This window comes from Phyllostomus discolor, chromosome 1 (assembly GCF_004126475.2).
Source record: "Phyllostomus discolor isolate MPI-MPIP mPhyDis1 chromosome 1, mPhyDis1.pri.v3, whole genome shotgun sequence".
Lineage (NCBI taxonomy): Eukaryota > Metazoa > Chordata > Mammalia > Chiroptera > Phyllostomidae > Phyllostomus > Phyllostomus discolor.
Genome location: NC_040903.2, coordinates 41475440 through 41602664, shown reverse-complemented (window position 1 = coordinate 41602664; position 127225 = coordinate 41475440). Strand labels below are relative to the sequence as shown.

At 35.2% G+C, this 127225-nt stretch overlaps 2 protein-coding genes, 1 non-coding gene and 1 pseudogene across 6 annotated transcripts; 2 read left to right on the top strand and 2 right to left on the bottom strand.

Moving 5' to 3' along the window:
- The first annotated feature begins 5551 nt into the window (after nt 1–5551).
- UBA6 (ubiquitin like modifier activating enzyme 6) lies at nt 5552–83953 on the top strand. The gene is made up of 33 exons (XM_028506011.2): nt 5552–5677; nt 9117–9179; nt 28895–28989; nt 29482–29510; nt 34191–34285; nt 35034–35145; nt 39877–39957; nt 41379–41501; nt 43326–43449; nt 47619–47722; nt 49219–49281; nt 50060–50136; nt 50722–50788; nt 55930–56073; nt 57432–57499; nt 57991–58069; nt 59157–59237; nt 61092–61169; nt 62645–62826; nt 64319–64424; nt 65893–65982; nt 66088–66168; nt 66916–67044; nt 68909–68960; nt 69051–69114; nt 70033–70102; nt 71691–71762; nt 74794–74911; nt 76226–76419; nt 77222–77349; nt 78256–78343; nt 78563–78657; nt 80720–83953. Exons 1-33 carry the CDS (start codon nt 5607–5609, stop codon nt 80853–80855), a joined length of 3159 nt encoding a protein of 1052 aa, XP_028361812.1. The 5' UTR covers nt 5552–5606; the 3' UTR covers nt 80856–83953.
- LOC114491751 lies at nt 26680–27354 on the top strand (annotated as a pseudogene).
- Nucleotides 83954–85930: 1977 nt separating the features above from the next.
- On the bottom strand, nt 85931–122416 carry STAP1 (signal transducing adaptor family member 1). Of its 4 annotated transcripts, XM_028507389.2 has the most exons (9): nt 122188–122415; nt 111718–111789; nt 104598–104711; nt 102285–102341; nt 98918–99090; nt 97288–97416; nt 91539–91608; nt 87984–88080; nt 85931–86515 (listed from the first exon to the last, which is right to left on the bottom strand). In XM_028507389.2, the coding sequence occupies exons 1-9, from the start codon at nt 122305–122307 to the stop codon at nt 86481–86483; spliced, it is 867 nt and encodes a 288-aa protein (XP_028363190.1). In that variant the 5' UTR covers nt 122308–122415; the 3' UTR covers nt 85931–86480. The 4 variants fall into 4 exon arrangements, with proteins under 4 accessions (XP_028363190.1, XP_035877152.1, XP_035877144.1 ...); XM_036021259.1 differs by lacking the exon at nt 97288–97416 and having other exon boundaries at nt 122188–122416; XM_036021251.1 differs by lacking the exon at nt 111718–111789 and having other exon boundaries at nt 122188–122416.
- Nucleotides 96717–96820, bottom strand: LOC114493614. Its single transcript, XR_003684241.1, has one exon. It is a non-coding gene; the product is annotated as a U6 spliceosomal RNA (small nuclear RNA).
- Nucleotides 122417–127225: the final 4809 nt, after the last annotated feature.

Here is a 127225-nt window from a genome sequence, read left to right as displayed (position 1 = left end):
TTTATTTTGACAAATGTACCATGATTATGTAAATGTTTTCACTAGGGAAAGTGGGGTAAAGAGTATACAAAAATTATGTTTTGATTTTTACATTTTCTGTAAGTCTAAATCTATTCCAACATAAATATTTTGAAATACAGCTGTGCTATGACTGCAGAATGTCACTGTACACACTGTACACACAGAATGTCCGTGTGTGTGTGTGTGTGTGTGTGTGTACACAGGTAGCACCAGGACAACAGAAATGAAGGAAAGGAGACAGCGGATCAAACTGGAGAAGGAAAGTAAGCTGGGAAACCACAAAAGTTAAGCCAACATATTTTTAAACACTACACAAAAAGAACAGAAAAGGGAGCCCTCAGAAGTTATGAAAGTTTTGCTGAAACACCTGAGAAAGCAATAATAAGTTTGGACTGAGAAAGTTAAAATCTGCTTTGCCATTTATCAGATACAGAAAATAGACACAGATAAAGCTAACTATAAAGTTAGCAAAAAGTAGTATTTCTCTCAAGAACGTGCTGTAAAATGTCACAACCCCCTCCACACACACACACTTAAAGTAACTACTGCATTTTACTTACAGAGAACATTTTTCTGTATAGTCACGGATTGTTAAAAAAACTTGTGCGTTGAGAGACTTGCATTAAGATTGAAATATCCCACTCTTGGATAGAAGATCTATGTCACCTTGACACAAAGAGACAGCCTTTATTTCCAACCTAGGGATGGTCAGAAAAGGGGTTTGTGGAAACAATATGTTACTGGACCAAAAAAAGGGCCTGTTTGACACAAACAGGAGTACACAGCAAAGAAAAGGAAGTGTTTATTTTTAGGAAGTGGCCCATGGCCGGAATCACAGGTGAGCTAACGCTCAAAGACCTGGCTCCCTGATGGTGTCAGAGCATAAGTTATACAGGGAAAAAATCACTACTTAAGGTGACTAAAAAAGTCAGGGTCATAGTCTCTCCTGATCAGTCAGCGCAAGTGGGTATTTGATCAGGGCATCTGGTCCAGATGTCAGCCATAGCATTGCTTCAACTGGTTTCACAAGCATGCAGTCAGGGGAGTTTTTCTGGAGCTGAAACACAACTGAGGTCTAGATGTTATCTCTAGTTTGACAAAAACTATCTCTGGGGTTATCAGACTTGAAACTTCGTTCCTAAGATTATTTCATGCTGATCAGGACCGCCTCATCCTTGATGATTGAGGGAGTGGTCCTTCAAGGGAAAAGGAGGCAGGTGAGTCAGAGTGCTGGAATAAGCCATTGCGAATCAAAAGGAAAGACAGGGGAAAGGTCATTCTAAACAAATGAAGTTTCTACTGTGTCACAAATACACGCCTATTTAAACTGTTTAGTTTCCAATGAAACAGTACCCTGGGTCCATATGTTGCAGTCTAGCCATAATGTAGACCTGTTTACAGAGAGCCTTGCTTTCTTTTGAGCCTATCAAAACACTTTAAAACTTCACTTTAATTTCTCTTCAACTCTACAGCCAGGGGTGTTCAACCTTTTTGTGTCTCTGGGACACACTGGAAGAAGAAGAGTTGTCTTAGGCCACACATTAAATAAACAAACATTTATGAAAACTGATGAGCAAAAAAAATTTTTAAGTAAATTTCTGATTTTGTGTGGGGCTGCATTCATAGTCATCCTGGGCTTCATGTGGTGCGTGGGCCACAAGTTGGACACTCCTGCATCTACACAATCCCAAATTCCTATTTGGGATCAAAAACCTATTTTTCCTTTGTTTAGTAAGGCACTTCATGGTTCTTCTGGAATGTTGACTCTGTCCTTGCTTTGGGCCAGATACCTGACTTTCTTGGAATACAATTTTGTTCCCCATAGGCCAAGGCTCATTAGACTAGGAACCCAGCCTCACACTAACTGTTCAGAATATTAATTTCACATAAAAATTATCAAGAAAAAGTATCAAGTTTATGTCCTACACAAAGTTATTATAAGAAAAAAAGTGGGAGAAAACTGTACTTGAACAATGATTAAAATAAAATTTAAAAAAAAAAGAGAAACTTCCAGGTTGTGGATTTGGGATTAAAAATTTATTGAGGCAAAAACAAACCAAATGCTTCTGCCAGTCGGCCTGGACCTTTTGAAGGCTTTGGTTGATTGGTCCTTGAATGCCAATGGTGACAGTTTTTTGAATGCTGAAACTTTACTTTTCTCAAATGTTTTCCCTCATTAATTGAAACAGTTGATTTTTACTGGTAATTTAAAATTCTACCAAATGTTTTTCTTATTAATCTCAGACTTACCTAACTGTTATTAGGCCAAGTGTAAGGCTACATTATTAGGCCATGTTAAGGCCAAGCATAATTCTTGTCCAGAAATGTAATTTTGGAAGAAAATAAAAAGATCCATAGATGCGCCATTTAAAAAAAAAGAAAAAAGAGAATAAGGAGCATAAGATCATTACAGATAACGAAAGCGTGAGTGAAAGACATGCCACCAAACTATAAGTTACTATTTTGAAGCTAAAAGACATTAAGAAAATGATACAAGATATAAAGAACAACATGATTTAGAATTAGAAAATCTCAGTTAATTAACTCAATGGAAGGATCCTTTTTCAGTGTATTCATATTTTAAATCATCATGATGTATACTTTAAATGTCTTAGTTTTATTTGTCAACTATACCTCACAAAAGCTGGAGGTGGGGTAGAAAAACTCAGAAACGAAGTGACAGAAAATGAGGAAAATTAGTTACAAGCCATAAACTAGCAGGGACACAAAAGCTAATAAACACACAAGATTGGGTCTTTTCCTGTGAGAATCTGCACCAATACTTAGGTTGAGGCATCTCTAGTCATTTTGGTTTTCTGATGCTCATTCTACAATAATTCTTTAGGAATGACTCACATAAACAATTGTTTCATCAAATGTTGATATCATATCAAGTGTTGATACTAGTTTATACCCTTTGTACATGAGAGTTGATTTAGTTAGATATTAAATCCTTGGCCACATTTTTTCCCTTGAAAATCCTAAATGTCATTATATTTTCTTCCCTGTTACAAGCCTAGTGATTTTCCAATCTTCTTTTCCATTTGTAAATGTGACAAAACATTAAAATATATTAAATCTGGATATGTTACACTGTATGTTTGAAATAGTTCACACTATATTACACCAAATCTAAGATGACCTCAATTTTAAGAGCACCACTGTTTCATGTCTTTATGAAAAATACATTCTAATTTCAGGGTTGTTAAAATGCCAAGATTTGTGGGTCTTAGGTAAAATATACTACATTCATTTTTTGTTGCTAAATAACAAATTACCATAAACACAGTGGGTTAAAACTACATACATTTATTAGCTTAAATTCTGCAGGTCAGAACTGGGGGCACAGCATACCTGGGTTCTCTGGCCAAAGCTTCACAAGGTTGAAATCAAGATACCAGCTGACTATGTTCTGATCTGAAGCTTGGGGTCTCCTTCCAAACTCATATAGGTTGTTGACCATATTCAGTTCCTTGCAACCAATAGCCAATAAGGCCCCCACTTCCTTATTGGCTGTTTGCTGGAGGCCACTGTCAGCAAATAGAGGCCACCCCCCCTTTATTTCTATGTGGTCTCTTCCCTCTCCAAAGCCAGCACGGTAGAATCTCTTTCATATCAAATTTCCCCCACACTTTGGCTCTTTCTCCAGGAAAAGCCCAGTCTCTTTTGAAAACGTAGACAGGCAATATACAAATAAACAAATACATATAAACCTGAAGGTGATAAATGCTAAAAAAAGAAAATAAAACAATTTTACACTTGAATTCCCTCCGTTTAGAATATTCTTCTGCTAGAATACCTTAGCAGGGCTCATTTAATTTAGGTATTGGCTCAAATTGCATTTTCTCTGTGACTGTCTAAAATTGTCTCCCTTCTCCTCCCCAAGTCTGTTTCAATCTCCTGATCCTTTTTTTACTTTCTTCAAAATATTTACTTTCTGAAATTATTTTTTCATTTATTTTCCGCTTCCTGGCTCCCCTCAATGAGGTTGATGAAATCATGGATTGCTGTGCCTCTATCACCTGATTGTTGTCTAGTCAACAGGTGCTAAAGTTTCATAGACATTCAATATTTAGAAAGGAATGAGAAAGGGGAAATAGGAGGGAAATGGAGAAATTGGCATTATTTGTGGAATGGACCACAGATATTTATATTAATTAACTTTAGAATAAAGAGAGAAAAGACAGGGGATAAGCTAAGTGCTAGAGCAGAAACTTGCAAAAGTAAGACAATTTGATTTTAGTGGTTATGTATATGGTACACAACTGGACTGTGGAACCTGAATGATGACATGAATGAGCAGCATGAAGTTTTCGGGTAATTGGAGATGTACAATTTTGAAAAGAGAATTGAGAGGCATAATTCTCAATTCTCAAAACTGCAAGGATAATGCAGTTTTACCAGGAACCTCCCTCCACACTAGAAATAAAAAGTTCTAATTAAGTAAAATATCTTGCATTGCAAAAGATGATGTAATATATAGTCAAGGTATATGCCAACTTTAAAAATCCAACAGATTTTTTTCAATTATACACTGTTATTTAGACAAGATCGGGCGCGTTCAGGATGGTATGGCCATAGACTGTTATTTAGAATGAAAAGGAAATCCTAATGTTATTGTGTGCCACTAATTCTTGTTTTCTGAAAAAGGCGAATGAAGAGTCAGTGGAAAGAGAATTAGATGAAAGGTTCTTAAACATGTGTTCTCTTACTTAACCTGATAGTGACTAGCTCTGGAACCAGCTCTTTTTTTTTTTTTTAAGATTTTATTTATTTATTTTTAGGGAGGGAGGGGAGGGGGGGAGAGAGAGAGAGAGGGAAACATCATTGTACGGTTACTGGGGGTTATGGCCTGCAACCCAGGAATGTACCCTGCCTGGGAATCGAACCTGGGACCTTTTGGTTCCCAGCCCGGGCTCAATCCACTGAGCTACGCCAGCCAGGGCTTGGAACCAGCTCTTTAACCTTGACCAGGCAGGCCACTTACACTGACTGTGAGGTCCTTTCCCCACCCATAAAGTGAAGGGGGGAAACTGAATGACCTAATGCCATTTACAGCTCTAAAATTCACATGATTCTATTAAGCCTGTAACAGTGCCTGACAAGCAGTACACACCCTTATGTGTGAAACGTATAACGTCCTAAAATGGAATCCCGGGCTGGAAATCTGGAGGTACCTATTACTAGTCTCTGGTTATTTATTTTAAAAACGAAGAGGTTTCCACTTCTTGCTACAAAACTCAAGAATTCTGATACGCAGTTTATCATTTTGTTGGTCACTGCAATCCTCTGGGCTTGGCTGTGGAACCAGAGGTAACACTAACTTTACTGTTTCGGTTCGACCTACGTCTGCCGCGGCCTCGCCCTAGCAGTGAGGCTCACTGCCGCCACCTGCAGCAAAGCCCGCCCCGCGGCCACACCCAAACCGGAAATCAGGACGCCCCAGGGGTAGACGGGAAAGCGGGGAGGGAAGCGCCCTCCCCAGGCCCGCCCCCTCCGGTGATGTCACCGTCCGCCCCTTGACCCCGCGGTCCCGCCCCCTTCTCTGACTCCCTGTATCCCGCGGCGGCGCTTCTCTGGAAGCAATGGAGGCATCCGATCCTGTGGTCGCACCTCAGAGGGAAGAGGCATCCTGCTCTTCCTGGGGGGCCGGCAGGTGAGAGGAAAATTGTGGGCATGAAAAAGCGAGGTGTGGCCAGCAGGACCGTGGCGCCGGCTTTCCTCTTCAATCCTTCGCGCGAACACTGAGCGCGCGAGAGGCCGCGGGGCCAGGGCGGAACCAGCCCGGACGAGCGGAGGGGGCGCGCGGGGTGGGTGTGGTGGCCTGGGCACGGGCCTTTGCGGCCCCCGGCTTCACTGGGGCGATAGTCCAGTTCTCGCCTCTTTTATCGCTTTCTCAGTTCCGGTAGAGGTCTACCCTCCTTCCTCCCAGTCGCCGGACTGGAAGGGTGGCGGGGAGGGCTCCAGCCGAGACTTCTGGCCCGCGTTGCTTGGTGTGAGCTTCCCAGACCTGGTGCCTAACACATTTTTCCCTCCTTTCGGTAAAAATAAAGCTGAGTACCACTATGCGTGATGCTCCACTGAGATCCTCCTTTGAAAACTATTATATTACCGGAGGGAACTTGTAATAATGAGTCAGTGGCAGTCAGGACCTGACTCCTCTGAAGACCTCTGTTGACCAGTTGGTTTTGAGATTCTTCACGACTTGTCCACTCCTAGAAAATCAGGGTGGTGGGGGAGCGGGAAAGCACGTTCGTGTAGTTCCTGTTTCAATCATTTTTTAAATAATAAAGTGGATTAGTACATCCTGCCCTCTACCAAAATGCAATATGCCAGAGACAGTAGTGAGGGATATTTGATTTCGATGTAAACTGAGACTTATAAAAACCTGTAGCTTTTTCACGAACTCCGGACTGAAGGGATGCTTTTGATACTATGGTTATTGCCTGCTGTTGCCAACACTGCCAAATTCACCTATTTGCGGGATGTTATGCAATACGAACAGAAACTCCCCTTCTGTAAAGAAAGCATCTTTGATGGTGATTTTTGAACATTACAGTAAGGCAGAACTTTATGAAAAGTAAATGCCAGTCATATTAAATGACAGATCTGATTAGAATGTAGCTCTTCTCATTTTTATGTAAGCTTTACCCACTAAACTTTTGCCTTCCTTGCAAGGAAAAGAGCTAGAGAAAGTGTACTAGAAATTAGAAAACTAATACTAAGCTTTGTTTATTTTTCATGTTCTTTTACAATCCCAGAACAGGTTATAGTTTTAATTAGATAATCGATCTCTTAAACACAACTGTCTTATGGCTTGCTTTCATAATTGTGATCAGGAATATTTCTAATAGTTATCCATTTAATTAACCAGAAGCAGATATCATTTAATGGTACCAATCAACGCTTTGTAAGATCAATGCTAACATTTTGATTAACTATATTTACAAATCCTTTGGCTTATAGTATATTAATACCAGGCCTAAAAAACTGGATTCTAAAACTGATTTTTGTGCTATCACATTGTTTTTAAATCCTTTAATTGATAATTAAGGTTTCCCAGAACCTGGAATGGATTACATTTTTACTAAGAGAATACTGATCTTAGCTGTCACCCAGGCTCAGGCCCAAATGTTTCAGGCTTGTCAGGGAGCCTTCTCTTTCCCAATATTTATATTATCACCGTTTTCTTTGTATGCCGTGCTGTGAAAAAAATTGGGATGAGGTATGGTAAAGGATACATCCCTATAAATATGTCTTGTCACACTAGTATGATTAACTTTTAAAAGACACTCATATTTTTTAGTGCCTTCTTTATGCCTTCTACATAAGAGGCAGAAGGCAGTGTAGTGTGGTGCCCAAGAGCTAGACAGCTTAGATTCAGATTCTTGCTCTGCCATTTACCTGCTCTGGCTTTAGGAAGGTTATTTAAGTTAACCTCTGTCAGCCTCAGTTTGTTGTTGTTGTTTTATTTTTCTCCTCTGTTAAGATGGTGACAGTGCCTATTTCATTAAGTTGCTGTAAGGGTTAAATGAGTTAGTACATCATGTTAAAGTGCACATCAAGCACTTTAACATGATGTGGGCACTGTGTTGACTCTTGTTAAATGCCAGCTCTTTTAGGTATTTGGAATATAGTTGAATTCTTTATGGGTCATACAGCTATAAGGGCAAGCAAACAATAAACAGCTAGTGGTAAGTGATTTGAAGAAAATTCAGCAGGTTAATTAATTAGGGAGTGACCCAAGGAGAAGGGGAGCCTTTTCATTGATAGGGTGATCAGGAATCTTCTGTGTAATATTTGTGAGTGAACACTTTAGTGACTCAGAGATCTGAAGAAAAAACATTCTAAGCAGAGGGAATAGCAAGTGTAAACACTACAGTGGTAGCAGGCTTGGCTTTTTAGAGGAACAGCAAGTAGGCCAGTGTGGCTGAAGATAATAAGCAAGAGAGAAAGTTGTAGAAGTTGAGATTGGAGAGGTAATTGGGAGGTAGACCTTCCAGGCCCGTTTAAGCATGGTAAGGTATTTGAATTTTATTCCTGGAACCAAAGGATAGTTCTAAGTCTGGGAGTAATGTCTTACTATATTCTAAAATATTTAGGCTATTATGTGGAGAATAAATTTAAGGGGAAGGGCCATACTATAAATAGAAAGACCAGTTAGGAAGATTTTTAAATTCAGACAAAATACGATGGTGGTTTGGCATGAGATTATACTGACTGAAATAGTGAGACATGATCAAATTTTGAGATCTCCTTTGAAGAAAGACCTAATAGGACTCACAGATAGAGAAAATGAGGGAACAAGTTAAGAAGATCCCTAGATTTTTTGGCCTGAGCAAATAAATGGTTGGTAGTACCAGAAACTGGATTGAGAAATGCCGGGGAAGAATAAATTAAGCAGAGGGAACTGAATGAATTCTGTTTTGGGGTAGTTAGGTTTGTGATACTAATTGGACATGAGTGTAGAGATATTCTGGCAGATGTGTGAAATCCGGAGGTCAGAGGAGAGATCAAACGTGGAGAAATAAGTTTAGTTATCATCAGCATATGATAAATTCCATGATTGAATGAAATTATCTAGGGAGACTGTATTTTAGAGAAGTTTTATGGGGTGCGTGATCAAAATTGCTAAAATGTAGACCCAAGAGAATGTGCAGCGATGATAAAACAACACCTGAGAAGAAAACAACTATAGGCTATAATTTTGCAGTACACACAGAGAGTAGGCAGTCAGTGAATTTAATTTTGACCTATTTTTTTAACTCCAGGTAAATTAGTAGATAATAAAATACATATGTATCTGATTTGTAAAGCTTCCTTTAGTAACTGGTGAATCTGATCCAATGTATAATTGATTGTTACCTTACAGCAGGGGTACTCAACCTTTGGGCCCACAGCAGGAGGTGAACTTCAGTGTAATGTGCTTGAATCATGCTGAAACCAACACCCCAGTCCATGGAAAAATTGTCTTCCAAAAAACTGGTCCCTGGTACCAGAAAGTTTGGGGATCACTGCCTTACAGAATGTGAATATTGAAAAGTCATGCTTGCCCTTGTAAATTGTGTGTGTGTGTGTGTGTGTGTGTTTTTCAGCATGAATACACATTTGCCCATCATGTCAACAGAATCTGTGGAGATTGATGATGCATTATACAGGTAAGAATTTTGTGGAAACTGAAACTTATTTCCCTGTTCTTTGTTCTCAAATAATGGAGTAGTCTATTTAAAGACACCATTAGGCCTATGCCAAATTTTGTAAATATATCTTAAGAGTTGCTCTTGAGCTAAAAGTAGGATTTCTGTGATTTCTTTTTAACCATAGCCTGAAAGCTAGAATAACATTTAAATACCAGTTGCTTTAGGCAATATGACTAAGAATGATTCTGCTGTCCAGTACAAAATATACATCTTGTTTTTGGACAGAAATAAATATTTACATATTTGATAATGCAGGAGTCTCATGAAAAACAATCCATTCCACTTTATATACATAGTTAGTTATTTTGTCATAGTTATATATTTAGTTATATAGTAGCATCTAGAAAATGTTTACTTTTCAGTGTAATCTCATTAATAACATTGCACATTTGCACTTTGTAAATACTGGAGAAGTATTGTGTGATTGAAGAGCTGTGGTTCAAATGGAATTTAGTGGGACTTTTTTTTACCATACTTTTTCATGAAATCAAAATACTTCTTTCAAAATTAAAAAAGAAACTAAAACTACATATGTTGTTACTGCTAAGAAATTTTTTTAGTACTTCATGTTTTGTGTGTGTAAGATAGTATAATCTCAGTTTTAAAGTTTTTTAATATATTTTATTGATTATGCTATTACAGCTGTCCCATCTCCCCCCTTCACTCCCCTCCACCCTGTACACCCTCTCCCACCCACTTTCCCCCCTTTAGTTCATGTCCATGTGTCATACTTGTAAGTTCTTTAGCTTCTACATTTCTCATACTACTCTTACCCTCCCCCTGTCTATTTTCTACTTACCATCTATGCTACTTATTCTCTGTACCTTTTCCCCCTCTCTCCTCCTCCCACTCCCCTGTTGCTAACCGTCCATTTCTGGGGTTCTGTTCCTGTTCTAGTTGTTTACTTAGTTTCTTTTGGTTTTGCTTTAGGTGTGGTTGTTAATAATTGTGAGTTTGCTGTCCTTTTACTATACACTTTTTTTTTTATCTTCTTTTCTTAGATAAGTCCCTTTAACATTTCATAAAATAAGGGCTTGGTGATGATGAACTCCTTTAACTTGACCTTATGTGAGAAGCACTTTATCTGCCCTTCCATTCTAAATGAAAGCTTTGCTGGATAGAATAATCTGGGATATAGGTCCTTGTCTTTCATGACTTGGAATACTTCTTTCCAGCCCCTTCTTGCCTATAAGGTCTCTTTTGAGAAATCAGCTGACAGCCTGATGAGAACTCCTTTGTAGGTGACTGTCCCCTTATCTGTTGCTGCTTCTAGGATTCTCTCCTTCATTTTTACCTTGGCTAATGTAATTATGATGTGCCTTGGTGTGTTTCTTCTTGGGTCCAACTTCTTTGGGACTCTTCTGAGCTTCCTGGACTTCCTGGAAGTCTATTTCCTTTGCCAGAATGGGGAAGTTAATCCTTTATTATTTGTTCAAATAACTTTTCCACTTGTTGCTCTTCCTCTTCCCCTTCTGGTACCCCTATAATTTGGATGTTGGAACATTTAAAGATGTCTTGGAGGTTCCTAAGCTTCTCCTCATTTTTTTGAATTCTTATTTCTCCATTCTTTCCTGTTTGGTTGTTTCTTTCTTCCTTCTGGTCCACTCTATTGTTTTGAGTCCCAGTTTCCTTCCCATCACTATTGGTTCCCTGTGCATTTTCCTTCATTTCTTTTATGGTAACCTGCATTTGTTCATCTAATTTGCGACCAAAATCAGCCAATTCTTTGACCTTCCTGATCACCAGTGTTTTGAAGTGGGCATCTGATAGGTTACCTATCTCTTAGTCGCTCAGAAGGATGAGCCCTGGGGCATTGATCTGTTTTTCTGTGTGAGACATGTCTCTCTCTCTCTCTCTTTTTCTTTTTTTTTGGGGGGGGGGGGGGTTTGGTCGCTCCTGTTATGTTGAGGGGCGGAGCCTTAGGTGTTCACCAGGGCTGGGCACCCCAGTCACTAGATTGTGATGTATGTGGGGGCGGGTTCGAGAGGGAACAATGGTGGTAGCTCCATTCTCCATGTGACCTCAGTCCCTTCCCTGGGATCCTCACATGCTCTGCCCTGCTCCACAATCGTGGCCTCGCACCCAACTCTTTCTGCTCTCCCTGCCACGACCCACGCCAGGCTGCTCGTCTCCGCGCCTCCTATTGGTCTGGATGAACGGGTCTATTTCAACTTCTAGGCTGTCCGACTTCCATTCAGATAAATTTTCTGTCAGTTCTGGGTGTTATTCTGCCTCTAAATTGTTGTTGTTACAACGTTGGTTGTGCATGGAGGGACGGTGTGTCCACCTATGCCTCCACCTTGGCCGGAAGTCCTGGTTTAAAAGTTTTTAGCTTTCCTCTCTGTATAATCATGACAAACAGATTTTATGTAGGTCCAATCTGGAAAGATAAGCTCATTATGTATTTTGAATTCCTCTTTATATATTTTTAATGTGACTTGCAAAGTCAGTATATTGATTTCAAATCTGTTTTGTGCTGTACACTTGGAAAAAGGGATTAAAGACTCACTTAATTTTGCTTATGTGAAATTTTTTATCATATGTTTCCAGATTATAAATTATTTCAGAAGTCATCTTAAGTTTGGACTATTAATTTATAATTATGATGTTCTTAATGTCCTTTTAATCATATTCTTGGGATAACAAACAGCAATTCTTTGATAGCATTTGCTAATTTTATTCATTATTTAGTTAAAATCCACATGAAACTTTTATATACCTCCAACCCAGAAATTGCTGATTAATAAACATAATTTTCAGTAAACCAGAGATTACATTTTCCATTTGCAATGCTATAGAAGTAGGCTGCAGTTTACTTGACTGAAAGTTACAGAGTATATCGGTTTAGGTAAGATGTATAGCAGTTCATATAATCAGATAATGCTAGATCATAGGTAGTTTTATTTTTAAGAATGCCCATACTATTTTCTGTTGCTTCTGGACCATTTGACATTACCATCATCAGTGCACAGGGATTCAGATTTCTCCACATCTACACTAACGCTTATTATTTTTGTTTTTTTTTTCTTTGTTTTGTTTTATAATGGGCATCCTAACATATGTGAGGTAATATTGCGGTTTTGCATTTCTCTGCTGATTAGTGATTTTGAGCACCTTTTCATAACACACATAACATTGCATGTTATCTTTACAGAAATGTCTGTTCTAGTCCTCGGCCATTTTTTAATCAGGTTATTTTGGGGGGGTGCTGTTGAATTTTAGTTCCTTGTGTATTTTGGATATTAACCCCTTATCAGATACATGGTTTGCAAGTATTTTCTCCTATTCTGTAGTTTGCCTTTTCACTTTGTTGTTTCATTTGCTATGCAGAAGCTTTTTAGTTTGAAGTAGCCCACTTGTTTACTTTTGCTTTTATTATCTATGCTTTAGGTATCATATTCAGGAAATCTTTGCCCAAAGCAATGTTAAGAGGGTTTTTCCCTGTGTTTTCTTCTAGGAGTTTTGTAGTTTTAGGTGTTACACTTAAGTCCTTAACCCATTTTGGGTTGATTTAGTATATAATATAAGGTAAAGGTCCAATTCCATCTTTTCTGTGCAGATACCCAGTTTTCCCAACACTTTTTGTTAGCCCCAACTTACCATTTCCTCTGAATACACTGGCTGGCCATGCTAAACTACTTTCATACCAATGTAGTTTTTACTTTTACATCTAAATTGTCTATTCCTGGAGCTTCATTTTGTACCTCAAAGCATATTCCACTTACCTTTTAAGACTCACTCACAGGTCTACTCTGATATCTTAAGTTACTTCTAATCCTTTCGGTTCAGCCCTAAAGCACATTGTTCTTGTTGCAATTAAAGTACTCATCACATTGTCTCAGTTCTTTTTTTCCTTGTATGTCAGCCTTGTCAGACTATGAGTTTCTCAGAGTTCAGGATGATGGCATATTGTCTGATGCTTAGAATATTCTCATTAAATGATTATTGAATAACAAACAAAGCAGAGGGTTCAGATTGACTTGTGGTCTGGAACCCTAGATATGTGGCAGTTAAGTGAGATGGCAGGAACCAAAACTAGAACAATCAAAAGATATGACAGAAAAGTCTGAAAAAGGTGCATATGGTACTTACATTGAGCAATATTGATATTAAAAGGGTATTTACACATTTCTTTCGGAAGCAAAACCAGTGCCCAAGCAAAATACAGCATTCCCTCTGCTGGAGTCTGATATGAGAAGGCTAAAGACAACCTTACATCTGGAAAATTTAGACCTCTGAAAGAACAGAAGAGTTTCTGTTTTCTCTGGAATTAGGTCATTTTGAGCAAATGAGCATCTTTTTAACACACCATATATTCATAAATTCATTTTTACCTAAAATTAAAGAGGACATGTAACTTTTGGGCATTTTTTAATGGTTAAACTATTAATATCTTTAAAATGTGTTTTTATAGTACATAGCAAGTCCTAACTGGGTCACTTGTTTTAAAACTGAACTCAAAACCATCACCTTACATGTTTCGTAAAAAGCGGCAAACCAGGGTTTTCAAAATTCCTTCATCAGGGCACCAGTTCATTTTCTAGCCCATGAACTTTTTGGCATTTTCTGTATTGATATTTGTAGGGTCAGTACTTTAAATATTGTTTATTTTCTCCCAGATACTATAGTTGATATCTGGTTAATATTTACTAGGCATACAGGTAATATGATATAAATAATTGAGCCTCAGTTTATAATTACTTCTAAATAATTAGGCTTTCCTACAAAACGAACACTCTCTAAAATCTACACATCTTGAATATTAACTAAGTTTCTAATATTTGCATAGATTTAGTAGGAAATTTTTTTGGAGTAATTGTAATACTAGTTGAACAGAGTGTCTTTCTGAATACATTTCACTTTTTTCTTATTACTGCTCAATCTTGTCATCTCATAGTTGCTGGTCAACTAAATCTGAAACTGTTCTCACAATCTAAAGACAGAGGCATGTGTCTGTTTATTTTCACACCTTTATTGCCTGCAAATGTTGAGTGAGTTAGACTCCAGCCAATTCTATAGATAAGGCCATTTCCTTTTTTTAACTCTGAGGATGTGTCTGAGCCTGCTGATCCCAACATGTATTTGAAGAAATGAATGAATACCAATCTAGGACTCTAACCTTGGCTTTCTAACTGCTCTTAATAAAGAACTCTCCATTGGAAGTAATTAGGGCTGGTTCAGATAATAATAAAATGGTACTTTGATATCTCTTTCTGTATTCTTCACATATAAGTTCCTGTGTCAACATAGCTATATGAAGAAGGGATGGATATCAGAAGCGAATCAGAGCTTTCTTAAGTCTCTGTGCATAATGCAATCATAATGTCAATACTTGTGGAATACTATAGGAAACTCTGGCTTTCAGGATAAAGGTCTTTGGGATTTGTTTATACTCTTTTGACTTCCTTTTCAAGACTTTTTCTCAGATTGCCCTTGCTTTGCCTGCAGCATAAATGCCAGGTTTCAGCTTTAGGATTTTTCTCTTAGTTCATACTAAGAGAACAAACATGCATTTCCACAATTTTAACTATCTCTATATGCTAGTAATACTTGAATCTCTTTCTTCAGCTTTCTTCTTCCAAGCTCAAGCTTTGTTTTTAAATGCATACAAGCATATAAATGTAAACCAGGTAAGATGCTCAGTGAATATCTACTTCGTAGAGAAATATTGTATTACAATGGAATGAACGTGGTCTCTTAAGATACAGGAGAATGTTCACATCCCAGTCCTGACATTTATAAACTAAAACTAGTTATTAACATTTCTCATATATAAATGAAAATAATAATATTTGTTATATCTTAAGAATAATATCTTAGTCTTAAAAATGTTATGAAAAAACTATTAATGTAAAATAGTTTTTGGCATAAAGTAGCACTCAATACCATTGGAATCCCTTTTTCTTTTTCCTCTTTCTGTTCCCAGGCTGAATTAAATGCTATCTATATGTAAGCTAGAAATATGTTGTCATCCTAGGGTTTTTTTTCCTGTTTGTCATCCTGCAAAATCAATTAATTTTTTTAATCCTTCCAGTTCTTTTTCTAAACCACTCTTAATTCCAACTCTTTCATTCTCTCTCCCTGAACTTGGCATCTTCATTGAACTGTTACAATATTCTCGCGTGTGATCTCTTCAGAGCTACTGTTGTCTCTAACCCATGTTTCTTACTTTATTCAAAGTGATATTTTTGAAATTTATCTCAGAGCCCATGGCTTCTCAGTTTAAAATCCTTAAATGGCCCCCTGTCATCTACATTGGTGAGCCAAACTATATAATATGCATCTAAGCCCTCTTTTGAATACAGCATAACATGATGGCTAAGAGTATAAACTTTGGTATGATGTCTGAATTTGAATCATCCTCCACCATTTATGAATGTGATCTTAGTCAAGTTATTTAACCTCTTAAGTCTACTCTTACCTTTCATTTACTTTTTTCCACAAATTATTTAACAAATATTTCATAAGAAAAATGTACAAATTGCAAATTAATTACAAGGAATAGTACCTACAAGCTAGATAATTTCTAATTATTATTTATCATAAGTTATGGCCATTGGCCATATCTTTTTTTTTTTTTTTTTGCCTTTTTATCATTCTTCACCAGTTTACCCTCCAGTATCCTATGTTTTTTAGCCTTGTCAAACTTAGTGTCAGGGATTTTATTTTACCCTACTTACAAGCTAAAAGCTAGGCTATTATTGCTTAGTGGATCCTAACAGAAGACAGAGGATGTGAAACTTTTAGGTTTTAAAAACAAAGGATTTCAATACTTTATCATATAGCAAGTAGCATGGGCATCAGCGTGGTGCTCCCAAGTCCCATGAAGGCAGTGCCCTGGTCCAAAATGGATGTTTCGTGTGTGGTGGGTTTACATCACAGCTGAGGAACACCGAATATGGAGGACCCACCACTTTATGGCAAGCAGTAAGCGAGATTGCTCTTTGTCTTGGAAAGAGACTCACTGTCCTTCCAGGTTATGTGCTACAAGCACGACTATGAGAAAAGACCCAAGTAAAGAGCAGTCAGGACCTTGCTTGCCAGCTAGACATTTCTAAAGAGACATATAGGTGTGTGAAAGACCCATGCAAGAGTGCCTTCCAATGCAAACACATATTTTTTTTCACATTTCACTGAGGTATAATTGATGTATAGTAAACTTTACATATTTAATGTGTATAATTTAATGTTTCGACATGTATATACATACTCATGAAACCATCACCACTATTTAGGTAATGAACCTATCCAACACACCCAAACATTTTCTTTGTGCACCTTTGTATTCCCTTCCTCCCTTCTCTAGCTACCATTTCTTTAGGCAACCAACTGCTTATCTGCATTTTATCATTGTGGAAAAGTTTTAATTTTCTACAACTTTATATACATGGGATTATACACCATGTACACTTTTAGAGGGATCTGACTTCCTTCACTCAGCATAATGATTTTGAGATTCAGTATGTTGTATCAGTAATTTGTTCCTTTTTATTGTTGACTTGTATTATATGGACATACTATCATTTATTTAACCATTTGTTAACTATTGAAGGGCATTTTGGTTGTTTCCAAGTTTGGGCTATCACAAATAAGGCTACCATGAGAATTTATATACTTGTACATTTGTTTAGGGTAGACATATGGTTTCATTTACTGTTGAATAAATAATCAAGAATTGAGTGTTCTTCATTCAATTCTTTAAATATCAAGGATTGAATATCATGAATTGGGTTGTATGGTAGATGTGTTTTTGACTTTTTTTTTTTTTAAAGAAATGGCAAAATGTTTTCCAAAGTGGTTGTGCCATTTTACATTTCCACTAGTAGTGTATGAGAGATCTAGTGCCTCACATGTTCCAGTACTTGGGTCAGTCATTTGAAGTTTAGCCATTCTAGTGTGTGTATATTGGTATTATTACATTGTGATTTTAATTTGCATTTCCTTAATGACTACTTATCTTAAGCATCTTTTCATAAGTTTATCTTCAGTCTGTCTTCTTTGGTGAAATGTCTCTGTAAATCTTTTGCTTCTCTTTTTTTTAGGTCGTTTGTCTTACTGAGGTTTTTATGCATGCTGTGTACATGTCCTTTGTTATACATGGTTTCAAATATTTTCTTCTAGTTTGTGGCTTGAGTTTTTATTTTCATAACAATGTCTTTTATACAGCAAAATTTTCAATTCTGATAAGATATAATTTTTATAATTCTTTGTTTTATTTTTTAGATCTTTGCACAACTTAAGGACACTAAATTTTTCTCTATCTTCTTGAAGTTTCATAGTATTAACTCTTAAATTTAGGTATATGATCCATTCCAAGTTAATCTTTGTATGTGGTGTGAGGTGAAGGCCAAGGTTTGTTTTTTTCCCATATAGCTCTCCAATGTTTCAGCACCATTTGTTGAAGATTATCCATCCCCATTGAATTCCCTGGGTATCTTTGACAGAATTTAGTAGACTGAATATCTGTGGCTTTATTTTTGGAACTTCAGTGATCTATATGTCTCTATACCAATATAACACTGTAGCTTTATCATAAATCTTAGAATTTGGGAATGCAGTTCCCCCAACTTTGTTCTTCTTCTATAAAGTTGGTTTGACTATTCTAAGTCCTTTGAATTTCCTCAGACATTTTCAATCAGCTTGTCAGTTCTGTAAGAAAAAAGTCCTAAATTTTCTTTATTGTGTTGAATATGTAGTTCAATTTGGGGAGTATTGACATTTTAACAATATTGGATTTTAAGATCCATTAACATAGTATATCTGTCAATTTCTTTACTCTTTCCTAGATCTTACACAACTGTTATCTAATTTATCCCTAAGTAATTTGTATTTTTATACTATTGTATATGCTAATTTTTAAATTTCAGTTTCCAGTTATTCATTAATCTTAAATTGGAGCACAATTGACTTTTGCATATTGACTGATATTTTTTTATCCTACAATCTTGATAAACTCACTCCGTAGTTCTAGTAAAATTTTTTGTAAATTCCATAGATTTTCTACACAGTCATGTTGTTTGAAAATAAAGTTTTCCTTTCTCTTTTCCAATCTGGATGCCTTATTTTGTTTCTCTTTTTTTATTGTTGTTCTATTACAGTTTTTCCAATTTTTCCCCAGTTGCTCTCCCTTGCCCTGCCCCCTGCTCTGCTCCCTCTGTCAGTCCCCACCCTGTTGTCCTTTATCATGGGTCCTTTATACTTGTTCCTTGAACAATGCCTTTTGTTTCTTTGTCTTGCCTTACTATACTAGCTGTAACATCCTATAAAGTACTGAATGGAAGTGGTGAAGGCAGACAGCCTCACTCTCTTTCTAAACTTTGATAGAAAACATTCATTCTTCCAAGGTGGAGTATGATGTTATGTGTAGGCTTTTCATGGATACCCTTTATTGGTTTGAGGAGGTACTCTTTTTCTTTTTTAAAAATTTTGTTAAAGATTTTATTTATTTATTTTTAGAGCGGGAAGGGAGGGAGAAAGAGAAAGAGAGAGAAACATCAATGTGCGGTTGCTGGGGGCCATGGCCTGCAACCCAGGCATGTACCCTGACTGGGAATCGAACTTAAAATGCTTTGGTTCGCAGCCTGAGCTCGATCCACTGAGCTACACCAGCCAGGTAGAAGGTACTCTTCTGTTCCTAGTTTGTTTCAAGTTTTGTTTTATTGTTTTGTTAGTCAAAATGAATATCAGTTTTGTCAAATACTTTTTCTGCATTCATTGAAGTGATCATTTTTTCAATATATTTTATTGATTATGCTATTACAGTTGTCCCATTTTCCCCCTTCACTCCCCTCCACCCTGTACACCCTCTCCCACCCATATCCCCCTTTAGTCATGTCCATGTGTCATACTTATAAGTTCTTTAGCTTCTAGATTTCCCATACAATTCTTACCCTCCCCCTATCTATTTTCAACCTACAATCTATGCTACTTATTCTCTGTACCTTTTCCCCGTCTCTCCTCCCCCCACTCCCCTGTTGCTAACCCTCCATGTGATCTCCATTTCTGGGGTTTTGTTCCTGTTCTAGTTGTTTGCTTAGTTTCTTTTGGTTTTGCTTTAGGTATGGTTGTTAATAATTGTGAGTTTGCTGTCCTTTTACTATACATGTTTTTTCTTTATCTTCTTAGATAAGTCCCTTTAACATTTCATAAAATAAGGGCTTGGTGATGATGAACTCCTTTAACTTGACCTTATGTGAGAAGCACTTTATCTGCCCTTCCATTCTAAATGAAAGCTTTGCTGGATAGAGTAATCTGGGATATAGGTCCTTGTCTTTCATGACTTGGATACTTCTTTCCAGCCCCTTCTTGCCTATAAGGTCTCTTTTGAGAAATCAGCTGACAGTCTGATGAGAACTCCTTTGTAGGTGACTGTCCCCTTATCTCTTGCTGCTTCTAGGATTCTCTCCTTCATTTTTACCTTGGCTAATGTAATTATGATGTGCCTTGGTGTGTTTCTTCTTGGGTCCAACTTCTTTGGGGCTCTCTGAGCTTCCTGGATTTCCTGGAAGTCTATTTCCTTTGCCAGACTGGGGAAGTTCTCCTTTATTAATTGTTCAAATGCGTGCTCAATCTGTTGCTTTTCCTCTTCCCCTTCTGGTACCCCTATAATTTGGATGTTGAAACGTTTAAAGATGTCATGGAGGTTCCTAAGCTTCTCATTTTTTTGAATTCTTATTTCTTCATTCTTTCCTGCTTGGTTTTTTTTTTTCTTCCTTCAGGTCCACTCTATTGTTTTGAGTCCCAGTTTCCTTCTCATCCCTATTGGTTCTCCTTGCATCTTCCTTCATCTCTTTTATGGTAACCTGCATTTTTTTTCATGTAATTTGTGCCCAAAATCAACCAATTCTGTGACCTTCCTGATCACCAGTGTTTTGAACTGGGCATCTGATAGATTGGCAATCTCTTGGTCACTCAAAAGGATGAGCCCTGGGGCATTGATCTGTTTTTCTGTTTGAGACATGTCGCTCCTGTTATGCTGAGGGGCGGAGCCTTAGGTATTCTCGGGCTGGGCACCCCAGTTGCCAGGTTGTGACGTTGAGTGTGGGGGCGGGGGCAGGAGGGAACAATGGCGGTAGCTTTGCTCTCCCGGGTTCCCAGTCCCCCCCCTGGGATCCTGGGCTGCGTGCTCTGCCCTGGTTCACAATCACAGCCTCATTGGGTCCACCAGTTGCCACTTGTGTACTCAGGGTCCACCCTCTGCGATCCTGCACGACCCTGATGGCCTACAGATGGCTCATGCGCTCCCGGTTGCCCTCTGCGCCCAGTTTTCCCCTCGCGGGACCGGGCCTGGCTGCTGCTTGTCTCTGCCCCTCCTACTGGTCTGGATGAACAGGTCTACTTCAACTTCTTGGCTGTCCGACTTCCATTCAGATAAATTCTCTATCAGTTCTGGGTGTTATTCTTCCTCTAAATTGTTGTTGTTCCAATCTTGGTTGTGCATGGAGGTACGTGCGTTCACCTATGCCTCCATCTTGCCGGAAGTCCCGAAGTCATCATTTTTTTTTTTTTTAAGTCTTTTAACATAGTGAGTTACATTGATGGCTTCTAGAGTATTATACCACCCTTGCATTTTATTTCTAGGATAAAACGCATTTGATTATGATGTATTTTTACATATATGTATGTGTGTGTGTATATATGTATAAATTCTGTTAAGAATTTTTGCATCTGTGTGAGGCATATTGGTGTAGAGTGTTTTTTAGTGGGTTTTATCTTGTTTTGGTATTGGGATAATGCTGACCTCATAGAATGAGATGAAGTTATGTCTTCAGGTTTCTACAAAGTTTGCATAGAATTGGTATTATTTCTTCTTTAAATTTATGGTAGAATTCACAGTGAAGATGTTCATCTTTAGAGTTTTCTTTGTTGGAAAGTTTTTAACTACAAACTTAACATCTGATAGATACATTGATATGCACATAATATATTTTTTGTTGAATGAACTTTGATAGTTTATATCTTTCCAGGAATATGTTCATCTATCTTAGTGGTTGAATTTAGTGGCATGTAGTTGTTTTCAATATTACCTGAATATCCTTTTTAGTGTTTGTGGGAAATGAAATGATGTTTCCTCACCTATTTCTAATATTGGTAATTTTTCTGTCTACTCTTTTTTCCTGGTCATTTTGGCTAGAGGTTTAGGAAATCTACTGTGTTCTCAAAGAACCAGCTTTTAGTTTGTAGACCAGAATGTCTTTATGTGGTGCATGACTATATTCTTACATTTTGCCTATTCCAGGACGTGAGTTAATGTTGTCTTACATTTTACTAATTCATATGTTATAAACTCATAATATGTTGTTGGGTTTTCTTAAAAAATGAGTTATCTTTAATAGAGATTTTGAAATAAGAAAAGAGGTCTTTGTATTTATTCATATTTTTTGTCATTTCTGGTATTTCCTATTTCTTTATGTAAATTAAGATTTCCACTTGGTATCATTTTCCTTCTGCCTGAGGATTTACTTTAACATTTCTTGTACGGAATATAAGACTGTTGGTCTGCCAACAATGAATTCTTTCAGCTTTCATATGTCTGGAGAAGTCTTTACTCTCTTTTTTTTTAAATTGAATATAGAATTTTAGGTTGACAAGTTTTCTTCCAGTGCTTTAAAAATACTGTGCCGTTTAGTTCTAATTTATAGTGCTTCCTGAGAGAACGTCAGCTGTCATTCTTATCTTTCCTTTGTAATAACGTGCCCTGCTCTAGCTAATTATTTTTAATATTTTCTCTTCATCCCTAATTTTTAACAATTATGATACGCCTTGATGTCATTTTTTTTCCCTATTTTTTTTTTTGTTCTTGGCTTTGTTTGCCTTCTTGTCTGTGAATTTATTGTATATCTGGAAAATTTTTAGCCATTAATTTTTCAAGTACACTCCTCCCACTGCCCTATGCTCTCCAGTCTCTTTCAGAGATTTGAATTTCACATGTAGTCAACTAAGTGAGGTCCCACCATGCATATATGCTCTATTAACTTTTTTAGCCCATTAAAAAAATGTTATTTATTCTATTATTTTTCCATTACTCTTTAGTCCCTTATAGCCCTCACCCTGCAGTCACCACACAGTTGTCCATAGTCCACTTTTTTTCATCTCTCTCATTTTGGAAAGTTTTTGTTTATGTAGGTTCAAATTTTTTTCTGCGATGTTGAATCTGTTAATTCCATCCAGTATATTTTCATCTTATATTTTGTAATTGCATCTTAGTTTGCTGCTCATGCTTTCCTCTGCCTCCTTGAGCATGTGGATTACCACTAGAATGAATATCTTTGGCTAAAAATTATATTGCCTGTGTCACTTCTAGGTTTATTCTATTGTTGATTTTCCTATTCAATATGAGTTGTGTTTTTCTGTGCCTTTGTATTCCTGGTGATTTTTAATGTATGCCAGACATTGTGAATTTTGCTTTTTTGGGTACTGGATAATTTTGAATTCCTTTAAATACTCTGGAGCTTTGTTCAGGGACTCAGTTAAGTTACTTGGAAACAATTTTATTTTTTCAAAAGTTGCTTTGAAGCTTTGTTAGGTGAAGTCAGCAGAGTCTTAAATCTGGGACTGATTTTTGCCCACTACTGAGTGGTATTGTTCAGGTTGTTCTTCCCATGCTTGAGTTTGTTTTCTCATATGCATGGGCTAATCTTACTCAGCTGATGGATGACTCAAGGAGAACCTTCCACAGATCTGTGTTGCTCTCTGTGGTCATCTCTCGGCTTGCAAATTCTAGCCTCCTTGAATTCACAGCTCTCTTTTCAATTCAGGAGGACCACCAGGCTCAATTTGGGTTTCCCTTCCTGCACTGTAGCTGGGGCAGTCATAAAGCTTACTTTATTTGTTTTTCTTCTCTGAGATTACTGTTCTGAGTTACCTATCATCTAGTATCTGAAATCTCTTGTTTCTTTTATATTTTTCAGTTTTTATTTAAGGCAGAAGGAGGATATATCTGGTCCCTGTTAATTCACCTCAGCCAAAAATGGAAGTCTTATCTCTTATATGCCATTGTTTTTTTATGTTTTTCTTTTTTCTGACACAGGATTCTTTTCCTTTTGGATTAATTTTTTTTTAAAAACTCCTGTTAAGTCTTCCGAATTTAATTTGGATGAACCTCATTTACAAAGCTTTCCATGACTTCCACTGATAGAGATAATTATTTCCTCTTCTGTAGAGCTTAATAATGAATTATTTATCCCTCACTCCTAATAATATGTCACAGGCATTCTATTAACTATTTTATATATTTTACCTTACCTAATTTAAACCTCATTACCGTATGAGTTTGGTGTTTTTATGATCCCCACAGAATGCCAGTGCCTGTCTTGAAATAGAAATGTTAATAAATTTATGAATGCATGACGAAGGTAATTGAAGTACATCCAGAAGAAAATGATTAGAGTGTTGAGGGGGACTCAAAATGTCATTTAGGAATTGTTTAAGGAACTGGAGATATTTAGCCTGGAGAAAGAAGACTCTGGGGCCTTAATTCTATCTTCAAATGTTTGGAGGGCTATCACATTGTAGAAGGATTAGATGAGTTCCCTGTGGCCCCAAGGAGGTAAAATTAGGACTAGTAGGTGAAAACACCCTATAGGAAGACATTGTGTCTTGATAAAAGAGAGAATCTTTAATAAATAGGGCTCTCTAAAAGTAGATTAGGTGGTACTTTCTTTTTAGTGGATACAGTCGCTGATGCGTTACACTCAATGGAGTCAGCTGTAATGTAACAATGCTGGGCTTGAAGTTATACTCTAGGATCTTTAAATCTGATGTCTGTTACTCACTGACACTATGCACTTCATAAATCGCTGAGTGTTTGACATTGCCTGGTACAAAGTAGACACTTAATTAGTACCCTTCCTCTTGGTGGCCAAACATTAAAAAGACATTTTTAATTCTCAAAGGTGATTTAGGTAATAAGAATCCTTCTGAGAATATATGATTCTTTCAGAAATCCTTGGTTCGTATATATTAATTTATTCTTTTGTCCTGTATAGCCACATTTGTCATTTATAACCACATTTATGCCATGGCTATTCATTATTTGCCTGAGTTTAAAAATAAATTTTGAGGGCAAGTCAGAGATAAAAGCATATTTTTAATGTAGTTCTTGTGACCATGAACATAGAAAGAATAATTCATCTTGTGCTTATTAGAGTATACCATGTTATTCTTGTTCTTGTGTACCAATTCATTTCTTTCGTTAATTTAGCAAATTCTTTTTGTGTCACTATAACATGCCAGGCCCTGTTAGTCACTGGGGATACAATAGGAAATAAGGCAGAGGTCCTGCCATAATGAATATAGTCTCTTAGGGGAAAAAATGACCACTAGTAAAAATACACTGTGATGTTACAATAGATTGAATATGTAGAGTGTTACGGATGCACGTAAAAGATGATCCAACACTGTCTTGAGAAAGGCTAGGGATATCAGATAAAGCATCATGGGGGGAACGTAATGTATAAGTTGGGACCTGAGGACCAGTAGGAGTTATTAAAGCATAAAATATTAGGGAACAGGAATACTCCAGAAAAATACCTACCAGACAAAGAGAACATACCACTTTTGGAGAACTGAAAACCTTTGCTACATCTGGAACATGAAGTTTGATAGAGGGATGACAAAAGATGAGACTAAAAAGCCAAGCAGAGACTAGATGATGAATGGCCACCTGACTGTTAGAATCTAGATTTTATCATAAGGGAAATAGGAAACCATTGGAGTTTTTAAAGCAAGAGAATGAGCCCTGGCTTGTGTGGCTCAATGGATTGCATGCCAGTCTGCAAACCAAAGGGTTGCCAGTTTGATTCCCAGTCAGGGCACATGCCTGAGTTGCAGACCAGGTCCCCAGTAGGGGGCACTCAAGAGGCAAGCACACATTGATGTTTCTCTCCCTTTCTTTCTCCCTCCCTTTCCCTCTCTAAAAATAAATAAGTAAAATCTTTTTAAATATACATTTAAAAACAATAAATAAAGCAGAATGATTTGGCCAGATTTGTACTTCAGAAAGATTATTTATCTTTCTTAGTAGGATGTTAATAGCTAATAATGTAAAACTGAAAAATAAAGAAATAAAAATGTAAACAGGTTATTGAGAAATAACAGGGTAAATATTAGAAGAAATAACTGGAAGGATTGAGAGTGGTTGTCCTGGGGGAGTTGGAATTGGGGTAGGGAAGAGAAAAGTGAAGGAACAGATTTTTTTCCCCTCCTATAAATCGCTGTAGAGTGATTTTCCTTTTCTCAGTCTACCTGCAGTGTAGCACAGTGGTTAAGAGTATGGATGCTAAGAACAAACAACCTGGGTTGAATTATGCTTCTACTATTTATAAGTTACTTAATTTCCCTGTGCCTAAGTTTTCTTTGCTATAAAAATGGGAGTAATAGAACTTATCCCTAGAATTTTTGTGAGGATTAAATGAGTTAATAAAACTAAAACAATGTGGTACATAGTAAACATTCTAAATATCAGCACTATTCAGGTATTGATATACAAGGAGATTAAACAAATTTAAAATCATAGTAGGAGTTTTTTTTTTCGTGTTGCTTTTAGTAATCAAGAAAACAGACAAAAATATGAGAATGGATTTAGATTTCATCAACATGATCATTAAAATTAATCTAAAGCTTATGTAAAGAATATTTTATCTGCCCTGGCTAGCATAGCTCAGTGGATTGAGCATGGGCTGCAAACCAAAGTGTCACAGGTTCAATTCCAGTTAGGGTACATGCCTGGATTGCGGACCATGGCCCCCAGCAACTGCACGTTGATGTTTCTCTCTCTCTCTCTCTCTCTCTCTCTCTCTCTCTCTCTCCCCCTCCCTCCCTTCCCTCTCTAAAAATAAATAAATAAAATCTTTATTAAAAATCCTTTTAAAAACGAAGAATATTTTATCTAACAACTGTAGCATACACATTCTTTTCGAGAGTACATGGAACATCTGTAAAATTGACCAAGAAATCCTCAAATATTAAAGAATGAAATCATCAATTGTGATGTCTGTTCACTGCTTTTGATCTAAAAATTAACACAAAAGATAATTAGAAAATTCCCCATAACATTAGAAGTTTAAAAATACACTTCACATTACCCCATAAGTAAAAAAAAATCATAATTAAAATTGGAAAACAATGAGTACTATATCAGAATTTGGGATGCTGTTTAATCAAAGTTTTACATGTGTATTTTTAAAAGAAAACCTGAAAATAATGAGTTTGTATTTCAGAAAACTAGGAAATAAGAAAATAGAAGAATAGAATTAACTAGCATAGGAAACATTTCAAAGGCTAAGTTTAAAGATAGCAGCCAAAGGCTAGGCCTGTGAGCAGGCTGAAGTTCAGGCTTGTTATGTTAACTTTTTTTCTACACATTAAGGATGTGAAACTACAAGGACTCTGATAGACTTCCAGGAAGGGAGAGTAGATTTCTATCTACTTTGGAAAACAGTTTGGCATTATCTAATAAAGTTAATCCTTCATTTTCTCTCTAGTATACGCACTATAGAAACTATGACACATGTGTACCAGGAGACATATGAGAATGCTCATGGACTTGTTATTGGCAGCTGTTCAAAACTGTAGAATAGGCTTTTCGGCCAGAACCGCCATCTTCCAGTAATTCACCAAAATGACTAACACAGAGGGAAAGAGGAAAGGTACCTGTTACATGTTCTCTAGGCCTTTTAGAAAACATGGAGCTGTTCCTTTGGCTACATACATGTGGATCTACAAGAAAGGTGGTATTGTAGATGTCAAGGGAATGGGTACTGTTCAGAAAGGAATGCCCACAAACATTACCATGGCAAAACTGGAAGAGTCTACAGTGTCACCCAGCATGTGGTGGGCATTGTTGTAAACAAACAAGTTAAAGGCAAGATACTTGCCAAGAGAATTAATATACGAATTGAGCATATTAAGCACTCGAAGAGTTGAGATAGCTTCCTGAAATGTGTGAAAGAAAATGATCAGAACAAGATGGAAGCCAAAGAGAAAGGTACCTGGGTTCAACTGAAGCATCAGCCTGCCCTACCAGCACACTTTGTAAGAACCAGTGGGAAGGAGCCTGAGCTATTGGAACCCATTCCCTCTGAATTCATGGCATGATAAGTGTGCAAAAAATAAAAGACTTCTATACTGATAATAAAAAAACAACTGTAAAATACCTAAATTATGGCACAATACAGTGGAACGGTACAAAACAATAGAATACACCAGAAATGAAAATGAACAGCTATACCTTGATACGAATATATCTTATAATTTCATTCAAAAGAAGCAAGATATAGAAGAAGGCATTCAAAATGATCCTATTTTGACTTCCAAAAACAGACAAAACTTAAATATATTATTCAGGGGTACACAAATAAGGGTGGTAAGACTATGTAATACACTGTTTCATACATACCAGAATAGATGTTCAATACATATTTGATGAATAAATGAATAGTTTTTACATCTGAAATAAATTGTGAATACCAGTTTCGAAAGAAAAGTTTAGGTTTTATTGTATTTTGCAGGGAATAAGGAAGGAAATAAAGATAGCTTGTGTTTCTAAAGTTTCTTCTGACTAAACAAGAAACCCCTTTTTAGACTTTATTGAATGTGAATAGCTGACATTTAGAAACTAAATAAACACCTATATATTAAACAAACATACATTAAATTAATGTGTATATGGGGTGTATGAATTCCAAAAGAAACACTTTCAGCCCAAAGGGTTCTGGAATTATTTATTATTTATACTGAACACATCTGCTGAATTATTCTCATACAAATCCACTGGAAGGCCCTGGACAAGTAGCTCAGTTGGGTAGAGCTTCGTCCCAATACACCAAGGGTGAGGTTCTGGTCCTCGGTCACGTCACATACAAGAGTCAACCAGTGAATGCATTAATAAGTAGAACAACAAACTGATATTTGTGGGTGTCTCTTTTTCTCCCCACTCCCTCTGTCCCTTTCTTTCCTCTCTCTTCTTTCTGTCTAAAACCAATAAATAAAATTTTTAAAAAATACCCCCCCCCCCCAAATAATCCTTTGTACAGTCTTCAGAACTGTTGTGGGATCAAATGTATCACTGTTTTTTCAAATTAACTCTTACTACTGGCTTTATTGCTGTATTTAACTTTAAAAGTTGCTAATGTGTAATTTTTTGAAATTCTCATCCTGATACTAACTTGTGGCTGTTGGGATAGGTGATTAACAAGGTCCTTTACAGATATACTTTATGGGCTTTTATAGTTAAAATAATATTTGAAAACTGCTTAATTTTAAATCATCTAAACTTCAAGGAGGGAACCAATTGCTTGCTTCAGAGATTCTGTTTACAGTGAAAGACTGAAGTGGAAATATCAAACTCAAAAGGCCTACAGTGGCCACTGAGGTAGTAAATGAGAGGAGCAGGATGGGAGCTGGGACAAGTCTGGAGCACAGTGCTACCTGTCTAATTAGGTGACTCCTACTCAGCTTCATGTGTCTGTTGCTATGAGGGAATGTGGACCTTGGTGCCAAATCCACTAATTTTTCAAAATGTGTCGTATATTTAGCAGTTAATTCAGAAAATTTAAACACTATGTAAATGATCCAAAATAAGTCTTTGGATCTAGTTGCCAGGCCGTTTGCAAACATCTTTAATATAATTTTAATGAAGTAATTTATTGTTTTCCCTTGTATTTCACATATAGTCGACAGAGGTACGTTCTTGGAGATACAGCAATGCAGAAGATGGCCAAGTCCCATGTTTTCTTAAGTGGTATGGGTGGTCTTGGTTTGGAAATCGGTAAGCAGTAATTTTTATTCATAATTTTATTTGATACTTTTGAGCAACATAATTTAAAAATTTAACCTTTCCCATGTATTACTTTTGTAAAGAAAATTAGATCCAAAACTTGGATCAGATTTCATTTTGATTCTTTTGGGAGGACACTTCACAGTACTGTTATATTCTTCCACAGGGAACCAGTAATAACTCCCTTGGTTCTCCTTTTGTGATGTTAATAGCCATTAATGATCATTCTCTGTATTCCTTAATTCATTATGGCAGAACACATATACATATATATTCAAAACAATACATTAAAATTTTAAGAGTGATTAATCTCAATGTGATATGATTATGGAAAATTCTATTTTTTCTTTATTGTTCATCTGTATCTTCTAAGGGACTTGTATTTCTTAAGTAGTAAAAAAGTTAAAATTATCTAGTCAGAGATGTGACCAAGCTCCTTGAAGACATATCTACTATATATTCCTTTTTCTTTTTTCTTTATAGCCAAGAATCTTGTTCTTGCGGGAATTAAGGTAAGTTAGTAAATGTCCTTGGTAAGAAGGATTACTTGTTATGACCCCCTTTTTTTTTGGCTTATCAGTAGTGGTAATATTGTTTTATACCTTGACTTAATTATTGCTTTTTCATTTAGTAGCAAAATTGTTTTAATGCTCTAGTTGACTCTTCTTAAAAAACTTTATATTATAGAAAAATTCTTTAAATTATATAAATAGTTTTAACAAAATCTCATGTATGCATCATGCAGCTACAATTATCAGCTCATAGACAAATTTAAATTTGTTTCACGCCCTGGCTGGCGTAGCTCAGTGGATTGAGCACGGGCTGCGAACCAAAGTGTTGCAGGTTCGATTCCCAGTCAGAGCACATGCCTGGGTTGCAGGCCATCACCCCCAGCAACCGCACATTGATGTTTCTCTCTCTGTCTCCCTCCCTTCCCTCTCTAAAAATAAATAAATAAAATCTTTTAAAAAAAAATTTTGTTTTACATAACTCCTTCCCATTCCCTACTGTTCCCCAACCACCAAATTCTTTTTGTGAAAGACTCAGGCACCTGTTATATCATCCTTAAACAGTTTAGTGTTTAGTTCTAAAAGATAAGGATGCCTTTGAAAATGTAACCATAATATCATTTTCACACCTAAAAAATGTTTCTTAATTTTGTTGTATTAGTTATCTACTGCTGCAAAATAGATTACCCCAAAACTTAGAACTTAAACAACAGCACCTATTTCAATTTCTTTGGGTCAGGAATCAGGTACAGCTTAGCTGATTCCTCTGTTTGGATGTTTAACAAGGTTCCAGTCGAGATATTAGCAAGGCCTCTCGCCATCTCCTGGCCAGGGTAAGGATCTGCTTCCCAAAGTCACTCAGGTAGTTACTGACAGGGTTCAGTGCCACTTGACATTCCACCTCAGTTCTTTGTTGACCGTTGATTAGAGGTCACTCTCAGTTCCTTGCCACGTGGCCCTCTCCGTAGGGCAGTTCACATCGTCAGAGTAAGCTAGCAAGAATATAGAAAGGGAAAGTTCTAGAAAAACAAATTACATCTTTTGTAACCTAATCTCTGAAGTGACATCCTGTCACCTATGGTATATTCCTTAAAAAGCAAGTCATTAGGTTAAAAAAAAGGAAGTAAGTCACTAGGTCTAGCATACGCTCCAGGGGAGGGAATTACATAACCTCCTGAATACCAGAAAGTGAGAATCATTGAGATCATCTTAGAAGCATGCCTGCCACAATCATCAAATATCTAGTTAGACCTCAGATTTTCCCAATTGTCTTATGATATTTTTTTTAAAAAATTGGGGGGGTTCTAATCAGGATTGAAGTATAGCCCATTTGCTAAACTTGTTTTTTTTAATCTATAGATTTCCCTCCCTTGATTTTTTTCTTGCAATTTACTTATTAAAGAAACTAGGTTAATTATCACATGTAATTCTACCTTTATATTTCCTGTAAACTGGTAATTACAAAGGGGGGAGCCAAAAACCCTGGGATTATCTTCTGGAGGGCAGGCCCCTTTGTAGGACAGGGTTTACCAGGTAGCTGAGTGTTTCAGGAACCCATCTGTATCGGTGTACCAGTGGGCTTTGTTGTAAGAGGCTACATTCAGCTTCAGTGAATTTTTTTTTAGATACTTTAAAATGCATTTGCCCATTTCATGATGGGTGATTTATGAGCACACCACACTGAGTGTTCAGCAGTTTTTGACCAAAAATGGCATGACCTCTGTGCCCCACTCTTCCTTTGCACCCGATCTTGCTCTGAGCGACTTTTCCTTGTTTACCTGGATGAAAAAAGTCCTCACAGGGAAACATTTTCCCTATGTGGAACAGGTGAAACAAAAGAAAAATGGTAGAAGCACTAAAAGGCATGAAAATTGGCAAGTTCAAAAACAGTTTTGAGCAGTGGAAAAAACGTCTTGATAGGTGTATTGCATCAAATGGAGAGTACTTTGAAGGTGACCGAAGTTTAAATATGTAAGAACAAATACACACTTTTTTAATAAATTCCAGTTCTTTGCGGGGGTCCCCTTCATATATTCAGACAATCAGATTCCTATTTGATTCTGGTGGCACCACTACTTCACAGGTGATACTATGTTCTCTCATCAGAAAGTGATAATATTCTATTGTTTCTCTTTTTGTGGTTATTATCTGCTATTAAAGATTATTGTCTAGATTCATTACTTCATTGGGGCAGTGATAATTCTAATTCTGTCATTTTTAGTTCACTTTATTACAGTAATATTTCAGAAAGTTTTTTATTAATTATGTATTTGGTTCCACTAAAGTGTACATATGTATGAAAAATAGGATAAATAATTTGATTTTCCCCCTTTTATTATGTTTTCAGATCAGTCATTTATCAACCCCCAACAGTAGCCAGTGAACTTGCTATTACAAATAGGCTTGTAATACAAGCTACAAAAATTTTTTTTTATTTGGTTAACAAATATTTATTGAAAGATCTAACTTTTAAAGGCTCTATATTGGGCCTGCTGGGTGGAAGGCGGCAGCAAGGGGGGAAAAATTGGGACAACTATGCATCAACAAAACAAAATTTAAAATTTTTTAAAAATTAAAGCTCTGTAATTGCTATAGTATAAAATCTAAACTCCTTTTCTTTTTAAAGTATATTTTATTGATTATGCTATTACATTTTTCCTAACTTCTTCCCCCTTATCCCCCCACAACCTGAACCCCTCAACCCTCCAGCATCCCCCCACGCTTAGTTTGTGTCCATGGGTTGTACATATAAGTCCTTTGGTTTCTGTTTCCTATACTGTTCTTAACCTCCCCCTGTCTATTTTATGCCCTCCAGTTAGGCTTCTTATTCCCTGTACCTTTTCCCCCATTCTTCCCCTCCCTACTGAAAACCCTCCATGTGATCTACATTTCTCTGAATCTTTTCCTGTTCTAGTTGTTCGCTTAGTTTTTGCTTTCATTGTTTTTCTTTCTTTCTTTTTTTTAGGTTCATTTGTCAATAGTTGTGAGTTTGTTGTCATTTTACTGTTCATATTTTTTATCTTCTTTTTCTTAGATAAGTCCCTTTAATGTTTCATATAATAAGGGCTTAGTGATGGTAAACTCCTTTAACTTGACCTTATTTGGGATGCACTTTATCTGCCCTTCCATTCTAAATGATAGCTTTGCTGGAGAGAGTAATCTTGGATGTAGGTCCTTGCTTTTCATGACTTGGAATACTTCTTTCCAGCCCCTTCTTGCCTGCAAGGTTTCTTTTAAGAAATCAGCTGATAGCCTTATGAGCACTCCTTTGTAGGTAACTCTTTCCTTTCCTCTTGCTGCTTTTAAGATTCTCTCTCTGTCTTTAATCTTGGGTAACTTAATGATGGTGTGCCTTGGTGTGTTCCTCTTTGGGTCCAACTTCTTTGGGACTCTCTGGGCTTCCTGGACCTCCTGGAAGTCTATTTCCCTTGCCAAATTGGGCAAGTTTTCCTTCATTATTTGTTCAAATAAGTTTTCAGTTTCCTACTGTTTTTCTCCTTCTGGCACCCCTATAATTCAAATATTGAAATATTTCAAGTTGTCCCAGAGATTCGAAAGTCTCTCTTCACTTTTTTGAATTCTTGTTTCTTCATTCTATTTCAGTTGGATGTTTATTTCTTCCTTTTGTTCCATATTGTTGCTTTGAGTCCTGAGTATCATTGTCTTCCTTCCTGTCACTGTTGGTTCCCAGAATATTTTGCTTTATTTAATTTTGGGTATCTTTCATTTTTTGACCAAGCTTAATCAGTTCTGTGAGCATTTTGATTACCAAGGCTTTAAATTCTCCATCAGATAGGTTGGCTATCTCCTCATTGGTTAGCTCTCTTTCAGAAGTTTTACTCTGTTCTTTCATTTTGGCCATATTTCTTCATTTGGGTCACCTGTAAGTTGTAAGGGAGTGAGGCCTTAGGTATTCACCAGGGCAGGGCAACCCTCCTTGCTGTGCTGCAGTGCTGTCTGTGGGGGAGGGGCCAGAGAGGGAACAATGCAGCTCCCCTGCTCATCTCTAGCCCACTTTCCAACAGACTCTCCTGTGAGACTGGGAGTTACTCCTACTGCAGCAGTCCACAGCCAGCTCTGAATCTCAGAGGAAAACCCCTTAAGTCAGCCCCACCTGCGCAGACTGCTGCCTCACAGAGGGTTCTCTCTGCCTTACTGATCTGGTTGTTCTGTTTGACTCTTCCTTTAATTCCATGGTTGTCAGAGTTCCATGCAGTTTGATTTTCTGGTTGTTTATTGACTTTAGATTGGTTGTTATCCTCCTTTTGGTTGTGTGAGGAAATGAAGGGTTTCTACCTATGCCTTCATCTTGGCCAGAACTCTCCAAGCTACAACATTTTTTCTAGTTATCTTTCTTTAAACATCGAACATTTGGAAATGTTTGCTTATGTTGTTTTTTAAATTTTTGTATGTTGATTTATATAACAGACTACTTTTCCTAAATTTAAATTATCTTACTCTTCGAAGTAGTTTCTTCATTAACTTTCCTGAGTTTCCAGATGTGTATAGTTATTTCATCTATAAGTGGACCTAATTACATTCTTTCTAATTCTTAGACCTTTAATTACATTCTGTTGTCTAAGTACACAGGGCAGTATTTTAATGTAATGTAAATAGTGGTGGCAATAGTGAACATCCTTGTTTTATTCTTGAATTTAACAGATATTTTCTTCTTTTTTGTAGGGACTTACAATTCATGATGTAGAAAAATGCCAAGCATGGGATCTAGGAACCAACTTCTTTCTCTGTCAAAATGATGTTGTTAATAAAAGAAACAGGTGAAGATAAGATGTTTTGATGTTTTGTGTGTGTTTTTTTAAGATTTTATTTATTTATTTTTAGAGAGAAGGGAAGGGAGGGAGAAAGAGAGGGAGAAAAACATCAATGTATGGTTGCCTCTTATGCATCCCCTACTAGGGATCTGGCCTGCAACTCAGGCATGTGCCCTAACTAGGAATCGAACTGGTAACCCTTTGGTTCACAGGCTTGTGCTCAGTCCACTGAGCTACACCAGTCAGGGCTGATATATTGTCATAGGATTTTTTGTTGTTGTTCTTGCAATTACTTAGCATGCTATCTGTTTCCAGAATACTAGTTCAGGCATAGTTGTTTGACTCATCACTATAAAGTCACACTACTATCAGTAAGTATTGACATATACTTATTCAGTTACTTATATTTGTCAAATTTTTAAGACATTCACATTGCTACCTAGGGATGAATTTCTTTTAAGATTGTTAAAGGAGGTCTTTATTATTGCTGAAGACTTAAAAGTTGGGTACTTGAAATTATAAGTGTATACTTTGAGATTGTGTCTTACTAGAAATACAACAATATGCTTATTCGCAAGATTGTGTAGTTATCTATAAATATGAGTAAGTCTCAGCTTCTTTCTTCTTCTAGTTTATTAAATATCCATGGAAATTTTGTAGCATTCAGATTTCTCTGACGTCCAGCTTTCTAAGTTTGAGAGATGGAATATATAGAACAAAAGAATACTAAGGGTCTTTTTTTTCCACCCCCTAGGGCTGAAGCTGTTCTTCAACATATTGCAGAACTAAATCCATACGTTCATGTCACATCATCTTCTGTTCCTTTAAATGAAACCACAGATCTTTCCTTCTTAGATAAATACCAGGTCAGTGATCCATTTTATATTACATGTTATTGACAGATTTCAAGGCAAGTCATTAAGTATTAATGTGATATAAGTAATTTAACTTAGTCTCTTGAGCAGAACAAAAAATTTCAGGACAGAGGACTTCCTTTAGAATAATGTCTTTTAAATACTTTGTTTTAGGCAAAGGGCCTATGAACCTCTGACAAAACAATTATATCAGTCAGCTATTTTCACAGTAATGTGCATAATGTTCAGCTGTTCTAGGCTAAACTTGAACTCCAGAGTCTGGGTTTTGCTCCATGTGCCTCTCTTCTAGGACCAGGAGGCTACTTAGGACATGGTCTCATGGCAGTAGCAGAAAGCAAAGGGGCAAGCCCAACCATCCAAGCATATGTCAAGCCTCTGTTTGTGTTACTTCCATTAATAATACATTAGCCAAAGCAAGTCACATGGTCAAGCCTAAAGTCAGGGAGCTGGAGAGTACAAGTACACTCTTCTCTTCCTAAGACCATGGGTAAAAGGTGATGTATAATTTGATTACAGAAAAGTAAAAAAATGTGGATCTACCTTACATAAACTTAAATAACAAAAATTCTTAGCACTGTGGATATTCTAGAAATAACTAGATTGATCCTGAATTTCCCCGTTTTTAAATTATGATGTTACCAGTTGTCTAGGAAAACACACTCCTGTGTTTCTTTTCTCCTCTACTCTTAATATTTCATTCAGGCTCTGGTGTGACCATATGTGTGTCTGTTTTTCCCCCATAACAAACAATTCTGCAACAGGGACACATAGCTTGGTGTCCTGCAATTTTAATTCAATTCTGTTAAATAAAATTCATCTGAGTAAATTTGAAGATTGATCTAGTTGGCTCTATTAAGTGATTCATGAATCAGACAGCATCTCGGAACTAGAAGAATGGTCTGAAGAGTCATACAAAATGGAAGGTTTTCATAGGAAAAAGGGTGGGGCAAAAAAACTGTTAGCAAAAGAAAAGTAGTGTTAAGATGAAGCTGAAGTTAAGACAGAGAAAGAAAATAGATTCTATGTGAAACTACTGAAGCCAGTACACCTTTCATTTTTTTAACTATATGAGCCAATAAAGTGCCTGTAAGGCTTAAAAGAGAAAAAAAAATGATTATTTTCAAACCTGGACATCTTTTCTTTGGGGGAAGAAGAGGGAGGGGTTTTTATAATGCATATTTCCTTTTTCTGTCGGGGCATGGAGAGGCCCCACTTGACAGATTATGTTTCTGATGCTGGTTGATTAAAATAATGTTCCTGGGAGTGCTTGAAATTGCAGTTAGATTAGGTATTCTAGGTTTGGTATCATGGGCTTTTAGCACAAATGATACCATTTGGGGCTTGTGCTTTTTCTCTTTTAACAGTTCTGAAACTACCTGGAGAAGATAGTGTCAGACCCCACAGGGTAAGGGCTCAGTCCCTCAAGAACACCCCCCCTTCCCCTTTCTTATGCCAGTCAGAAGTCCAGGTGGTTACCTATGTTTTTGAGGGCTAGCCATAAGTCAGAGGTTCCAACAGCCACCCCCTTTGTCCCACTCTGGTTCAATTAACTTGCCAACATTGCTCAAAGAACTGAGGAAAATAGTCTACTTACTAAAGTTATAAAAAGCCATAACTCAGGAACAACCAGGTGACAGGCATGCACAGGGCAAGGTATGGGGAAAGGGATACAGAGCTTCCATGTCCTCTATAGGTATGTCACCTTCCCAGCACCTCCCCATGTTCAACTGAAAAGCTCTGTGATCCACTATTTCAGGGATTTTTATGGAGGCTTCATTGTACAAACACAAACGATTAGATCATTGCCCATTAGTGATTAATCTCCAGCCCCTGTCCCCTACAAAGAGGTCTGAGGGATAGGACTTGAAAGTTCTGTCCCTGGCAACCAGCCCCGATCCTTAGGGGCTTTTCAAAGTCACCTCAATAACACCAACTCACATGTGGCTGAAAGGGGCATATTGTGAATAACAAAAGATGTCTGTGGTCCTGGCTGGGTAGCTTAATTGGTTAGAGCATTATCTTGATACTCCCAGGTTGCCAGTCAATCTCAGGTCAGGGCACATACAAGAAGCAACAAATGAATGCATAAGTAAGTGGGACAACAAATTAATGTTTGTCTCCTGGGCCCTGCTCCCCATTTCCCCCTCTTTCTAAAATCAATAAAATAGGAGAATTTTTAAAAGGCATTTGTTTCACCTTTATCACTCTTCAGCTATTTCAAGATGTGGGACAAAATAAGCCCCTATAGCTCTTACATAGGAAATTATAAGAGTTTTAGGAGCTATGTGCCAGGAATATTGGATGATGATTAAAATTGGTATTTCTTATTGTAATCACGTCATATCAAATCCATCCTGCTACAAGGATGCTTAATAAACTTCCTTCAATAGAATTGCCTAATAAACTACCTTTTAAATGACCATCTGAGCTCAAAAATAATATAAGGGAACTGTTCAGAGACCAAAAAGGAATAGGTAGCTGAAAGAAGACCAGTGAATTGTCTGGTCACTTTCAGGGACAGTGGTTGCCTGTCTCGGGAACCACATTTCTTAGGAATTAATGATAATACAGAAAGAGAAGATACAACATAGGTCTGTATGAGATAACGAATGAAATTGAGACCTACCCTCTTTTTTTTAGAGCTGGAACTTGAGAATGGTATACCCTCAGAGAATAGGGTAGATGAGAACGATCTTTGCCCATCAGAACTAGAGGCTTGTTTATTTCCTCGAGTGCTTGATGAAAAATAAAAATCTTCCCCGGGGAATTCATAACCATGGGCCTACCCTCTCACAAGTTTGGAGATCACCTTTCTAAATGTTTGTACTAAAATTCCCCAAGCTGAGAACTTAACAAAGAAAGTGTTGTAGTACTAAGCTGATGGTCTCCCAGAATAGCACACAAAAATCAAAACTAAATAGATTTAGAGGTATATACCCTCAACAAGGCCACAGTATCTTCCAATTTTAAACCCCTTTGGAAATGAATTCACAGTGCAGAATAACAAGACAGTAAAAAGCACTTCAGCATGATTAAGAGTCAGTGGATGTAACAAATGAGAACTGAACCTCCAAGAATTTTAAATAATAGAATTATCAAATAGACATTGTAAAATATAGATGTTCAAACTAGCTAAATCTTAAAAAAAAGTGATTAAGTAAAGTTAAAATAAGATACTGTTGAAAATAATCAGGCAGATGTGATGAAAGAACCAAATTAGAAATGAAAGTATAGTTTTAAAAATTAAACCTCATTGAGTAGGTTAAACTGTGGATAGATACAGCTGGAGTAGAAATTAGTGAATTGAAAGACAGAAGTAAGGAAATTGTTAAGATTACTGTTCCCAGAAATAACAAAACTTGAAAAAAGTAAAATTAAGAGCTTGAATGAAAAGGCCAATGTATGAGATTAGATTTCTCAAAGGAGAACATAAGGAAAAGGCATCATTCAAGTAAATTCTTGTTGAGAATTTTGTGGCATTGGTGAAACAAATTAGATTCAGTATGTACTTGGTTAGAACTTGATTTTATCCTATTTACAAGCTTAGTCAACCCATTATTACCCGATGAATGCTGGTAAAATACGTAAGATTCTTGGGTTACAGACTTACAGACTTTACTAGTCAGAGCATGGTAAGAAATATGAGCATTGTATTTGCCTTGTTTCCTCTTGCCTTCCCCCAAATCCCACTAGTGAACTGCAGAGGGCACATACAGCAGGTTCCTTTAGGGGACAGCGATACTGAGCTTGGACTTACTGTTTTATTGCAAGCAGTCAACAAGCTTGTTTCTTTTTCCCAGAGGGAGACTTTACCTCAGTTCCTTAAGTTGCATGAGACAAATACTATCCTGAGAAACAGTACAAGTAAAAAATGTTCAGAACCTTGCGTTTATGGTATACCTGATAAGATGTATAAAAAATGAGACCTGTGGAGAAACATCTCCTTTCAGGAAGCATTCCTTATACTGATCTAGATAAATAAAACTGAATTAATACCTAGATATTTGTAGTAAAACCAAGTTAGGCAAGTCATAAAAACCAGCAGCAAGGAAAGCTCTGGACTAAGAGTCTAGCTCTGCTTTTGCCACTTGATAGTCAAATGATAAATCAGTCATTTAATTTATGATAAAATCTGATTATAGACCTTTCTCTGCTTGTCTCACAGAGTAATGAAAAAAAAAGTAAGCATTGAAAATTATATTTTGGTATTTATACAGAACGTGGTGGTTTTGCTAATGAAACTGTGATAAAGCAAAAGTAGTTATATTGTGAATCTGTTGAATCTCTGAAGTAAAACCAAGCTAAGCCAACTAATATATCTCTTTAAAAGTGTTATTATTACCCCTTTAAGCTAGCATTAAATTAATATTCTGGTGACTAGGTTAGTATTTTTATGGCAGTAACAGACAAAAAATCTCCAGCCATTTGGAGTGCATAAATACCACATAGGAAGTTAAGGTTTACTTCTAATTGTGAAGTCTCTGATGATAATTAAATTTAATGTAAGTTTTCCCCGACTATGTTATTTTTACTTTCGTTGTTCCATACCTCTGAAAATATTAACCTTAGAATGGGATACAATAGGATAGTAATTTTTTACAAGAAAAACAATGTATTTTTACTGTGATGCAAACTGAAATGCTTCTGATTTAGAAATTTTACATTACCAAAGTAATTGTATATTCTCTAGTCTTTAATTTCTTGTCTTTTTTTCCTCAACAGTGTGTAGTATTGACTGAGGTCAAACTTCCATTGCAGAAGAAAATCAACAACTTTTGCCGTTCTCAGTGCCCTCCAATTAAGGTAATGGAATCACTTAATAATGACTAGTTAACCAAAGGAAGAATACTTTCACTATCAGAATTTCTAGCTTTTCAGTGGGTTATATAAGAAACTCCTTTTATATGATGGCAATCACAATAATATTTTTCTCTTTAATTTTGGTATCAATTTTGTTATATTTTTAAAACCAAGGTCTAAATTTTGTTTATGGGCAGATTGCCAAAGCTAAAGAAGAATGAAACTTAGACATAGAAAGGATGATAAATATTGAATTCATCATCTAACTTTAAATAATGGCATGATTGTGGCTTTTAAAAGGTACCTTGGTTCTTTTAACAGGTATTCATTGAGTATATACAATTTTAGACACTAGGAATACATTAGTGAATAGAACATACAATTTGTAAAAAGTACCTTCAATAGGGATGGTATACTTACAGGGATGTCCAACCATGATTATGGCACTAAGCCATAATCATAATGTTTTAAATGGATATGCTGAAAAATTTTGGATTGGGGTATTACATAGCATATTTATACTTCATAGAATGTTTGTGGTCTGATTCAAAATTTAAATTAAGTAGATGAGTAAGACATAGAATGGTCAGTAAACTTATAACAGGATACAGAAGTTTTATAAAATAATTATGGTAGTTTATAAACAAATCTTTGTTTCTGTTGTTGATACCTATATTTATATTATTAAAGTTGTTTTGAAAAGAAAGAAATTGTCCCTCAAGTTTGAGCTTTTAAACTTTAAAACAAAGTTCTCCATTTTATGTCTCATAAATATTGCTATATGTACCTATTTTGATAGTAAAGGCAGTACCTGGTCAAGTAAGATAGTATCAAAAACTAAAAATAACAAAACATGAAAACAATTTCTTTACAGATTTAGAATGGAGAAGAGTATATGTGTAATAAAAATCACCTCCAATAACACATTTATAATTCAATTTAAGAATCTCATTTTCACCTTTCGTGATGTTGGTACACACTGTCAGTTCCTCAGCCCCTTTTCCCTTGACTCCACCCTCAGCTTTACCTCTGTTCTCTTTTTGGTGAATAGACACTTCATTCTTTTACAAATAAAAAACAAAACTTCACTGCCACACCATTAAACCAAGGTACCTGTTTCTTACAAATTGTGCTTGACTTTTAGGGCAAGGTAGGAATTTTATTTAAGAATCAGAATGTATAATGATGATGTACTGATGTTGCCTCTAATTTTGTAACATTAGATATCTAGTTCCAAATACTAAAGTCCTTGATTCCTAAACCAATTTACAGACAAATAATTTATCCTATTCATGTTTTACTCTATACCCCCAATGATATACTTAATTATAAGTGAAAATGTCTAAAGGGCTTAAGATAGTTGGGCTGAGTGTTTTTTCTGTATATGAATCGATAAGCTTAAACTTGTTTTTATCATCTTACAGTTCATCAGTACAGATATACATGGAATTTGGTCACAGCTGTTTTGTGATTTTGGTGATGAATTTGAAGTTTTAGATACAACGGGAGAAGAACCAAAAGAAATCTTCATTTCAAATATAACGCAAGTATGATTATATACGTATGCTACTGTATATGTATAGAATTGATTTTTTAAGTTGATGTGAATATAATTTTTAAAGGCAGCATTAAAAAATACTTGAATGTGCACTATTTTTCAGTTGTTTTACAAGATTTTAAAGTAATTCATGAGGGAATATTTTGTTGATTTCTTGATTGCATTATATTGAAGGAAAATTTAAGTTAGACTACTAAAAGAGTATTCCTGATTCTTTCTAACATTATTTAATAATTGGTAGATCAGTATTTGCTTATTTTATATATTTTAATTTTATTCTATGTCATGTTACCATGGGTCATAAACTGTGATTCAGTGTTTGCTGAATTGCATATTGTGTCAAATCATAGATGTAGTATCAGATCATAGATGTACTGTGTAATAAATTACCTGGCCCAACACTGTTGTTTGAGGAAGAGCACACTGAAGTCATCATAGACAAAAGCTGTTACATGTCTAAAACATTATTTGGAGGAGGAAAAGCATTCTAAGAATTAATTAATCTTCAAATCAAAAAGTCTTTGATATCAGGTCAGCTTAATTTTTTATTCCCCCCAAAAATTGGAAAATCACTATGATCCACTTACACTCGTTCTTTTTAGCCTAAATCATTAACTTTGCACTTTTTATAAGCAATTTCCATTAAGTGCTCAAAAGAAGCCAATATAAGTGATTGACATCATATATTTAATAGTATTTGTGCTTCACTCTATGCTTTATTTTTAAACCCAATGTAATTTTGCCTTTATTTAAGGATAATTCATTTTAAAATTCTGTGTATCTCTCTGCCTACAGACTGGTTTATATTCAACCTTTTACTTTCTGTAGTTGTTTTTAGTTTGTCCCTTACAATATTATATAGTTAGAATAAGCTCCAGGGGAGAATATGGATCACTGTATTGCACTGGAATTTTGTTGAATAGTGCAGAAAATATGAAAGTTCTCCATAAAGAATTAGAAAATTTCATGAATGTACCTATTTAACGTTTCTGCAAGGAGTTGTTTCTCCTTAATAAATTCCTTTTGAATTCTGTTCTTGAGATATTAGCAACCCCACATTACATTAATTTTATCTACATATTTGTGATCATAATTTTATTCTCATTCAAATCATTAGGCAGCAAGAGAACTTTTAGAATCTACATAATTATTGAGAGAGAGAGAGAGTGATAATTCTATTACATTTCATGTAGATTAAATTATTATCACCTTAGTCAAGCAGTATATGGGATTATATGCAATTAAGAAATATCTGGGCCTTTGACCTGTCTCATTCATACTCTTTGGTGAGATAAGCTAATTTGTTTCTATTTTTATCCTGAGAAGCTGGCTGTGTTACACAGTATTTCTTTGTTTTAAAGGGTTGTGCAAGCTTTAAACTACTAGTTCCCCAATTTTAAATCTCCATCCTCCTTTCTTACTTTTTTTAATCTTCAAAGTTAAACACTCTCATCTTTTCTGCACAGTTTCTTATATCATGACTTTAAAAGTTACATTCAATAACTTTGAGGTTTTTTTTTAATAAGTCCAAGGATCCTTGAATCTATGAAATATTTTAAGTCCTGTGGAATCTCTTTTCTCCCCAAGCATAGAAATTATATTTTAAACATGTATAATAAAATAATAAGTTGATCACTATTTTGTGACAGTTCTTTAAAGGCTGGCTTTTACTAAGGGAGAAGAAGAATGGGTTAGAATTTTGAGGGGTTTTGAGAATTTTATGATTACGTGGTACTTTTTGCATGAGGTTTGGCATTTGTATGAAAAAGTAATATATGAACTTGTTTGTTAGTAGATTACTCTTATATTTTAGGCTAATCCTGGCATTGTAACTTGCCTTGAAAATCATCCTCACAAACTTGTGACAGGGCAATTCTTAAAATTTCGAGAAATTAATGGAATGACAGGCTTAAATGGATCTATACAACAAATAACTGGTAAGTTGACATGTTTTATTAATTCATTTATGCTTACTCATTATTCTGCACATTTATAGTTCAGACACTATACTTAGCGTTGAGAATACAACATCAGCTCACACAGATGTGATCCAGTTCTTGGCCTTAAAACATTCAATCTAAGTGAGGAGATGCTAACATTAAGCAGTGATGGTATGATAGGCATTCCAGGAACTCTAAACTTAGTGAGGAAACCTACCCTTTTTGGGTCTCAGTAGTACAGACAAGGTGTCTTGATTAAAACTTGAAGGTTGCATTGGCTTAGGAAGGTGGCGAAAAGATTTTGTACGCAGAGACAAACAGTAAGAGGCAAGCCAGAGTTCATGGAACTGAAAGACTGTAGCAGGCTGGCAGTGGGAGTTGAGATAGCAAGAGTCCTAAGATATTTAGGAAGAAACTTGACGTGTCATATATCTTGTGGTGGGTAAGCCAAAATTCACTTAAGAAATACAAGAAAGGGAGCAGGTTTTGGAGAAAAGATAGTACAGTTTATGCTTCTGGAGTATGGTGGCAATGAAATATTCAAGTGGAGGTACAGGTTTTCATTCAGTTGCTTGGATAAAAGAAATGAATGGATGTTACTGCAGGCAAGTTTGTGGGTTTGTTGGCAAGAAATAGGAGGAATCTTTTTTTTTATTGGAGTAAGATGAGATCATTGCCCAGTAGAGGGTAAAGGTGACAAGACAAGAGATTTGAGAAGAGTAAACATTTTTTAAAATAGCAGGATTATCAGGCATTATTTAGGGTCCATTCAAAGTTGAAGATAATGAATTTATAGCAGTGTTAATCTACACAGTTTGTGATTTTCCTGCAGTCACATTTAAGAGTTAAAGATATTGCTAGATATCCTGTAATTCAAAGAAGGCAGTTTTGTATGTGTTCAGCTGAGAATGATTCAGTTTTATCTGTAGGGCATTGAAAGTATAATTATGTGATTAGTGTATAGACTGGTAAATGGATTACTTTTTTTTTTTCTTTCAATGACTACAAAATGGATCTTAGGAGAGGAAAAATCAATCCCTGTTACGAACTCTTTATAGAAAAACAACTTTGGGTGTGTATTTAAGCATCTTTGGTAACAAAACTATTAGATTTTGTTTCCAAGTCTGTATCTAAATATATAAACTACAGGTTCACATCATTGATTAAAGGATTTGTGTCTGTTTTTGCAAATAATGACCCAGCTAATCATTTAGGATTATCATTCATTATTCTGAGGTCCAGCCATAGTGGATTGTGATGGCGGATCAGACTCTTGCTGATAAATATACCGCATGCTGCCATGTATGATGTGCACTTTTTTGCCCCAATTTTTTTATATTACCCATAATAAATAATTTATTTTTTTACTGTTGTTCAAGTACAGTTGTCTCCATTTTCCTGCCACTACTTTCCCTACCCTCAATCTTTTGCCCAAATTTTGGGGGGAAAAATAACAATTTTCATTACATGGATAGTACTAATTCTTATCTGTATCAGCATTTTTAATTCTTTTATTTATACGTATGCATTAAAAGTATAACCCTAGAAAGCAATAATCATATCCATATACAAAATAATACCCTGGAATATGATAACCAGTTTTTTTCTAAATATAAATAAATAAAAAATTGAATTAAACGGAAGATTCTTTTTTTTTTTTTTTTTTTTTTTGATGAATATTTGAGCCAAAAATGTGGGTGCGCATTATACACAGGAGCACATTATACATGGCAAAATATGATGAAAGGAGGAACCACTGGATATCAAGGAGTGCAAATAAACAAAACCCACATTTTGTTCTAAAAATTTTTAGGGCCAAGATGGAATATTTAAATAGAATAGCTGTTTATGAAACTTTTTTTAACATTTATTAATTGGTACTTATTGATCTAATTTTCTGTTATTTGAAAAACATTTTTAAATAACTAAAATAATGTATGCTTATTCTAGATATATATGTGTATGTGTATCTATAAGTAAAGTTTAAACTGAGTACTATTTTAGGCCTTCTCCCCTCTCCAAAGGTAACAGCAGCTAAGTTTGATTTTTACTGCTGATCTTTCTTTGCTTATATAAGGTGGGACCCCCAAAACAGAATTTTTTCATAAAAATTGTATATTCTTACATGTTTAAACTTAAGTAACTTTCAAAGTATTCTCTATTTGATGCAATACACCTATGGAGATATATTTTCCACTGCTCAAAACAGTTTTTGAACTTGTCTATTTTGATGCCTTTTAGTGCTTCTGCCACTACTACCATTTTTTTTTGTTTGTTTCAACTCTTCCACATTAAGAAAGTGTTTCCTTTTGAGGACTTTTTTCCCCTGGGCAAACAAAAAAAGTTGCTCAGAGCACGATGGGGTGAATAGGGAGGGTGGGGCATGGGATGGGGGTCATGCTACTTTTGGTCAAAAACTGCTAAACACTCAGCGCAGTATGGGCAGGTGCACCCATGATGAAATGGGGAAATGGGTTGAAAAAGTCTTCAGAAAAATTCAGAAAAACTCACTGAAGCCAAATGCAGCCTCTCACAACAATGCCAGCTGGTATACCAATACAGATGGGTTCCCAGAACACTCACCTGAATGGGAAAACCCTGTGCTGCAAGGGGCCTGCCCTCCTGAAGATAATTCCAGGGTTTTCTGGGACCTCCCCCCGTCAGAATAAGGCTGTGGGGAGAAAAGGCTCACTGTTTATTTGATTTATTTTTTTTTAACAAGGGAATTGTTCAAAAACAATAAAGGCCACATGTTTACAGTGGAAACTTTTCTGCCTGTCAGTGACTCCCACTCAGTTCTCACCCGTTCGCTGATCCTTAGTTCATTATGTCTTGTTCTAGACTTCCCTTACACTCTTTCACATACAGTATATCATATCACAAATCTACCCTCTACCTTTACACTAAAAAAAAGCTACATTATCTTTTCACATCAATAATTGTAGAACATTCATTTTGTTTTTTTCTTTAAATTTTCTTTTATGGCAATATAGTATTTCATGCTATGAATGAATTGTATCATGATATAATTTTAATTTGCATTTTACACATAATGAATGAGATTAAGTGTATTTTCTTAAGTTTTAGGGCTATTTGCTCTTTAATGTGAACCACCTATCCTTCACCCTTTTCCATGTTGAGTTGTTGATTATTTCTTAGAACTCCTAAATTATGGAGCATATTTGCGGGGGGGCGGGGGGCAGGTCGGGCTTTAAATAAATTGCAAATATTTTTTCTAGTTTGGTATTTGACTTTGTTATTTTGCCTTTGACTGATATTTGATTGGTTTTTACTGTGTGTGTATAATATCAAATTTAAATTTTTTTTTATTTTTATTTTGAGTCATAATTAGAAAAGCCTTTCTCAGTGCAGAGTTTTAAAGAAATTTTTCTCCCGTGCTTCTATCTTATTTTTGACATCCTCTTCAATAATTAAAACTTTTACCTATTTGGAATAGATAATTTCCCAGGTGGCATTTTTTCCAAGAATATATTGTAGAATATATTTCCTCAGTGGTTTGAGGTGCCACCTTACTTGTGAGACTATTTCTGAACTCTCTAATTTATAACATTTGTCTGTCTATCCATGAGCTAATACCACACTACACTAATTATTATTATATGTAATTAGTACCAGTATTAATTATTGAGATTTAGTACAGGAATAAAATATCTCACCCTTGCTAGTGTGGCTCAGTTGGTTGGAGTATTGTCCCATAAACCGAAAAGTCTCAGGTTTGACTCCCAGTCAGGGCACATGCCTAGATTACAGGTTCATTCCATTGTTGGGGAGGGTATGAGAGGATGTTTCTCTCCCCCTCTTTCACTCTCTCCCTTCCTCTAAGGTCAATAAGCATGTCCTTGGGTAATAATTTATTGAACACACGCACACACACACATACACAAAGCACTTATCATTACTATTTTCCCCTTTGAATTTTCTTGGCCATTTTTAGGTCCTTAAATTCACATTGGAAAATAATTTGTCTAGCTCTTCACACTTCTGCCCACTCCTATACCTCCTCCCTGCCCCCCCCAAAAAAAAGATTTATAATGTGATCTTCTTAATTTTGTGTATTTGGGGAAATTAACATCTTGATGATAAATCTTCAAATTTAAATACCCATGTGAGTAAATAATGGCTTTCTTCCCTTTTTTTTCTTTTAGTGGTATCACCATTTTCTTTTAGCATTGGCGATACTACAGAACTGGAACCTTATTTACATGGAGGCATAGCTGTCCAAGTTAAGACGCCTAAAACATTTTACTTTGTAAGTATTTTTGTCTGCTTAGAAAAATGTAGATATCTATAAAAGAATGGCAGAAGAGAAAAAAATAAAATAGTTAACCAGGCAGTTAATTTAAAGCCTGAACAGATTGTAATTTTTTATATGTACCTACTTTGAGAAAAATTGGATCAAGCTAAGGAAATAGACTGTTATCAACAAAAACTTTATAGTAGAATACCATATGCATATAATTAGGGTATATAAATTACCTTAAAAAAACTATACTTTTGAATCATCATAGTCAATCATATTTCTTAAAACTACTTCCTGAGACAAAAGATGAAATCTGTATTTTTGAAAGATATAATAAGCATTGAAACTGTATATTTTATTATTCACTCATATTTTTAAAGTAAAAGGAACATTCTTTTAATTGTAGCATTTTCAATTTTAAGAAACAATGTATATGATGGAAAAACAAAGTAATTCTTGTTAACTAGCACTGAAAGGAATATGTAAATAACAATAGAGAAAATGTAGAAGCTACTTGCATCAAGGAACGTAGGAGTCTTTTTGTACTTAAATCTTTAGCCCATTTTTTCAGTATAATCTAGTACATCTCTTTTTTTTTCTTGAAAGTTCTCAAGGTTTTAATTTGATTACCTTTTCTTTTCCAAAATAATTATTAACTATAGTCATCTACAAGGTTTTGTTCAAGCCAAAGTTAGCACAAAATAACATTAAAATAACTACCACTAGTCAAATCTGTCCCTGTCTTACTTCCTCTTGCCCCATCCCCGATTTTTAATTAGATAGTTTATGCTTCAAGTAAATTTCAGATCGTGTGGGCGTTGGGTGGAGTTTGTTTCTTGGGTTTTTGTTCATTTGATTGATTGGTTGATTCTTTGGTTTGTTTTTGTTTGTTTTCTGTTTTTTTGTTTTTGTTTTTGTTTTGTCCTTATGTGTTTTTAGCTCCATGCAGAAAATTTTACTTTGAGTATGTTAATCTTGTCAGGCATAGCAAGTCTTAATAATGTGATACCAGAAAAATATGGTAACTTTTCAACTAAAACTATAGATTTTCTTTAAGTATACAGATGTTCTTACCATTTCTTCCCAAATTTATCATGCAGCTCAAGTCTTCTAATTACATTTAACAAAAAATAAAGTGTGGTAATAACACAAGGAGTATCAGGAAGAATGGTAGCTATTTTATACTAAGTTAAAACTTAGTAGCCCAGGCTTCTGGTCAAGGTGGTGGCATGTCAGCATTCCAGTGGAAAGTAGATTTTTATTTAGTAACAAACCACTCTGTGTACTACTTAATTGATTTGTGCCTAGTAGCTCAATCAATGTTGGTTCAATGGATTAGTGAATAAATTATTCTTAATAGTACTTAAAAAAAAAAAAGAAAACTTAGTAGCCCGACATATTTATTTCAGGCCTTTTGGAAAGATCCATTGCTTTTAGTGCTAAGTATATTTTGTGAAGTAATCACTCACTTGCAGTAGAGTAATGTTTTGTTTTCTTTATATTAGGAATCATTGGAGAAGCAGATAAAACATCCAAAGTGCCTTATTGCAGATTTTGGCAAACCTGAGGTAAACAAACACTCCAGAGGTTTTAAAAGAGGCAGCTGAGTGGGGGGTTGGGATTGGTAACAGAGATTATGAAGTTAAAATGGGGTAACCATGTATATACCTTTCTGTAAGATTTTCTTGATAAAGGTTATATTCACATATATAAAGTTGACTCCCAAGGATTAAAAACAGAAATTTATATCATGGAAAATATTAGAATAATAGGAGAAAGTTTGCTAATGATATGTTAGCTTTAATAGTTAAAAGACATTTTCAGTAATTTATGGAAAGGTGATATTATTAAAAGATTTTCTGAAAAATGGAGTTTCATATAATAACTTTCTCCCAAAAAACTTGGAAGCATTTATTGTTTTTATAAATCACTGGGTATAGTTTTGTATTGGTGAATGTATTTGTGATAAGGAAAGAGTTATATTAACAGTTTCCAAATTCGTAAAAGTTGATTAGGAAAAAAGAAGTAAGTGACCTTGTACAAATGTTTTGTAGCTGTTTAGTTATTATTACTCTAAGTTTCATAGAGATAGCCTAGTAAAAACTGGTCATAGTACCTGGGATTGAGACTTAGATTTATTGCTTCAGTATTGCTTTATTGTCTTGAAATCAAGTCATTTAACTTCTCTAAGAAGCTCTAAGATTCAGCTTCCTCCTATATTAGATAGAAATAATAGTAGGATTAAGCTAACTTCTTTATTGTAACAGTTAAAGTAAATAATATTTTTAAAGCATAGCACAGTGCCTAGCACATACCACATTGACCGGTTTTTAATATTCTAAACAGGCACCTTTGCAGATTCACACAGCTATGCTTGCACTGGACCAGTTTCGGGAGAACTACAGACGCAAGCCTAATATAGGGTAATGTTCTGTGTTTGAAATAACTTTTTTTCTTTATTATGAAAACAGTATTTCAGAAATTATAGATTAAAAAATTTTTAAAGAAACTAAGCCTCTTAATAATTGCAACACCAGTAGATAACCCAAACTATATGAGCATTTATTACAATTCCTGGTCTTTTTTCTGGTGGGAGTGGAGAGATTAATTTCTAAAATTGGAATTATATTAAATAAGAATTTTCCCATTTTGAATTCTTCAAAAGCTATTACTTTTAAAATAAAAAATCTTAGGATAACTGAATTATGAATCCACTATGTAATATTTATAACTTCTAGCCTATTAAGTCAGAAATACTGTTACAAAGGGTTTTTGCCTTATATATTTAAAACTAAATCTTATTTATGTACTGTCCTTATATGAGCATGATTTTGAAGTAATAATATATGTAAAAGCCAGTATTCAAGTCATCAAAACACTTTATACTCCTACCTGTTGGCAAAATTGTATATTTTTTTACATACTTCATAAATTTTAGATTTTAATATGACCTATTACTTATTATAATTGAGAAAATTGAATTTGGGGTGCTTTGTTTTGAATCTTAGATGCCAAAAAGATTCAGAAGAGCTGTTGAAATTAGCAACATCTATAAGTGAAACCTTGGAAGAGAAGGTAACTATTCAAAGTTATGGCTGTCAAAAAATGTGTAACATATAAATGTTTTATATATTAATTTTTTCTTATTCTTCAGATCACAGCTTTGCTACTTACTGACAATAGACAAGTTACTTGATTTTGATCTGTTTTAATTTATAAATATATAAAATGTGGCTAACCTAAGGGGGTTATTGGGGGTTGTAAGGGGGTTGTTAACATGAGGTAATTTGATTTTGTAAAGTACTTAGAAATAACTGTATGTGGCACATAGTAATAGAATTTGCCACTGCAGCTATGTTTTTAGTGTTAGTACTACCTCTTCTGATTTACTTGGTTTGTTAACCCTCTGAGACTCACTATGTAAAGTCATCGGCTTTCCTATAAATCATCTTTTGTAAATTATATATTCATATCTCTTCATCGCATTTTGCATGTCATGTGTGGACTTATAACCTAGAAAGTGGTTTTCCATGTTACAGTGACAGTGCCTATCTGCCAGCTTCTATTTGAGCAGAAATAAACATAGCAATGTTTATGTGATTATTTGAAAATTGTGGTGTTCTTATTTTATAAAAATGAAGGAGAAATGAAAGTTTTAATATCTCATTTTATGTAATTAAAACAAAAGAAGAAAATAATAAATGTACTGAGAGTAAATTACTAGCTGTAAGTGAAAGACCTCTTATTGCATATTTAGTGGTTAGAAAAATGTATAAAAGGTCAAGAACTGTATGATTTCACTCACATGTGGGATATAAAGCAAAAAGCAACAAATGAGCAAACATAAACAAACACAAAAATGGAATCCTAGGTATAGACAACAGAATGGTGGTTACCAGAATGGAGAGGTGTGGGGAGGGGATGAAGAGGATAAAGGATCAAATAAGGAGACAGGAGGAAGGAGACCAGACTTCAGGTTGGGAAGCACATAAATGAGTGTACAGATATCATATTATAAAGTTGTACACTTGAAGTTGATATAATGTTATTAACCAATGTTATCCCAATACATATAATTTAAAAGTATAATAAAAATAGCCAAAAACTATTAAGTTAAAAATGTATGAAAGGTAGAAGTAATCATTGAAATCTGTGATGAAAAGGAGGGATCTGATTGGGGATTTATCAGATTTATTGAGATAAAACTTAAATTTCACCCTTTTTAGGTGTACAGTTACTTATATAAGATTCTAAATATAATTAATACATCTTTACACAATTCAGAGTGTCCAGTCATGTATCTACCATGACAATCAAGATATAAAATGTTTCTATAATGCCAATACTTACCTTTTTTAAATAATCAAACATAGCAACCACTATAGTTTTGCCTTTTCCAAAATGTCATATAAATGCACCATTTTAAGTCTGGCTTCTTTTACTGAATATAACAAATTTGAATTTTATCTGCACTGTTGCATGTTTATTTCATTTTATTGCTGAGCAGCATTCCATTGTATAGACATACTAGTTTGTCTCTGCACCAGTTGGTAGACCTTTTTGAGTTGTTTCCCGTTCGGGTAGTTATAAATAAAGCCGCTACAAACATGTGCGTACTGATTTTGGTGTGGACATGTTTTCATTTCCCTTTGGTGAACACCTAATGATGTATTACAGAGTCATATAATAGATATATCATTTAATTATATAAAACTGCCAAATTTTTTTATGGAGTAGCTGTACCATTTAGCATTTCCACCAGAAATGTATGAGTTTGAGTTGCTCTACATTCTATCCATAACTGTATTATCTTATTATCTGTTTGATTTTAGCTATTTTAAAGTATGTGCATTGGTATGATTGTCATTTTAATTTGCATTTATTAATGGCTGTGAATTTGAGTATCTTTCCATATTCTTATTTGTCATTCATATCTCCTTGATAAACTGTTTTTTCAAATTTGTCTGTTTTTAATTGGGTAGTCTTTCTTTTTTAATTGAGAGGTTTATACATTCTGGATATCAGTCCTTTCTTTTACAAATACTGTTTTTCAGCTTGTGCATTATATTTTCACTTTATTACATCCTTTCAAAAGGTTGTTTTTATTTTCATTTTTTTTGTGATTTGTGGTTTTTTTTAAAAAAAAACCCAGGGTCACAAAGCTTTTTCTTCTGTGCTTCTAAAAGTTTTATAGTTTTGTGAATTCATTTTTTATACCATGCAAAGTATAACTCAGGTGTACATGACTGTATTTTGGATTCATTATATACAGTTTTGTAGTTTGTGAGTTCATTTTTTTATACCTTGACAGGTATAGATCATATATAACTTTTTGTATATGAATATACAGTAATTATAGCCCATTTGTTGAAAGGACAGTTCTTTCCCTATTCATTTTTAATAGCACCAGTACCAACAATTTATTGACCATCTGTATGTATGGCTATATCTGAACTCACTGTTCTCTTCCATTGGTTGTTTCTATTCTTTTGCTACTACCATCCCATTTTGATTTATTCTTGCTTCATACTATATCTTAAAATCAGTTTTGGTCTGTAGTATATTTCTCAGAAAGAGTTCAGAACTATAGTATTCTTTACAGTTTATATATTTTAAATTTTTCCTGTAGCTTTCATACTTGAAAGACGGCTGGGGTGAATATAAAGTTCTAGGCTCTTTCTTCAGTAATACCTTTCATTGTATCTTACTCTTGAGAAATATGATGTCAGCTTAGTTTTCTTATTCTTATAAGTAATGTGGTCTTTTGCATTTAGGCCCTGTATATATTTTTCTATATATGACTTACGGTTGATTGTTCAGTCAATTTTTCCAGCTATACATGAACTATTTTGATACATAGTAGCAGGGTTTTTTTCTTTTAATTTATTTATATCTCCTTTGGGGGATAAAATGGATTATTTTTCTTCTTATTAAATTTCTGATTCAAGGTGGAGTATTTTGTGTTTGTTATCCCACATCTCCAAGTGCTGGTTAAGGATATGCAATCACCAAATAAAATTTCCTCCACCTTGTAGTTGGTTTGGCAGAGAAATTTTCACCAGCTGAAGTGTTTTGATTTTGTTTCCTTATTACATTAGCTTGTTATGGTAAACTGGTTTTTCTGCTTATTTTTGGTCAGGGTAAGGATTAGGGGTACTTTTTAGATTTCTACTTCTAGAACCCCTCTTCTCTTAGGATACAAGAAGGAATTTCTTTGTGATAGTGTTTTTGTAGGGAGTTAGGTATATGAGTTGGTTTGTCTGTGGATCTCTTTGATTTCTGCCAAATGCTTAACTTTTCCTCTTCCTTCTTTAGCCTCCTCTGTCAAAGGATGTCTCCCCCTTTCTATTTATATCACTTTCTCCCAGAGAAGTTCTTTCACCATAGCCGTTGCTGAGGTCTTAGATTTTATACATGTTCAGTTTATTTTGCATACTCTGTGAGAACTTCTGTTTTCTAAGGATTATTTCAACTGCTTCATCACTGTTAAGCCTTTCATTCTCTTCTGTAGTTATTCTGTGCAGGCAGATTTGCAGCAATATGAAGTCCAGAAATAGTTCTCTTGGAGTTTGGTATTTGGTTTTTTCTTTTCTTTTTTCCAGCAGGGAGGGGAAGGGGGGGAGGGGAAGGGAAGGGAAAGGAAGGGGAAGGGAAGGGAAGGGGAAGAGAAGGGGAAGGGAAGGGAAGGGAAAGGGACCCCTTTCCCTTCCCTTTCCTTTCCCTTTCCTGTAGCCCTTTCCTTTCCCTTTCCTTTCCTTTCCCTTTCCTTTCCCTTTACTTTCTCTTCTCTTCTCTTCTCTTCTCTTCTCTTCTCTTCTCTTCTTTCTTTTTTTTTTTCGTTGTTGTTCAGTTACAGTTGCCTCACCTTTTTCCCTGTTGCTCTTTCCTGTCCATACCCCCCATCCCATTGTCAGTGCCCCTGTCCTCTATTCATGTTCCTTGCCCATTCTTTCCCCTGTTATTCCCCTTATTCCTCCCCCCTGGTCACTGTCAGTTTGTTCTTTATTTCTATGTCTCTGGTTTTGTTTTGCTCATTTGTTTGTTTCATTGATTAGGGTCCACTTATAAGTGAAATCATACAGTATTTGTCTTTCATCACCTGGCTTATTTCACTTAGCATAAAACTCTCCAGTTCCATTCATGCTATTGTGAAGGGTAGGAGTTCTTTCTTTCTGCTGCTTAGTATTCCATTGTGTAAATGTAACACAGTTTTTTTGATCCACTCATTTACTCATGGGCATTTAGGCTGTTTCTAGCACTTGACTATTGTAAATTGTGCTACTGTGAACATTGGGGTGCATAGGTCCTTTTGAATTAATGTTTCAGGATTTTTAGGGTATAATCCCAGCAGCAAAATCACTGGATCGAAAGGCAGTTCCATTTTTAGTTTTTAGAGGAAATTCTGGACTGTTTTCCACAGTGGCTAAACCATTCTGCATTCCCACCAACAGTGCACTAGGGTTCCTTTTCTCCACGGCCTTGCCAGTACTTGTTTGTTGATTTGTTAATGATGGCATTCTCACCCGTGTGAAGTGGTATCTCATTGTGGTTTTAATTTACATCTCTCTGATGGATAGTAATATTGAGCATTTTTTATGTGCCTGTGGGCCCTCTATATGTCCTCCTTGGAGAAGTGTCTGTTTTTCTATTTACAGGTAACTTGAAGGTCATAATATTCTCTGTTTCCTAGTAATGCTGAAACTCTCGTGGATATGTATGTGTCTTCTGGAGATTGTGTGGGGAAATTCAGATTTAAGCCATTGTCATCCTAAGGCTTCTGTTAACATTCTCATTTTTGTTTTTAATATTATCACTACCACCAGTGTATGTATTCAAATGGTACAATGAAATGGTTAAATGAAATTATAATCTGAGTTGAGTTGAGTGTTAAATAGTTGAAAAGTAATGATACACAGAAAATCAAAACGGAGTGGGTGGAATAGTGAGTAGATATTAACCTCTTTTTTGTATTACAGACATCTCTGAGAATGTAGTAAAAGCCTTTCCTCTTCCCCCCTCAATGCACAAGTACTATTTTGCATAGGATTTCAGGAGATTAATTGAGCTGAACTTGAATCTTAAGGTTAAGATTAAGGTTACTAATATTGAAAAATAGGAAGAGAAAAAGAAGACAGAACTTCAATTAAGTCATTGAAATTTTGAATGTACTATGTGAATACTCTTAACATTGTTGTCTTTCATGGCCTATGTTTCAGCCTGAAGTAGATGCTGACATTGTGCGTTGGCTTTCTTGGACTTCGCAAGGCTACTTAGCCCCACTTGCAGCAGCAGTAGGAGGAGTTGCCAGCCAGGAAGTATTGAAAGCAGTGACAGGAAAGTTTTCTCCTTTGTGCCAGTGGGTTAGTTCTGGATTTTAATATTTTTTTATATTTAAGGTTGAACTATATATCTATGTAATGAATGTCTTATGCATTTTAGCGTTAATGCAAAAGCAACCTTAAAGTATGTTTTGATGCATGAGAGAGATGTGATATGCCTCCAAAACTTAATTCTGTACTTGAAACTAGTATGATCTTGTACTGAAGCTGTTGGGCTTGTAACCCAGAGTTGCATTCTAAGATGTATTTACCTCATTTGTGAGAGTGAAGGAATGAATTTTCTATCCTTATACTTAGTTATATCTCTTATATTATGAAGTTCTCATTCATGGGTTCTCAGAAATCTTGTTCTGTGGAATTTTTGGCATCATCCAAATTTGGCATCATCCAATTTTGGCATCTAAGTATCTATACTTAGATACTTAGCGTATCTAAGTATGAGTGGTGTATAATATACCGAAGCTGGAAAATAAATATAGAGTAATCAAATTACTGTGGATATACAAAAAATAAGTTTTCTCTCATCTTCCAAGTTCTTTTTGCTGACCTAATAACCAAATTTACATGAGTCAGATTAATAGGAGAATATGTCCAAAGTTTATTAAGGATGTACATGTGGAGGTGTCATAAGAATATGAAACCCTAAAGAGTCATGGGTAGTTGAGGTTTACATGACATCTGGACAAAGGAGAGGGAGGCAGAGGTCTGCGATTTCAAAGGGAAAGCAGGCAGTTTATAGATGAGAAAGAGCAAACATGTGGTAAACAAAATCTTTCTGGGCCACCCAGAAACAGTAGGAGACAGAGGGAAGTTCAGCAAACAGGCTTTGCTAGACTTCTACCTGGCTGCCACATTTGGTTCATGTTGCTAAGGTCCCTTCCTTTCAGCAGGTTTTTCTATCTGAATTTCTTTAGTCAGGTAAAGGGAGAGGGTCAAAGGTTCTTTCTGAGTATTTCATGTCTTAACCAGCTTAAAACCAATTTCCCAAAATACATATTTTGTGGTGGCAAAACTTTGGTCTCTTCATTACTTATTCAGAAGAAGCTATATTTGAATGGGGCTTCAAGAGCTTTTGTGTAGTTATAAAAATAGATTTGGAGGTGAAGTTGCCTTTTGTTTGTAAAACAAACATCTTTAAGATGGCTAAATGACATGAATCAAATTATATCTTTTAGCAAAGCCTTCAGATTTAATTATTGTTTTAATAAAAGAATGTATATGCATATCGTATTCAAAACAATTATAGTTTTAATCTATTCTAAATTGGTATTTTTAATTTTATTTTCCTTAATTATAAATAATTATAGAAGAGAGGTATTTTTTTCTAGTTATTTAAATTTTATACATAGTAAGTTGTATTTTTTATCTTCTATTTTAAGTTATACATTGAAGCAGCAGATATTGTTGAATACCTAAGCAAACCTGAACGTGAAGAGTTTCTTCCACGGTAATATTGGAATTTCTGTTGCTTTTTTCTTATTTGTATATTTGTAAGAGGCAACTGGATTAAGAGAGCTTTTGTTTAAACATGCAGTTGTTTTAAATATCTTTTCTGAAACCTAACTCATTCATTTCTGCAGTTTCTTCCTATTCAAAGGTGACATGTCATAATAATGCCATATGTCTTCACCACTTTACAAATAATGAATATAAAGTTTAAATTATATGTTTTTATGAGAATGGTTAGCATTCAAATATTCTGATGAACAGTTGCTATTCTACAACTATTATTTATATCAGAGATTCACCTTTTTGAGTCACAAATCTCTGAGAAGCTGATTAAAGAAAGCTATGGTTCATTTTCCCCAAAATATACATACCCCAAAAGTTTTGCCTTCAATTTAAAGTACAATATTAAATTTGTATTAACAATGAAACTAATCTTAATAAATGTTTTAAATGCCTTTCTGGGTTTTTTTGGCATGTTATTTTTTTCAGAGGAGATAGATATGATGCCTTACGAGCCTGCATTGGAGACAGTCTATGTCAGAAGCTACAAAATTTGAATATCTTCTTGGTAAGTTTAAATAATGATGAAAATGAATAGTATATTCATACTGCTGTTGTGTGTCAGCAAGTTAATTTATTAAACCAAATTTGAGTACACGTTCTAACATAGTAAATGCTTAGAACCAGGGTTTGCAAACTGTGGCTGATAGACCTAATCCATCCTGCGGTTTGTTAATGAAGTTTCATTGGAACATAGCCACACCCATTCATTTATGTATTGTCTAGGACTTCTTTTATGTTCTAATAGTGGTCTGCGTGGTTGTGACAGAGACCATAATGGACTGCAAAGCTGAAAATATTTACTGTCTGGCTCTTCTCAAAATTTTGCCAACTACTGATCTAAAGAATTAATACATGTAAAATGAGCCCTGACCGGTGTGGCCCAGTTGGTTGGACGTAGTCCCACAAGACGAAGGGTCACTGGCTCCATTCCCATTCAGGGCACATGCCTGGGTAGTACTTCGTCCCCAGTCAGAACATGAACAGGAGGCAGCCAGTCGATTGATGTTTTTCACTCATATTGATGTTTTTCTCCCTCTCTTTATCCCTCTCTTCCCCTCTCTATAAAAAATAAAAGTAAAATGAAAATGTGAATATGATACTTTTGAACATTAAATAATTTTCTAGAAATACGTTAAAATTAGTTGGAGGTTTTTATCCATTTTGCTTCTCACTAAGTGAAAGAATATGTAGGCAGATTCTGTCTTCCTTAAATATCTTTATATTTAAGGAATAAATCATTTTTATTAATTTGTGCTGATATTTTGCGCTGTTTATTTCTAGCTTATATAAAACAGAAATGAACTCAGTGTTGGACTTTTTTTTGTTTGGAATTTTACAATGTCTTCTGTTTAAAAGAAACTCAAATATTGTGCTTTTTTCTTACTTGGTTTATACATTTTTTTCTGTAACTGAGACAATAATAGCATTATAAATGAGTTAAATACTTTAAATTAAAATGAATTACAGATGTTCAAACTATTTTTAAAAGTATGTGTTTATTGTAAGGCATCATTGATGAAAATTACAAAATCTCTCTGTAGTAAGTAGAATCTCTAATTTTATTTAATCTGATATGTTTTTCTCTTCCATAGGTAGGATGTGGAGCCATAGGCTGTGAAATGTTAAAAAATTTTGCTTTACTTGGTGTTGGCACAAGCAAAGAGAAGGGAATGGTAAGATATAAATTCTTAAGAGTTAAAAGTTTATACATATTTCCCTTGCTCACCATTTTTTAACTCTTATTTGACTGCATAGACCTAAAGTATTAGTGTCTGAAGATTGATCATTAAGCTAGAAATAGGAAGATACTGATTGTACTCTGACCACTTTTTTCAAGTTATATGACCCTGTGGGAAATCACTTCAGTTTTTTGCTCTTAAATTTCTTTCTGTAATACTGTGCAGCTGATGTCTGTACACCTACCTCATTATGTTATTGTTAAAATCAAATGTAAAAGGGCTTTGTAAACTATAAAGCACATTAATATTGTTATTTTGTTAGATACTACCAGAATTATTAAATAAATCTTTAAAGTGGGAGAAGCTAACATTAGAAAGTTGAGGGCTACTCAGATATAATTTTAGTCAGTGATTGTCAAAAGAACAGGGAATAATGTAAACTTGTGTAATAGTTTAAATTTTTAAGACTGTAAGTGTTGAGTTAATTGGGAAGCCATGTTTTATATTTAATTAAAAATGTGTTTTATGCCCTGGCTGGTGTGGCTCAGTGGATTGAGTGCCGGCCTGCGAACCAAAGGGTCGCCAGTTGGATTCCCAGTCAGGGCACATGCCTGGGTTGCGGGCCAGATCCCCAGGGGTGGAACGCATGAGAGGCAACCACACTTTGATGTTTCTCTCCCTCTCTTTCCCCCTCCCTTTCCCTCTCTCTAAAAATAAATAAATAAAATCTATTCTTTTAAAAAATGTGTTTCACTTTAAGATATAAACTAGCTTCCCAGAGTAGTGATTTCATACATTTGTCATGGTGACTAATAATGAGTAATTTTGTAGTTAATTAAACTTTGCTTATTATTTCACTCAATGAGGTATTTGTTACTATTACAGTTTTGGACAGATGTTCTACATTTATATTATTCTTGCTCAGTAATTATGTTCCACAAACTGCTGTTAGTTCTGGTGGTTTTACAAAGATACTTCTCAAAAAGAAATAAACTCCTTCATTGAATGAGTTGGGATACTTTTTAACTTTTTGGAAATTCACAATCCATATTAGCCTGTAAAGATCAGGAAAAGAGTTACAGTAAACCTACTGATTTTCCGGTAACAAAACAAGGTAAGTGTATTGGAACAGATTTTTATTCTATTGCAAACACATAGGCTTACTGTATAAATTATTTTTTAAGTGTTTGCATACATAGCCAAACTAACTGGAAAGAAGTAAAGAAAAATCCCTAGGTTCTAGAGACCATAAGAAAAATTAATTCGTGAGCTAAAAGCAGTACCTGGTTATGGTACTGCTTTATCTTCAAGACAGATAAAGACATCAGACAAATAAAATGATAAAAGATTATTATTTATTGGTTCTCACAGAAAAAGTTATCAGGTAACATGAGCAGTAAGTGAAGCAAGGATAAATAGAGGCATTTGTAAACATTGTTAGATTGATTTTTAAAACTTCTAATAAAAATAAATTTGATTTGGAAGTGGGAGGATTAAAAATAAGTAAAATATTTATTGATAACATGGCAAGTAGAAAAGAAACTTATAGTCTAATTGTTTAGGAACAAGATAATTTTAGCTCTTAAGTCACATGTACATGTTAAAATTTTGAGTGTAACCACATAAAAATAAATATTTAATTTAACATTTCTTTGCTAAACATTAATTATAATTAAGTATAGGTATAAAAAGAGTAGTAATAGTAATCATTTTCTATATTTGTATTCATGTAACTTTTACCAGCTAAAATAATTTAGAATAGCTTTGGAGTTGTTTTAGTCATCCTGAGAAAAGCAGAATAGATTTAAACTTATTTGTTACATATTTTTGCCCTTTTCTTGGTATTAGATTACAGCTACAGATCCTGACTTGATAGAAAAATCCAACTTGAACAGGCAGTTCCTATTTCGTCCTCATCACATACAGGTGTGTTGCTCTCCATTTCAGAATTAAATCATCTGTTGTATTATACAAAACAGAAGAGCTTCTTTTTCAAATGTAGAAAATGGTGCTTGACAAGCCTAATACATTCTTTAATAATTGGATCTTCTAAAATTATCAAATAATGAGAATGATTATAGGAAAATAGATTAATGTTTAATATAAAACTTGGTTGTGCCTTGATTTGGGATATTCAAAGCTGAGTTGTGAATTGTGGGCAGTATTTTTTTTTCATTTTGTAATCACCAAAATATGTCTACATATTTAATTTTAGAAACTGGGGATATGTATAGAAACAGATTCTCTAATTTGAATGTTAAAGTTTAGCACTTGGAATTTTGTAATCTTGTGATCTTGTTTGACTAACATCCCTTATTATTGTAAAATAATGCTTTTTTTTAGTCTTTTTTATAGAGATTAAAATATTTAAGTCAGGAAAAGAAGCAGTTTGGTCAGTCAAGCAAATTTGCTTTTATTTTAGAAATTTTTTTTTTACTTTCAACATTCATATTAATTATAGCTAACTAAGCTTAAGAATGTCATTGTAAATAGAGAAGTAACTAAAGCAGGTGGAATAGTTAACCTAATAGTCTCACTTATCCAAATATAAAGGACTAAGTAACAGGGTCTCGTAAACTAAAATATATGTCACAAAATTCATGTACTTAACTGCCTTTAAGTTATAGAAGAACTATAAAGGCCTATTTATTCTTATTTTACTGAGTTCTGACAAAGTTTGTGCTTTGTATGTATGCTAACAGCACTGAGAAGTAAAAACATCTCAGCTTAGCAATGTGAGCACAGACAGAAATACCATTAAAGCTAGATACATATATTGAAACAAAATGGTCTATAGATATTTAGTGTCAGAGGCAGTACTTCCAGATGAACTTTGTTGACACCTGAAATGACACTAATGATTTTTTTAAGAAAAGAATTAATTATATTTATGGTATTCTTTTTTATAAAAATGAAAAAATAAATTTTTAATTTTTACATCCAGAAATAGTAATATTTTTTGAAGATTTTTTTCGTGAAGTGTTTGATTCTCAAACCTGTGAGAGCTCATTTTCTGCAGTTTGGGTTTCTAATGTTTTACTTAATGTATTCTCATCTTTTTCTAGGCACTTAGCTGATTTAAACCTTATAACTATAATAGAAAGAACAATGTACTTTTAGTTAAACTTTTAACTAATATATTAGGAACTCTAAAGCACATAGCTAAAAAAAGAGAGAATTGGATTTCTCTTAATAATATGTAAATTATTTAGACTAATATGCACTATTAAATGTGATATGGCTACAATGAATGTAATTTCCACAAACTAAAAACTGAAATTGATCTCAGTACTCCCACCTCACACATATTTTCCAAAGTGATAAGAATGTTCAGTAAATTTAGTCATAGCCTGTCTTTTCTGTTTAATATTTTATTTCTTCGGTTTTTGTTATTTGTTTAGAAACCTAAAAGCTATACTGCTGCTGATGCAACCCTGAAAATAAATCCTCAGGTGAAGATAGATGCACACTTGAACAAAGTATGTCCAGCCACTGAGGCTATTTACAGTGATGAGTTCTACACTAAACAAGATATAATTATCACTGCATTAGATAATGTGGAAGCCAGGAGATATGTAGACAGGTATGTCATTGAAACTCAGGTGCATAAAGAATTAACTTTCTTTTATTTTCACTTCTGTTTTCCACGATTTTATTTGTTGAAAAGCTACCAGATTTTTTTATTCTTTATGTTCCTATGTACCTCTCAAACCCTGTGATGATTTCCCATTATATCTAGGATAAAATTCAAAATCTCTCACATGGTCTAAATGTTTTGCTTTGGTTTTTTCTTTAAGATTTTATTTATTTATTTTCAGAGAGGGAAGGGAGGGAGAAAAAGAGAGAGAAACATCAATGTGTGGTTGCTGGGGGTCACAGCCTGCAACCCAGGCATGTACCCTGACTGGGAATTGAACCGGCGACACTTTGGTTCACAGCCCACGCTCAATCCACTGAGCTACACCAGCCAGGGCTTAAATGTTTTTTTTATACTATCTGCCACCTGTCCACCTCCCCAGCTTCAAGTTTACCTGTTCCTTCCTACTTCCTTTTATTTTAGCTACACATTTTTTTTGGTTCTTACAAGGCATTCAGTATTTTTTTAACCTCAGGGACTTAAACATACCCTTCTTCAGCCTCAGAAAATTATGTTTACCTTGTTCCAAAACCCCAAAACTTGATCCCAAATTACTATTTATACTTCACCTACTTTAGTTTTTTTTTCTTCATCCTTTAATCGCTGCCTAAATGTCTGTCTTCAAACAGGCTTTCTTTAATGCTGAAATTCTAAGTTAGAATCCCCTATAGTAATCTTTTATAGAACTAAGTATTTTCCTTTGTAGCGATTATTTTTATTGATACACATATTTATTCAATGTTTGTTTCCTCGTTAAATCATTTATTTAGGGCCATTTATTTTCTCATCACTGTATCATCAATGAATATTTGTTAAATAAGATGTGTGAGTGACAATGATATGCACACCTTACATAATTTTCATTACATCTTTATATGACTTTTTAATGTTACAGTGTTAGAGCAGGCATATAAACAGAGGGAAAATTTACCAGTTGAGAGTGTAGTGGAAGGTTTATACTCTTGGGCAGAGGAAGGAAAAATAACTTTAATGAAGTGTGCAGAATATAGGTATTATAAGTATTAACAATGTATAATGTTGTTTGGAATAAAGAAAGCATTGAGAATATTACAGTGGGATAGAACCTGTATTCAGAAAAATGATCAAAGAAGAAACAGGAAGCAAGAGAAGAAAGGATAACACAGTTAAGAGTTAACCTAGCAGAAAACAAGTCGAAGGCCAAATCTGGTGGTGATGGTTGAAGTGGCAGTAGTAATAGTAGAAGGTAAAGACAGAAATTACTAGATTGACTAGGATTTGTTGAGGAAGGGGGACAGAAATGATGAATGGGTTGTTTGGTGGTAATGTATATTTCCTAAAATATTATAGTCAGGAAATGATCAGTATGTGAAGGGGTCAATACAAAGTGGTAGGATTTCTTCTGCTTACATTGTTAGTGCTCACTTTTATGTTGGTTTCCTATTATCTTTTCAAATAGCCGATGCATAGCAAATCTACGGCCACTCCTAGATTCTGGAACAATGGGCACTAAGGGACACACTGAAGTTATTGTACCTCATTTGACTGAATCCTATAATAGTCATGTAAGTGAACCAGTTTTTTTGAAGTAAATGTCACTTTTTTATTTATATCACAACTTTTTTGTCTTCATAAGTCACCACATTTGATTTATCTTCTAGTCCTATGTTTGATCTGCCATTGTTGTGCATGTGTATGTGTATGTACAATCTTAAAAACATAGCTGATTTTTGTAAATCATCAAAATTTTGGCTTTTGGCTTTCTAGATTCTATTCTATTTATTGTTTATATCTCAGAGCTGCTTGATTAGTTTTCTAACATTTAACTTTTACAAAATCTTACTGAAGAATTAGTTTCTCTGTATGAAGGACCAAGATATCTATATACATACATTTTCTATAAATGATATATAGATACAACTTTTTTTTAACCCCCATAAGTAATCTTGAGATACTGACAAAGTTGAAAACCACTGACCTAAGAAGTGGTTGTAGGCCTTAGGATTTAAAGAAGGAGCAACCCTAGTTGTAAAAATTGAAAAAAGTATATGTAAATATTTCTTTACTTAATGAAAGTGTTTGGCTTAGTAAAATTTCAAAATTTTTAATAAATTTGTTTTCCCATTTACTTTTATGAAATCAGAAATTTATATAATGAAAATATAATAGGCCAGTTGATAAGTTTAAGTTGAAGGAAATTAGACGGGTAAATCATGATATGTTGGATGTCATGTTGAAAATTTTTCAAAGTAGGGAATATTATAAAATTTCAAAACTTCCCTTGATTTGCTCATTCTGCATCTTTCCTTCTCCTGTATTCTCTGACTTTAAACTTAATAATGTAATACTCCTCTGGCTTACCTCTTTGGCTTATATTTCATGGTATTTTAAAAGTCAGTGAATTAAAATATAAATCTCCAAGTAGGAAGAGAAAAAGTAAGTCATTTTAGATTGGGTAAACCAGTGAACACTAGCCAAAGGTGACCTATAATACAATATGGATTTTTTTTTCAGTGGTTCCTTTTCACATGAGACAACACAGACATTGCCATTTGCCATTTATTTTTCACTTTCTGCAAAAAACTGTACTGAGCATGAAGGACAAACATAATCATGCTCTCCAGTTTTTTTCTACATGGAGAAACTCATGGTATCCTCACTGTATTGGGGACTCTTGAATTACTTTTCATAATAGAGAGTGGTGTAAAGTTTTACTTGTAACCTTGGTTCTTGGAGGAGGAAAATTAGTTCTTCGTGGTGGTCTGCGATGAGTACTGCATGATACCAAAATGAGTGCACAGATGAAAGTGATAAAGAATTCATGGTGGCTGTTACATTGCCATTAATAAAAATAGGTTAAGCTTCAAAAGAATCAATTTGTCCTCTAGTGCCAAGAAGAAAGAGGGTATAAAAATGCTGAGCTTATTATATTTTTGAATTTTATTTTTTAAATTATCTTAAAACATTCAAGTAAATTCAGTCAATAAAAATTCTCATTGCATCTCTTAACTATTATCATATTTTATAAATTAGCGGGATCCCCCAGAAGAGGAAATACCATTTTGTACTCTAAAATCCTTTCCAGCTGCTATTGAACATACTATACAGTGGGCAAGAGATAAGGTAATACAGATCTTTTTTCCAAGGAATATTTTTTTGTAGTAGAAAAGATATTTTCAACTTTCAATTAGACTTCTGTTTGTAACTTCTCCCTCTTTTCCATAATAGTTTGAAAGTTCCTTTTCCCACAAGCCTTCATTATTTAACAAATTTTGGCAAACCTATCCTTCTGCAGAAGAAGTCTTACAGGTAAGAATAAGTACATTTTAATACAAACAATACTTTGTGTAATCTTATTTTCAAGTTGTTTGCAAATGGTTTATTTATCTCCTTAAAAGGGGATTAAAGGAGTTACTATTGTTTGTAGTAAGTACATCAGGAATCTTAAAATTAGCAGGTCACAAATGGCTATTTATTTTAGTTTGGTTGATTATATGGAGTTGCCAATATTTGACCACATTTAACCTCCAAGACATCAATTCATATGTTTCAACCTAAGAGAGATGTTATAATAATGCTAGAAGAACTGCAAATAGTAAAACAGTTTGTTAAGCTCTTTGAGTTCCAGTGAAACTTTCACAATTGGCCAGTAATATCTCAGACCTTTTACTCCTAGTGAGGGCACTTCAAAGATGTTTTCTTACTTTATTTTAATCCTATACTAACAATGCCAGCTTTTTAGTATAAAACATTCTTCGTACTTCTTGTAGGAGGTACGTATATAGTACCAATAGCTAGCAAGATATGAAGATAACTTGGGAAACACGTAACTTTAGCTAAAATTTCATGAGCTATTTGTTTCTGTTTACCCTCCAAAAAAGAGAAGAGAAAGGGGGAGAGGAAAAAGTCAGGGACAAGGAGCTTGCATTGGAAAAAAATCCTGAGACATAAGAGATGGCACTTCAAACATTGGCCAGTATTTCCTGGGGGGGAGAGAGTGTGTGTGTGTATTTGGTGTTCAACTGGAAATGCATTTGTTTTGTTTTCTCATTCTAGAAGCTACAAACTGGACACAGTTTAGAAGGCTGTTTTCAAGCTATTAAGTTACTTAGCAGAAGACCTAGGAATTGGTTCCAGTGTGTAGAGTTAGCAAGATTAAAGTTTGAAAAGTATTTTAACCATAAGGTAAGTGTGCATTACAAAACATTAAGGAAAGGTCTGAGCTTGGCTCATTTGATGACTACCCAGTGAATTTCATTGACCCTAAATGTCTGCTCTTTATTTGTGGAAAGTTTTTAGAAATCAGTAGTAGATTCAGTGAAAACCAGTGCTGGGCACACAACTAATTTCTCTTTGAGTGTTACTGATTAAAGAATATATTTATACTTCACCCAGTGGCTTGTTAGTTATACATTTAACTGATCCTTCTCTTTCTGTGTGCAAAATTGGATTTTTCAATAGAAGTTCTCACTGGAGTGTAAGGAATGCATTTCAACAATAGTGTTAAAGTAGTTTGTTTTTCAGGGGAAAACAAGAGACTGAGAAAATAGAGATATTCAGTCAGAAATTTGGTTGGAATTTTGCCTTCCCCACTGTATCTGATAATCATATTTTGTGTCTCTTCCCTCATCTGTAAAATGAAGATAACAAATTAGTACCTAATTCATAGGACAATGATGAGGCTCAAATGAATTAATACATGTAAAGCATTCAGAACAGTACCTGCCCCATAAATACTCACTAATTAACTGTTATTCTTATCTCCAACAACACAATTGCTAGAAGGTGTCCTGCACTTTCTCTTTAGTCTCTTCCTCTCTTTAGGCATTTACCTATTGGAAGATAAATTAAGTTCATCTTTTTTAAAAAGTTGTTTGATTATACTCATCCCTGCTTTTCACTTTTCTCTTGGCTCTGCTTCTTGGAAAAAGTGGTCTCTACTCACCTTGTCCAAGTTTTCATCCAGTAAATTGTCTTTCCCCATTGCTATTCAGTTTATCCTTACCATGATTATTAATGACCTCCTGTTTAAAAATATAAAGAACTCTTTGTAGTCCTTATCTTCTATAGATTTTTTTTAACTTTATCATGGAAAAATTGAACAGTAGAAATATAGAGAAAATAGTATAATGAACCCCCATATAGTCCTCATATATCTTTTCTTCAGGTTTAACAGTTATCAATTTATAATCTTGTTTTCATCTGTAACTCCATCCAGGATACCCTTCCTCAGATGTTTTTAAGGCAAATCTCAAATATATAATTTTAAAATAAAAAATAATATATATTTTACTGTTTAAATTTTTGTCTTAAGGATTAGCTCCTTAAAGTAGCAGAATATGTAAAATATGCCAGCATTTCTGTAAAAAGGGATGAAATAATCTATATTTGTGTTTGCTGTGGATGCTGTTAACCTAAAAACAAAGGGCCAAATTGAGAGGCAACAAGCAATTTATCAGAGATCCAAAATAACAGTTGTTTAGGAAAGAGTGATTTAGGTAGAAACTGGAATAGTGTCCCCATCAGGAGGTGAAGGCGAGGGGTGTTCATGAGAGGGAGAAGGGGGAAAATATCATGAACAGAAGGGAGGAATTTTTATGGGTCTTAATACTCCCAAGAAGAAATTTTTGTAGATGCAGATGCCAGCATAGTATTGCTAATTGTTAAAAATGTCTTTAACTTCCAGTCTGGTAGTCATAATGCTTTCCTGTTAGCTTTGCAAACAGTTGTTTGCAATACGGTGGCCCCGATCCAGTGGTTATTTTACCCAGCTGTACCATTCCAAAGGTTTGAGGAATAAGATCTGGAAGGTATTTCCTCTGGATGGCCACTCAGACTGTGTTTTGAAGTGGCTTTGTTTATATTATTTTTTATAATGACCAACTGTAAGTGTTGATTTTTTAATAACAATAGAGGTTAATTCCAGGTATAGGGGAAGGGGGAGCATGACAATCCAGAAAAGAGAGATGTAGTGCAAGAGTAGCTTGGAGAATTCACTGTATATCTTCTGTGTATTTTAATTTTTTTTACCTTCTGTTTTTTTCTTCAGGCTCTTCAGCTTCTTCACTGTTTCCCTCTAGATACCCGATTAAAAGATGGCAGTAAGTATAACCAAGTGAGTGTTGAGAAGAAAGTTTAATGTAATTTGTTACTGCCTGCCTCCATTTAAAATAATATTTGTATTTTGTTAGGTTTGTTTTGGCAGTCACCGAAGAGGCCTCCCTCTCCAATAAAATTTGATTTCAATGAACCTTTGTAAGTTTTGTGTCCAGTTTTATATACATTTTTATTGTAAATCTGGAACATTGTGTAGGCTTATCTTATTGGATGCAAAATTTCAGACTCTTTAGTGTAAAATTATTACATCCCTGTTAATCTAAGTTATTACATCCCATAGTCTTGCCAACCAAGCCAGTCATAACACTTTTTTTCCATCTGTTCTATTAATATATCTCTGCAATAAATAATCTTATTATTTTTATCTTTTCTAAAGTGAAACCAAAGTGTCACATCTATTTAATGAAGCTAGTATATAAGAAACTTAAGTTATATGGGGGTAAAAATGATTACTGTAAATATCTCCCTAAATAATCTCAAATTAATTTTCAGAGGAGTTTGTTTTTGAGTGAATACCTGTATACCTATTGGTATGAGATATATACTTTATTTACACACATGTATGTATATATTTTAATTAAACACTTACTTAGCTTGTAAGCCTTGTTTTATGCTTAGTTTTTTCATCTGTTGCTTATTTTAGGTTTCTAGTCACCTGATCCTGACTACTTCTCTTGTCAAACTTGTTTTTGGACAAACTCCTTTGCTTAGTTTGAACTTGATATACACTCTAAAACTAAATGTTTAATGTTTTCTTATGAATTTTCTTTTGCTAGCCTAATTTTTGCTTTTCTGGCCACCAAATCCCCAGAGTAATCATGATTGCTACCTAAATGTCAGTGACTGCTTATCAGGATAAACATCTGATGTTTTCTCTTTTATAGCTTTTGAATGCTTACATCTAGACCAGAATTTCACTGCCCGAATTTTAAAAAAATATAATTCTGTAACAAAAATTCTGTAGTTACTTTGCAACATTGTAATGTCTGTAGTTTCTGATGAATTAAGCATCTGATTTGAAATTATATTCACACTTTATTTTTTTAATTTCAAAAGGCACTTCAGTTTCCTTCTGAATGCTGCAAAATTATATGCTACTGTCTATTGCATTCCATTTACAGAAGAGGTAAGATATTCTTCAAGCCTTAGCAAATGATACAAAGCCAGGCTAGTAGAATTATGTGACTTACCAGTTAATTGCATCATCAGAATGTATTTATATATTATGAGAATTGTTCTTTAATGTTTTTTATTTTGTTTTAGTGTTGCCCATTCTAACATAGCAGAAGATTTGTTTGTTCTAACATAACAAATCTCAGCGCAGCATTACTAAGTAGAAGAAAGTAAATTTTTCTAAGTAGTGAAACAAACATTTGTAAAAGCAGTCTTTATTTTCAAAACATTTCAATCCTATTAACTTTTATTATAATTACTCTGAAAACCCAAAGGGAACTATTTCATAGGAATTTAAAAATATTTCTTAGAGATTCTCTAACATTTGTTTGGCTTATTTTGTGATATTTATATACTTTTCAGGAAATTTGAAAATGTTACCCCATATTGATATTTCTTAACCTTTATCATCATATTCATTGTCTTAGATATAAATCATTGACTAACTCTAAAGGACCTAATAGTATAGTTTTATTTGAGAGGCAGATTTGCATTAGTCTTTTTTTTTCCACAAATGCATATTATAGCTAAATGAATTGCTATATTTTATCTAGGCTGAATGGGAAAATATGAACCAGATTCATCATTAATACTGGCTATTTTGGATCCAGATTCAAATGGATCTAGCAGTTTTGGATCCAGATAAAAATGCCTGTTGTAGATTAATCCTTTTTAGAGTTAATGTGCAGTAAAATGTACTGTAAATGTCTGATAAAAATTGTGGCATACAGATTGGTATTCTTTTTGTAAAAAGACTAGTAATTTTTTAAAAGATTTTATTTGTTTATTCCTAGAGAGGAGAAGGGAGGGAGAAAGAGGGGGAGAGAAACATCAATGTGTGATTGCCTCACACCCACCCTATCAGGGTCCTGGCCCACAACCCAGGCATGTGGCCTGACTGGGAATCAAACCAGTAACCTTTCAGTTCACAGGCTGGTGCTCAACCCACTGAGCCACACCAGCCAGGGCTAAAAGGACTAGTAATTTTGTGATGTGTCATAGGTGTTCTCAAAGCCAGTTTGTTTCAGTTTTTTCTAAACAGCTTTTTAATAGTAAGTATGGACCTGATAACTTTACATTTATCCAAGTTTATCTTGAACCATTTAAATATTCTCCTGTTTCCAAAGGTATTTACTTATTATTTATTTTATTTATTGAGAATAAGTTTATATAGGGAGTTTTGTAAAACAATGAATAGATCCTGATTTCAAAGTACTCAGTCTGATACTCACAAGTAGTCATAAAACTACCTTTATAAAAATTTGTGAAAAGAACTCAGATTTCAAGTTTCTTGACAAATAACTACTTTTTCACACATACCACTTTCTCCCCCAGCCTTTAGAGTTGATATTTCTGTAGAAGATAAATGTCAAAAATGAATGTATGATAGTCAAATACATCCATTTATGGATGTAAATAGTCAAATGATAAATTATTCAAATATTTTAGTATGAAAAAGAACTTTTATAGAATGATTTTAGCTTTAGAATTCAGAATTTAAAGAATAAGTTTGTTGATAAAATTACTTTTTTAAAAAACAGGACATATCAGCAGATGCCCTCTTGAATATGCTTTCCGAAGTAAAGATTCAAGAATTTAAACCTTCCAGTAAGGTATGTTTAGAAATTCTTTTATTCAGCAAATAGTTACTGAATTTCTCTGCATGTCAAATCCATTCTAAACTTGGAGAAGTCTTCAGCGAATAAACAAAACAAAATCCTTGCTCTTGTGGAAGTTATATTCTAATTAGCCAGGACAGTCTATTAAAAAAAGATGCCATTAATTACAAAATATTACAAAGTGGGCATAAGTGCTAAGAAGAAAAAATAAAACGGGAAAAAAAGAAAGCACAATGAGGCAGGTGACATTTCATATGGGATGGAAGGGGAAAGGCTCTCTGATAAGGTAAATTTGAGCTGAAGCCTGAAGGAAGTGGGGAGTGAGCCATCCTGTTATCTGGTGAAAGAGCGGTGCAGGCAGCAGGAACAAGGCCAGAGGATGGCCTCAAAGGATTTTGAAAGCCAGGGTTTTTCCAGAGGAAAAATATGCGAGTTAAGAATGGTAGACGGTGATATTGGAAAGGCAGATGGAGTTAGTTAGTCCAAAAGTTATGGGTTATTGTTAAGCTGTAGGGGTAGTTGGAGTTATGAAAAGTACTTTGTGTTTTATTGAGGTAAGTGGCCAGTGGAGGATTTTAAGCAGAGGACACAATCTGACTTAATAGTTAAAACGATGACTATGGTTGTTCTTATAAGAATGATTATATAAAGACAAAAGAGAGGAAGTAAGAAGGATATTAGGAGATTATAGGCAAAAATGATGAAGTAATAGGTAACAGGGAGCTGTGATAAGGAGTTGGATTCTATGTGTATTTTGCAGTAGCCCTGACAGGATTTGTAAGGGATTGGAACTGGAGTGTGAAAGAAAAAAAAGATTGTTACTTTCTTACTTGAAAAAAAGAAGCAAGCTTAATAGCTCTGAGTAAGGAGGAGAAGATGAAGTTTGAGCAGAAAAAGTAAGGTATGAAATAATTGCCCAAAAGAGTGGGAAAGTCACTTGATTAGAAGATGTGGTAGAATTGTGAGACAGCACTGAGCATCTACTTAAAATGGTAACCCACTTAGTGTATTCCACTAAATGTAGCTGGAGAAAAGGTGATTACTGCTTGGATGCTACTGTAGAACACATGGAAAATTGGATGTAATAGGGTTGGGATTTGCCAGGCAAATATGTTGGAAAGAGAAAGATACAGGGAATAATAATAAAAATGGAACCATGACATTTAGGCAAGGTGAATAGGAAAGTTTGAAAATACTAAGTTTTTTTTCTACATTTTCATTATGTACATCTTGAAATGCACTCTAAAAATCATCCACGAAACAACCTTCTGATTCTCTTACCCTTTAGTTATACTGGAAAATGCAGAGTATTGCCTGCCTCTCTGAAATATTGGAGAAAGAAGTGGTGTGCGCAGTCTTCCACCCTGCATTTGTATTTTAGGGAAGAGGAAAACTTGTAGGCAGCAGATTTTTTACAAGTAGATGGGTTTGCTAAATGAAACATTCATGACTTGTAGTTTATTAAGAATAAAAGTACAGAAAGGGTAAACAGCATTTCTGTGCAAAGAAGGTTCCTAGCCCGGGCTTCGAATGGGCAGAACTGAGAGAACCAAGGAAACATGCATCTACAACTGTACTAGCCTTCATTGCTTTCTCTTCAGTATGTTTTCTGGTCTGAATTACTTTTTTCTTTTCTATCAGAGTTTTAGGGTAATACATTATCCTGATCAGTGTGACTAGTTCTAATGTGAATTGTATAAGATTTTTTCAGAACTCAAAGCAGTTCACACCAAACCTTCAGGGTCTGGCACTTCTAGTTAACCAATGCCACAACCAAACACATCAACTACACATTCTGACAAATGTGTTTCTGATTCCTTGACTTTTGAATATTTCTTAAAAATGTATAAAAATATGAGATGTGTTTTTTAAGTAAGAGAGTATTTTAATTAGTGATGATGTAGCTAGTTTCTTAATTTGAGAATATTACTATATTTTGCTGTGTGTAATGTTGTACTTTTTTGCCCAAATTTTTGTGGGAAAAATAAGGGTGTGCATTATACATGGGGAATACTAATTCCTTAACTATATAAATGTTTTCCATTCTTATATTGATGCTTAGGCATTAAAAGTATAACTAGAAAACAATAATGATAACTATGCAAAATAATACCCTGGAATACAGTAATCAGTTTTGTTTTTAAATACAAATAAAAAAATTAAATTAAAAATTAAAATGGAAGATGTTTTTCCCTGAAAGTTTGGTCCAAAAACGTGGGCTTGCAGTATACATGGCAGTGCCTAATACATGCCCTCATGCAATGTCCAGTAAGTGATTCCTTAAGGAAAAATTACTTGTATGTGTTGCCATGCATCTCTGTGGAGGAAGACATATTCTTTAGAAAAGAATAGTTTGTCAACAATCAACAAATATTTAAGGAATACCTATATTATATATTTTATGGATTTCCTCAGTTTCTTTGAATACAGAAAACAGCTCTGTATTCGTTAAAGCCAGGCAATTCAGTTTGAAGTAGATTTGTGAGAATCACAAATTGTTGATTAATAATAACTTAATGTTAGTGTGGAATTTTAAAAGAGAACCATATAAATTCAGATCTTACAAACTATTCAGTAAATATTTTTAATACCCACTGTGAATAAGTTTGTTTTAGATATATAAGGGTGAGCAAAAGTAGGTTCAAAGTTATTCATATGGGAAATAATACAATAATTAATTAAAAATAATGCAAAAATAAAAACTTCTGCATCTTCACAACTGTAAACCTCCTTTGCCCACCCTATAGTAATAAGGCTTAGTTAACAAGGTGAAGATCCTGAGAAAGATTCTCATAGAGTTTAGGTGTCAGTATTAGGAGACAGGTAATAAAGAATACATACTATAATAAAACGTACTAGTGTAAAATACATTGTACCATAATGATTAATAATCTGATTAAATTAAATGGAGTATTTCCTCTTAATGACTTATTTGATAAAACATGTATGATAACCAATTAGATACCGGATGTGTATCTAATAACATTAGATAACATTAATAAATATATATGTACTATACTTAAAGGTTATTCAGACAGATGAAACAGCACAGAAACCAGACCATGTTCCTGTCAGCAGTGAAGATGAGAGGAATGCTGTTTTCCAACTAGAAAAGGCTATTTCATCTAACAAAGTTACCACAAGTAAGGGGCGTTTCTTTATTAAAATGGTGTAAACTTATAGGGATTTTTATACTCACCAAGTTCTATACTCTAAAGCTCATGGGATTAAACAATAGCAACAATAATACTGATACTAGACTGTTCATCTTTAACTGTGACTGAGTTGATAATTTTCTCCACCATTGCCCTACCCTCAAAAGCTAAAATGTGAATTGGTTATTGTTCTTTTTTCCTTTTCTAAACTTTTTTATTGAGTCCTTTTTTGGGGTGTGGGGTGGAGAAACATCAATTAGTTGTTCCACCCATTTTTATACATTCACTGGTTGCTTCTTGTATGTGCCCTGATCAGATATTGAGCCTGTAGCCTTGGTGGATCCAACCAACTGAGCTACCTGGCTGGGCCCTATTCTGGTTGTTTCAGTCCTTGAGGTTCTATTGTAACTTCTTTTTAGCTTATGGCTACTATAACGAACAAAAAAGGGAGTCTTTATGGAGACTAACCTTTAGACAGATCCAGTTAAGTCACTTTACGGTAAAGAAGCATAAACAGATATTTTTTTCTTGGCTTCTTAGTCTTCAGAGTTAATTACACATGGAGAATACAAACTGATCTACATTCATCCTTGATCTTAAATATAGGGAAACCAAACTTTTAATTCTTTAAAAACAGAGCTACTAGCTCATGTTTTTAGACCTGCTCACCATCTTTCTATTATATAAATATCAGCAGTTCCCAAACTTTTGGATTTTATGTACAAACAAGTAAAATTTATAGAAAACAACCTGGATTCTCCAGCTATTTATTTTGCAAATAAAAGGTAATTATCTTAGTTTATTAATTATAGTTCTGGGAAACACTATCATTTCTTCTCATTTCATCACAGATCACACTACAGCTATCTGCTGAATGAGTTTTGGAAGCACTGATCTAGAAATCTTTCAAAAAGTTACATATTTTTATTTGACCAACTTATCTATTAGTTTTCAGAGGCCAAATGTTTCAGGGTAGTATTTTTGAAATCAACTTGCAAGCAATCGCCACTGTTGCCTTTTTATTGTAAACCACTCATCAGCAGGTGTGATACATGGCTATCTTATTATTTTTTTTTAGAAAGATTCTTATAATATGGAAGTTTCTCTAATTTACTAGTATTAAAGCCATTATTTTAATGCCCTTCAATAAGTGCATTTCCCTGGATTTTTCTGGTATATTTCTGTCATTTAAAAGCATAAACAGAAAGGAATCTATAAGAGAAGTAAAACCACAAAGCATTTCAGGTAGTAAAACCTTTACCACTCACTAGGAAACTTTGTTTTCCTCGTCGTTACTATCAGGTGACCTTCAGATGGCAGTCCTTTCGTTTGAAAAAGATGATGATCATAATGGACACGTAGATTTCATCACAGCTGCATCAAATCTTCGTGCCAAAATGTATAGCATTAAACCAGCTGACCGTTTCAAAACAAAGCGCATAGCTGGTAAAATTATACCTGCTATAGCAACATCCACTGCTGCAGTTTCTGGCTTGGTGAGTTTATTATTCTTCCAATGCAAATGCTTCTTTTTCATCTTCTCCTTTTTGTTTTTCCTGTTACACTACCTTCAACTAACACTCAGAGATCTTAGAGAAGGAGGGATACATATTGATCTTATAATTTAAAATTTTAAGGTATTTCTAAAAATAATCTACATTTTGAGGTTTTACATGCATACAAATATTTTAATGTAAAAAATAAGCTTTGTCAAGATAGAGTCTAATTTTTCTTATAGGCAGTATTCCTCTTCAACATCTTTGTGTCTTCCATACAAAACAGGTGCTCTCTTTCTTGAATAAAATGAACTGTCCAAATCTTTGCTGTTGGATTTTAGTTCTTTGCCTTAAAAATATGTAATTCCTATTTGTGATTTGGGTTTCTTACAATTTAATCTATTCTTAATGATTCAGAGTTTTTATGGTGGCCTTAGTTATTATACTGTACTATGGTGTTATTCTTAGAAGCTATGTAATTTTTCTGCCCCTATATTAAAAATGTTTTTAGACTATTGTATTCTTTAGTTCTGCTATCTTTCAAAGTAGGTAGTATTACCTGGTCAATTTAATATATTTTGTAATAACTTTGTTCACTACATGTAGGACAGGTGGAAAGTCTGAAAATGTAAAACATGCTAAAGTAAGTGACTTATAAGAAATTTGTGTTACTCTAGTTTAATAGTTGATTTTACTCTCTACAGAGAAATGCTTCAGAAGAATTTAGGAAACTTAAATACAGTTAATTAAAGTCATGAATAATTTTAGGCTTTTTATATAATCAAATGACTTTTTTATTTAGGTTGCATTGGAGATGATCAAAGTAGCTGGTGGCTATCCTTTTGAAGCTTACAAAAATTGTTTCCTTAACTTAGCCATTCCAGTTATAGTGTTTACAGAAACATCTGAAGTAAAAAAAACTGAAATCAGGTATGCATGAAGGTTTGTTTCTCTTGCATAATGAGAATGAAATAAAATTTTTACATTTCAAAAGGGAAAAATACTGGCTTCACATTTCTTTTCCTTCTGTATGCATATTTCCATCGGTTTAAGACCAAGTAAAAACTCGATGTTTATGAAGTTTCTGTGATTGAAATGGCCGTAGAACTTTCACAACATGTAGTCTGCTACCCTGTTTAGCATCGTACTTTCTTATGGTTTCCTCTACCTAACTCAGATGAATTAGAAAACACTCTAGTGTTTGACTAATGGATCATAAAATGTAGAATCTAGTTCCAAAAGCTATGTGGCAAAGCAGAGCATTGCACTGGACTTCCACATTTCACTTTTCAGATTGGCAACAACCCAAAATTTGAAAGTACCTGTCTTGGCAAGAATGTGAGAAAGAACTCTCATGTATTACTGATGAGAATATAAAATAGTGTAACCCATAATAAGGGGAATATAGCACTAATTTCAAATATGCAGACATTTACGTTCATTTTAAATATTACATGTACATACTCATTCCGGCATTGCTTATCATAGGCAAAGATGGAGAAACTCAGGTGTCCGGTAGTAGGGCACTGGAACATCCCCACTGTGAAACTAATGCAGGTGTTTAAAAAGAGAGAAGGGGAGAAAACTCTCTCACTAAGGCATACTGATTTATAATGAGACACTAGAAGGATCAACAAGGAACTAATGAAAATGGTTACCTGTGTGGTGTGTTGGAGAAAGAGCTTAAGGAGTATTTTTAGAACTTGTATTTTTCTTTATTCCCCTACATTAATATCTAGCTAAATTACAAATAATGGACTTCTGGGTTATTTTTTTTATTTGTTACTAAAGGGAAGAAAATTAAAATGGTTTTGTTTTGAATATTTTTTACAACAGAAATGGAGTATCATTTACAATTTGGGACAGATGGACTATACATGGAAAAGAAGATTTCACCCTCTTGGATTTCATAAATGCAGTAAAAGTGAGACACATTCACATAGTTGCTTTGAGTCTGTTACTTTTTATTACATCAGTTTCTTTGAGTGTTACTTTTTGTACATAATTTCATGGGAGATTTTTATAAATACTATTTAACCCAAATTTGTTTATTGTTTTTCTACTGATAGTAAAACATTGTCACCTAACACTTTATATTTAGATAGAGCTTTGATTGTTTCTGTTTTTGAATATTCATTTTCAGGAGAAGTATGGAATTGAGCCAACCATGGTAGTACAGGGTGTCAAAATGCTTTATGTTCCTGTAATGCCTGGTCATGCAAAAAGATTGAAGTTAACGTAAGTATCACACACTGTGTGCAAAAGACTCACAGGAATCGAAGGAGGCACACTGGAAAATTAAATACAGAGGCTATAGCTAAAAGTATGTGATTTACTCCTAACAGCAGTCAAAATGACTGAATCTGAGTGTCTTAATTAGTGAAATTTAAAATTTGCTGCAAATAATTAACAAAAATGATTTATAGAGTTGGCCGATATTTGTAATCTCCAGCATGACATGTTTTGCGAAAATTTTACATTTTATTACATTGCTTATTTAGCAGATGACTTACTGAGTACCTGTAAAGCACCTGTACAAGCTGGCTTCAGAAAGACCTGGGTTCACATCCTTCCTCAGCTACTTGTTTTGTCATGTGAAGTGGTAGCTTATTGAACTTTTTTGAAACTTAGTATCCTGTCCACAAATAGGGATGACTGTGCATGCCCATAGCTATTGAACACGAATAGTAATGGCTAGTAATGTAATGGCAAGTAAAGAAATATTCCATACCCTGGCTGGTGTAGCTCAGTTGGATTGAGCTCGGGCTGTGAACAAAAGCATCACAGGTTCGATTCCCAGTCAGGGCACATGCCTGGGTTGCGAGCCAGGTCCCCAGTGGGGGCCACGTGAGAGGCAACCACACATTAATGTTTCTCTCTCTCTTTCTTTCTCCCTCCCTTACCATCTCTAAAAATAAATAAATGAAATATTACAAAAAAGAAATATTCCATAAATGTTACTCCTATTAATATTTTGTCATACATCTTCATCAAATAGCCCTTGCTCTCAAGGACTTTACAGTCTGCTAAGGCAAAGTAACATGTTAATAATTAAAATGAAATTGAATAATTATTATAGTAAAGGTTTTACAGAATACTATGAGTACTAAGTCAAACCTTGAGCTTTTATTTGAACTACCATTGAAAATGGATTATATCAGACAAAAGCACTTAGTTTGAGCAAAGGCATGCAGTGATAATAAAGAGAGTAAATGATCTATTTGAGAAATCAAGTATTTTGGAATGACTTAAGGATGTGATGGTAGAATAAGTGGTGGAAAGAATGAAAATTATATATGGGACAAAATATATTTATAAAATGGAAAGAGCTACTATTGAGGAGTACAGATTTTATAGTTCAGAGTCTGGCATGAGATAAGTATATGATATATGACAGATAACATTTTTACATTTTAAGAGAATTCTGGCAGCAGAGTATATTGGAGGTAGGGGAGAAATTGGAGATAGCTGTCTGGAAGCTAATCCAATAATAGGGTATATAGATGATTACTTGATTTAGAGCAGTGGAACTAACAATAGCATAAACCAAGTGTGTTTCCTTCTTTTACAGTTTTTATTTTTTTCATCAGTTTTTTTTAATTACAGTTACACTCAGTATTCTGTATTAGTTTGAGATGTGCAGCATAGTGGTTAGACAGTCCTGTACTTTAAAAAGTGGTCCCCCCGATATTTCAAGTACCCTCCAGACATAGCTATTACAATATTATTGACCATATTTCCTACACTGTAATTTATATCCCTGTGACTATTCTGTAACTGCCAATTTGTCTAAGCGATTTTTTAGTACATAAGATAAACAGAATATAAGGGAAAAGGTGAAACTTAAGAATGTCTTTTACTGTGATGTTGCTAGTTTGCAATTGAAGATTTAAATCTTGCTTGCTTTTTTTCTCTTTTCAGAGATATGGTTGAGAATAATTTATATGACCCCTCCAATCTTTATAGGAAGTATAGGAGAATTTGTTTTTTGAATTCATTGCTTTCAAAAAGCATTTTGGGTTTCTTGGGAGGCAGGTTTGTTTGTGTTAGAGGATTTGTTTCACTTTTTGTTTTTGTCTTTGAATAAATGGTTTGTATTCTTCATCACTACCAGCAGTGGTCCAAATTGATTTACTCTTAGGTGTCTTGAGTTTAGAGCTTTTAGTTAAAAAGAATGTATGAAAGCAGGTGGATTATTAGGTTTAAAAATGAAATTAAATTCTAGGTACAAGTCCAGATTATTAGCAAATCACTCATTTTAGGAATTTACCAAATATTTGTCTTTGGTTATTTTTCATAGAATGCATAAACTTGTGAAACCTTCTACTGAAAAGAAATATGTGGATCTCACTGTGTCATTTGCCCCAGACATTGATGGTGATGAAGATTTGCCTGGACCTCCAGTAAGATACTACTTTAGTCATGACACTGATTAACAGAAGTTGTCTTAAAGTTATTCCAGGACTTCTTGATTTTGGAAAGAGTGCACTTAATTCAGAAGCTAAGAAATCAACTCACAATATTATGGATTTCTCTTTGAGGAAGCCTTAATTTAAGGGAAATATCAGTAGAAAACTACACTGAAGAATTGCAGAACATTTTGGAGCATAGTGTACACTTGTCTAGTGCTTCATACATGGATATTGATCACAAGCAACTTTGAATTGGAATGTCATCTTACAATGCTTACAGGAAATTTATGGATTAACGTCTCTGAATGAATAGAAGGAAAAAATGTGTATCCATGACCAGAATAGATGAAAGATCGAGGAATTGAAAACAGCTATCCAAAAAGTTTAATCCTATTTTATGAATTTATTTGATTAGTATTTGAGGCCCAAAATAGTGTCAGGCACCCCGCACATCTGATGATTAGGCTTTGAATTTTAACATCAGTGAGAATCGGAGGGATGATAGTGATGGATGAAAAGGAGACATTTTAAGTTGTACAGTTGTAGTTCATTGTCCTGTTACCTCAGCTAGTTTAACCAGAGTTTGTTATATCACTATCTCCCAAAGATCAGGACTTCTGTTGATAGCATCAGTGCTGTAAGCCCTGAGCAGTAGGTCACATGACACATGTTACCTGGGACTAAATGTTAATAGTATTATATGGACTCTGACAGCCCTCTCAGAGAATCTGTGAATGTGAACAGATAAATGTGGCTAACCAGTTGATTCTTCCATATGCCTTCTAATGTGGCCCTTTTATTTATTTGGAACTCTAAACCTGATTGTCGTAGTTTGTAAAATTAAAAGGTTTTGTGAAAGGAGTGTTTTTTAAAAGTAGGTGAAAACTAGAAATTAAAAAGTTATCACTAGTTGAGTCTTGGATTTTTTTTTCCTTCCAGCAAACTAATGGACAGAAAAAATAATTTAATATTTTATTTTAAAGAGAAACATATTATTTTATTCTGCATTCCCAGAAAGGGAGTTGATGAAAATAAAAATTTATTTTTTTAGGTCTTTATTGATAGAAACTTTCTGTTTTCTGATGTGACCTGTTGCCGATGTTCATAAAAGTGCTTTCATTAAAATGACAGAGTATACTGAACATTGTAAACTTAGTGAAAATAACAAGTGTTTCTTTTTTTTTTTTATTGTTCTATTACAGTTGTCCCGATTTTCCGCCATTGCTCTCCCTCGCCTCACCCACCCTCCCTCCCCACCATCAATCCCTCTTCTAAGACTATCTTATATTCTAAAGCCAATTTAACCACCAGAAGTTGTTTTCCTCTGACTGCTTCTCTTCTGCTCTCCTGTTAGGCCATTAATAGCTATTTCGATAAAAACTAAATTCCCATCAATATTACTGCAATTTGGTATCTCTTTATACCCTTTGCTTAACTTTCCTTTTATTGTATTTACAAGTACTTTAAATTACTTTGTCCAGCAGCTGTAATTTTTTCCTTTGCAAAAGTATCCAGGTGAGAAAACAAATTTCTTTAGGAATGGAGGATGAATTTGTATGATTAACAGATAATCTGTGCATTGGGAGGTGAAGAGAAGTGGACAAGATGAATTTAAAGGAAATGACTATAAGAAGCCTTTTTCCCACATCCATCTTGTTTTGTGCTCCATGACAATACCTGATATTGTCTAGGTAGCCATTCAATAATAGTCAACTGTGACCTAATAGCTTACCATTTGGTGTAAATTTCGATATCTCTTCAAAAGTAAATTCAGAACCATGCTATCAATTTTATTTGTAGAGATACAAACCAAATCAAAAGGGATTAAGTTCATTTTGTGATTACACCTGAAACCATTTTGTCAGGGCTTTTTTCCCCTGTAGGTAATGGTTATTGCCATTAACATCTTCTGTTTAGTTCTACTAAGCCGGAAAGCCAAGTTGATGTTAATGATAATTTTTTTGTTCTGTCTTGTTTATTTCTGTACCATAAGATTACTGTTGGTGATTGCAGTTCTAGGTGCAAAAATTAATTTGATTTTGTACGGTACCACTGAGTAATTTTTTACTTATTAAAAATAAATTAAGAAATTTGACAATATCTCTGTAAATCCTGTTCCATAGTTGACTCCAGAGATTCCAGTTTTACCTTTTATTTTGTGGGTAATGTTGCTTTGGCATTTCCTAATTTTTAAGTTATGTAGTCGTGGAGATACACAGTCACTGGGTGTGGTGGGACAACAAAGTGCTTTTTGCTCCTAGAAATTCCATTAAGACATCTGTGGGGGAATGGTGGTGACCATGTGAAAACCTAGACCTGCTATATCCTGTACTGTTCATTGAAGATTTTCAAGTCCATTTTGGACTTCAAAACAGTTATGTTAACTTACCAGTAAGTTCCTCTAAATTGTCCCAAACGTAATCCACTATTTTAAAATTAGTAAAATGAAGACAAAGAAAATAGTTTTCTTGATCTAAAAATTCACCCATAATGAATACTGTCAAAAATTCATTTAAATACAATCACTAGGTGTGAGTTTAGTTATTTTACTTTTAACAAATTCAGTAGGAAATTGAGGTCTTGGAGATCACAATAAGTAATGAGGTAATTTTCATTTCTTTTTCTCTCACCTTGTCCTAGCTTTTTTTTTTAATTCAAAAAATTAATATTGAAGAGTACATAAAATGTAAATATGCAGTTTTATGGAATCATTTTAAGGTCAGCTCTCAAATCAATAGAACAGTGACAGCAGCTTGGAACTCCTGCCCCTGGTAGTCTCTTTCCAATCCCAGTCAGCTTCCCCACACATACCTTCTGGCAGTAATACTCCCCTACCTTCCGTGATAACTATGTCTTTGTGTGTTTGTTTTCTTTTCATTGAAACCATGTTCCATTTGATAGGGGGTTTTTTTAATATATAATCTTTATTATATATTTTTTCCATTCCATTTAGTTCCCTTATACCTTCCTCCACCGAGCAATCACCTCAAGTTTTAGTGTTACCACCTATGTATGTACTTAAAGAATACTATTTACTTTTTGATGGTTTTGAACTTTATGTAAATAGAATCATACTGTATTATTCTGTGGCTGCTTCTTTCATTGAACAAAAGATTCATCCATGTTGTCTGTAGTTATACTTCATTCATAATTTACCTTTGCATTAACATACCACAATTCATTTGCTCATTCTGTTGAGTGAAGGCAATTCTGATTATTTTAGTTTGGGGCAATTACAGTTACCCAGTGAACATTATTAATACAATATGTATCTGTTAGTGCGAATAAGGTATAACCTAGGAATGGAATTATTTGGATAGAGGGTATTCATATCTTAAATCTTACTAGATAACAACAGTTCTTCCTGAGCAATAGAGATGTCCTGTTTCTCTACATCTTGGTCAACACTGGTATTAACAACAGACTTATTAGTAAAATTTTACTAGTCTGGTGGGTGCGTGGTATATCTCATTGAAGTTGTACTCTGCATTCCCTAAATACCATTGAAATTGACAACATTTTCATAAATTTATTGGCCACTTTGATCTTTTTCATAGTGTTTTTTCAAGTCTTTTGCTCATTTTTCTCATTGTAAAAGATCTTTACAAATCCTGTTCTTTTTTAGCTATGTAGTTGAAAATATTTCCTCCCACTCTGGCTTGCCTTTACTTCTCTTTATGGTATTCTTTGATAAAAAGAATTTGTTAATAAATACTGATAAGTATCAATCTTTTGTTTTAAGGTTAGAGTTCTTTGTGAGTTTAAAAAATTGATCTGTACCCAAAGGTCATGAAGGTACTCCTTTATATTGTCTTCTAAAAGCTTTATTTTTGCCTTTGCCATTTAAATTTTTACTTCACAGGGGATTAATATTGTGTTTTCTGGGAAGTGCCTCACCACCACTTACCAAAGTTCATTCTTTTCTGTAGTGTCACTTTTCTGCAGTGCCACCATAGTCAGATGTCCATACATACCGTGTGTGTGTGTGTGTGTGTGTGTGTGTGGCAAAAGTAGGTTTATGGTTGTAATTACACAAAACATAGATAATGATAAACAAATGATAATTCTTGTATTATCATTTATTAATTATTCATAAACAGCTATAAACCTACTTCTGCCCCATTCTGTGTGTGTATATGTTTCTGAATTTTTTGTTTCTTTCCTATACTTCTGCTTTATACTGTCTTCACTATAGCTGATATATTGTTTTTGCTGTTTGGCAAAACTAGTCCTCCTGGCTTGTTTGTTAGAGTGTCTTGGTTATTCTTAGCCCTTTGTATTTTCAGTTCTCAAATTTCTATTTGCAAGTATGGAAATGTCACTCTTGCAGTTTCCGATTGCCTTGCCATAATTTTCAATCTTTTATATACCTGAAGATGTGTTTAGTAATTCTAAACTCTGAAATTCTCTGGATCTGTTTTTACTTTTCTTTTGTTTCTACTAATCCTCATTTCTTATTTTAAATTTTTATGTGTAATACTACTTTTTGTCGTATGCCAGTATTACATTTGAAAATTATAGGAACAAAAAAAAAGAAAAGAAAAATTATAGAAACAATTCAATGCCCAGCATGATAATTTTCATCCTCCACAGAAATTTTTCATTTGCTCTACCAGACACTTGGGCACTAGTAATTGTGTATAATGATATTTATACAGCTTAATTAATAATTGTCAAAAACTGGAAACTACCCTAACATTTTTAAATTGGTGGGTGGATAAGCAAACTGGTATTTCCATACAGTGAAATACTATTCAGCCTTAAAATAAGAGCAAGCTAGTAATACATACTGTATATGTGTGAATCTAGACATTATGAGTGAAAGAAATAAGTCTAAAAAAGATTCCATACTGTGATTCCATTTGTATGACATTCTGGAAAATGCAAAACTATAGCAATAGAAAACAGACCAGTGGTTGCCAGAGACTGACAATAAAAAGGGCTAGTTACAGAGGAAGAGCATTAAGGCATTTTTTGAGGTGATTGAACTTTCTGTATCTTGATTGTAGTGGTAGTTGTCAAAACTAATATGACTGGACACCAAAAATGTTGCTGTATGTAAATTAAATTATTTTTAAAAGAAAGAAAGATTACCCCTGTACATCAGACATTCCACTCTTGGGATTGTTCAGTCACTTCACAGCTTCTCTTTAAAAGCTCCAAGAAGGCAGGCCCTCAGATAATGTAGTTCAGTGTTTTGCTACAACATTGATAAGCCCCTGTAGGAATTTAACTCTTATATCAATTAGCCTATGATAAAATTGGTTTTGTTTAACATTCTTTCACTTAAAAGTGTATAACCTGTCAACAATTTAAGTGAGGACTTGATGAACTTCATTCTCAACACTAAGAATTTCTAGCCCAAGGACATGCAGATCTCACCTTCTCTGAGATCTCATGTTAGGCCCCAACCAACTTCCTTAAGGATTGGAGACCACATGAAGAAAATGGTTCAGCCCAAATTGCTGATGCACAGAATCATGAGAAAATAAAAGATTTGTTGGTTTAACCACCATGTTTTTGGGGTGGTTTGTGAAACCGCATGTTTTAGAGGTGGTTTGTTACATAATGCTAGGTAACTAACATGGTATCATCCATGGTGGAGGTAAATTATACTGGATTTCCCCCCAGCCTAATTTTTTTTTTTTCTTATTTTAGAGTTGTTACAGGCAATCCTTCAGTTTCTGGAAAAAAAAAAATTAAAAAGTTCATTAGTAGTAGTAATAGCTCATTCCCAGAGGTTTCTATTAAGTTCCCGCATAAAGCCCAGGTAATGTATTTATGCTGGACAGATCTGTAATAACATGTCATCCCTTGTGGTTATGTTTTATGAGAGAGCTGCTCAGAATTAGTATGCAGAAAAGGTCAGAGATGAAAGAGTGAGAGTGCTGAAGGAACCAATAACCTGTAGATGTCAGAGACTAGGGTGGGGTGGCATTGTGGCCGTTTTTCAGTATTTCTAAAACCCTGTGTTGTCTCAAAGCTAGAAATTGGCTTAATATGCAGAAGTTAAAGGAAGGTGTGTTTCACAGTCAATATTAAGGAAGGGTTCTCTGACGTGAGAGCTGACTAAAAGTGAACTGTGCTGCCTCAAAAACCAGTGAGGTGACTATAATTAAAAATGTTCATACAAGCTGAATGGTCACACCTTAGAATTGGTTTCTGTACTGAGTCTGAGGGTGATTCTATAACAGTAAGACGCTCTACTGGATAATTTCCTAAAGTTCCTTCAGAATGAGTTTTGAATTATTTGGCATCATAAGGTTTATAGACGTGTTTCAAAACTTCAACTTTTAAAACTTCTACCCTTTTAATTTGGGAGGTTTTCCAGATAATGTCATGATGCAGGTAGCCAAAGTCATTTTCCCTCATAATCTGTAGGAACACAGTCTTTGGATAACTGAATCCAAACAAGCTGGAAATATTTTTCCCTCTCCTGCTTATGGCTTATCAAGTAACCATGTACCAGGGATTATTTCAAAGGATGGAGAGAAACACGAGCAGCTTGCCCTGCTGTGCCAAAAACAGGTACAAACAGGGCCAGTTTTACCTTATGGGAACATGGGATCTCATGCTTGGTTCAATGATCTGCTATTACTGTTTTAAAATCTGTCTACTATCTATAATCTTTTTTTTTATCTGTAGCTTCTTTCCACCCACTCACTCCTCGTTATCTTCACTCTACTTCTGCCTTCATGGTGGAATAAGAAGACCTCTCTCAGGTCATCTACCGCCTAATGGCCAGTTCCCACAGTCTCTCCTTAATCTTCATCCATTGTCAGATGTGTCCAGAGCATCTGACACTGTTGACAGACCCTACCTTTAAACTTCCTGTTTGGTTTCCATGACTGTGTATTACAGTTTTCTTCTTATCTCTGAATTTGTTTGATAAAGTCAAATGGAATAATTAAATGAAGTTACTAGACACATGCCTCCGAGTTTTTATTTTTCTAGAATGGGCCCATCCTCTAGCCGCCAGGATATATTGGTACTCCCTTATTTTCACAGGGTCAGTGACAAAATGATTTCTAAGTGGGTAAATTTAAAAGCAGAACTAAAGTCCTACCTGGTAGGTATTAAAATCATAATACAGGGTTTTGTTTTGCTTTGCTTTGCTTTCCTTTCCTTAATACAGCAATGAAATGAACATACCGAAGTTCCCATCAGTTGAATATATAAATGGTCGTAAATTCCCTCGAGTCTCCTTCATGAAATAATCAATGACACTAAACAGGTTTGGGAGTGTTACCTGTATAAAGAGAGAGTGAGAGAAGGCTCAATGTCACCTGTGTAAAGATAGAGTAAGATAAAGCTCAACTGAAATTCAGTTGAGATTGCTGTGTATTTCCTGACCTCCAGAAAGTCATATCCATACCTCACTTCGATGGCTTACTGAATGGTTTTGCCTACCTGTGCATTTTACTTCTTTCTAATCATAGCTGATTCCCTGTTGAGAAATTTCCCCTTTCTCATTGGTTACATTTTGGTGGACAATAATTAGGTACTCTGCTCTTCCCTAGTTACTACATGATAGTGTGGCTCAAATTAGGTCAGAAATGCTCCCCTCCTGAAACTTGAGCTTGAGAAGAGGAACAAGGCGGAAGAGTAGATTCCTAATCAGATGGTTTTTGCTGTAACTGCTTCCTAATCCCTGATTTTCCAACCTTCCAGTCATGCTATGTGCTTCCTATGTTCTTTTATTTAGTTTTGCTTAATTTATCCATAGTTGGTTTCTTCTGCTTGAAACAGAGAAATTAGCATTTTAGTATTTCATTGTGACTGGATAATTTACTTGGCTAGGAATAACAAATGCATTGCTACTCCCAATATTCCCAGTAACCTTAAAGAGGGAAAAATTCAGAAAGTGACAGCCTGGTTGGGGGTGTGTTGAGGAGTGTGAAAGGAAGAAGAATAACCCAGGCTGTTAGCTTTCCTTACGCTGGGGACAGCTTGTGCTAATGACAGATAAATGAGCCCAGCTCACCACTCACAGAGACATTCTTCTTCCCTGACCGTTGCTTCCACTCACTTGTAGTTGGATTGCCCTTCGGCAATCTAGTTCTCTGTTTCTCATTAAAAATTTTGAAAAATCCCAGTCAGGCATGGACATGAGCATGGAGAAGCTCTGAGAAGCATTCAGAGCAAAGGTTTAAGTGGAGTATATGAATCAGCAGGCGCCTTACTCTTGGCAAATGTCACTACTGTACTCTAACGGTTATGGTTGAAACAAATCCAACCATGCTGACCCTTTCTCTGATCAATACAATGGGCATGGGGGGACAGGAGAGCTAGCAGCTCAGTTTTACAAAATATATTGTCATTATCTTCGAGAACCATGGGTTTCATTTAAGTGATATTTCCTGGTCCAATCTTTCCACCACTGCAGCCTAAGATCTCAGGGCTAACTTCCCCTTATTCCGCATCCTAGACCATAGGCCACATTACAACATCCTCATTGGTTGAGATCAATGTAAATACCAGTTTTCCCACCTGCATAACAGATGTTACCTCAGAGTGGTGATAAAGAATAAATTAGATGGTGTATGTAAAGTACTAGCTGTGTGTCTAACAGTAGGTAGTATTTATGATACATCATTAGCCCCACAATAAGTTGGTTGGGGTAGAAGAGGGTTGCAGACAAGGACAAAACCCTTTCTTTATTACTATGCTGCTATTAAAAGGGGGATTTCTGAAATCTGTATGGTGGGTATTAGACAAGTAGGCATTCACAGCTTTTTCCCCATTAGAAATAAGCACATTGAAGAGACCCCAGAAATAAACCCATGTCTATATGGTTAATAAACCTATGACAAAGGAAGAAAGAATATACAATGAAGTAAAGACAGTCTGTTCAATAAATGGAGTTGGGAAAACTGGACACAGGCATGTAAAAAAAATGAAACTAGACTACCTTCTTACACCATATATAAGAATAAACTCAAAATGAATTAAAGACTTAAAACCTGAAGCCATAAAATTCTAAGAAGAAAACATAGGCAATAAACTATCTGACATTGCATTTAGTAATATATTTTTTATATACCTTCTTGGGCAAGGGAAACAAAAAAAAACAAATGGGACTACATCAAATTAAAAAGGTTTTGCAGATCAAAGGAAACCAACAAAATGACAGTCTATTGATTGGGAGAAAATATTTACCAATGATATGTTCGATAAGGGATTAATATCCAAAATTGATAAAGAACTCATATAACAACACCAAAAACAAAACAATCCAATTAAAAAGTAGGCAGAGGACCTAAATAGACATTTCTCTGTAGAAGACATATAGATGGCTAATAGACATATGAAAAGGTGCTCAAAATCACTATCAGAAATGCAAATTAAAACCACAGTGAGATATCACCTTGCCCCTGTCAGGATGGCTATCATCAACCAACCAACAAATGTTGGCAATGATGTGGAAAATAGGGAAAGCCTAGTGCACTCATGGTGGGAATGCAGACTGGTGCAGCCAGCATGGAAACCGTATGGAAGCTCAAAAAGTCAAATAGAACTACTTTATGACCCAGCAATTTCTCTTCTGGGCATTTATCCAAAGAAATCCAAAACACTAATTTGAAAGTGTATTTGTATCCCTATGTTCATTGCAACATTATTTACAATAGCCAAGATATGGAAGCAACTCAATTGCCCATCAATAGATGATTGGATTAAGATTTGCTTCAATGGAATATTGCTCAGCCATAAAAAGGAAGAAATCTTACTATTTGAAACAGCATGGATGGACCTAGAGGGTACTGTGCTAAGTGAAATGAGCAGAAAAAGACAAATAGAGTATAATTTCATTTGTGGAATCTAAAGGACAAAATAAATGAACAAAACAGAAACATTCATATATAGAGTACAAACTGATTGAGTTTTCCTTTTTATTGAATTTATTGGGGTGACACATTAACAAAATTATACAGGTTTCAGGTGCACAATTCTGTAACACATCATCGTGTTACAGATGTAACGCTGTATTTCTTGCATGTTCACCACCCTGAGTCAAGTCTCTGCCCATCACCATTTATCCCCCTATATCCTCTACAAACTAATGGTTGCCAGATGGGAGGAGGGTTGAAGGACTAGGTGAAAAAGGTGAAGGGATTAAAAAGTACAAATTGGTAGTTACAAAATAGCCATGGGGACATAAAGTACAGCATAGGGAATATAGTCAACAATATTTACTACAATATTGTAAAACTGTGTGGTGCCAGGTAGGTATTAAACAGATCAGGGCTATCACTTTGTAAATTAATAAATGCCTAACCTCTATCCTCTGTACACCTGAAATTAATATAATATTGAATGTCAACTAATGGAAAAAAGTTTTTTTTAATTTTTAAAGGAACAAGCAGTGAAATGCTGCATTGGAAGATTTAAAGCAACTGCTTAACAATATATTTTCTCTCCCTGAAACAACTATATTGATAAAGATTTACATAAAAAGAAAAGTAAAGAATTTTTAGCAGATTATCTTCTATTCTGTTTCATCCACCTGCTCTACCATCTCACTTCTCACCCCGGATATCTGCTACCTCAGGGCTCGTTAACATGACTTTTTTTCTCCAGCACTGTGTTCCTAGGCAAGGAGTCTGCTTTTCCACCTTTGTGTTCCACCTCTGTGTTTCCATCTTTGTGTTCTTTAAGTATGTTTCGAAGGAAGAAAGAAAAATTCATCAACAATAAGGAAATACTTACAGGTTTTTCCAGTTCAATAGTGTAGTTTTTTCCCACATTTGACACTTTGTAGTGCTTGATTCTTGGCATGCTAAAATGACAAAAAAAAAAAAAAAGATTAATCTCCATGTGAGTATACTATTGAGTGAAATCAAACTAAAATGAGTATAAAGCCCTGGCTAGGTAACTCAGTTGGTTAGAGCATCATCCCAATACACCAAGATTGGGAGATCAATCCCTGGTCAGGGCACATACAAGAGTCAACCAATGAATGCATGAATAAATGGAACAACAAATTGATGTTTCTCTCTCCCTCCTTTCTCTAAAAATCAATAAATAAAAGAAAATAATGTTTCTTTTAAAATTAAATGATATGAGCATACAATATCACTTGTGTAATAAAACCTAATGACTATGCAAAAAAGTTGTGGGTTTTTTTCCTATTTATCCGGTTCTCTATGTTTGGGGGCAGGGGGTCATACACTAGGGGCATAAGAAACCTGGGTCATTGAGTGGTTCAATGAGAAAAAGTAACATAAATAAAGGAATTGACAACTGAACATCTTTTAGGCAGATATATTTTTAAGTGCCAATAACTTACAAAGTAGACAACATATAAAATCTTCGGTGGGCATAATACAAATCAAATACATATTTTCCATATTAAGTGAGAAATAGAATTACTGAAAGCAAATTACTTTCTACTCCACCTCACCACTATTCGAGTCAGAAAGCCCTCAGTGGCTGCTCTTCCTACCAGCTTTATACCACCTTGGACTTAGAGATACGGAAAATGCTACATGCTAGGTACTATAGGAACACTCAGGTGAGAATGTAAGTATAGTAGATGAATCAATGTCTTTTTTTTCTATGGTCACATAGCACTCTAATTTTTTAATTTAATTTTTATTTTATTTTTTCCATTACCGTTTAGTCCCCTTACAGCCCCTTTAACACTCTACACTAAATATGTGGTATTTTATTGACTGAATTGCTTAAGAACAAGAAGCACACTCTATTCACCTTTGTATTCCAGCATCAGGCACACAGAAGTATGTAGGAAACTGAATTTTATAACTTGAGGAGCCTACCTCAGTGCTATTTGCTAGAACTAATTTCTACTGAGAGTGTTAAGTGTCTGTCCATGGCATTTGAACAACAGTATGTTTTGCCTTGAACTCCCTTGCTGCATATGGCAACAGTGTCAGGACCAAGACTTTCTCAAATGTTGAAAAAAAGAGTAAATGGATTTATTACACTGCCATTTGCTTGAAAGACAGACTAATTCAATGCCTGTCCAATTTACAGAAGCCGGTTAAAGCAAAATTGTCGGGTGAAGTTGGTCTGCAGGGCCTCTCACCTTCTTTTTCATCACTCCCTCCCTGTTTCCAGGTCGCATTTCTCTAGGACTGAACTACACTTCTGTTCACAAGCCTCTCCTTCATCTACTGTTGTATTCAAATCTTTCATTTGCTTGTTATGTTGGAAAACAGCTGATAATTTTATTCCAATGGCTTATTCTAGGGCTTTCAAAATGTGGGATAAACACTAACAAACCCTCTCCCATCCTAATAAAAGAAAAATTATTTCCTAATGCGGAACCTTCAGGTATCAGTTACAGGCTGGTGAAGTAAACATTTTTGAACAGAGGAGGTCTTACAAGTACCCTTTGTTGGGGTGGTTGGTCCTGGCTTCATCTTTATCCCTACCTTGAAAACCATACCTTTATAGTCGTACCAATTCCATTTAGAGTTCGTGTATTCCTATGAAATAAGTGATTATTATTCCTTGATAGAAAGCTTGAAGGGCATGGCCTTGGTAACTAGAAGGATCTAGGTTCAAACACTGGTTCTGTTTTGTTAAACTCTATGAGCCTTCACTTCTTCATCTGTAAAATGGAGATGGTAATGCCTATGCTAACAAGGCTATAGTGGATTATGTTTAGAAAGTCCTCAGTATGGTGTCTGGCACATTTATTTACTCAATAAATTACTATTTTTATACTTTTTAAATTTGTTATTGTAAGCTAGTAGTTTCTGTAAAGTCTCAGCTTATTCATTTGTAAAACATGGAGAATGCTGTCTGTCTCAGATTTTACTATGCTGAAGAAAATCCTTGTCAGGCACTCAACATAGCACCCACAAATGGTACCATATACGTGGGGACAAGGATTGTTAGCAAAAAACTGTCATTTCACAACAGTCATCATTCATGGCACAGCTGTGAAAGAAACAGTCACAAAGGTTAACAGGGTTTCTTGGAACTTTTGACTAACAGGACTAAGTTCTGAAGCAGAAAGGTAGAAAAAAATTCCACTTAGGCTTTGACTTTCATTTTAGACCTTTGTCTTTCTTCTGTATTTTGTTTTGTTTTTCCAAAGGAATAAAGAGAGCAGGGGAAAAAACGAGATTGATAAAATTTGCTATATTGAGGTTTCCTGTGTATGACCTCAAAAAAAAAGAAGTAGCCTATCTTTTAAAAAAAAGAATGTGTGGCCTTAAATGTGATTATAAATGCTTACTCTTAGCTTTTGACCCCAATTTTTGCAAAGGAATGAATTTGGGGGTAGTAGTGTCTACTACTCCCTTGGTTAATGTCTTTCCAAAGTGTTCATACTGCTGGCTTGCCACACAGTCATAACAGTTTTTGGAAAACCCAACCAAATCATGCAGTTTGTTGTAAAAATAGCTTTATGTCTTATGAATTCACACACCACTGGTCTGGGTAAAGGTGGATGATATTTTACAACAAGAGAGGAGTCACCTGATAATTTGACATTGCATGACTTGCTTCTTCCTGAAAACAACAATCTTCCCTCCCTCAGTTGATTTGTTAACAGATGGAGATCATTTTACTTTGATGGTATTTTGTAAACCAACTTGTCCTATTCAGCTAGTGTTTTACCAGACACAGTCATTTAAACTTGCATGGCTGAACATTTCTCCTACAACCTGTGAGAGAAGAAATTGGTTTTGTGGGTAACACGGGTGCTTCCTAATAGTCTAGATTTCTGCCAGATCTTTACATTAAGCTCTGCAGTCTAACATGCTAAAATTCTACTCCTCTCTACAATTGCTAGCCTTCAAAATTAAGTGATCTGTTTAATACAAAATATTAAATCTAAGCATTCTAAAAGACCTATTTGGAGGCATTAAAGAACACATATAACAATACTGAACATTAATATCTGGCTCATAAGGAAAATTTGTACAATAGCAGCTAGTTTTATGAAATGTTATATTCTTATGACCATCAGCTGTACAAAAGTATAAACTACATGAATTCAAACTGGAAGTGAGTATACAAAAATTAGATACATAACTTTGAAATGAACTCCTTTGCCAGACTCTTACAAGTTTAAGTACAATATAAATATAAGTAAAAACTGTGACATTACACTTATCTCCTAAGTATAGAAACTCCTTGCATTTGGTCAAAAACCACATCTACAGCAGAAGAAGAAAAAAAACAAAACACCTTATTTCTCATAGCCTGCTTGCACAGAGAGTGCAGTACAAAAGTTGGGCCAATTTAGAATACCTTAAAAGGGACCTAGCTGCTACTGTGCTGGAAATACACAGTCTTTAAAGAGCCATTAGACCTCAGGATTTTGCTTGTTACACGAAGAACACTAACATGGGGCTCACATGCAAACTGATCAAGCACTCAATCCCACCCAGGAAAAAAATAATACGAAGGAAAAAGGATGTGAAGTCACATCACATTCCCTGATGTGATCTACTCTGTCATTCAAGCAGTTAGATGGTTTCTTTAAAAAAAAAAAAAATAACTGCAAGATAAATTTTAATTGTTTTGTATATTCTTATTTTTTACAGTGGAAACAAATAGTTAAAGACATTCAATATTTTATGTGATATTCAATTTCCTAGTCCCTGAAAAAACATAATCTCCTTCATCAGGATGTAGTGAACAGAAAAATCTACTTTTCTCCCAGGAGTTCTTCTAAGCTCACTGATATTTAATGGCCATCATAATTTTTATGTGTTGGATGTTTCAAGATAGCCAATTAAATGATAAATAAATTATAACTGAAAGATTTATGATATTCTACTATATCAGTTGAAAATCATTAACTGCAAATGTTAGCCTATAATAATTAAAAAGATACTCAATCCAAAAGTTGACATAGATATTCATTGTGGAAACCCACACACACAGATTCTCTTCCTTCACCCACAGAACCAGGATCAGGCTTACCATCTAACATTCTTGCCAACCATTCCTTGCACATGACTAGCATATGCGGAGTAACTGGCAAGTCAATAAAACTGATTAGACCTTGTCTCATACTAGCAATACAGCCATAATGTCATAATTTTATTTTTTCCTGTGATTATTTTCTTTTTGCTGATTTATTCATTGTTAATATCTTCATATTTACTCTATTTAGAATTACTGATTTTTATGGTAGATTGGAAGATAGATTCATTGGTAGATATGTTATAGCTAAAAAATAATAGAATATTACCCTCAGAAAAAACAACATTCAAAAATCTAAGTTCTGTTTATGTTTTTTCTGAAAACGAATCACTTACTGAATATTTTCACATGGGACAAAAACGTCTATATGTTAATTATATCATCAGTTGTGAAGATATTAACCCAACCAGAGTTCCTATTGAAATGCAAGTTTTCATAGACTCTGAGAGCTGAAATGAATCTTAGAAGATCCAACCACCCTGGGCACACAGAACAATCAACTAGTACATGTAAATGTTACTTACTTTACCAAACATAAACCATTTTACTGGAAATTATTAACCTTGACAAGAGGCTCCTAAATGGTCTTTTTCATAGATTCACCAGATTATGTTACTTCTTTACTCATCATCACACTCCACTGCTGTCATGTCAATCGGAGTAAAACCCTGGTCCCCACGATGACCTGTACGTGTGGCCAGTCACTACCCCACCTCTGGCATCTGTCTGCTACCACTTCCTCTTAGCTCACTCCACTGTAATCCACAAAGGCGCCTTTTTGTTTCTTGAACAAACCAAGCCTTCTCCCGCCTCTGAGCACATGCACTTGCTGCCTGGTATGCTCTAGTTCCAGAAATTGAAATGGTTGGTTGCTCCACTTCCCTCAGATCTCTGCTTAAATGTCAGTTAATAAAGTAGGCTTTCCCTGACCACTCCATATTAAAACAACAACAGCAACTAGAAAATTTTTTCTTCTTTTTTAACAAGGAACACTTCACAAATTTGCCTGTCATCCTAACACACAGGCCATGCTAACCTCTGTATCATGCCAATTTTAGTATATGTGCTACCAAAGTGAGCATGTAATTTTCTCTATTACCTCTGAGGTCCCCATTTCCCTCTTCTTGGTTTATTTTACTTCCATAAGCCTTATTACCATATGTATGAAATTTTTGGTTATGTGTTTATTTATAGCCTGTCTCTCCTTACAAATATGTAAACTTCCTTAAACCAGAGATATTGTTTTACTCACTGCTGCATCCTCAGTATCTAGAAAATCACTTGGCCCATAGCAATTGATCAATAAATATTTGTTAAAATGAATGAAGAAATGAATGAACTACATGCAAGACCAAAGTACTCTGCTCATTCTTCTTCCCTATAGCAAATATTGGTCTTGGCTCAGTCTTCAGCATCACTTACATAACATTCGCTCTCTATTGTTTTGTATTTTTAGACCCAACAAAACACATAGCAGATGCTCCTCTAAACTTTATGACTTGATATCATGCTTTTTAATAATTCCATATGTTTATTTAATTAAACATACTCTCTCTCCTGCCGGATAGTAATGGAGAAGTTTCTGCTGTCACTACCAGGCCTCAGGATCATGTTCCCCAATGAAGGATTCTTTTCAAGCATCTCAGTTGCTTCTTTCCGAGACACTGTATAAAAACATCTATAGAGGTGAAATAAAAAACATTTTTTTAAAAAAATTGATAAAGATCATTATTTGAAAAAATGCTACTAAAATAACTTGAAGAGCTGCAGTTATAAACGTTTCTTAAAATTCTCAGCTTTATTTTTATAATTACAATGATACAATTATAATTACTGTTATTACAAGCCTGTGCCACTGTATTTGTATGCCTAAAGCCCTCCTTCCTTCCTCCCTCCAAAACCTCTTTCTCTAATGAAAGGGGACCTGAAAAGTTATCTGCTGATCAGTATACAATTACCATTGCCATTTGAAAATGTAAGACAAGAATTAACAATGTCTCTACAGTCTTAGTTTATAATAATAGGCTCTTGGATAAATAACATTTGTTGGTGGCTTCTTTCCAGAGATTAAAAAAAAAAAGATCTCTATACATGCTTCTCTTGTAAGGTCTCTATTTTAAATAACTCATATTTAAGGGTATGTATTAACTCACTTATTTTGGTATAATATGGCTTCCTTATGACATTGGTGGTGTTTTTACATGTAAGTCACAGAAAAATACCTGGCAGGATATGTAAAGTACACCAAAATGTTAACAGCAAATATCTTTGAGTTGTGGAACAAGGAAGGATTTTGGTCTTCTTTTTAGTTATGTGTAAAAACATATATTATTTTGTTGAACATTTATGGTTTTTTTGAACCCACAACCTAAGTATGGGCCATGCCCAGGGATCAAACTCGTAAACTTTTGGTGTACAGGATAATGCTCCAACCAACTGAGCCACCAGGCCAAGGCTTTGACTTTTAACCTATTAGTCATTAGTTGTCATTGGTTCAGCTAAAAGTATGGTTGAGAAGGTTTCGGTGATTACAGAACAGAAAGAACATGAATCATAACCTGATGTCAAAGGTGGTACTGGACATGATTCACTAATGAGAACTTGACCAAGAGTTCCAGGAGGAAGGTGTTTACGATCTTAGTCACACTTCTTAACAATAAAACAGTTCATATATATATGGATATTGCTGAATTCAGCATGTTCAATGCCTCAATTTTCCCAACAATACCTTACACATTTTACACAGAGCCTTCCTCCAAGTACAAGCTCAATGACTACTCACTGATTGACTGAACGGTTGGATAGAACATTCAGTTATTTTTAATTCTTTGGTATACTTTTCTGAAAGAAAAATCAGTCAATTGGAGAATTGCAAGGTGAAAAAATATCACTTCCTTCCTTCCTCATAGCAGTTTTTATTTAGGTTTAAACTTTGGAAAGAATGCCTATTTGGTCTAAAAGTGTGGGTGAGAGGGGATTTCCTGTGTGGTAAGGTTATTTGGTTCAAATCTGCATTTTGTCTTTTGTTGATCATGACCCAGAAGAGGAAATGTAGTGTGTACTCAGAAGTATGTTCTTTATCCACAAGACAACTTGATGCCCGTGGCTTAATGAGGTCAACAATGAATCTACTTAATGTTACAATCTAATAAATAAACTGGGGTTGACAGTGCACTTACGCTGGCATAGGGTTCAGTACATCCACATAGTCTTCACTCGGTTCCCCCTCTTTTTCTGGAGATGTGCTCGGGAGCTGCTCTGTCTCGATTCTCCTTTTCTTTTCTCTCTCTAAGACTTCATGAAGTCTAATTACTTGTCCAGGAAGGAGGGACACATCTTCAGGAACTGACAGCTAAAACCAATTAAAACAGGCAAACAAGAAAGACAGCAAAATAACCAATTTTTAGCAAAGATGAGCCTGTTCTGGTCCTGAGGAGCTTTGGTTACCTGTCAGAGATGGATGGATAGAATCACAAATAGACAACCTTGGTGTAGGGGGAGGTGTCCTAGCACAGCCTCTAAACCAAATAGAACCTGCACAGGGTGCCTGATCTTCTTCCAAGAAATGTTCCTTTTTGTCTGGCCCCAAAATGAAGTATACCCACCTTGCACAACAGGCTAATTCAAGTAACAACAGATCTCTCATGTTTTCATTCTGAGTTTAGTAGTTCTCACTGCCAGGGAAGTCCAAGAGCACCTACAAAGTGCATAGCTCTTCCGAGTACAAGTAACCGAGAACTATCTCCACCAACCACACAGTAACATGGGGTTGAGATGGCACTATGCATTAGATGACCGAGGATCAGCAATCAGAGGTCTATTTCGGTGTGCTTGTGTGTATATTTCAAAGTTCTATTTCATATTAAGATAATGATTTTGCTCTACTTACTACTTTTTTTAACCTTTTCTGGAAATGTATTTTGGATTGAGTAATCTATATCCTCCTGATCTATATTTGTACCCCTGATTTAGACCATATTTTGACCATGTCTAATTAACAGCTTGATCTGCAGAGTGGAATACATGCTTTCCAGGGGATGTATAGGAAAGTTCATTGGAAGAAAATGCTAGAATGTTTTCTATGTACTTATCTAATTAATTCTTATGGCTGATGTCTATGCATATAAAATTTGAAATGAAAATTACTAATTAGGGTATGCAAAAGGATAACTAAGCTAACTAATATTAGTAAGGCTATTTTTTTATATACCAATCCAGAAAAAAATAATAGAATGAAGAAAAACTAATGATACAGTTACTCCTTATTAATTACCTATTACGTCTCAGGTATTGTGTTATTGCAAATTCTCACAACAATGTTTCAATATGTATCCTACTTTAGAAATTTAAAAAAAAAACAGACAAAAAAAACAGGCTCAGAAAAATTAAATAACTTTCCAGGGTCACATTGCTAGTAACTTGTAAAATCAAGACTCAAACTCTGGTTTTCTTTAATTCAAAAGCAACATCTAGCCCTGACTGGTGTGTCTTAGTGGGTTGGGTGTCATCCTGCAAACCAGAATGCCAAGTTACCAGGTTGATTCCCAGTCAGGGCACATGCCTGGGTTGTGGACCAGGTCCCCTGTTGGGGGTGCACAAGAGGCAGCTGGTGGATATTTCTCTCACACACTGATGTTTCTCTCCCACTGTTTCTCCCTCCTGCCCCCTCTCTAAAAATAAATAGATAAAATCTTAAAAGAAAAAACAAAGCAATGTCTCAGCTCTTTCAGCAATAGTCTGCCTTTCTTAAACTTCTACTGTGAAGTTCTCCTAACAACAAGCACAGAGTGATCTGGGATCATTGGGCAAAAACATTTATAGAGCACAACATTTAAGGTAACTTGTCTTCTTTTGGAAACTCACATAAATCTTATATTCTGTAATATACCTATATACATTTTAATTTAAAAAATAATGTTTTTTATCCTTTCCTTAAGGAAAAACATGAAAACAAATATGGGGGCCAAAACATCAAGTAAAACTAGTGTACCAGAAAGATGCACTGCAATTTTGCAGTGGTTTTAGAGATGGCTACTCATTGATGGCTACTCAGATTCCACTGGGAGACTTGTTCCCTAGTGTAAGAAATGCCATTGTACAAAATACTTCCTTTCCACAACTGAGGAAAAGAATGCAATTCCCCAAAGAGTTTCTTTTTCACCCCAAGTAAACATGTCTTTAACCTCTTTAACTGGTCTACTTTGTAATCCGCCTATGACTTACCCACATGGTAGCTGAACCTCCAACTTTTACATGTTATTGACTTACATAAAAAACCCAACATCCATCATCTCAGTAAAGTGCAGTGCTTATTCCATGTAACTGCAAAGGCTTTACTTTGAAGAGAGTCTGTATTTAACTTAACCTAATAAACATAGACAATTTTCTTATCTTCTCAAAGTATTAGATAATATGATGCTTTTGGGGGGCTGACTATCAAAGTACCTCATGTTTCTAAGACAGTTGCTACAGTGGCTTTATTTAAAATAATTGTAGTTATCTTGCTACAACAGTAAACCATAAGCAGTGGATCTTATTGTTGATCTCAGATAAGATGCCACAGAGTTAAACAGATAAACATTCCTTTGTCTTAAGACTCACAAAACAAACATTTTTTTTTTTGATTTACCATTTGGGCTATTTTTTTAAGATTTTATTTTATTTATTTTTAGAGAGGGAAGGGAGGGAGAAAGAGAGAGAGAGAGAAACATCAATGTGCGGTTGCTGGGGGTCATGGCCTGCAACCCAGGCATGTACCCTGACTGGGAATATGAACCTGCGATGCTGGTTTGCAGCCCATGCTCAATCCACTGAGCTATGCCAGGCAGGGCCCAAAACAAACATTTTAAAGTGAGTTTTGCCCTGGCTGGAATGGCTCAATTGATTGAGCATGGGCCTGCCTGCGAACCAAAGAGTGGCTGGTTCAATTCCCATCCAGGGAACATGCCTGGGTTGTGGGCCAGGTCCCAGGTAGGGGGTATGCAAGAGGCAACCACACACTGATGTTTCTCTCCCGCTCTTTATTCCTCCCTTCCCCTCTCTAAAAATAAATAAAATCTTAAAAAAAATAAAGTGAGTTTTATCTTGATGGTCCCTTCCTGTTATATTGTCTAAGTTATTCATAAAATCCCTCCAGTTAGCATGTTATAAATATGTATTAAATGAATATGTATGGATTTGGAAGTATTTTAGCAGATGCTATGTAAGCTAAAATATCAGATTATGCGAAGACGACTTGTCAATGGAATGAGACCAAAAAGTAGATTTCCCTGACCACCTATTACTTGTTAGTAGCACCCTGTTTATTTTCTTTATAGCAATTATCACAATTTGAAATTATCTTTTTTGTTGACTTCTTTATTTTATTTTTCCCTCTCCATCCATCTGACAAAAATAGAAATCTCACAAGTAAATCTGAAGGTTTATATCTGTATTTTTCAATGGCTATATCTTCAACCCCTTTTTCTCTAGATGGTTCATAGTAAATGTTGAGTAAATATTTGTTGAATGAGTGAATCAATCAATCAAAAGTAATGTCCTTCCTACCTCTGTTACTGTAAGAATGAAGCCTCTCCATTCTTCCCCACTTTCTGTGTTCTCTGTCTAAAGATGAAGACAAAACAGATAAAGACAAAGAAGAAAAAACATAAGTGACTATGAACATTCATACTTATATTAACTTCAAATAACTTACAAATTTCATGATTGTTTGAAAAACTTAAGTTGTGTATCCCATCAAAAATCAGCAAGACAACAAAGAGGCAAATTCTTTTATTGAAGCACACTCTTTTAAAAAGTCAATTGTAATTTTTAAAATTAGTTAAATGGAAGAAACAATTCATTTTTTTTTGCTTAGAACCATGTATATTTGTTACGAAATATTTCAATGTTGCTTTCTTTTGTCAGAAGTATATACCTTTAATCTGTTTGCTTAGTAAATAAGTAAAATTGTAAAATTTGCTTAACTCAAAAAATTATAAATGTTAGCACATTTATTTCTGCAGAATGTCAATTTATGGTTGATCCTCAATTGATATTTAACATTGACTGGCTTTAAATTTGGGGCAACCAGGTAGAACCAATGTAGTTAGTCCTTAGAAACTTAGAATTGTTAGCTCTAAAATCTACGAACATGGTCAAAGTTATTAAGACTTACAAGCAGCAACTACTATTCTATTCATATTTATTATCTGATTTAATCTTCACGGCAACTCGGTAAAAAGCACTATCTTTTTTTTAAAGATTTACTTATTTAACAGGTATTTATTGAGTGCCTTTCAGTGCTAGGCATTATTCTAGCTACTGGTTTTACATCATGGAACAAGAAAATCCTTATTCTCATGGAACTTAGAGTCTAGCAAGGAACAACAAATAATAAAAATAATAGTGAGTAAAGTCTATGGTGTCAGAAAGAAATAAATGGAAAAATAAAATATAGATCAGGGTAAGAGAGAGCAAGAATGCCATGGAGGGAGGGGAATGTTGCCATATTAATAAAACAGTGCAAGTAGGTCTCAGTAAGAAGGTTCCATCTGAGCAGACTGTAGAAACCAAGGTTCCTCCCAGCTGTAGAGACCAAGGTATGAAAAGGTTAAGAAACTTCGCTCATGATCATAGTGCCCATGAACTAAACAGCCAGAATTCAAGCTCGGCATCTGACTCCAATCCTGCCTGTGTTCTTAACCACCACATCAGAATCATCTGGTGAACAGGGCTAGTTTAAAATGTAGATTCTGGGGCCCAGGTTTATGGGCTGGAGCCTGGATTTCCTAAGTACAAGTGATTCATATTACACTAAAGCCTGAAGACCAGTGCTTTTAAGGTCAACTCCAACTACATCTCATTCAATTGCAAGGTATTCTATTTGTTATTACTAGATTTGTTGGTTGACATTAATCAGCTCACTTTGAATGCTGGGTGTGTAGTGGTGAGTTTAACACAGATCTCTGCAGGTTTGGAGTTCAGAGTTTTATGATATCAATACCATATTTTATAAATTGTGTATATCTCATACACAGTTCTTCAAATTTTTCTAATTGTCTCCATAATGTTCTTTTTAGTGTTTGGGTTTCTGTTTCTGTGTTTGCTTTTCCCTTTTCTGATGCAGGATCTGATTCAGAGCACACATTGCATTTAGTTGCCGTGACTCTATAGTTTCCATAGTTGGAACACAGGTCCAGTTTTTCTTTGGCTTCTCTTACACTGGTATTTCTTTTTTTTTTTTTTTTAATTTTTTGAAGATTTTATTTATTTATTTTCAGAGAGGGAAGGGAGGGAGATAGAAAGAGAGAAACATCAATGTGCGGTTGCTGGGGTTTAAGGCCTGCAACCCAGGCATGTACCCTGGCTGGGAATCGAACCTGAGACACTTTGGTTCCCAGCCCGCACTCAATCCACTGAGCTACACTAGCCAGGGCTACACTGGTATTTTTTAAAAGTATTGACCAGTTGCCTTGCAGAATGTCTCTCAGTTTGTGAAATACAGTTCTGTCTAATTCAGTGGTTCCAAACACGTATTATGTTGGACAAGTCGCACAATCACCTGGTAGCTTGGTAAATGCCAAGTTCTTGGATACCTATTCAAGGACAACTTTTAAAAAACACCAGGTGGGATCTCTGACTTTGTCCCAGGACAAAGTATATGGTTTCAATGTGCCTGTATACTAAACAAGTGAACATGCCCTTTTAAATTGCTATTTAGAAAACCTTAGTTCTTGGCAGAAGGCAAGATACATTAACAAAGTGTAGGACTTGGCATTCCCCCTATAATTCCTCCTTACCTCAGCCACTAGGCTGTGAAGAGCTGAATGCTATTTATAACCACCTCTTGTTTCAGATTCATTGCTTCTCCTCACTCACCTTCAGTTGAACTTCTTCTTTTGGCAAAACAAGGGTGAATTTTGCACAATTGTTGTCAGTTGAATTTTGCTCAGTAAGGCATGTGAGGTCTATTATCTCTAACTTGTCAACATACTGCAAAGATAAAGGGAAATCTCATTAAATTATTTCATGGGTAATGTACACTAGTTTTAGTAGGAAGGAAAGTAAGTAATATATTCCTTTCAACTGATGCATACTTTCCACGATATCCTGATTTTCATTGTGTCATTCCTTCCCAACTCAGAGGGCAAATTTGGAAATGTATTCTGTGGTGGTATACCTTAGCTGGTTCATACAGGTTTGCAAAAGCTGATTTGTTAAGTTTTCAAGAATTTTGCTAGCTGGCTGTTAACACAGCCTTTATAAAAGTTAAATTATATAAACATATAAGTAAATAAATTAATTAAAACAATAATTGAAATTCAAAATGTATTATTTTCTAATTATATTATGACCTAATATTCTCTATGATCATAAAGTTATTTATATCTTCATCTCTGTGTGGTGGAAATGCTATATCATGGTGTGTTACTGTAATGCCTTGCTTCCTACCTCTATGTTTAGGGAGGTCATGTGATAGGTTGAAATTAGCTGTGGTGGGAGTATTTACAACATGGAAATTGATGAACCTTACAAATTAGGGTATGATTTTTGTTTTGTTAATTGTCCCAGGGGCGAGCAATTCTTTTCTGTGAAGGCTGGGTAGTAAATGTTTTAGGCCTTGTGGACCACATACAGTTTCTGTTGCAAATTCCTCTTTTTTTAACAACACTTTGTAAGTGTAAAAACATTCTTAGCTCATAGAGTGTACAACATTGGGCTACAGGCTAGATTTTGGCTCAAGAGCCATAGTTCGCTGGCTTCCGGTCTAGACTTATGTAAGTGAAGGAGAAAATGTTAATAACTCAGATGAAACTTTAAAGTTTGTTTTGTCTGGAACTTTTTAATTTTGAACAGAACAGAAAATCAACAAACTATTATTCTATAATTCAAAAACTGTTACTCAGCAAAAAAGTTGCTCATATCGTTAAAAGATAGTAGGGTTCTGACATAATGTAATTGTTGTTTTACTTTCCTCTTACTTGTTAATGTAAACCAATATATTAGCCAACATTCATGTCAACTATCATATTTAACGACAATAAATTTGTTAGGAAAATAGCATACTAGGAAACAACTCTATATATCTTATCATGATTGAAACTGCAATCCTAACACAAGTTCAGAAAAATGAACAAAAACATTCTATGACAATTGTTTATATGAAAATTACAATAAGGAATATTGTGTATTTTTAACTGTGTTACTATACATTGCTTATGTTAATAATACTTATAATAAATTTATATACACATATTCATACATACATTTTTCCAGAAAGCACTACTTAACATTTACCACATACTACTGGTTTTGAGGATCCTATTAAGAAATCCTATCTTATCCCAGTACAATCAAAATTGTCTTTTCAGCAACTTGTCTATACAGACTGGTTTGACTTGCTCTCTAGCATTAGAAAGATTAGAACTACCTCTAGCAAGGATAGTAGTGTTCCTATATATAATTTTTTGCTAAATTAAACTCATTCTTGACTTCTTTTTATCTCCTTTTATTTTTCTCTCTGTCAGGCCTAATATGATTTATTTTTACTATATTTTTGTATTATATTGCTGAATAAATTAAGGCATAAAAATAGTAAATAAAATTCTCCAGAGCTATTTCTATGTTGATTAGATTGAGGGTAGGTTTGGCTTTATCTATTTCTTTTCAACAAACGAAGAGACACTAAACATAGAAGAGGAACTATAAGGGAAGGAGGAATTTAAAATTACACAGAATCTTTATCTGGTGCATTGACTAGATCAAGCTCAGTGAATTTTGCTGGGGGGAGGGCTGCGGGGGAGGGGGGAAGCAACAAAGGAAGAAGTGGTACAGTTAGATAAAGAGCCTGTAAGCTGAACTATTGATTTCAAAAAAGGAAGTTGTATCCTTTTGTTTTTAGTTGTAATGTTGAAAAGATCCTTAAAGGTCATCAGTCTAATCTAGCTCCATCTGCTCCTTGAATCTCCTCCAGGCTATCCTTCCATGTGGTCATCTGTGTCTGAACATCTCAAACAATGTGGAACTAACACCTTCTCCACAGCTTTGCCTGCTAGCAATTTTTTTTCTTGTATTAAACTACAGTTTTCCTTCAGGTAATTTTTATCCATTGGTTCTAGTACCTTTTCTCTGGAATAACAATACATGAATTTGATGACTCACATGACCTGCCAGCCTTTCAAATACTTAAATGCAGCTTTAAATTCTTCCCTATTCTAGGCTAAATATCTACAGTTCTTGCCTGTTCTATTCCTGTGCTCTCTTCTGTGACTGTCATCCCCCAAATCTCCCCCAAATTCTGCATCCTCTTTTCATGCAATTGGTAGGTGGGCAGTTTTGCACAATTTTATTTTAACAGTCTCTTCATGGCTTGGTGGTTAAGAATGCTGGCTCTGCAGCAAGACAGATTGTACCACTTTGATTAGCTGTCAGATCTTGTACAATTTCTTAATCTTTAAACTTGACTTCTCTGATCTATAAAGTGGGGGTTAAAATAGTACCTACTGTGCAGACTTGTGAGAATTAAATGAGAAAATGCACATAAAATGTATGAATGCTTACTACGCCTTCTATGTACTGTCTCGTTTAATCCTTTTGATAACCTTATAAGGCCAGCTATTTTTTTATCCTAATTTTAGAGATTTGAAACTGAGTGTGTTGGAGATCTTTTATTTTCTTTTCTAGATTTACTTCTGTCTCTTCACTGTCCAACACTGTGCACCAGGATATGGACCTATATGAACAACGTTATGGGTACCCTTACCATCTGCCTGCCTGCTGCCTTGGACTGCTGGTGAACCCTGGCAGCAGGTAAAAGAATGAGGAGAATGAAGTCAGATATTTATTACCCTAGGCAGTTGCTGCCTCATCCAAAGATCATACTCCTCTCAAGGCAGTCATCTTCACACAACTCTCCCCACTGTTCTCTCACTCTTTCCTTTACTCCTACGTGTGGTCATGGGGCACTGTTACCTGGCCTCAGGGTTCTGTACTATCCTTTGTAATTTTCCTACATCCTGTCCACTGCTTTGAGTATTGCATCTTTATTAAACTCTCTTCAAATTGCCCAACTTGAGATGTCAGTTGTTTTCTACCAGTCTCTTACCTGATACACAGATACAGAGAGGTTAGGTGAGTAGCCCAGATACCAAGCTGGCAGAAAGGACAGTGGCAGGACCAGGATAAAAACCCATATAGTCTACCTGAAAACCAGGCTCTCAAGCACTAAGCTGTACTGCCTCTTGCGGTGAGGGATAACTATTAACTCTCTCACAATGTATATTATACAGGGTTACCGAGTTCTTCAAATTCTTACTGACATCAGTGGGGAGTTAGAAGGCACAACAGAGAAATTAGTTATGTTAAAACTCATTACTTCTGATTAGCCCTGGCTGGTGTGGCTTGATGGATTGAGCTCCAACCTGCGAACCAAAGGGTTGCCAGTTCAATTTCTGGTCAGGGCACATGCCTGGTTTCTGGTCCAGATCCCCAGCAGGGGGTGTGTGAGAGGCAACTAGTTGATGTATATCTCACATATGAATGTTTCTCTTCCTCTCTTCCTCTCTTTCTCCCTCTCTCCCCCTCTCTCTAAAAATAAATAAATAAAATCTTCAAAATAAAAAAAAATCAAACAACTTCTGTTTAGTCTACCACTAACAGTGCTGAAATGCCTACAAGTGGAATACAGGCTCTTTTTCTGTTTCTTTTATAAGATCTGGATCTGTGATAATGATGTTCTAAGGAGTGTTGGGCTACTACATCCATGGTCCAAAACATTTTTATTTAAACAAGTTACTGGATCATAAAGTCACTTATAAGCTTGGCATTTTAAGGTAAGCAAGCATTTGACACTAAAATACAGCATTGTATTTGTGGGGAAAAATGAAATACACAACACATTTCATTTCTATGTGTGTGAAAAAATTGAAAACAATTACTTGAAACTAATATTAATAAATACCAGAATCTCTTCATTGTCTTCTCATACTTGAGCTCTTAGTAGTCCTGTTTGATGGGGTATGTTTTTGTCTATCCAGAAAAAATAAATGGCAACATTTTATGTTATGAGGCTTTGGGGATCATCTAGCTCCTTGCAGATTATAACTGTATGTGACAGAAGGATATAAAGGGGAGAAATTAAGGGTATCACTAGGCAATTGTGTTCAAATGTATGCTAAAATTTTCACTTTTAACCAAGTTTTTAGTATCAGGATCAGAAAGAAAAGAATGCAAAGTTTAAAATATGATATATAATTTACTGCCGGTCAAGATGGCAGTATAAAAAGACATGGCTCACCTCTCAACACAACCACATCAAAATTACAACTAAAATATAGAACAACCATCACTCCCAACCATCACAAATCAAGCTGAATGAAAGTCTGACCACTATGGAATTAAAGAAACCACATCCATCCAGACTGGTAGGAGGGGCACAGACGCAGAACAGACTGGTCCCACATCCACCCACGGTGGATAAAAAATTCAAGAGGAGTATCTCAGGAGAGAGGAGTCTCATCCCCACACTAGGTCCCCCTTCCCAGGGTTCCAGTACCAGAAAGTTAAGTCCCCACAACTTCTGGTTGTAAAAACCAGTAGGGATTAAGTCAGTAGAAGAAACCTCTTGGGCCCCAAGCAGTTCCTTTTTAAAAACCCACACACAGACTCACCTACTCAGACTCACTCCTTCTGAGATCCAGCACCAGGGTAGCACCTTGAAAGGCATCAGTGGCATAAAGGGAGAAAATGAAGTGCCTGGAAGTGCCATCAAGGCAAGTAGAGGCCATTGTCCCTTTTCTAAACCCTCCCCACACAATCCAGAAAGCTGCTGTCATATCTGAGACACCATCAACCTGGCTAACACTGTTTGACCCGCCTTAGAGATACCCTGAGACTCTGCCACACCCAACTTACAGGGCCCCCCCAAGCTGCTTTTCCACATAAATGACTGGTCTTTGCTCATGCTTCATAACTTCCTAAATCCTTTCAAACAAGCAACATCTGGCTTCAGTGAGCCCCAGGTCTAGCATCAGTAGCAGCCAGTCTGGATTTACAGGTTGGCTTTGCCTGGGAATCTCCAGGCCCAGCACAAGTAGCAGCCAGATTGTTTTTCATCTCAGACAGGGTGGCCCTGGGGAAAACACAAATGAGGACTGACCTTGGCATGCTTCACCCAGGAATCCCCAGGACCAGTGCACCCAGTAGATAGCTACAGACCACATTGGAGCACCAATGCCACCACACAGCTGATCCTCCATGGAGGGCAGAGGTTGATGGTCAGTGGTTACAACCAGTCTTTGCAGCTGGCTGGCCTGGGTAAATCCTACCCATGATCTGCCAACAGCAACCAAAGCTCAACTGCAAGAAAAGGGTATATCCAGTCCACACAGAGGGTGGACCTCAACTACCCAGCTTGGAGATAGGAGAGGCTGTGCCACTGGACCCCACAGGACACCTACTACATTAGACTACACTACTAAGGCAGTGGAGTCAAAGCGGCTCTACCTAATACATAGAAACGAACACAGGGAGGCTGCCAAAATAAGGAAACAAAGAAATGTAGTCCAAATGAAAGAACAGCTCAAAACTCCAGAAAAAGACCTAAACAAAACAGAGATAAGCAATCTATCAGATGCAGGCTTCAAAATACTGGTTATAGGGACACTCAAGGAATGTAGTGAGCAGCATAAAAAAGATCCAGTCAGAAACAAAGGATACACTAATTGAAATAAAGAACAATTTACAGGGAAACAACAGTTGAGTGCTAAGAATCAAATCAATGATTTGGAACATAAGGAAGCAAAAAACAATCAGAACAACAAGAAAGAAAGAAGAATCCAAAAAAGTGAAGATTGTATTAACAGCCTCTGGGACAACTTCAAGAGGTCCAACATTCACATCATAGGGATGCCAGAAGGAGAGGAGAAAAAGCAAAAAAACAGCAAATCTATTTGAAAAAATAATGAAAGAAAGCTTCCCTAATTCGGTGAAGGATATAGACACGCTAGTCCAGGAAGCACCAAAGTCCCAAACAAGCTGGATGCAAAGACGCCTATTCCAAGACACATCATAATTAAAATGTGAAAGGTTAAAGATAAAGAGAGAATCTTACAAGCAGCAAGAGAAAAGTAAGTTACCAAAAGGGAGTTCCCATAAGACTATCAACTGATTTCTCAAGAGAAAGTTGCAGGCTAGAAGGGATTGGCAAGAAATATTCCAAGTCATGGGAAGCAGGGACCTACAGCCAAGATTTCTCTCCCCAGCAAAGCTGTCATTTAGAATCAAAGGGCAAATAAAGTACTTCCCAGACAAGAAAAAATTAAAGGAGTTCATCATCACCAAACCATTATTATGTGAAATGTTAAAAGGCCTTATTTAAGAAAAAGAAGGTCAGAGCTATGAACAGTAAAATGGCAAAAAATACATATCTACCAACAATTGAATCAAAAATCAAACTAAGCAAACAAGAAGAACAGAGGCAGAATTATGGATACAGAAATTGTTTTGATGGTTGCTAAATGGGAGGGAGGTGTGAGGGAATGGGTGAAGTGGTGAAGGGATTAAGAAGTACCAACAGGTAGTTACAGAATAGCCATGGGGATGTAAAGTACAGTATAAGAAATGGAGCAGCCAAAGAAATTTTACTCATGACCCATGGACATGCACAATGGTGGGGGGATTGCCTGAGGGAGTGGGGCTGCTGGGTGGAGGGCAGCAAAGGAGGGAAAACCAGGACTACTGTAAAAGCATAAACAACAATATTGAATTTACAAAAATAAAATAAAATATGAGATAATACCTTCTTCTGAGTTGCCCAGAAATTTTTATTACTATGGGTCCTATAATTGATACCATTGCAGATATAAATATTCATATTTGAATTGGATTTACTAGAATATTTTAACTCTTACAACACAGAAAATCCCAAAATAATAATAAACTATATGACAAGTATATATTAGGAAAAAATTGAATTAGGTAAACATGTTTAACTACTTACTATTGTACTTTTTTTGTCGTTATAAAAGAAAAGTGTGGTTCCTCTCAACTCTGTCCAATAATGTTTATATTCCTGTGGAAAAGAAACCATAAGCATCAGTGTAATAGTTATCTTCCTGTTGATATTTTACTTTGTGACTTTTTTAATTGCTATGAGACATAAGATTCTTCTTTATATTGAGATAAATCACCTAATTTTTATGGCTTAATTTTACACTTAAAACTTAAGTCCTTCAAAAATTTATTTTAGTGTAAGTTGTGAGGTAAAAATGCAATTTGACCTGTGTTGAAATAGGTCATTTACCAAAGCTCTCCTCATTGGTTTAGGACATTTGATTTTTATGCAGTTGCAGTGGAAGAGGGGTCATTTAAGGGACCAGGAGAGGACAGGACAAGCATTTAATGTCTGCTTTGAGGACAGTGGAAAGGACTGAATAAATTAATACATGTAAAGCACATAGCATAATAAATTACTCATAGTTTGGGCTCAATAAATAGTACATGTTTATATAGATCAAGAAAATGCAAATGATTAATAATAATAAAAATAACAACACCATCAGAGCTGAACTTTGAAGTCCAAATTTCATTCATGTGGTGAACATTTCATTAATATAGTCACATTGTTACAGGTTCTATAGATATATAACTTTTTAAGTTTAAAAATGTAAATAACCTAGTCAGACTTTCGTTTCACTCAAGTGAGAATTTATTTAAACAAAGGTAACTTATGGTCTATGAAGATTGTTTGTATTATAAAAGAACAGCAAGGGGATTTAAAGATCTTTCCACATCTAAGGACTAACCTTCATACCCAGCTCTTTCCAAAAGTATGTTTAAAAATTTTCTAGTCAGGTTCATGGATGTGTTGATCATTCCTTCCTTTAGGGTTTAATAAACTGATTTTTTTGTAACATATTAGGTTAGCTGAATTTATATTGAGGATTAAGGTAAAAAAATCACATGAAGAAAATTTTTTCATTTGCTTATAAATGTGAAGACAATTTTACGTATTATGGTATTTTGTGTCTCTTTAATATTGACACATAATTTATCCCTATTTTGACCAGCAAAATGTTTGTCACTTCTTCAGAATTTATATACTTATTTTCTCAGATAATGGGAACTCTATAACCCATTGTTTTTATTTGCCTTGGCTCCCAGGAAGCTCAAGATTAAATTCATTCTGAATTACAACAACCATCTTTCTCATATTCTTAGTAGAACTATTTCCTCGCTTTGTCTTCATAGCTGATAAGGTGCTATGTTAGTCAGCTTTTGTTGTATAACAAGCTACCCTAAAACTTGGTGGACTAAAACAGTGAATGTTTTCTACTTTTTATCATTCTGTGGCTAGCTGATGATTCTTTAAATGGTGATGCTTGATTGTGACTGCATGGTCTAGGATGGCCACGCTTACTTGTCTGGGGTCTTAACTGAGAATACAGAATGAATAACTCAGAGTGGTACAATCGGAAATAGATTTGATCTTTTTCCTCCAGTTCCTGACATAGAGACGCTAAAACCCGAGTGGCAGGATGTTTTTGTTACTCATAATGAGCCCCTTTACACCATACCCGAGTTTATATCAGTAAGGTTACTTAAGATGAAACCCATGGAGAGCTTCGGGATCGGTCTAGTCCCTAAAAGAACACATGATGAGAGGGTTGGAACCTTCAGCCCCACTCACTGATGTCTAAAGAGTGGCGGGTGAATGGGCGTGGAGATTAAGCTTTATCAAAACTCTTGAACAATGACATTTGATGGGCTTCTTAATTAGTGAACATATACACATGCCACAACTCCACAGAGATAGAGTATTCACTTGTGCTTGGGACTTTTCTAGACTTCGCTTTATACAAGGTCTGTCCAGAAAAAGTCCAGTATTGTTAATATAATAAGAATGCTTTTCATGACATTGGTGTAAAATGGCAGCCAAGGAGAATGGACTGAAATGCACATGCTTGAACAATGATGACTTCATTGTACTAGTCAGCGGGGGTGGTAGATGCTGTTGAGTGAGCATGTGTACTGTGTGGCCATTGCATTCAAAATGACTGATCAAGTAGAGAAATGCATATGCATCAGATTTTTCATTAAGTTTGAACATTCCTCAGTGGAAACTATTCAGATGATTCAGAAGGCCACACCTATGAGCAAATGATGATTGGCAGCTTCATCACGACATTGCCCTTGCTTGTGTATCATGGCTCATGCATCACGCCTCATGCAGAGTTTTTTGATGAAACATCAAATCACCTAGGTGACCCAGCCCCTCTATAGCTCAGATTTTGCACTGTGCAACTTCTGGCTTTTCCCAAAACTAAAATCACCTTTGAAAGAGAAGAGATTTCAGACCGTCGATGAGATTCAGGAAAATAGGACAGGGCAGCTGATGGCAATTGGGAGAATTGTGTGAGGTCCCAAGGTGCCTACTTTGAACAGGACTGAGGTGTCATTACCCTATGTCCAATGTTTCTTGTATGTTATATCTTTTTTGTTAAATATCTCATATTACATGGCTGGATACCTTCTGGACAGGTCTCTTGTACCACTTGATCTGACTTTTAATTTGTATCCCTTACCAGTAAATGTAAGGAAAGTGTATTCTTGAGTTTTGTGAGCCATTCTAATAAATTATCAAATCTTAAGAGGAAATCATGGGAACCCCTGATTTATAGCCAGTTAGAAGTGTGAGAGGCCAGGGACATGCTACTGGTAACTGAAGTTGGTGCAGGACAGTCTTGTGAGACTGAGCCCTTAATTAAGCTGTAGATTCTGCACTAAATCTGAATAGGTAGTTAGTTTTGAAATTGAACATCTAGAGAATCAGAAAATGGCTGATGGCATTGGGAGACACCCCACTGAGACAACTGGAGTCTCCCTCCACGCAGTTTCATTCTCTAGCTAGCCTAGATTTGTTCACATGCTGGCAGAAGGATCCCCAGGAGCAAGAGAGAGCAAAACCCCGTGGGTGAGTACTTTCTAATCCTCTGCATTTGTCATGTTTACCAAAGCATGACCTGGGCCACATTCAAGTGGTAGAAAACTAAATCCAACCTCTTCATGGAAGGAGCAGAAAAGTCCTATTTCAAAAGGGTGTGCATATATTGAGACTTGAACAAATTGGTAGAATTACTGCAGCAATCCACCTTAAGAGCAAAGTTGGAACTTGGAGCAAGGTTTCTTTGTCCAAGCTGTGTGATCTTTCCACCCCATCCTATCTCCTCATTGAGAGCTGGCTCTCAGGTAATTGTAATGAACATGCTGATGCCTCCTCACCACAGACAAGTTATCATAGGAAAGAACAATTCCAAAGGGCATAAGTTTAAAGGAGCAGCCAATATATGGTCCCCAAAGAAACAGTTATAAAACCAGGCAAAGAGATTTTTCTTCTTGTCTGAAATCCAGATACCCAATATGTACCTGACACATTTCAGAGTCAAGCAGTTTCATAAGGTAAGAACAAACTTAATTTCAGCTCCATCAGAAGTCTTTTCTTTTCCCTTCCCTTCCCTTCCCTTCCCTTCCCTTCCCTTCCCTTCCCTTCCCTTCCCTTCCCTTCCCTTCCCTTCCCTTCCCTTCCCTTCCCTTCCCTTCCCTTCCCTTCCCTTCCCTTCCCTTCCCTTCCCTTCCCTTCCCTTCCCTTCCCTTCCCTTCCCTTTCCTTTTGTTTTCATGTAGGATGCAGTGCTATTAGCGATACAATTGTCTTTTACCTGGTCTCTCTGCCACTTCCTGTAGCCTCTAACCTATCCTCCACAGAGCTGCCAGAGTAGGACTGCATAATAGGTGAGTTTTTATGGCGGGGGGAGGACAGTATGCTCAACTTAGTCCCATCCTGTCTTCTCTCAGCTCAGCCTACCAGGAAAGAGTGGGTGTTCAGTTGTATTCTCTGCCCTGTAGCAAATGGCCTCCAAGAGGGGCAGGCGTATGCCTCTTACACTTAGTTAGTGACTCAAGGTAGCTCAAGACTACCTAAATGTAAGATAAGGTGTTAGCATAGTTTTGGACTTAAAGCTAAGCCACACATAGATTTTCTTAACAATAATAGTGGCTAATTGGTCTTCATTTATATGATTCCTGTATCTTAATATTTAATGACATATGTTGGCCACTAAAAAAATGCATTGCTATATTTGTGTAGCCATTATAGAAAACAGTATGAAGTTTTCTCAAAACATTAAAAATGAATCTTCCATCCATTGATTTCACTTCTGGGAGTTTATCTGAAGAAACCCAAAACACTAATTTGAAACAATACATATACCCCTACATTTCCTGCAGCATTATTTACAACAGTCAAGATATAGAAGCAACCCAACTGCCCATCAGTAGATGAGTAGATAAAAAAGTTGTGGTACATACATACTATGGAATACTACTTGGCCATAAAATCTTACCATTTGCAGCAGAATGGAGGGACCTAGAGGGTGTTATGCTCAGTGAAATGAGTCAGTCAGAGAAAAACAAATACCATATAATTTCACTTATATGTGGAATTTAAAGAACAAAATAAATAAACAAACAAAACTGAAACAGACACATAGACACAGAGAGAAATCTGATGGCTGCCAGAGGGCAGGGAGTTTGGGGGGACTGGATGAAAGAGGTGAAGGGATTAAAAAGTACAAATTGGTAGTTACAGAATAGTCATGGGGATGTAAGTGAAGCATAGGGAATACATACAGTCAATAATATTGCAATAACTTTGATGCCATTTGGGTACTGGAAATATTTAGGGGAATACTATATTTAGGGGGATACTCTGTAAAGTATATGATTATCTAACCACTAAGCTATACTCCTGAAACCGATACAAAATGAAATTGAATTAAAAAAATAGCAGCGCCTCCTTATTCACATTATTACTTTCTAGTTTCCCTTATCTATATCATACTTTTACCACACAGCAATTTGTATGTGTGCGTGACAGACAATGTGGCATGTAAAAATCTAAAATAGAACTCTTTCACCTGGCTGGTGTGACTCAGTGTATTGAGTGCTGGCCTGTGAGCCAAAGGGTTGCTGGTTTGATGCCCAGTCAGGGCACATGCCTGGGTTGCAGGCCAGGCCCCCAGTGGAGGGGCATGCAAGAAGCAACCACACATTAATGTTTCTCTCTCTCCCTTCCCTTCTCTCTAAAAAAATAAGTAAATAAAATCTTTATAAAAAATTAAATAAATAAAATAAAATAGAACTCTTTCAGTGGGATTGTGTATTAGGAAAGGATTTTTTGTAAATAAGAGAAGTGAAACCCATTGTCATTTCTGTATAAAACCACCCTTTCATATTGTCTTAAATAAAGGGATAAAAAACTGCATTGAGAAATATGACTTTAGAAGTTTGCTAATATACATTGTCTCTATGATCAAGCAGATCTTCTATAAAAAAAATCGTGCGAGTGATTTTTGGCACGATTCTCTTGAAAAATTCCAGTCACTGTTGAAAAATTCTCTTGAACTTTCTCAGATTTGGCTTAAGTTACATAATAAAGTAATTCAAATTAATCTTGAGAGCTTTTATAAAAACCACATTTTCCTTTTTAAGACCTTCACATCCTACTGTAATTGTAAGCCTCTCAGTGCAAGGGTTAAGTCAAGATGATGGTGTAATTTGTAACAAGGATAGGGGCAAGGGAGAGCAGAGAAGGGATCAGAATATCGGCATATTGATTAGAGAACTTAATGACAGGTTGTGTAGTTGTTCTGACATATAGCATCTAAGATCAAGTTCAAATTCAAGATTCTTTGAGTCTTGGAGGAACAGAAAGCCAGAGAAAACCCTGACGTCAAAGTCTGCCAGTAAGGTCATCTTCTTAATTACCTTTATTGGTATTAACCTCCCACCAGACAGAAAAATTAAAGTCACTAATAGCTAGTCAAGGTTTATTGCTTTTCTTCTGTACATACATGCAGATATCCATCTGTGCTCCTGAGAAAAACTACAGAGGTGTTTAGTCATGACAGAATGCTATGAACTGGGTAGAGCTGGTCAGAGGAAAATGGGAGTTTTACTGGTAAGTGAAATTATAGATTAATAGAAAGAATTAAGGAGGATTTATTAAATGGAGGAAGAAACAAGAACAAAGGCACTGAGTTGAGAGGAAAGGCAGCCTGGAGGAAAAATAAGATTATAAATAACAATAGGTACTGTGAACTCCAACCACAACCACAAACCTAAGAACAGATCAAACTCACATTTCGTATGCAGAGACCTGTGGGTCAAGTCTTGATTTAGTTTCTGATAAGCTCTAATGAACACCAGTATAATCTGAGTCATGTATAAATATAACTCTCAATGATCACAGTCTAGGTATATATTTATATCTACAGAGGTATGTAAATACTTTAAAAACTAATTTTGAAGGACACATTTTTAAATGAAATACATTTACCACAAAGTTTCTTATTTTTTACCAATCATTTGTGTTGAGTTGCTGAAGTAAGAAAAGGGACTGAAATGGGACTTTTGAACTTATTACTAGCTTCATAATCATTATGTGACCTTGTATTTAGTTTAAGGTTACTATTTCATTTTTATGTAATTAAACAAATGTTTGAAAGTACTGAGCTTATTGTTGAGCGCAACGTGATAAAGAATTTATTGATTAAACATCCCCAACCTTGCAAATCCACAAATGGAATTAGAACTTTAGTTTGAGAGGCAGCATGATGATAAGTGATTTACAACAAAATCCAAACAAGGCTTCTTAAATGGATGAGGAACCTTGACCATAACATCTGTGAGCCACAACTCACTCATCTGTGAAGGGGATAAAATAGTTTCTATCCAGAAGAGCTATCATAGTGATCAGAGTGACAGTACATTAAGAGCCCAGCATGACATGCATCGAATGTCAACACCTTAAGAAATACACACATTATTATATAGCCTATTTGATCATCACAGCAAACCATTCAGTTTTACAAAAGAGGAAACAGATTAAAACATTTAAAGAAATTGCCCAAGTTCCATAATTGGGCTGGTACTTATATCTTCTGTTTTCCGACGGGTCTTTCTCATTGATGTAACTAGTAAAGATGGTTTACAATGCAGAATCCTGTTAAGTTTCTCGCTGTCCCATGTCCCCAATAAAAAGCTCCCATTCTTTTTCTTTCGAGGAAGCAAAGTGCCTTTGCTTAAGGAAGGATGTTGTATTGTGGTCTCCAAAGTGGGCCACATAAATCCCAGGGGTGTGCAAGATAACCCCATTAGGGAAGAAATATTTTAAAAATCTAATTATATTTTATTTATTTAACCTTTCTTAATATTTCTAGTAATTTGCTTGGAATATTAGTAAAAAAGTATAATATATAATTTCTAAATAAATTAATAGTCTTATAGATCTGTGCTCAAAAACATTGCAAGGAGTAGATTATTTTTAGAAATTGGAGATTATGGCATAGAGGACTAGGTGTGAGAACACACCTGAGATTGCCCTGAAATTTTTCTGAATAAATTCATGGCAATTAGAGCACTAGTCAGAGAAATGTTATTTTGATACTATTCTGATAACCACATTCTTATGTTCAGGTTAATAAGAAGACATATTGCACACATTTTAGCACATAACAGATTGAAGAAACTGTGAGATGCTGCCCAAACTCTCTCTTATTTTGAAATAGTTCCAGAAAAATGAGAATTTTCCCCATTTATAAGAACTGTGTTGGCATTAGTATCTCATTGTGGCATTTAGTAGCTTTTATTATCAAATAAATGTTCCTGATTAATCCAGAATTCTAGTGCTGTGGTTTAAGCAAATCCTCCCATATTATTTCTTCCATGGAGATTATGTACTTTTAATGGGTTCTTAACCTGAGATCCACCAACTTTCTGGAATTGCATTTTAAACAATGTATGTTGACATTTTTTACTGGGGTCAAAGCCTCTTAAATTCTTAAATGTACCCTTTCACAAAAACAGCTAAAACACACCTCTTAACATGTAATCTCCCTATATACCAGGTTGCTTCTCAGTTTTACATTCAGTAGCTTAAATATTCTGAATTCCTTCATGTAGAGACTGCATGTAACATTCTGCAGAGCCTGCCAGGTCTCTGGCTGATGAGCTCCAAAGATGACCTTCTATATACCCTTGGCTCACCTTCCTTTCAAGGTTCCCTGACACTTTTAGGCCTCTTACGTAGAAATCCCACCATTTTCCTTAACTTTTTCCTCATAGCTTTCATTTTCAAGCACTCTATCACCGTAGCTCTTCTTTGAGCAATATTACTTGTGGATTCAAAACTGATTTTAGTATGTTAATAAGAATATGATACACATGCTAAGTGAAATAAGCCAGGCAATGAAAGACAAATACCATATGATCTCACCTATAAGTGGAACCTAATCAACAAAACAAACAAATGAGAAAAAAGAACCACAGACTTGGAAATAAAGAACAAACTGACAGTGACCAGATGGGAGGAGAGAGGGGGATAAAAACGGGGGAAAGAAGGGGGGCATGTAAAAATGACCCATGGACAAGGACAATGAGGAGGGGATTGTCGTCGGGAGTGGTGGAGAGCAATGGGGGGGGGGAATGGGATGAACAACAATAAAAGAAAGAATATGATAAATAATAAAATGGGAAGAGAATGCATCTAACCTTTGGTGTGAGCCAGGTGTTTTATTTCTGTTATCCCTCTAATCCCTGAAACCCACCATATATGTAGACATTATTGTGGTCCTCTTGCTCTCTTCTCCCTGACATACAGGTAAAAGATGCTTCATTGCAAAGTTGAGTGGAAATACAACTTAATTTCATCAGAAATACTTATGCCTATACTTTATTCTTTCCACTTCAAAGCATACTTTCTAAGAAAAGTTAGAGTAGTAATTGGGTAAGGGAGACATCACTCCTGAAGAAACCTAGCCTCTTAAAGGTAAGGTTCTTTGTGTTTTATTCATATTCTCCAGAACTGAGTGTGATGTTTGGTGCATAAAAGGTGCTCAATGGACACTGTGTGAATGAGTAAATGGACTGAGCACCTAGTCTATCTCTACCATTGTACCTTGGGAGGCAAGTTGCAATCTCTCCATTATATAACTGAGGAAATTGAGTCTCAAGGAGATTGATTAGCTTGCATATGATCATGTAGCAAAACCATCAGGTAAAGCCATGTTTTACTAAAATCTTTGTTTTTTTCTCCTAACCATACCAATAGAATGCCTTCTTTAAACATAAAAAAAGAATTAATCTGATATCAGAAACACTTATAAATACTCTGAGAAACAATCAACGAATTACAAAGTTTAAATCACAAATTAGAGATTCCCTTTTCCCAACTCCTCTTTTCTGGCAAAGTGTAACAAACAAGGTGGCTAACCTATGGTGACAAACTAAATTCCCTTTTGAAGCATATAGGATCAAGCAAAAAATATCCCAGTGTAACTGACAAATATAAAAATACACATTTAGCACCCATAACAGAATACAAATGACCATGTCTTTACTCTCAAATGGTAAATGGCCTGATTATGAATGCAGGAAATATGTGCTATTATAGATATTTTCACATATATAATTTTCTCCAAGTAATGATAAATCCACAAGAAAAATATTTTTATTATTATTAGGCATTCTTATGGCATTTCTCAAAACATTTAAATTTTTTCTAGTTTCAGTTAATATTAAAGCTCCATAAAATTTGAGCTGCCAGTGAATTTTCTTTAGTAACAGGCACTTTGTGTTTATTTCTCTCATTAATTTCAATTATCTACAACTATTATTCTAAAAGCACTGATGTTAACTAACTATTAGTTTTCATTCTTACATTTTCAAAACATAGGATGCTTTGTGAATTTTCTTGCAGGGTGTATTTATGTCACGTCAAGTACATACCACAAAGAACCCTAAATATAATTTTTTTCCTTTAGAAATTTTTCAATTACACTAACTATTATCTTTTAAACTCAGAATCTTAAACAGTGGTTTTAGAACATATTATTATACATAATGTTAAACATTATTACTTTTGTCATTTTCACAACTTTTTTCAATAGTTTAACACTTTAAAAAACAATTTGATCATTATTTACAACCTTCACACAACTAAAAATAAGAACAGAAGGTTCAGTTTCAATCACAATGTTTTATTTTAATGATACAAGTCATCATGAAAGCATGGTAGTAAATTGCAGAGAAAATACAGGAAACATTTCATCTGTTAAGCCAAAACCTTCTGCGATGTGTAAATGAATTGCTTAGAAATTTAGAGTATTGACTTTTTAAATCTTAGTAATGTAATATTAAAACATATTATTATTCAGTATAATACACATATACACATATGTTTAAGCCATACCTTGTATTTAAATTATGCAAAGTTGGAATACTATTTCTGAGCTCCAGGAAGGGGGTTTAATCCCAACAGAAACAAGGAGGCCCTTGTCACATCACAACACCATGAAATAAATGTTATATTAATACAGAAGCTTCTAGTTCAACATTATCATCTGTGGACTTACCTGGTGTTCTGACCGCTTGACTAATAAGAAACCTTCAAAGTATAGGGGTAGAGCAGTAATCTTTAACCTTTCTTGGAAGATCCTGCGAGGGGCTGGTTTTGGGGGCTTCTTAGCCATCATACTCTCTTTTTGGCGTGAGGTTTGTTTTCAACTGTATCCAGTCTCACACAAAATGAGATCTCCCTTGTGTGAGGGGAAAAGGCAACTGTTCAAAGAGGAAGTCCCAACTCAACTTTAAACCACCAACAGGACACGCATGCATGCACACACACACACACACACACACACACACTTTCTTTCCTTTACTTTTTATGAGGTAAGAGAAAACAGGCATAGACCAACTTTGAGAAAGGAATCCCTAGTTAACTACACGTACTTAGAATTACAGTAACAAAATAAACTGAAGATGAATATCACCAGAAGAGAAAAGGAACTGATTTAGAGATAATGGGCTTTAGAAAAGACATCCAGATCATGTTTATTTTCTTTTTATTTCAATTGCTGTCCATTGTCATCCTCAGAAGGCATGACTTGAATTAACTCCACTTCACTAAAAATTAATTCATAGAATAATTTTATTATGGCTATTCTGTTGTTTTTCAGGACCAAGCTCTGTTTAAATTTTTAGAAAAATGATGCTTTTTATCCCATGTCCATTTTGATGGTCCACTAAGCATAACACGATTATGGGAACATGGGATTTCCCACTTTTTTTGTCAGTATTTTGAATTCTAGTGTTACCAGTGGATGTTTGACAAAATATGTTTGGCAGAGAAAGCTATGAATTTTCAAGCTTTTTTTTATGCTTTCTGAGCTATGGATCACTGACGCTCTGATGCACAGATGGGGTCCCTACAGTTATCTGGTAAGATTTATAGAGCTACACTGGGGCCAAAATGCAATGAGCAGTTCCAGGTGGGAAATGGTGCTTCAGAGAATGGATTTAGGTCAACACTGCAAAAAGAATAATGCAGGAAGGGAACATTGGGAGGACTTCTGGTTCATTTTGCAGGGGTCCTAAGAAGTTACACCATTTCTTATTTCACATTCAATATTTCAGAAAAACTCATGATTTTGTAGCCTGAGTCTGAGCATTCTCTGCAGTTAAACCAGCCTATTCTCAGAAATCAAAACAAGCCAGGAACCTTCAGTCTGATCCTCCTTTTCTAATGGAGAGACCACGTGGTTTTCTGAACCACTAGGGGTTTCCATGGGCTCTGCAGTAGTAGATATGGGAAGCCAAATTGTCTACAAAGTAAGGTATACAATACAGTTCAATAGTTAGTAAACTAGAGAAAAGTGTTCAGGTGTACTCTTTTTTTTAAAGATTTTATTTTATTTATTTTTAGAGAGAGGAAAGAGAGGGAGAGAAACATCAATGTGTGGCTGCCTTTTGAGCATCCCCCATTGGGAACCAGGCCTGCAACCCAGGCATGTGCCCTGACTGGGAATGGAGCCGGTGATCCTTTGTTTCACAGGCCAGCACTCAGTCCACTGAACCACATCAGTCAGATGTCTTGCCTTTATATTAAATTGAGACCTGCTTCCTATGTCTCAAATTTTCACATTATAAACTTTAAGTCCAACTTAATTTTTTTGAGATAAAAATCACATTATGTTTTAGTTTCAATGTAATAAAAAATGAGTTAAATGACAAAAGGAAAACTCCCGATTTGAGTAAGTGATGAAATCTACCTCTTGGCAGCTGGAAGCTGGTGTAGCACAGGGAGGAAGTGAAAGGAGGACTGAGAACTGAGAAATGAGAAGAAGCAGGGAGGGCAGGAAGATGTTAGGAATCATCAGTGGTTGGAAAGTGGTTAGACCTGAAAATTTCCAATATTGTTGTACCACTGTGACATTACACTGGCAATCCTCTTATGGATATCTCAAGTTTAGGTGTTGAATAATGAATTTGTAGGTTACGAAATGTCATTTTTTAAAAAAGTGTTTGGGCATAGGGAGAAAAGCCAATTTTGCCACTAACTTGCTCTGAGACCTTGAACAAACCACTTAACTTCTTTGGGATCACAGCTTCCTCACCTGTGAAATGAGGGGATAGACTAAATGACTTCTTGTCTAGAGTAACAATAGGCTTCTAAGTAGTCTAAACTCTTTTTCTTCTCTGATTTATTTAAAAAGCAGTCTCGTCAAGTCATTCCCCTGATTAAAACACTTTAAAGGATTCTCATTGATTTTGAGCTTCATTTTTTCATTCAATAATCAATATTTCTTTGAAATATTTTATTTATTTATTTTTAGAGAGAAGGGAAGGAAAGGAGAAGTAGAGGGAGAGAAACTTTGATGCAAGACAAAAACATAGATTGGTTGCCCCATCTAGGGAACGAACCTGCAGCCCAGGCATGTGTGCTGACTGGGAATCCAACTGGTGACTTTTCACTTTGCAGGATGATGTGCAACAAACTGAGCCACCCTGGCAGGACCAGTACTAAATGTTTTTTGAGCATCAGCAATGTATTCAAGCATGGCCACAGGTCTTTTATAATAAGACCCTTTTAAATGGAAACTTCACAAAAAATACTGTCTTCTCTAGTAATTTTGGTTGCTCCTATTTTGTCTTTTGAGACAAAACTAAAGGTGAGAAATCACTGCTATAGAAGTGATATTAGTAACTCTGTCAGAGTGATTTAATTTGCTAACCTTATAATTTTCAGTACTAAGAGTTGCTACTAGAATGGTAGTTTTTTGTTTTGTTTTTAGTTATATGTTTACATTATTTTTGTAGTGTAGGGAAACATTTATGAGTATATTATCGAGAAACATTTCTTGGATGCCACATAGATACAGGATTCATAAGATTTCTAGAAGAGATAAATAACAGAATAATGGAAGTTTTAACAGAAGCTGGAATTTCTAGATGAGGAGATAGTTTTGGGGGCAGAGCATTAATGAAATGCTTTAACCACTTTAAACTCAATATATATGAGGATTAGGTCTACATTTTTCTTCCACTTCACTTTGTTTAAGATCCATTAGTTCTCCTTTAGGGGATAAAGTAGATTAATACTTAACATCCATTCCACTCCTTTCTAGTGTGCCATTCTTTACTGCAGAGGCTGAAAAGCTAAATGTCCAGATTTCTTTGCATTCTAGTCAATTATACTGACTAGAAGTAAATTATGAAATACAGAATGGAGACCCCCCAAATAGTGCATTTGTTGTGTCCTTGTTAAGAGAAACAATGCATATGTAATAGAATATAATTGCACCTAAAAACCAAATGGTAGGCACAGAGGTAACTGAGAAAAGGTAAAAGCCGGTCAATTTATAAAGTACTTTGAAATTAAGGACTTAATGCAGACTTTAGGAGTAACAACCATTGAATAGTAAAATTGTTTTTGTGAACGCTGCTGCCACCTACCTGCATATTGCAGCACAGCTTACAGCCTGGGGGTAATTTTGTAAAAGGCTGCTTGAAGTGAGTGTACTCAACAAATGAACCAACATTTGCCAGTAAACAGTAAAAAAAAAAAAAAGAAATTTTATATTAAAAGATAAAAGATAAAGATGTAAACTTATACAAATAAGTTTATTTCACATTACAACACTTTAGGTTATAATTGTTTTAATTTCCAGAGTAAATTGATTTCTGGAGTGTAATTATTTTCTGACAAAATTCTCTGATAATAATTCACTAACATTTTCACTTTTGACTTTTGAAGAATGTTGTACAAGATATTTGAGAACTTAAGGAATTTTATTCATGTGAGTCTGTGACACCGAGGGCCCTGATGTAGTATACGAGTCTGATTTTGATTTATCATGTAGCTCAGTTCAGTTCCTTCACACAAGCCCGTAAGCCTCATCCCTTCCCCTTACTTTTATTAACTAAGCCAGAAACAATGACCAGGTCCTAAGATGGTCGTAAGTGTGGGTTTCGTTAAGCTCAAAGTAACATTATACCCTAAAGTGTGTTTCAGCTCCTGAACCCTGAAGTTGAACGACCCTCTGGTCACCTCCTTGAGAAACCAGACTGGAGGACCCCGAACCTTACTTCAAGACCTGAAATAATGATTTGTTGCTATTGACCAATCATCAAGACCAGGAATCCCAAACCCATGATGCCTCATTATTTTTGCTCTATAACACCCCTTGCCTGTAAACCGTCAGAGAGGTCCAATTTTTCCAGGAGAAGCTGCCTGTTCTCTATTGGGTACTGCTATACAACAAGTGCCGATTTCTCTCACTGCACCCCTATGTCAGCCTAATTGGCTATCTGCAGTGCTGGTTGGATGAACTCTTTGGTTAGTTACATTTATTTGCCCCGTCATTTTACTGGGAAATATTGCAAACATACAGAGAAGCTGCAAGAATAGTGTTTATAGGCACCTACACATCCACCAGGTTCAATAATTGTTAGCATTTTGTCATATTGTCTTTAATTATGTCTTTCTCTTACTGAACCATTTCAAAGTACTTACAAACATCACGGTTTACCCCTCCATACCTTTAATCTGTATATCCTAAGAATAAGGACATAAAAGAGTAAGGACATACTTTTACATAAACACAATAACATTATAATGTCTACAAAAATTTTACAATTCCCTAATATTATTAAATAATCAATATTTTCATTTTCCACTGTTGCTTAATGTTCTTTATACGTTCTTTGTTTTGAACCAAACTGACCAAAATTCACATTGCATTTGGTTATGTTTCTCTCTCTCCAACATTCTTAATTTTTCAAATTAGGCTTATTGAGGTATAATTTACTCCAGAAGTCACCCCTTTTAAAGAAGCACAGTTCTAAGAGTTTCAACCAATAGATATAGTCACGTGATCACCACCAAAGTCAAGACCTACACTATCTTTACCACTGCATAATGTTCCCTTATGGACTTTTGTAGTCAGTACCTTTCCCCACTCCCATCCCACCTCATCCCAGCAACCACAGATCTGACTTCTGTCCATTTACTTTTATGTAGTTGCATAGATGGAATCACTCAGCAGACAGCCTCTGATGTCTGACTTCCCTCACTTAGTATAATGCTTTTGAGAGTCATCCATTTTGTTGCAT

What these genes read in the sequence shown, in the direction of transcription:
- UBA6 (XM_028506011.2), top strand. Translation starts at nt 5,607, where the DNA reads ATGGAGGCATCCGATCCTGTGGTCGCACCTCAGAGGGAAGAGGCATCC. An exon ending in ATTGATGATGCATTATACAG is followed by an intron (nt 9,180 to 28,894) that starts GTAAGAATTTTG and finishes TTTCACATATAG; the next exon opens with TCGACAGAGGTACGTTCTTG. An exon ending in TACAGTGGGCAAGAGATAAG is followed by an intron (nt 65,983 to 66,087) that starts GTAATACAGATC and finishes TTTCCATAATAG; the next exon opens with TTTGAAAGTTCCTTTTCCCA.
- STAP1 (XM_028507389.2), bottom strand. Translation starts at nt 122,307, where the DNA reads ATGATGGCTAAGAAGCCCCCAAAACCAGCCCCTCGCAGGATCTTCCAA. An exon ending in ACTATCCGGCAGGAGAGAGA is followed by an intron (nt 91,609 to 97,287) that starts GTATGTTTAATT and finishes TTGTCATTTTAG; the next exon opens with CATGCCAAGAATCAAGCACT. An exon ending in TTCAACTGATGGGAACTTCG is followed by an intron (nt 86,516 to 87,983) that starts GTATGTTCATTT and finishes TTTTTTTTCCAG; the next exon opens with AAACTGAAGGATTGCCTGTA.